Source organism: Lutra lutra, chromosome 2 (assembly GCF_902655055.1).
Source record: "Lutra lutra chromosome 2, mLutLut1.2, whole genome shotgun sequence".
NCBI classification, from domain to species: Eukaryota; Metazoa; Chordata; class Mammalia; order Carnivora; family Mustelidae; genus Lutra; species Lutra lutra.
In genome coordinates, this window is record NC_062279.1 from 155839549 (window position 1) to 155983727 (window position 144179).

A 144179-nucleotide genomic window follows, 5' to 3' on the forward strand; every position below is an offset into this window, starting at 1 on the left:
AAAAACTCTGCTAAGACAATAATACTCTCATAATCTCCACTTATTAAGTTGTCAAGTGTGGTGACAGTCTTTATTAGCATTTGCTCCTTTTACTTTTCTTTTTTACCAGTCAGCAATAAGTTTCCTCCTACCTTCAAAACACATGTATGAGTTGGTCATTATTTCTATTTCTGATGGGAGGGATTTGTTTTGCTGAGACACATCTAAAGCATTTTTGCAAGATATGTATACAAGTCCTATGAAAAGCCCTGAGATCTCTGTGCAATGGTGTAAATTGGTGACTGCTTTCCTTATAATTGTCTGTATTTTCTAAACATCTTTCTCTTAATAGATGTTATTTCACCAGGGAAGTTTCCCCAGAAATTGTACACATGTATGCATACCCATTGCTGAAAAATTCTCCAAATAGTAATGGATGAGGCTAGGACAGTTTTTTTGTTTGTTGTTGATTTTTTTTTAAGATTTATTTATTTACTTAGAGAGAGAGTGCACACGTGTGTGTCGGGGTCAGGGAGGGCAGAGGGAAAGGGAGAGAATCTTAAGCAGGCTCTATACCCAGCACAGAGCCTGATGTGGGTCTCAGTCTCATGACCCTGAGATCATGACCTGAGCCAAGATCAAGAGTTAGATGCTTAACTTACTGAGCCCCCGCTGTGCCCCACTAAGATAGTTTTGATAGTTGGCAGAGATCTTCACATAAAGCTGGAAGTGGATGGCAGCACATGGGATTCAGAGGCAAAAGAACTGGCAGCTGAAAGCAGCACGGAGAATGTTTTTAGATGCCCATTATTAGGAATATTCTACCCCCTTCTTTGCCTTCCAACTCATAGCAGGTTAATGGCTTGGCCTCCACAGGGAAGCACGTGCCTGCCATCTCGACAGTTGGGAGGGTTAACTTGACTTCTAAGGGAAGCTGCATAGGAGCATCAAGCAATAAAAATCCTGGAGCCCAGGAATGAGAAACAATTAGAGATCACTTCATTAATACTTAATGATGTGGAACAGGCATACAGCAAAGCTGATTGTGTGCTCCGTCTGGGTGGGCGATGCTCACACAATGCCAGAGTGGTGCTATAAATACCTGTGCTCTATAGGCTGTGCATCAGCGGAGGCAGGAGATAGAATTATCTGGGGAACCTTGATAGGACAGATTGGAGGAAAACTAGAAAATGACCAGTGTGGGTCCCACTGCCAGTGTCAGTCCAGGCTGGGGAAATATTATATACTTTTCATATTTGGTTCCCTAAGCCTAATTCCTAACAGGCATGGTTAAATCCCACTGAGAATTTATGTTCCTAATAATGCATTAAGCATCTTGGTTGGAAGGTCCCCTAAAGCCTTTCCCCCTGCTTTTTCCCTCTATCATTCTATAGTGAAAAAGGATTAAAAAATATGCCACAGGTGCAAGTTGCAGCTGTTGAGGGTAAACTCTGTTCTACTATATTAATTCATATCCCACCAGGGGAATTGGAGAATAGTTTAGTTCCCATAAAAAGAAAAAAAAAATTGTCTTCATCAAAGAAGAAAGAAGTTTCTTACCCAGAGTATAACATTGTTTCTGGCCAAAAGGGCTTTTATAAATGCAGTTTCTTAACTCAGTCAAACAACTGCAGACATAAAGAGGGAATTCCTTGGTTTAAAATTATTTAAATTCTCTGTGTATGTGTGTTTGTGTGTGTGTATATGCACATATACATATCAGTATACTATACATATATATAGTATGCTAATATATGCATACAAAACCCCAAGAAGCCACATTTTAGTAAAAGTTTAAGTGATCAAGACTTAAATAAGCCAGATCTATATGATCAGTCTTTTATTGCATTTAATTACTGAGGGGGAAAGTCAGTGGCAACATATAAGTTTATATTACATGTTTATTTCAAAAAGTAAATTATATATCCTTGCAATAAAAATGTGGCTTCAACTTCTTTATTTTCTGTAGCCTCATCTATGACTTTGTATACTCATTACTTATATTTAAAACCATGACCCCTGGTGTACAAGCTTTTAACTGTTATATGAAGATTCACATATTAGTGTTGTATGAAAAGAAGGAAGGAAAGGGAGGAAGGGAAAGAGGAAGAGGAAGAGAGACCTGAAAGGAAAAGGGAGAGAATGTTAGAACATTCTCCTTCCCTGACTCACTGGCTCTAGGGTAATTTTTTACTTCCAAAAGCCTCAGTTTTTTACAAAAGGAGTGTGATTCCTGACCTGCTTATCTTCCAGAATAGTCAAAATAATTCAATAAAATAATGATCAAAGAACTATTATAATCTTTAAAGAAACATATGATCATATTATGCTCTTTATAATCCAAGTCACCCTGTCCTTTGATATTTTCATAAAATCTTGACTCCCTTATCACGTTTCATAAAAAATCCATTGTCTTGAGGTGCCTGGGTGGCTTCATTTAATAAATGAATCCTTAAAAAGAAAGAAAGAAAGAAAGAAAGAAAGAAAGAAAGAAAGAAAGAAAGACATGTGAAAAGATGAAGGGCATCTCAATTTTAGCACCCAAAATGGCAAATAGAAAAAAAGGACATGCATTTTAGAAAGAAATGGTAGCAGTCCATTTTGGACAGAAAACTGTCTTAAAGTATTGTTTTGTTTTTGTTTTTGTTTTTGTTTTTAAAGATTTTATTTATTTATTTGACAGAGAGAGATCACAAGTAGACAGAGAGGCAGGCAGAGAGAGAGAGAGAGAAGCAGGCTCCCCGCTGAGCAGAGAGCCCGATGCGGGGCTCAATCCCAGGACCCTGAGATCATGACCTGAGCCGAAGGCAGCGGCTTAACCCACTGAGCCACCCAGGCACCCCAAAGTATTGTTTTATATAATGTTTTAATTACATATTTATAAATCTAGAAATCACAAGGATGTGGTACTTATGTCCTTACATCCTTCCCCCAAACCCATAATGGATGTTTCTAAACAAACAGGACCCTCTGTGTAGATTCAGAAATGACATTAGAATTTTTGTCAATAGGGGGCTGCTGAACCACCCTCGTGGACAGGATCTAGCACAGCCAATTGTACCTTCTTCTCATTCATGCCATAGAACATGTGAACCAAGACAAGAATGAGAAGCATTGCATGCATTCTTTTAATAAATACATGCTCATATGTTGGCATATGTTGGGCACATTGATGATTGCTCAGAATATGCAGACAATGGCTTTCACAGAGATGATACTCTAGCACAGGAGACACCCATGCCAGCATATCAGTGGAAGAAAATTAATAGGTTATATGATTGAAGTATGGTTGAATCTTCATGAGTACATACAAGAAGGGGCGCACAGTGTACAACTGAGCTTACAAAAAACCTCACAAAGGAGGGATCAGTTTAGATCTGCCTTAAGAAAAAATAGTTTAAAAGGTGAATAAGTTAAAAAAAAAAGCAAATAAGTAAGAGGCCAGGAAAAGCATTCTAAGAAGGAGAAATAAAGATAAATGAAGACAATAATATCCCTGCACACACACACACACACACACACACACACATATATATGCAAAAACAGTGATTTTATTTATTTTTTTAAAGATTTTATTTATTTACTCGACACAGAGAGAAAGTGTGCACAGGAGCAGGGGGAGCAGCAGGCAGAGGGGAAGGAGAAGCAGGCTCCCCACTGAACAGAGGCTTAATCTCAGGAAACTAGGACCACGACCTGAGCAGAAGGCAGACGCTTAACAAACTGAGCCACCCGGCACCCCGCAAAGACAGTGATTATATTTTATTTATTTTATTTTTAGTTTTTTAAAGATTTTATTTATTAAGTTAACAGAGAGAGACATAGCTAGAGAGGGAACACAAGCAGGGGGGGTGGGAGAGGGAGAAGCAGGCTTCCCACCAAGTAGGGAGCCTAATGCGGGACTCGATGCCAGGATTGCTGGGATCATGACCTGAACCGAATGCAGATGCTTACCTGACTGAGCCACCCAGCCATCCCAAAGATGCTTTTTAGTGGGTCACATTATAGTAATATTCAAACAAATCATGGCTGTCTCCAGTACCATTCTCAGGATGGGAGGATGAAGGTGGAACCTGGCCACTCACACTGGGTAGACAGGGCTGTCGGGATCATGACATGAACCGAAGGCAGATGCTTAACTGACTGAGCCACCCAGGTGCTCCAAAGACAGTGATTTTTTTTTTTTAATTTTTTCAGCATAACAGTATTCATTATTTTTGCACCACACCCAGTGCTCCATGCAATCCGTGCCCTCTACAATACCCACCACCTGGTGCCCCCAACCTCCCACCCCCAACCCCTTCAAAATTCTCAGATCGTTTTTCAGAGTCCATAGTCTCTCATGGTTCACCTCCCCTTCCAATTTCCCTCAACTCCCTTCTCCTCTCCATCTCCCCTTGTCCTCCATGCTATTTGTTATGCTCCACAAATAAGTGAAACCATATGATAATTGACTCTCTCTGCTTGACTTATTTCACTCAGCATAATCTCTTCCAGTCCCGTCCATGTTGCTACAAAACTTGGGTATTCATCCTTTCTTTCTTTCTTTTTTTTTTTTTTTACAGCTTTATAAAATATATTTTTATCCCCAGGGGTACAGGGGTACAGGTCTGCGAATCGCCAGGTTTACACACTTCACAACACTCACCATAGCACATACCCTCCCCAATATCCATAACCCCACCCCCTCTTCCAACCCCCTCCCCCCATCAACCCTCAGTTTGTTTTGTGAGATTAAGAGTCACTTATGGTTTGTCTCCCTCCCAATCCCATCTTGTTTCATTTACTCTTCTCCTACCCCCTCAACCCCCCATGTTTCATCTCCTCTCCCTCATATCAGGGAGATCATATGATAGTTGTCTTTCTCTGATTGACTTATTTCGCTAAGCATGATACCCTCTAGTTCCATCCACGTCGTCGCAAATGGCAAGATTTCATTTCTTTTGATGGCTGCATAGTATCCCATTGTGTATATATACCACATCTTCTTTATCCATTCGTCTGTAGATGGACATCTAGGTTCTTTCCATAGTTTGGCTATTGTAGACATTGCTGCTATAAACATTCGGGTGCACGTGCCCCTTCGGATCACTACGTTTGTATCTTTAGGGTAAATACCCAGCAGTGCAATTGCTGGGTCATAGGGTAGTTCTATTTTCAACATTTTGAGGAACCTCCATGCTGTTTTCCAGAGTGGTTGCACCAGCTTGCTTTCCCACCAACAGTGTAGGAGGGTTCCCCTTTCTCTGCATCCTCACCAGCATCTGTCATTTCCTGACTTGTTAATTTTAGCCATTCTGACTGGTGTGAGGTGATATCTCATGGTGGTTTTGATTTGTATTTCCCTGATGCCGAGTGATATGGAGCACTTTTTCATGTGTCTGTTGGCCATCTGGATGTCTTCTTTGCAGAAATGTCTGTTCATGTCCTCTGCCCATTTCTTGATTTGATTATTTGTTCTTTGGGTGTTGAGTTTGCTAAGTTCTTTATAGATTTTGGACACTAGCCCTTTATCCGATATGTCATTTGCAAATATCTTCTCCCATTCTGTCAGTTGTCTTTTGGTTTTGTTCACTGTTTCCTTTGCTGTGCAAAAGCTTTTGATCTTGATAAAATCCCAATAGTTCATTTTTGCCCTTGCTTCCCTTGCCTTTGGTGATGTTCCTAGGAAGATGTTGCTGCCGCTGACGTCGAAGAGGTTGCTGCCTGTGTTCTCCTCAAGGATTTGGATGGATTCCTTTCTCACATTGAGATTCTTCATCCATTTTGAGTCTATTTTCGTGTGTGGTGTAAGGAAATGATCCAATTTCATTTTTCTGCATGTGGCTGTCCAATTTTCCCAACACCATTTATTGAAGAGGCTGTCTTTTTTCCATTGGACATTCTTTCCTGCTTTGTCGAAGATGAGTTGACCATAGAGTTGAGGGTCTATTTCTGGGCTCTCTATTCTGTTCCATTGATCGATGTGTCTGTTTTTGTGCCAGTACCATGCTGTCTTGATGATGACAGCTTTGTAATAGAGCTTGAAGTCCGGAATTGTGATGCCACCAACTTTGGCTTTCTTTTTCAATATTCCTTTGGCTATTCGAGGTCTTTTCTGGTTCCATATAAATTTTAGGATTATTTGTTCCATTTCTTTGAAAAAAATGGATGGTACTTTGATAGGAATTGCATTAAATGTGTAGATTGCTTTAGGTAGCATAGACATTTTCACAATATTTATTCTTCCAATCCAGGAGCATGGAACATTTTTCCATTTCTTTGTGTCTTCCTCAGTTTCTTTCATGAGTACTTTATAGTTTTCTGAGTATAGATTCTTAGTCTCTTTGGTTAGGTTTATTCCTAGGTATCTTATAGTTTTGGGTGCAATTGTAAATGGGATGGACTCCTTAATTTCTCTTTCTTCTGTCTTGTTGTTGGTGTAGAGAAATGCAACTGATTTCTGTGCATTGAAATTTTATATCCTGACACTTTACTGAATTCCTGTACAAGTTAAAGCAGTTTTGGAGTGGAGTCTTTTGGGTTTTCCACATAGAGTATCATATCATCTGCGAAGAGTGATAGTTTGACTTCTTCTTTGCCGATTTGGATGCCTTTAATTTCCTTTTGTTGTCTGATTGCTGAGGCTAGGACTTCTAGTACTATGTTGAATAGCAGTGGTGATAACGGACATCCCTGCCGTGTTCCTGACTTTAGCAGAAAAGCTTTCAGTTTTTCTCCATTGAGAATGATATTTGCAGTGGGTTTTTCATAGATGGCTTTGATAATATTGAGGTATGTGCCGTCTATCCCTACACTTTGAAGAGTTTTGATCAGGAAGGGATGCTGTACTTTGTCAAATGCTTTTTCAGCATCTATGGAGAGTATCATATGGTTCTTGTTCTTTCTTTTATTAATGTGTTGTATCACATTGATTGATTTGCGGATGTTGAACCAGCCTTGCAGCCCTGGAATAAATCCCACTTGGTCGTGGTGAATAATCCTTTTAATGTACTGTTGAATCCTATTGGCTAGTATTTTGGCGAGAATTTTTGCATCTGTGTTCATCAAGGATATTGGTCTGTAGTTCTCTTTTTTGATGGGATCCTTGTCTGGTTTTGGGATCAAGGTGATGCTGGCCTCATAAAATGAGTTTGGAAGTTTTCCTTCTATTTCTATTTTTTGGAACAGTTTCAGGAGAATAGGAATTAGTTCTTCTTTAAATGTTTGGTAGAATTCCCCCGGGAAGCCGTCTGGCCCTGGGCTTTTGTTTCTTTGGAGATTTTTGATGACTGTTTCAATCTCCTTACTGGTTATGGGTCTGTTGAGGCTTTCCATTTCTTCCTGGTTCAGTTGTGGTAGTTTATATGTCTCTAGGAATGCATCCATTTCTTCCAGATTGTCAAATTTGTTGGCGTAGAGTTGCTCATAGTATGTTCTTATAATTGTCTGTATTTCTTTGGTGTTCGTTGTGATCTCTCCTCTTTCATTCATGATTTTATTTATTTGGGTCCTTTCTCTTTTCTTTTTGATAAGTCTGGCCAGGGGTTTATCAATCTTATTAATTCTTTCAAAGAACCAGCTCCTAGTTTCGTTGATTTGTTCTATTGTTTTTTTGGTTTCTATTTCATTGATTTCTGCTCTGATCTTTATGATTTCTCTTCTCCTGCTGGGTTTAGGGTTTCTTTCTTGTTCTTTCTCCAGCTCCTTTAGGTGTAGGGTTAGGTTGTGTACCTGAGACCTTTCTTGTTTCTTGAGAAAGGCTTGTACCGCTATATATTTTCCTCTCAGGACTGCCTTTGTTGTGTCCCACAAATTCTGAACCGTTGTGTTTTCATTATCATTTGTTTCCATAAATTTTTTCAATTCTTCTTTAATTTCCTGGTTGACCCATTCATTCTTTAGAAGGATGCTGTTTAGTCTCCATGTATTTGGGTTCTTTCCAAATTTCCTCTTGCTATTGAGTTCTAGCTTTAGAGCATTGTGGTCTGAAAATATGCAGGGAATGATCCCAATCTTTTGATACCGGTTGAGACTTGATTTAGGACCAAGAATGTGATCTATTCTGGAGAATGTTCCATGTGCACTAGAGAAGAATGTGTATTCTGTTGCTTTGGGATGAAATGTTCTGAATATATCTGTGCTGTCCATCTGGTCCAGTGTGTCATTTAAGGCCTTGATTTCCTTGTTGATCTTTTGCTTGGATGATCTGTCCATTTCAGTGAGGGGAGTGTTAAAGTCCCCTACTATTATTGTATTCTTGTCGATGTGTTTTTTTGATTTTGTTATTAATTGGTTTATATAGTTGGCTGCTCCCACGTTAGGGGCATAGATATTTAAAATTGTTAGATCTTCTTGTTGGACAGTTCCTTTGAGTATGATATAGTGTCCTTCCTCATCTCTTATTATAGTCTTTGGCTTAAAATCTAATTGATCTGATATAAGGATTGCCACTCCTGCTTTCTTCTGATGTCCATTAGCATGGTAAATTCTTTTCCACCCCCTCACTTTAAACCTGGAGGTGTCTTCGGTTTTACGATGAGTTTCTTGTAGGCAACATATAGATGGGTTTTGTTTTTTTATCCATTCTGATACCCTGTGTCTTTTGATTGGGGCATTTAGCCCATTAACATTCAGGGTAAGTATTGAGAGGTATGAATTTAGTGCCATTGTATTGCCTGTAAGGTGACTGTTATTGTATATTGTCTCTGTTTCTTTCTGATCTACTACTTTTAGGGTCTCTCTTTGCTTAGAGGACCCCTTTCAATATTTCCTGTAGAGCTGGTTTGGTATTTGCAAATTCTTTCAGTTTTTGTTTGTCCTGGAAGCTTTTAATCTCTCCTTCTATTTTCAATGATAGCCTAGCTGGATATAGTATTCTTGGCTGCATGTTTTTCTCATTTAGTACTCTGAATATATCATGCCATTTCTTTCTGGCCTGCCAGGTCTCTGTAGATAAGTCTGCTGCCAATCTAATATTTTTACCATTGTACGTTACAGACTTCTTTTCCCGGGCTGCTTTCAGAATCTTTTCTTTGTCACTAAGACTTGTAAATTTTACTATTAGGTGACGGGGTGTGGACCTATTCTTATTGATTTTGAGGGGGGTTCTCTGAACCTCCTGGATTTTGATGCTTGTTCCCTTTGCCATATTGGGGAAATTCTCTCCAATAATTCTCTCCAATATACCTTCTGCTCCCCTCTCTGTTTCCTCTTCTTCTGGAATCCCAATTATTCTAATGTTGTTTCGTCTTATGGTGTCACTTATCTCTCGAATTCTCCCCTCGTGGTCCAGTAGCTGTTTGTCCCTCTTTTGCTCAGCCTCTTTATTCTCCCTCATTTGGTCTTCTATATCACTAATTCTTTCTTCTGCCTCATTTATCCTAGCAGTGAGAGCCTCCATTTTTGATTGCACCTCATTAATAGCTTTTTTGATTTCAACTTGGTTAGATTTTAGTTCTTTTATTTCTCCAGAAAGGGCTTTTATATCTCCTGAGAGGGTTGCTTTAATATCTTCCATGCCTTTTTCAAGCCTGCCTAGAACCTTGAGAATCATCATTCTGAACTCTATATCTGAAATATTACCAATGTCTGTATTGATTAGGTCCCTAGCCTTTGGCACTGCCTCTTGTTCTTTTTTTTGTTGTGAATTTTTCCGCCTTGTCATTTTGTCCAGATAAGAGTTTATGAAGGAGCAAGTAAAATACTAAAAGGGTGGCAACAACCCCAGGAAAATATGCTTTAGCCAAATCAGAAGAGATCCCGAATTGTGAGGGGGGAGAAAGGGTATAAAAAGGGGTTCAGAAAGAAAGAAAAAAAAAAAGAAACTATTAAAAAGAAGAAAGCCAATAAAGAAAAAATTAAAAAAGAGGAAAAGAATATATATATTAGATAAACTATTTAAAAAACGTTATAAAAGAAAACGGTAAAAGTTAAAAAAAATTCAGCAGAAGAAGAGAAAAACAAAAAAAAATTGAAAAAGAAAAAAAAATTAAATTAACTGCAAGGCTAAAAAATCATGGGGAGAAAGCCATGAGTTCTGTGCTTTGCTTTCTTCTCCTCTGGAATTCCGCCGCTCTCCTTGGTAGGTGAACTTGGTCCTGGCTGGGTTTCCCGTTGATCTTCTGGGGGAGGGGCCTGTTGTAGTGATTCTCAAGCGTCTTTGCCCCAGGCGGAGTTGCACCGCCCTTACCCGGGGCCGTGCTGAGTAATCCGCTGGGGTTTGCTTTCGGGAGCTTTTGTTCCCTGAGCGCTTTCTGTAGAGTTCCGGAGGACGGGAATAAAGATGGCGGCCTCCCGGTCTCCGGCCTGGAGGAGCCAAGAGCCCGGGGCCCCACTCCTCAGTGCGCCCTCAGAGAACAGCGCCCAATGACTCCCGCCACCCTGGCCTCCGGCCATGCTCCGAGCTGACCGAGCCTGCAACCGGTTCAAGGCAACCCCAAGCTGAGAGTCACTCCTCGGCTCTGTCTCTGCAGCCGGCTTCCCCGTTCTAATACCGGTAAGCTCTTCGACACTCAGACACCCCCGATCCTTCTGCGACCCTGCGGGACCTGAGGCCGCGCTGACCCCGCCTGGGCTTCCAGTTAAGCCTCTGGAGCGATGTCCCTCAGCGGAACAGACTTTTAAAAGTCCTGATTTTGCTCCGTTGCTCCGCTGCTCGCCGGGAGCCGGCCCCTCCCCCCGCGGTCTATCTTCCTGTCGCTTTGGATTCACTTCTCCGCCAGTCCTACCTTGCAGAAAGTGGTTGATTTTCTGTTTCTGGAATTGCTGTTCTTCTTCTCTTCAATCTCCCGTTGGATTTGTAGGTGTTTGCAATCTTTAGATAAGCTATTTAGCTGATCTCCCGCTACCCGAAGTAGTCTCAGCCTGCTACTTCTCCGCCATCTTGACTCCCTATAAACATATATTTTTATCTCCAGGGGTACAGGTCTGCGAATCGCCAGGTTTACACACTTCACAGCACTCACCATAGCACATACCCTCCCCAATATCCATAACCCCACCCCCCTCTCCCAACCCCCCCCCCCCCATCAACCCTCAGTTTGTTTTGTGAGATTAAGAGTCACTTATGGTTTGTCTCCCTCCAAATCCCATCTTGTTTCATTTACTCTTCTCCTACCCCCTCAACCCCCCATGTTGCATCTCCCCAAAGACAGTGATTTTAAAAGTAAGCATTTTACAAATAAAGTTTTAACTGTTTTTATTTCTATTGAATATTTTAAATTAAATTAAATGGTAAAGGGTGTGTTTAACATGCATAATTTCATAACTTATGGCATATAAAGACCCTCACCCTGAGAATCAAGAACGTGAACATATCACCTTCAAAATCTGCTTTACACACCTTTGTATCTCTCTCCCCATCACTGCCACCCTTGTTTCTGTCCCCAGGCAACTGCTGAACTCCTTTCACTATAGATTAGTTAGTATTTCCCAGACTTTTAGATAAATGGAATAGTATAATATATACTCATGTTTTGTCTGACTTGTTTCACTCAGCCTAATTATGTTGAGTTTCATCGATGGTGGTGCACATCTATTCCCATTTAATTGCTGAGTAGTGTTCTGTAGTAATGGAGACCCATTTGAGAGGTTTTAAGCAATTGGATGAAATTGTCATCTTATGTGCATTAGGTCGTAAATGAGCTGAGTCTAATTCTATCTTTAGGCTAGTTTCCTACTACTCTCTGTTCTTCTTTATAGAAATATTGTAATATTTGTTGTTCCATGAGCTGTTTTGTTTAAAGGCTTTTTCTCTTTCCATATAGTAATCACTATGCTTAGAAAAAAAAAAAAAAAAACCCTGACTGTTCCTATAATGAATCCCTATTAAACATTAGGAGCTCAGCATTTGAGCGTCTTCTAAAATGCCTCTGTATCTGTGATAGGGGTATTCATTTTCTCCTTTGTGTTGCTACAGGGTTGTGCTATTGTTCTGTGCACTCTTTTAGCATTAATCATATTTTATACTAATTATTTGTTGCCATGGTTTATCTTCTACTAGAATATGACTTTCTCAAGGTTCATACCATGTTTTGGTTATCATTTTACTTTTTATTCTTTTTAAAAAATTTAATTATTTATTCATAAGAGAGAGAGAGAGAGAGAGGGAGGTAGAGGCAGAGGGAGAAGCAGATGCCCTGCTCCACAGGGAGCCTGATGTGGGACTCAGTTCCAGGACCCAGGATCATGGACCTGAGCTGAAGGCAGATGCTTGGTTATCATTTTATATCCAACATTTAGTCAAGTGTCAGAACTATAATTGGTATAACTATAATTATGCTGAACTTGCATTATGATTGTAATGCAGATGGGATGGAATAGAAGTATTGGGACCTCCTCTTTTTAACCCCTGGAATTAGATGGAGAAGACAATAAAGATGCTTTTTATTTTATTTTTAAAAATATTTTATTTATTTATTTGCCAGGGAGAGAGAGAGGTGGGGGGAGAGAGAGAGAGAGAGGGCACAAGCAGGGAAGCCTCAGACAGAGGGAGAAGCAGGCTCCCTGCTGAGCAAGGAGCCTGATTCAGGCTCGATCCCAGGACCCCAGGATCATGAACTGAGCTGAATGCAGGTGCTTACCTGACTGAGTGACCCAGCCATCCCAAAGATGCTTTTTAGTGGGTCACATTATGGTAATATTCAAACAACTAATGGCTGTCTCCAGAACCATTCTCAGGATGGGCGGATGAAGGTGGAGCCTGGCCACTCACACTTGGTAGACCAATGTCCTCTGAAATTATGACTGTAAATACTGGGGGATTAAAAAGACTCCAATATAGTTCTTAATTAAAGATGAAGTTGCTTTTCTTTAGATGTTATTGTCTCAAGCAAGATTATTTGGGCAAATAACATGGACTAAATATTACAGGTATTTAAACAAGGATTCACCACACATTTACTTAATTAACAGAATACAGGCATAACTAATGGTTCTCAACTATGGGGTGTTTCTGTATTGCTAAGGAGCATTTAATGGTCAAGGGCATTTTTCTTGCTTGGAGGTGTTAACACTAGGGACGAGGAATCATGTAGAGTGAGTCAAGATAAATGTCTGGGACAGTTTTTGAAAGGAAGATTGTTCCTCCCCTAAATGTTAATAGCAGTTCCATTGTGAAACACTGATAATAAACAGTTGGGGGAAGGGAACTTAATTAGCACAAAATGCTTACGAAGTACCTTGGTTCTAACTCTTTTCCACTGTCTGGTTCTGTTTCCAATGAGTATCCTTTTCTGGGCTCCATGTAAATTCCTATCTCAGAGTCTTGTAGACTGGACATTTTCTTGTGTTAATACTCTTACTTTACATTCAGAAAGTTTTTTAAACTGTTTGCAAATTCAAAAAGTTTAGTCTTGGTGATGTAGTCTTCCTCATTAGTATTCCTTTTCTGAAGCTATTTTTGTATTTCTTTGTTATTTCATAAATGTGAAGATGCTGGAATTATCCAAGTCTTCCAGTTCTGTGACTTGGTCTAGAAATTTCTGTTCATGTCTTCCTTATAGGGTTGCTGCACTGATAAGGGTTTAATAGAGCTCTAGAGATTCTGGAAAGAAAGAAGACTACTGAATTTTCTCCATTTTAATATGTGTGAATATACATGTAAAAAATACATATGTATTTCTCTTAGGACTTTGTATTTACCCTTATTGGGTAGTGTTTCTTTCCCTGCCTTTTTGTTTTTTAAATAACGATCATTAAATGTATATTTGTCAGAAAACAGGTTGCATTTGAGAATTAGAGAATGGCATTACATAGGCCTGAATGCTGTCTCTGGGAATGTTCCTTTTAACCTCATGACTTTGAATGCAGTACCTTGAATGTTCATCTAAGAGCAGGTATGATTCAAAACTGTGCACTTGGTATTTGCAGAGGCTTTGCGGGTAAATCATTTATGAGTGGAAATACTATGTGACAATTATGAGCATCCATTTTGTAGGCAGACAGATATAGGTTCTAATTTCAAGCTTCAAGATTTACCAGTTGTGTGTCACCAAGTATCTGATTTGCAAGTGTATATGTATCTGTGTATGTCTGTCCAGAGACTGGCTAACTAACTTGACAACTATTATTACTCTTACCCAGGTTCTGGCCACTCACCTTCCTTTTGCAAAGCATACTTGTATAGATAAGCAGGTGGTTTTGGGTGACTGACACTCTGGTGAGCCCCCAGAGCTGTGTCTTTCTGCTCCTCTTCTAGCTTTGGCTCTAACTATTATCTTGGACAGTCCATCTCCAAAGGGAACTGAGATGGATATATCCAGTGAGAGCAGTGGTGGCCATCTATCTCCACCAGAACCATCTAGGAGGTGAGGCTGGAAATGTCTCCCTTTCCCTTGGCATCTTTTCCCTTCCTTCTCTCCAAGCCAACACACCAGCTGTACAAATATAGACAGGTTGACATACTGAAAGTTTGGGCTACAGTACTCAAATAAAGCAAAACAAAAAACCATGAGAATTTTGTATATAGTGGAAATGAAATTCAAGGAAACCTCCAGCTTAGACATGGATCCTGCTACTCTGACTTTCTTTTCACTAGTCCTTGGATGGACTGGTTTCTTTATGTGGTTGTCACAACACACAATTTGTGGTCCAAATCTGGCCTGAAAAATTAAGAGTCTGAGCAAAAGTCAAATTACTAATAATTATCTTTTTAAGATTAGAAGAACTGCCATGAAAATCTGAGATTCCAGCTTATGTATAGCTATCAGGAGATCTGGCTCTGATGAACCTTAGTTTTGCTTGACAATAATCACCTGTAGCTCAGTAGCTACTGCTGTATTCTAATTAGTCACAATGCCCATCAGTGCCTACTGTTTTATATCAGGGCTGTTTCATTTATTTTCACCATCACCATCACCATCACCTGTCTGTCCGCTCCTGTTGATCGAAGGTGACAGGGAATAGTCCAGACTAAAACCCTGTTTGGAAAGGAAGTGTTTTTTTTTTTTTTTAAAGATTTTATTTATTTATTTGACAGAGAGATCACAAGCAGGCAGAGAGGCAGGCAGAGAGAGAGGAGGAAGCAGGCTCCCCGCTGAGCAGAGAGCCCGATGCGGGGCTCGATCCCAGGACTCCGAACCCACTGAGCCACCCAGGTGCCCCAGGAAGTATGTTTTAATTAACAAAGCAACTCAGCTTTCCTTTATTCATTTTTTTCCATTATTCATTTTTAAGAGCAAGATTTCTCAAGGTGTATTTCCAGCCCACATCTGCATCAAAAATACCTAGGGAGCTTATTAAAAGCTATTTTTTGAGCCCTAACCAGGCCTACTAAATCAAAATAACTGAGAATAAGGCCCAGGAATCTGAATGTTCAATAACGTCCTAAGATAATTGTACACTCAAATTTAAAGATTTCTGTCATGCAAAATCTTTTTCAAATTAATTCTTCTGGGTGGACATTAGCTTTAATGGGAAGTCTGTTATCATGAAAAGGCTCTGGAATTAACTTCATATATTTCTGGGTTCTCTTTCTGGTGGAAGACTATTTCAAGGTCTTTTAGCTAAATTATTATAAGTAGATTTCTTTGCATTGTGATCATCATATCATTTTCATTACCAGCTTAATTTGGATGTACTCTGAGTTGGCATTCACAGTCCTTTAGAAGAATTTCTCATGTAATCTGATCCTTGATACAGTGCTGGTAACACCAAAATCATGTGAGAACAATCCCATGGGTCAAATGATATCCTGACTGTTCATTTTAATTTGGTAATACTTTAGTCCAGCGGTTCTTAGCTGGTGCACTTTTGAACCCCAGAAGATATTTGGTAATATCTGGAGGTATTTTTGATTGACTTACATTAGTTAAGTGATGTTACTGGCATTTGGTGGGTAGAGAGGCCAGAGATGCTATTAAACATCCTACAGTGATCATGTTAAGCATCCTAGAATGCACAGGAAGGTCCCAAGAACAGAGAATCATCCAGCTCCAAATGTCAAAATTATTCAGCTTGAGAACCTGCTTTAGAATTTTCTTTCATGATTGAAATGCACCAGAAGACAGGAGTATCCACCTTGGCTCATTGTGCCATTTCTGAGTGACAGAAATTATCATAGGCCCTGGGATACAGGAGCATAGGAACCTAAAGGGGTTTTAGGATTGGACACTAACACTGTCAGTGGTCCTTTATTACATATAGTTTGTTATCCAAACTCCTTAGCCTTAGGGTTCTCAATCAATTAGAGTACATTGGAACTGCCTGGAGGGTTTTTTTTTTTAATTAACATATAATGTATTACTTGGTTCAGGGGTACAGGTCTGTGAATCATCAAACTTACACAATCAATGGCACTCATCACAGCACATATTCTCCCCAATGTCCATAACCCAGCCACTTATTCCTCCCCTCCCACCCCCTAGCCACCCTCAGTTTGTTTCCTGGGATTAAGGGTCTCTTATGGTTTGTCTCCCTCCCTGGTCCCATCTTGTTTCATTCTCCCCCCCCCCCCCCCCCCCCCACCAGCCACCACCCTGCCTTTCAAATTCCTCATAACAGAGAGATCATATGATAATTGTCTTTCTCTGATTGACTTACTTTGCTTAGCATAACACCCTCTAGGTCTATCTATATCGTTGCAAATGCCAAGAATTCGTTGATACCTGGACCTTATACCTGCGGTTTCTAGTTCAATAGGTCTGAAGTGTTGCTAAGAATGTGCATTTCTTACAAGTTCCTGGAGGTGGTGATACTTCTGGTCCAGGGTCAACACTTTGAATACCACTAACCATTATTCTCAGTCTCTCTGGTCCCACTCTGTCCTTGGAAGCACATTAATTATTGTTGAACATCTATAGCAAAGGCAGGTGGAATTCCTCTTTGACTCCTGTTTACACCTTGCATTTATTGATTTATTGATTGATACCTTAATTCTGTCCTTTTGTTCAGAATGGCCTTTATGACCATGCTCATAGCATCTCCTTTTAAGAAGATAGTGCCAAAACAAAACACAAATCAATGAGCGACGAACCAAAAATATCCTTGCCCTTCTCCTTTAATGGACTTGTTAACTGTTCATATAATAACTGATAGCATTTTTTGTCTTCATTTAGCTAGAGACAAATTGACATCCCACCTCCTAAAAAAATTAATCAAATACTATGAATTCCAATTTACTAATGTTATGCCTTTCTTTCTTCCTTTTTCTTTTTTACTCATTACTTTCCCTAAATCCTGGTTTTTGCACCTTGTTACTTTTTAATTTTGTTTCATAACGTTTTTTATAAGCAATTTTAAATCTTTTGAAAAACAGGGCAAGGTATAAATAATGAATAATACATCCTTCAGGGCCTATTAAAATTCTGTCACACACAAGAATTTCCCTGCTCTTACAATCTTAAAATAATCTTAAAATAATGATGTTCTCTTCTGAATTTTCTTAGAATGTTATTTATGCCCCTTGCATGTCATGAATTTTTTAAATGTTGTAATGTTTTAAATTATGCAGTGTTTAATAGTTCAGTAGAAAATATGAGACATAAACATATGGTAAGGCACATAGCAATAGAAAGAGGCCCATAAACTTACCTTCTAACTTAAGTCATTTACTATTATAAACACTTCTGGAACCATCCTTGATGTGTGTCCTTGTCCCATAAGCAACTTCTCTAGGGCCGATTTTACTATAATGGAAATTTAATATAATATAATGGAATATAAAATGAAACAGCGAAATTATTGGATATGTGTATGATCAATTTTATGACAAATTCTAAACTGTTTTCTGAAGTGGTTTTATTATTTTACATTTCTCTTAGCACCAGATGAGATCTATTTATTTAAAGCTTTGGCAATTCTTTGGTAGGGTCATATTTCTCAAATTTGGCCATTCTGTTCAGAAGGTATAAAATAGTATTTCATCAGGGTCTTAATTAGCCTCTCTGTGTTTGGAATTAGAGATCAATTTATCCTTATTTTATTTCATTGCCTATTGTGTTCTTAACTGTGAAATATTTGTTCTTCCCAGTGAATTTTTCATCTGGGCCATGTGACATTTTCTGTTTGACTTTTTTGTTTGTTTCATTGGGAATTCTTTATATACTCCACATATAAATCTGTGTGGTCATATGATTACACATTTCTTAACATCATCTTTTGATGAACGGAAGTTCTTAATTTTTAGTATATTTGAATTTACCAACATTTACTTTTATGCTGAACAAGTTTTATTCTTTTTAGGAAAAATTTAGTTATAATTTGTTAACAATTTCAAAGTGTTTCTTTCTCATTTTAATTATTATCCACTTGGATCTGTCATCTGTGATATATGGTAGGGGTCTATCTCTGCTTATTTTTCTAAAGAGTAAATGTATGTCAACATCATATATTAAATGGGCTCTTCTTTTCTCTGTGATCTTCAGTGTTATCTCACATGTAACAAGTCTCCATATATTAGTGATTTTGTTTCTGGAATCTGCTTTATTCCAATGATCAAATTGTTCATCTCTGTACAAATACCACATGTTCTTATATATCATAACTTTATAATAATCTTAATACCTGGAATAGCATGTTTACACATGTTTTTATCTATTTCTTCTAACATTTCTTGTGTCTTTCACAGGTATTTAAGAGTCAGCTTATTAAATTCCCAAAGAAAAGAAGGAACAATGAAGTTTTCATCAGAATTATATTGAACCTCGTGATTGATTTGGAAAAAAATAGCATCTTCGTGATATTGAACCTACTTATCTATGCATGTGGTGTACCTTGCAATTTATTTTGATATTCTTTTATGTTGGTCGTCAAAGTCATGTGCATTTTTTGTGCATATTTTATTTATTCCTAGTTATTGTAATTTTTGTTGCTATTATAAATATTATCTTTTTTACTATATTGCTGTCTATATTGGCTTACTTATAGGTTGTAAAGTTATTTTTTTTAAATGTGGACAGTAATTTCATCTATAAATAACAAGCTCTGGAGGAGTCAAGATGGTGGAGAAGTAGCAGGCTGAGAGGACATCAGGTAGCAGGAGATCAGCTAGATAGCTTATCAAACCATTCTGAACACCTACAAATCCAAAAGGATATCAAAGAGAAGAACAACAATTCTAGAAACAGAAAATCGACCACTTTCTGAAAGGTAGGACCAGCAAAGAAGTGAATCCAAAGCGATAGGAAGATAGACCGTTGGGGAAGGGGCTGGCTCCCAGCAAGCAGCAGAGCAACGGAGCATAAAATAAGAACCTTGAATAGTTTGTTCCACTGAGGGACATCACTCCAGAGGCTAAGCTGGGGTGAAGCCCACACAGGAATAGCATGGCCTCAGGTCCCGCAGGGTCACAGAAGGATCGGGGGTGTCTTAGTGTCGCAGAGCTCACAGGTATTAGAGTAGGGAAGCCGGCTACAGAGATGGAGGAGTGAGCTCTTAACTTGAGGTTACCTTGAACTGTAATCCTTGGCACAGGCCACGAACCTGTGGGGACCCCACAAGATCTGGGGAGACCCCCCTGGAAGAGCTCACGGATCTGTGGGGTTCGGAGACTCCAGGCAGAGCTGTGTACCAGAGACAGAGACACTTGGTCACAGGCTGGGTGAGCTTGGAGCACAGGCAGAGGCCAGGGAGACAGGAGTGATTGAGTGCTTTTCTCTGAGGGCGCACTGAGGAATGGGGCCCTGAGCTCTTGGCTCCTCTGGGCCGGAGATTGGGAGGCTGCCATTTTCATTCTCATTCTCTGGAACTCTACGGAAAGCATTCAGGGAACAAAAGCTCCCGAAAGCGAACCCAAGTGGATTACTTAGCCTGGCCCCTGGTAAGGGTGGTGCAATTCAGCCTCAGGCAAAGACACCTGAGAATCACTACAACAGCCCCCTCCCCCAGAAGATCAACAAGAAATCCAATCAAGACCAAGTTCACAACAGCAGAATTCCAGAGGAGGAGAAAGTAAAGCATGAAATTTATGGCTTTCTCCCCATGATTCTTTAGTTTGGCAACGTTAATTTTTTTTTTTTAATTTTATTTTTTTTCTAAAATTTTTTTAACTTTTACCCTTTCCTCTTATTTTTTCTCTTCTGCTAATTTTTTTTAACTTTCACCCTTTCCTCTTTTAACATTTTTAACTAGTATATCTTAACAATAACTTTCATTAAAAAAATTTTTTTTGAAACTTCATTATTATAGTCATATTTTATCCTTCATTGTATCTAACTTTATTTTTTGTATACACATAGGGTTTTTCCTTCTAAAAATTTGGGGTATAACTTCTTCTAATAGATCAAAATATGCCCTAAATCTAGCACTGGGCTTGTTCTAGTCTCCAGCCCGAGCAAATTCTCTCCACTTTCTTTTTCTTTATTCTCCCAACCAACTTATCTTATCAACTCCTTTTTTAGAAATATAAAAAAAATTTTTTCATCTTTATAGTCATATCCCATCCCTTCATTGTATTTACCCTTATATATGTTTTTCATTCTTTAAAATTTTGGGAGATAATTTCTTCTAAGAGACCAAAATACTCCTAAAATTAAGTGGATGACCGTGTTCTAGTCACCAGTCTAATATACATATTTTTTCTTTATTTGTTTTCTTTTTTAAATTTTTTTTTCTAAAATTTTTTTTTACCCCCTTTCTCCCCCCCACAATTTGGGGTCTCTTCTGATTTGGTTAAAGCACATTTTCCTGGGGTCTTTGCCATCCTTTTAGTATTTTATTCGCTCCTTCATATATTCTTATCTGGATAAAATGACAAGGCAGAAAAACTCACAACAACAACAAAAAAGAATAAGAGGCAGTACCAAAGGCTAGGGACCTAATGAATACGGACATTGGTAATATGTCAGATCTAGAGTTCAGAATGATGATTCTCAAGGTGCTAGTTGGGCTTGAAAAAGGCATGGAAGATATTAGAGAAACCCTGTCCAGAGAAATAAAAGCCCTTTCTGGAGAAATAAAAGAACTAAAATCTAACCAAGTTGAAATAAAAAAAAAGCTATTAATGAGGTGCAATCAAAATTGGAGGTTCTTACTGCTAGGATAAATGAGGCAGAAGAAAGAATTAGTGAAATAGAAGACCAAATGACAGAGAATAAAGAAGCTGAGCAAAAGAAAGACAAACAACTACTGGACCACGAGGGGAGAATTCAAGAGATAAGTGATACCATAAGATGAAACAACATTAGAATAATTGGGATTCCAGAAGAAGAAGAAAGAGAGAGGGGAGCAGAAGGTATATTGGAGAGAATTATTGTAAAGAATTTCCCTAATATGGCAAAGGGAACAAGCATCAAAATCCAGGAGGTGCAGAGAAGCCCCCTCAAAATCAACAAGAATAGGTCCACACCCCGTCTTCTAAGAGTAAAATTTACAAGTCTCAGTGACAAAGAGAAAATCTTGAAAGCAGCCCAGGATAAGAAGTCTGTAACACAATGGAAAAAAATGTCAGGTTGGCAGCAGACTTATCCACAGAGACCTGGCAGGCCAGAAAGAACTGGCATGATATATTCAGAGCAGTAAATGAGAAAAACATGCAGCCAAGAATACTATATCCAGCTAAGCTACCATTGAAAATAGAAGGAGAGATAAAGAGCTCCCAGGACAAACAAAAACTGAAAGAATTTGCAAACACCAAACCAGCTCTACAAGAAATATTGAAGGGGTCCTCTAAGCAAAGAGAGACCCTAAAAGTAATAGATCAGAAAGGAACAGAGACAATGTACAATAACAGTCACCATACAGGCAATACAATGGCACAAAATTCATATCTCTCAATAGTTACCCTGAATGTAAATGGGCTAAATGCCCCAATCAAAAGACACAGAGTATCAGAATAGACAAAAAAAAAAAAAAAAAAAAAAAACAAAGAACATCAATATGCTGTCTACAAGAAACTCATTTTAGATCCAAAGACACCTCCAGATTTAAAGTGAGGGGGTAGAAAACAATTTATCATGCTAATGGGCATCAAAAGAAAACTGGGGTGGCAATCCTTATATCAGATCAATTAGATTTTAGCCAAAGACTATAATAAGAGATGAGGAAGGACACTATATCATACTCAAAGGGTCTGTCCAACAAGAAGATCTAACAATTTTAAATATCTATGCCCCTAACATGGAAGCAGCCAACTATATAAACCAATTAATAACAAAATCAAAGAAACACGTGGACAACAATACAGTAATAGGAGGGGACTTTAACACTCCCCTCACTGAAATGGACAGATCATCCAAGCAAAAGATCAATAAGGAAATAAAGGCCTTAAATGACACACTGGACCAGATGGACATCACAGATATATTCAGAACATTCCATCCCAAAGCAACAGAATACACATTCTTTTCTAGTGCACATGGAACATTCTCCAGAATAGATCACATCCTGGGTCATAAATCAGGTCTCAACTGGTATCAAAAGATTGGGATCATTCCCTGTATATTTTCAGGCCACAATGCTCTGAAGCTAGAACTCAACTACAAGAGGAAATTTGGAAAAAGCCCAAATACATGGAGACTAAAGAGCATTCTTCTAAAGAATGAATGTGTCAACCAGGAAATTAAAGAAGAATAAAAAAAAAATCATGGAAACAAATGAAAATGAAAACACAATGGTTCAAAATCTGTGGGACACAGCAAAGGCAGTCCTGAGAGGAAAATATATAGCGATACAAGCCTTTCTCAAGAACCGAGAAAGGTCTCAAATACACAACCTAACCCTACACCTAAAGGAGCCGGAAAAAGAACAACAAAGAAAGCCTAAACCCAGCAGGAGAAGAGAAATAATAAAGATCAGAGCAGAAATCAATGAAGTAGAAACAAACAAATAAACAAACAAAAAACAATAGAACAAATCAAAGAAACTAGGAGATGGTTCTTCAAAAGAATTAATGAGATTGATAAACCCCTGGCCAGACTTATCAAAAAGAGAAAGGACCCAAATAAATAAAATCATGAATGAAAGAGGAGAGATCACAAACAACACCAAAGAAATACAAACTATTATAAGAATATATTATGAGCAACTTTTTGCCAACAAATTTGACAATCTGGAAGAAATGGATGTGTTCCTAGAGACATATAAACTACCACAATTGAACCAGGAAGAAATAGAAAACCTGAACAGACCCATAACCAGTAAGGAGATTGAAACAGTCATCAAAAATCTCCAAACAAACAAAAGCCCATGGCCAGACGGCTTCCCAGGGAAATTATACCAAACATTTAAAGAAGAATTAATACCTATTCTCCTGAAACTGTTCCAAAAAATAGATATGGAAAGAAAACTTCCAAACTAATTTTATGAGGCCAGCATTACCTTGATCCCAAAACCAGACAAGGATCCCATCAAAAAAGAGAATTACCGACCAATATCCTTGATGAACACAGATGCGAAAATTCTCACCAAAATACTAGCCAATAAGATCCAATGGTACATTAAAAGGATTATTCACCACACCAAGTGGGATTTATTCCAGGGCTGCAAGTTTGGTTCAACATCCACAAATCAATCAATGTGATACAATACATTAATAAAAGAACAAGAACCATATGATACACTCAATAGATGCTAAAAAAGCACTTGACAAAGTACAGCATCCCTACCTGATCAAAACTCTTCAATGTGTAGGGATATTATTGAAACCATCTATGAAAAACCCACCGCAATATTATTCTCAATGAAGAAAAACTGAGAGATATTTGCAAATGACATATCAGATAAAGGGCTAGTATCCAAAATCTATAAAGAGCTTAGCAAACTCAACACCCAAAGAACAAATAATCCAATCAAGAAATGGGCAGAGGACATGAACAGACATTTCTGCAAAGAAGACATCCAGATGGCCAACAGACACATGAAAAAGTGCTCCACATCACTCGGCATCTGGGAAATGCAAATCAAAACCACAATGAGATATCACCTCACACCAGTCAGAATGGCTAAAATTAACAAGTCAGGGAATGACAGATGCTGGTGAGGATGCAGAGAAAGGGAAACCCTCCTACACTGTTGATGGGAATGCAAGCTGGTGCAACCACTCTGGAAAACAGTATGGAGGTTCCTCAAAAAGTTGAAAATAGAGCTACCCTACGACCTAGCAATTGCACTATTACCCTAAATATACAAACATAGTGATCCGAAGGGGCACGTGCACCCGAATGTTTATAGCAGCAATGTCCACAATAGCCAAACTATGGAAAGAACCTAGATGTCCATCAACAGATAAATGGATAAAGAAGAGGTGGTATATATATACCATGGAGTACTATGCAGCCATCAAAAGAAATGAAATCTTGCCATTTGCGACGATGTGGATGGAAGTAGAGGGTATCATGCTTAGTGAAATAAGTCAAGTGGAGAAAGACAACTATCATATGATCTCCCTGATATGAGAAAGTGGAGATGCAATGTGGGGGGTTTGAAGGGTAGGAAAAGAAAAAAATGAAAGAAGATGGGATCGGGAGGGAGATAAACCATAAGAGACTCTTAATCTCACAAAACAAACTGAGGGTTACTGGGGGAGGGGGGAGGAGGGTAAGTAGAGGGTGGTGAGGTTGTGGACATTGGGGAGAGTATGTGCTATGGTGAGTGCTGTGAAGTGTGTAAACCTGGCGATTCACAGACCTGTACCCCTGGGACTAATAATACATTTTATGTTATTAAAAAATAAAAATATATATATAAAAATTAAAATAAATAACAAGCTCTTTGTTTTCTTAAGTATCTTCTATCTATTTATCTATCATCTATCTATCCAACCATCTCTCTCTCTATCTCTCCCTCTATGTCTTAAGGATAATGTTAAGTGGATGCAGTGATACTGACAGATATGTCTTATTCCCAATGCTGGGAGAGGGAGTTGGAAAGAGGCTTCTACATTTTTTACCATTAGAAATTCCTATAATCTTTTTGCAGGAGAGGTAGAGTGCATATACCCTTAGTAAAATTAAGGGAACTCCATCATAGTTCCAGTTTCATAAGAGATTGTATTATAAATAATGTTAAATTTCATGAAATTATCTTCCCTCCTAATACGTAAACTTGATAAATGAAATATGTATTTTGGGTATTAAACCACCCTTCTATTCCTGTGATAAATCTAAATTACTTATGCAAATTATCTTTTATGATTATAACTACTTTTAATACTTTTGAATTTTGTTTGATAATGTTTGATTTAGATTTTTGCATCTATGGTAATGAGTGATATTGGCCTGTGGTTTTCCTTTTTTTTTTAAATTATTTTATTTTATTTTATTTTTTTAAGTAATCTCTGTGCCCAGCATGGGGCTCAATCTCATGACCCTAAGATCAAGAATCATATGCTCTACTGACTGAGCCAACCAGGTGCCCACCCCACCCCCAATTATCCTGTATTTTATCATGGTTGTCTGTCTTTAGAAATAAAGTTGCCCTGGTTTTATAGAATCAGTTGCATACTGGAGATTTTTAAACAAATGTAATAACCTATTGCACAAAGATTTGGCAAAAGTCACCTGAAAGCCATCAGGAACTAAATTTTTCTTTGAGAAACAAATTATTTTCTACTTCTTAAAGCTGTGTATACAGGGAATAAGACATTTTTTAATGTATTAAAGTGTTATTAATCACCGTATATATATGAAGAAGAGGTATCATCAAGAAAGACTTCCTAGAGTAAGTGATATAAAACTTGAGTTTTTAAATAATAAACAACACTAGACAGGCAAACAGCTGAGAGAATAAGAGACAAAAGGATCAACATATGTGAAAACTTGAAGGCATTTTAAAGCTTTGGTATATGCAGGGAAATAGCAGCAGATATTTGCTACTAAATATGAAGTTTTGGTGGGAGAATGACAGAAGTAGATGGTAGGTAAGCAGAGGCAAGTTCAGACAGCATGTAAGGAGCCTGGTACCTATCTATTTTATGAATATCCTCAGTCCACAAGACAAATAGCCAATTGATGACCTTCAAGTTTGGCCATTAAGGATACCAGAACTCCTGTTAAAAGAAGTAACAGATTCCCTTGGAGACCCTGCTGTATGTTGTTGCCATTACTGAAACCAACTGAACCCTCCAAAGCAGGTTTCCTTTGAAATGTTCTAGGGGAGATGGGTCAGGGTCTGCAGATTATCCCACCCTGAGACTTAATGTAGAGCTATTAACTTAGCAACATTTTGTAGGAATGAGAACCTGTTATAGAAATTCTAATAGAGTTTAGAATAATGAAGGTGTGAGATACAGAAAATAATGGTATCTGTACAATTAACATGGATAAGGGAAATGGCTCTCATTATTAGAGTATATATGGGGATTTTTCCATAAAGAAGTTAGAGTTAACATTTTGGGATAATTTCCCTATGTAGTTTTATAAGGCAAACAATCATTAAACAGGAAACACTCAAAAAATAGAAGGGATAAGTGGTTGGGATAGTTAAGAGGGCTGTGTTTGGAATTTTCTGCTTAAAAATGAACCTAATAGAGGAAAATTCAGATAGGGGACATTCAGAGGGAGGATTTTGTTGGAATTTTGGTTTGAGTGAAAACACGGAAGAGGGAATTAGATTTTTTGTTTTTGTTTAGCTCAAGACATACTCAAATTCTTATAAATTTCAGGGAATGGATAGAAGCCACATGATCTTTCCAAAGAATTTTTTTTTTGAGAAATGAGTTCTTAGAAATTCTTAACCAGTAGTACAAGCAAGAAAGAACTCAAATTTGCCTTGCTTCCAAGAAGGGGGAAGAATTTTCCCCAGCCCAGTGTCTTCCCTGAACCAAGCACATTATCCTTTACCATGTAAGTGAGTAAGTAGATATTGGATGCTAAAATTTTGATTGAGACATGAACAGACATTTCTCTAAAGAAGACATACAAATGGCTAACAGACACATTAAAAAATGTTCATCATCACTAGCCATCAGGGAGATTCAAATTGAAACCACATTGAGATGCCACCTTACAACAGTTAGAATGGCCAAAATCAACATGAGAGTAAACAACAAATGTTGGAGAGCATGTGGAGAAAGGGGAACCCTATTACATTGTGCGAATGCAAGCTGGCGCAGCCACTTTGGAAAACAGTGTGAAAATTCCTTAAGAAATTAAAAATAGAGATACCCTATGACCCTGCAATTGTATTACTGGATATTTACCCAAAGATACAGATGTAGTGAACAGAAGGGCCATCTGTACCCCAATGTTCATAGCAGCAATGGCCACATTTGCCAAACTGTAGAAAGAGCCAAGATGCCCTTCAATGGACGAATGGATGAAGAAGATGTGGCCCATATATAGAATGGAGTATTATGCCTCCATCAGAAAGGATGAAGACCCAACTTTTGTATCAACATAGATGGAACTGGAAGAGATTATGCTGAGTGGAATAAGTCAAGCAGAGAGAGTCAAGTATCATATGGTTTCACTTACTTGTGGAGCATAAGGAATAGCATGGAGGACATGGGGAGATGGAGAGGAGAAGTGAGTTGGGGGAAATTGGAGGGGGAGATAGGGAGATGAACCAAGACAGACTGTGGACTCTGAGAAACAAACTGAGGGTTTTGGAGAGGAGAGGGGGATGGGTGAGCCTTGTGGTGGCTATTAAGGAGGGCACGCATTGTTTGGAGGACTGGGTGTGATGCATAAACAATAAATTTTGGATCACTGAAAAAAAATTAAATTAAATTTTAAAGATTTGACTGAGGAAACCAAAGAAAAGCACCATATTCACTTAGGGATAAGGAATCCTGTGTTAAAAATGTGGGACTAGGAGCCCAACCTCAGTGTTCTCAATTACTTATTGAATCATTTACTCTTCCTGGGCCTTAGTTGTTCAATCTGTAAAATAGATTAAACTGTGTATACATAATCCTCTATGACTGTAACACTATATTACTCTTCATAAAAATGCAGCTCCCTTCTTGCAGCTCACCATTAGATTGTGTGTGTGTGTGTGTGTGTCTGTGTGTGTGTTTGTGTGTGTGTGTGTGTGTGTGTTTGCATAGCTAGCATCTATTTCCCTTTCTTCAGGTAACAACATTTAGATTTAGTTTGAGAATTTGATGATACTCTATTCTCTATCATTACAGAAGTAGCATAACAGCCGACACTAATGTACTCTCAAAATGTGGTGTATGTCTTGCATATGATAGGTGTTTAACACACATTTGTTGGATATTTTTTGTATAATATAGCTTATGGGGGGAGGTTCCATTTGCCACTTCCAAAGAGATGCTTGTGACCCAAGCCTAGCTGATAAAAACTGTCATGGTGATATTGTTTTGTTTTGTTTTTAAAGATTTTATTTATTTATTTGACAGACAGAGATCATAAGTAGGCGGAGAGGCAGGCAGAGAGAGACAGGAGGAAGCAGGCTTCCTGCTAAGCAGAAAGCCTGATGTGGGGCTCGATACCAGGATCCTGGGATCATGACCTGAGCCGAAGGCAGAGGCTTTAACGCACTGAGCCACCCAGGTGTCCCCCCACCTTTTTAAAGAAGTATATATGTAACCTAAGTTGGCCAACTGAGGGTTCAGTTTTATTATTATTATTATTCTTCCCTATGGAAGAAGAAGACTCTACTTTTAGACTTGAAGGTAAATTGAAGGAGTTTCTGAGGGTCACTAAGCAACCCTCAGGAAAGCAGAACTGAGAAAAGAGGAGAGGGGAGAGGAGGGGAGGGGAGGGAAGTGGAAGGAAGAGGAGAGGAAGGAAAAAAGGAAGGAGAAGGAAAGGGGATAATAATATAAAGTAATGCATGATGATACAGTTTTGAGCACCTGGATACACCCTTTATTCCTTCCCCAAGAAGATAAATCTCATGGGCTTTTCAGTTACAAGTGGTAATGAATTCCCTATTCTGTTTAAGCTTGTCTGATTTTCTGTAATTTGCACTTTAAAGAATCTCAATTTCTTGGAAAAGACTGAAAAACTGGGATGAAATTGGAATGCATTTGTCTGAGACAGGGAAATATTCCAAAGTGAATTAGGTAATAACTGATATGAAGAGATTTTTTTTTTCAGCAGTGTTTTCACCCCCAAACCCATTACACTTTGGAATTTGGGGTTAAACAAAACTGTGTGCATAGTAAATATTAGGTGTGGGTTGTGTGTCTTAGCTCAGGGCCTAGAACCACATAGAGAGTGTTTAATCAATCAGGTTGAATGAGTCAGGGAATAAATGAATGAACTTGGCAAGGCTACCAAACTCTCCAGTAGAAGAAGGTTGTATAATACTGCATTTTTATCTGAATGTTAAGTTCCTGGATGTAGTACACAATCAACAATAGCTTGCCTTCCCTATTTCACAGTGATGAAATGGAGTGAAAATTAATATATCCAAGGTAACTCTAAGAAAAGGGAAGAGAGAGACAGAGAGGAATGGAGGGAGAAAAAAGGAAGGAAAAAAGGAAGGAGGAAAGAAAGGAAGACAGAGGCAAGTCTGAAACAATATAACTAAACTTAGCCTTTCTAGAAAGAGTTTTTTTAATATAATTTTTACATCGTGTTTAACAACCTTCTAGAAACACCTTCTCTCCTTTGTACCCATTTTCCCCTGAGTCACCCACTGCCCACCCCTGGGGTATCAGTTTGTATAGGTAGGATTCAGAGTAGAAACCACATTATTCTACAGGAGCAGGATTCATATCATTGCCATGAGGGAAGTTGATATGATATTTTGTCTAGAAAAGTCATCTGTATGCACCACCATCATTCTCCAAGGGTCAATTATCAGGCAGCGTTTGCTCTGCCGCACAGCAGATTATACCATCAACAGACTGACAAGATCAAAAGGAAGATGCCATCATGGAACTAGTTACTACAGGTGTCAAGCAAGGTGTCATTCTAATTAATACATATACGCTTCTGTGAAATGTTTATAGAGAATACTGCATGTGGGGAGTTGCTTCGTGTGCAAATTTCTGCAACAAGCTTATCACTTTCTGTTTGAAACTCATGTTTTTGAATTATCTTTAACAGAACATTTGTCATATTGCACAGGGTAGATATCTCATTTGCACTTTTAAAATGACTAGGAATTGGGAGTATATGATTAAAAAATAAAAGTAGGATTTTAATAGAGCAAAGTTAATTTAGGAGAGTCTAACAAGCAGGCTGGGATGGGCAAGATTTGGCCACAGTTCATTCTTTATAGTCGACAGAGAGAAGGAAGGAAAAACCTCCTTTCTGAAGTGGCAGGCCAAGTGTGTATTCATTCCCTGCCTTCTGGACGTTAATGTAGGTATGTCCATGTAGTTCCCTTTTGGAGAGTGAGGAGGCATCCAGGAGGCTTTGTAGTACCCCAGTTTCAGTGTACAGGTCTATATGATTCTTCCTACAATACCAGTAAGTGTCCCTGAAATCCATCACAATGACTTTGCATTTTCACAAATGGCCAGTCTATGTTTTAGAGGGGTGTTTCTTCTGGTATGGTCCAGAGACAGACTCCCTTCATGGTTGCTTGGAGTGCATGTTCAAATTATGATCTCTGAGCCCCACGGTAAGCCCACATTGTTTCTGGAGGGACCCTGGAGGAACCTGCCATGGGAAATTTGCAATTTGAAAACCACTACCAGAAACAAGACCACATAGTATAACACTGTGATTAAGAGAAAATATTCGAACCAGGTTGTCTGGTTTTGAATTCAAGTTCCACCATTTAGTTATGAGCTATGAAACATTAGGTTTCCTTATACCTCAGTTTCCTTGTCTTTAAAAGAAGCATAGTTACACATTATATAATAGTACCTAAGTCACACCTATATTGTGAAAATGAAATAAGTTCATAGTGTAAGCATTTTTAAAAAGTGCTAAGCTCTAAATAAGTGTTATTTAATAATATTTTAGAGGCAGTACCAGATCAGGGAATTCTCCTAACTCATACTGTCTTCCCGGACCCCTCCCCCCATTGCTTCATAGTGTTTCTTTTATTTTGATTTCGAAGCTCCAGGAGTGTAGGGATTGTACTGATTTGCTCACTTCTTTTGCACAGTTCCTGGGATAATATATGGTGAATAATTTTTTAAAAAATTGATTTAATACTATTCTCCGTTTCCTTACTAGAACAACTGGCAAAGGAATAATAGTCAACAGCTTTCTGTCTCATAGAAAATTAACCTTAGTATTTTAGGATTGAGAAAAATGTATCTTCATTTTTCAAATCTTCAAACATAGAAAGTTTCTGGACTTTATCAAAACTTGTCCTGTAAAATACAGCCTTGCATTCCTTTATGTTGCTGCTTTTTTTTCTCCTTCTTTTGCATAGAAGGAATCTAGTCCCGCTCCTGCTTCCCTCCCCACCTCATCTACCCTATCTCTCCCTTTTCCTTGCTAAGCTCCAGATCTGTGCACATACTTTTACATTTTCCACCAAGGACTGCAAATCACCACGCCTGCTGCACTGTCTACCTGAGAAATTTTCTTGGAATCTTCGCCACATCTGTTCTAAATTGTTTGTCAATAGATCACTGTCCTTCTGTGTTTGATGAAGATCTTGTGGTCAAAGCCTTGTTTCACTTACCCCTCTATCCCCACGGTGTGGCATAGAGCATCACACACATTTCAATGTAGGAAAGGAAAGAACTGGGGTGTCTGGGTGGCTCAGTGGGTTAAGCATCTGCCTTCGGCTCAGGTCATGATCCCAGGCTCCTGGGATAGAGCCCCACATGGAACCCTGCACTACTTCCCTGCTCAGCTGGGAGGCCTTTTCTCCCTCTCCCTCTGCCTGCTGCTCCCCCGTCACGTGCTTGATCCCTAGTGCACACACTGTCTCTTTTTCAAATAAATAAAATGTTTAAACAAAACAAACAAACAAAAAAGAGGGGAAAGAACTGAGGGAAATGCAGCCTAGCGTTCTATTTGCTTGTGTTCTCCTAATCATCTGCATAGACATCCATTTAGGTTATTATGATGTCAGTAGAAACATGGCATTGGACCCAGTAGGGACCAGACTGGCCAACTAGAAAGCAGGATCAGGCTAACGCACATTCCTCCAGAGGATCATCCCAAGCATACCCTGAAGACACTGAAAAGATTCTCCTTAGCTGACCTCAGAAATCACTCAACAACACTGCTCTTACATTCTCTTAATCATGGGCTGATCTCAGCTCCAGCCCAGTTTTAAGGAAAGGGGACTCTCACAAGAACGTGCATCAGTGTGAGACACTTGACTCATCAGTGGGGAGGAGGAAGATCTTTCAAGACAAGCCACTGTACCCTTTCTTATCTTTTTCTGTCTCTTTAGACAAATTATGAAGAAATATATTATCACGAACATTGCAGAAACTTTTAGACATGCTACATCTGGTTTCAAAGTCTGACTCCACCTGGTATGGACCAGGCAACTGATACCTATAAGGGAGCTTACAACACCATACCTACATTGTAGGGTTACTGTGGGAATTAAAGTGGATATTGGTGCAGCTTCTGTTACATAGTAGGTGCTTAGTAAATGTTAGCTATTATTAATATTATTTTCATAATTTAAGAAAAATATCATAAAAATATCTAACATGAAAAAGAGACAAAGTGCAAGATTTATGGTATTTTTCCCCTCTAAGAAATCTCTAAATCAACCCCTTTCTGAATCTCATTACACAATGTAAGATTATATATTTTCAGCTCAGTTTCAATATATTTTATATACAGGTGGCCCTTAAATCTGAAAAGAAATCAATAACGTTTAAATGCTCTATTGATTTCAATTTACCAACAACAGTGTGTAGCCAGAAACTTGCAAATATCCTTTGTCCAGATGAATTGTTGATAACATAGTGTACCAAGATACTTGGCCTTTATATCATTAAATTAAATGCCTTTTTATAGCTAATGAAAGTGTCTGGCATTTCAAGAACATCCAAACCTATTAGCTTTCATCATTTTCTTATGAGGAAATATTCTGAATTATCTTCCTTTCTTTTTTTAGGAACCCTAGGCCAGAGAGATTGAGTGACTTGACCAACCCACTCCCCACATTTATTCTCCTAGAGAGAGGATTGTGTGTTTGTCTCTTTGAGTCTGTAACATTGTTATGACCAAGTGCAAACTGCTATCCTTGCTCCCTGCTAGATGTTACCCAAGGCAAAAAAAAAAAAGACTGCTATGCAAGTCGTCATTCCACTTCTGCCATCAACGTGTTATCTTTCAATTAGAGAACCAAGTAAAAACCTTGAGAAAACAAAGGGCAAGAGTATATTCTGATGACATTTTTAGGTAAAATCAGAATTGCTGACCCCTGAAGATGATTTGTTTTGAGACATATGGCAAAATGAATTCCCAATAATTTATATTCTCTTATGCCTTCAAAGCCAGCAAAGATATCTAGAGGTCAATTAACGCAACCTTCCAGACCTAAGTAAGACCCAAACACACTTCAATGAAGCAAGAGTGGACCTTTTTTTTTTTTTTTTTTTTTTTTTTTTTTTTGCTAGCCAAAAAAGTTCTCCTAGCTCCATTTCTTACGTATACAGAAAACACTTCCTTATCCATCTTTTCAATTTTCTTATTCTGAATATGAAAGAACAGACATTCAAACTCCTTGTCAGTGCTGTTTTCCGTACCAACTTTGTCACTCCACCCACACATCCGGACTCTGCTTTAGACATCACCCTCCCTAAAGCATCTGCAACTTATGATAGGAATGTGAATGTTGTATTGTCAACATGAAATATCAATTTCAGTAAAGTCTGGGAACTTCATAAGGACGGGGGCCATTTTTTGATCTCTAATTCCCAGTTTTTCTTACATTGTCACCATTAAGAAATCTCTCCTTTTATTCTAGCATTGGCTTGGTTTTTCTTCACTATCATTACCTAGTGGTTTCTTCCATAACTCTGATGATGGCTACCATTTACTGTGTGCACAATATGGGCCAGAGACTGTGCAAAAATTATATATACATGTATATGTACATATATATATATATGAGAGATAGTCTCAGAAATATACTATGTATGCTATATATAATATATGTTATATAAAAAATTTCATTTAGTTCATTGAATTCTTACAACAACCTTACTAAACAGATTTTCAGAATGGAGTCTTAGTACTTGTCTAATATGACATAAAAGTTAATGGTGGGATTCGAAATTGATCCTATGTTTTCTGGCTCTAAAGCCCATGTCCTTAAACATGATACTCTTCTGCCTTCAAGTATCATTGCAAGATGGCTCTTCACCATTCCTAAGCTGGATTTGTCTTGGCTTTCTTACTGGTTCCTCCTGATGGAACCAATATTACTGAACTAGTTGATTAGAATCAGAGACGTTTCCTAGAACACACTAAATAAGTGGCCTGGGTTCCTATGTCTTACAGGCAGTCGAACAGTGAGATATCTTCTATTTTCCCTTGTGATCAGAGCTCAGTGAGAGGACTAGATTCATTTCTGCACGGAAGGAAGCACCACATCTTCCCTCTGCTTTTTCCTGAGATAAGCTCAGGGGTTAGTGGTCTGTCAGAGGATGACACTTTGCCTGGTTTAGTCCCCTTTACCCCATCCCCTCTGTTACTGATGAGTGTGGTGTATTCTTATTGCATTACAATGGTAAGATTGTACCTGAGTTCAGAGAGGGGAGAGAGAGAACAAGATTATAGATCAGAAAGAAGGAATCTCACTTAGTTATTCCAATATGAATCACTGAGAAGGTGAAAAATAGCCCTGTTAACACCAGAGTTCAATGTTACAAATAAAAGATAAACAATGATCAAACAAGGCAAACACTATAGTCATTCTGATCAAGTTTGGATAAGATATGGACAAGACTCCACATAGCCACAGAAATGACTAACCATCCTTATCTCTCAATATATGCTGCCTTCTTTGAGTGACAGCTGCTTCTTTAGTATGGCAATTCTAACTTCACTTTGTTCTGCCTGCCTCTTAGATTAAATTTACTATGATATTCAGTAATTAAATTGCATTTTTATAAGATCTGAGCCCTGGCTGGTCCCTCATTCCCTAAACCCTGCTTAGAGCCCTGTGTTATCCTAATTATCAATCTGTATAGGGATAGTGTCAGAACTAAATAAGACACCGAATATAAAGACATTTCCTAAAAAAAGAAGTACATGAAAATACCCAAATCCACAATAGCCAAACTATGGAAACAGCCCAAGTGTCCATTGATTGATGAAGGGATAAAGAAGATGTGAGCTATCTCTATCTCTATCATCTCTATCTCTATCTATAGAGAGAGAAGATGTGTACACACACACACACACACACACACACACGCTGGAATATTATTCAGCCATAAAAAAGAATTAAATCTTGCCATTAGCAAAACCATGGATGGAGCTAGAGAGTATAATGTTAGTGAAATAAGCCAGTTAGAGAAAGACAGATACCATAAGATCTCATGCATGTGTAATTTAAGAAACAAACAAGTAAAGTTAGAAAAGAGAGAGAGATAAACCAAGAAACAGACTCTTACTATAGAGAACAAACTGATGGTTAACAGAGGGAAGGCAGATAGGGAATAGCCAAAATAATGATGAAAATTGAAGAGTACAGTTATCAGATTGAAAAAAGTAAAAAAAAAAATACCCAAATCCTGTAAGAAGCTACTCCTAATTCTTTCTTCCCACCTAGGTTCCCCTGAAATAAAAATCATTCCTTTTCATAGCAAGCTAAGTAACCTAAACATTCTTTTGACTGAAGATGTGTTTCTGGTGACCTTTAGAGGTGGGCTGTCACACCATGTTCTCCAAATCACATCACATTCTCCCAATGTTGTAGCAGCTCTGTATTAGGATATTTGGAGTCCTTGCCTAGCTATAAATTAGAATTATACCTACTTTTCTATGGGAATATTGTGCTTCATCCTATCACTTCCCCAGTCAAGAAGTTGGTCAGGGAAGAATTGTGGGTAATACTCAGAAACCAAACAGCATCTTGAACCATAAAGATTGGCAGTTTCTTTCTATCAGCCTTACTCTTTTTTGTCTGCCTTTCATCAGCAGGGCCAGATTAAGATCTTTAGAGGTGGAAAGTCCTAAAAACATTACCAATTCCTTCTGTTTACTTTTGTCCCTACTCCGTTTTTTTCCATAAGCACTTGCTTAGCTTGAGTATTAACCAGCCCATGCTGCTGTGTGCAATTGAAAGGGACTTTTGGCAGGACTGCTGTGGTCAAGTCACACCTTCCAAACTAAGGGAAGAAACAGGAAGAAGGAGAAAAAGTCTCCACTTGCCTTTGAGCCTAAGCTACTGTTGTGTTTTAACTGAGAAGAACTGTTTGCTGGTGAGGGGTGTGTGTGGGTTTGTGGGTGTGCGTGTAGGGACAAGAGGGATTATTTGCTATTTGTTTAGCCACTAATGAAACAATTATATTATAAACAAAAGGGAAAGGGAATGAATGTGAAATTCTAGAACTAAAACCTAGGATTCTGCAGCCAGATGCTGGAAGACTCTTCTCAGAGGGCTTATTGTGTATCAGCAAAGGTAAACATTAGCCAGATTTTTAGAGTGACATATGATTAGTGCTTTGATGGGAAAATACCGGAGGCTTCAGGAACTTACAGCAAGGAGACTTAATTTAGGGCTCCCAAGGGATATTGCAGCTGAGATCTAAAGACTGAGTAGACTGAGTAGGGAATCATGTATGGGAAAGAAGCTGAGGGTGCACACAGTCTATGTGATGGATAGGAAGCAAGAGAAACTTAATGTGGAAAAACAGGAAAAAGCCCTTATCCAGTAGATAAGGAATGAGGTAGGAGTGCCATGGAATTGGGCTGAACCATGTTGAAGGGTATGGACTCAGTGGCCAGCGTTGTCCAAATTTGAGTACCTTTTGGGTAAGAAAAGGAGACTGCTTATTCATCCTTACTTTGCATTTTATCAAGAAAAGTGTTTTTCCTCAGATCTCCCTGTACAAGTTAGCGTTTGGATATCTGCTTCTCTCCTCATCCCTGGGCTAACCTCTGGCTCCCCAACAGCTCATGTGGCCCTGAATAATAGGTTTAGGTTCTCACCTGATGACTCTCTCTGGCAGTCTCTGTGTGCTTGGGAGGAGTTACTCAGCCATACTCTGCTCTGTTGAGAAAGCAATAGTAGTTGTCCTCTCATAGAAGGTTATTGTAAGGATTAACTGAATTAGTTTGTGTAAAGCAGTTCTAAATAGCTAGCACAGGATAAGCAGAGAACAACTCCCATCTTTCTTTATCTGTGGAACACATGGATTGTTTTCTATCTGTTCAGAGTCCATTCCACTTCTTCTAATAATGGCACTAAAATTTATTTTGCAGAATTATTTCTCCCCACTTTATATTAATGGCCTGGCCTTATACCCCAGTCTAGGTGTGGGTCCATACCCTAGACCTGGGCAGGCACAATCACAGTGATTGATTCATGAATAGGTTGTGACCCGCTCCAAGTTTATGAAACTTGATTCTGTGTTTTTTTTAATTTTTTTTAATTTTTGTTCTTTGTTTTGTTTTGTTTTGTTTTGTTTTTTTTTTTCTGGAAATGCTAGGGAAAAGCATCTCTTTTTACCTGGGCATTACTAGGTGGAATGGAATATAAACCTGGAGTGGTCATCAAGATGGGATTTCCATTCTGAGAGTGAAACCGTCATAGAACAAAACACACTGAAAGATGACCTGACAATTCAGGTTCCTGACATTCTTTTTTGAGTGCTATATTCAGCTATGTTTTAAGTTAACATTTTATTTACATTTTTTATTAAATTAGTAAGAAACCCATATCTGAGTTTCATCAGTTTGAGCAAGATGGCTTCTGTACAAAGAGTTCAAGCCCACTGACTTCACCGAAGCACTTTCCAATTTGCAGGCTGTTCACAGAGGGACAAATGTGCCGAGTATCACAAGTTGACTCAGGAGAACACTGCTGAGCATAGTTATTACTAATGCATACACTTCATATTCCCTTACAAATAAAACCTCTTTCTGTTCTCAAGTCAGATTGGGTCTATGGACTTGATGACTCAGAACATTTGGAGCCTACCAGAGGCCTCTGGTCCTGTTTTCCCCATATCCTGGGCCCTTTTGTTTTCCTGGGTTAGGTCAGACTCTCTAAGTTGTCTCCCCCACCCCCCACTTTCCATTTCAGAAGAACAAATCCATACCATATGTCCATCTGTACCCATCTTTAATTATGCTTTCTAGGTCTTCCTTGCTCTTCCATCCCCCATTCCAGTCTTTCTCAGAAGAGGGAAATGTTTTATTTCAGCTTCAACTGGGACATCAAAGAGATGGGTTTCAGCTCCCAGAGAGACTCAGATGGGCTCAAGGGGAAAAGGCGAGCATGAAGAAAAGCTCCAAATCAGTGAGACACCAAAATCAGTGAGAAGAAACTACTGGTGTTAAGTGAAATGGGACCCGAGATGGTGAAGGAGATCAGTGACTCATTGCAAGTTAGATGAGAAATGTACCCTGCAATTTCCTACTATAGCAAAGATGGAATAAAACACAGCCAGCATTTACATCAAAGGAGCAGGAGGAGTACTTTGAAGAGCAACTAAGTCTAGAAGCTCAGATATCAGAATCACTCAAAGTAACTTGTATTTTGGTCAGCTCTGTTTACAGATTGGTGAGGAAAAAAAATTTGCTTTGTTTGATTTACATAACTTCTAAAAACTCACACAAAGACCATCTAGTTTTTCTTTTCTTAAGAACTTTGGGTTTCATTCTCAATTCTTCTACCTACTAATTGCATGACCTTGAAAATGTTTCTAAACCTCTGTGGCTATCTGATCTGCAAGATAAAAATGACTATCATTATTGTCTTGACTCAGGAATTATTATCAAAACAAATAAGACTCTGAATATAGACATTTTCTAAATAATGAAGTACACAAAAATAATAATTATATATACTAGAATTATCATCATTGCTATTATTTTGTGGAACATAAATTGAAGTAGAGACTAGAGAGCAGAATGAATTTCTTTCATGCAGATTGTTTCATAACTTGCTGTATCAGTGGGCACATTCTTTTCAAAATGACAAAAGCAATACATCAGGGATTTGAATCATTCTTTTCCCAAGAGGAAGGTGTACTGAGTTTATGATGATTGATTGTGACCTTGAAAATATAATTATTTCCATGGTACTGAAAATGCAATTTATTCTTTCAGTATTTAGGACAGTTGGAGGAATTTTACATTGAGCTGCAGAAATGGTGGTGGGTACTTGCAATTCAAAATACAAAAGAGAGCATTGTAGAACCATAGAACTGATTCTCAAATGGTGCTTTGCAAATGGATATGATGAGCATTTTTAAAATGTCCATATTTTTAATCATATAGGCTATTAATTATTAATCTTGTTAATCAAAAGAGTAAGAGAAAAATCAAATCATAGGTATCAATTATGCCTAAGTATCTCCACCAGGATTTGGGGTGACCCACAATAAAGCTAGATTTACAGCTTTAAGAGATTGAGAAAACAGATGGAAGTTCCCAATACTTACCCTGACTACAAAGTGTAAATATGTGGTTTCTGACATTTCAGGGTAGAAATCTTAAGTCCAGTATTTACTAGCTTTGCTTCTTCAAACTTAAAAACAATTGCTTTGGGTCCCAATTTCCTTATCTATTACTTAGGAACACTAATTACTTCTTTGCAGACTGTTATCTATAATGGGCTCTAAACGGAATAGATGTTCAATAGAAGTGCTATTATTAGCACTTCCAAATTTGAAAAACAAAAGGCCAGTTTATTTTACACTTTATGTATCTATGATTTCCCTAAACTAGAATAAGATTCTCTTTTGTAACCTTGCAATAAAGAATTATATTTTTCTTTGTCTTCTTAAAATCCTACATGATCTGACTCTACCTAGTTGGATCAAACTTCCAACTTTGTTTATTCCTTTTATGCAGATCCTTAAACTCCCATCCATTCCATCCCTAGGCATTTCTAATTCAATGACCTTTTCCTTACAATTTCTCCAAGTATTTTCCTTCCCTCAGTACTCTTCTTCATCCTTTCTACTCATCCATATTTTAAACATCCTTTGAAGCTCTGATCAGGTTTTTTTTAGACTGTAGAAAAGCCTTATTTCTCTTTTAGGGAAAGAAGGTGGCAGAAAGAAGGGGTTATTGTAATAGGTAGAGTTATGACCTTCCAAAGATGTTCATTTCCTAACCCATGGGACCTGTGAATATTTTGGATTATATGACAAAGGGAAATTAAGATTTCAGATAAAAATTAAGGTTATTAATCAGCTAACTTTATGGTAGGAAGATTATCCTGGTTTATGTAGGTGTGCCCAATATAATCACAAAGGTTGTTAAATACGGAAAGTAAAAAGTCTGTGTCAGAGTAATGCATCATGAGAAGGACTTGGCCAGCTAAGAAAGACTTGCTGCTTTTGTAGATGGAAAGGAGCCATAAGACAAGGAAGGCAGGTGACTTCTAGAAGCTGAAAATTCAAGGAAATGGATTCTCCTCTAGAGTTTCCACTAAGGAATGTAGCCTTGCTAACATCTTGATGTTAGCCTGGGGAGAGCCATTTGTGACATCTGACCTCCAGAACTATTAAAGGTCTGTAAGATAATAAGTTTGTGTTATTTTAAGCCACCCCGTTTGTGGTAATTTTTTACAAAAGCAAAAGGAAACTGATACAGTCCACAAACTTCTTCTGTAAAGAGCCATACGGAAAATGTTTGAGGCTTTGCAGGCCACGTGGTCTCTTTTACCAAATGCTCAATTCTGCCAGGGTAGTGTGAAAGCAGTCACTGACAGTACATAAATCAACAGGCATGGCTAGGTGCCAATAAAACTCTATCAATAAAAACAGATGACCCGCCAGATTTGGCTCATAGGCCATAGTTTGCCAAATGCTAGTGAGGCTTACCTATGAACAGACACTTCCAGAACATTTACTTCTTGGACAAGTTATTGAATACTCAGTTTCCCTATATGAACAATGGAGTCACTTAAATTCATGTGATCAGAGATGACGAACCATATCACAAAATTCATGTTTCCCTTTCCATAATGGGGGTACCCTGCCAAGACTGTGTTTCATGCTTTCCTTATAGGTGGTACAGCCATGACCTTGCAATCATGGGTATGTGAGCTGAAGTAATGAACACTATTTCCTTGATTGTCCCATATAAATCTCCCACATGACTCTCCTGCAGGGTTTTTCCTTCTCTGGCTGAGTGTAATGGAGGTGATCTTGAATCCCACACATTGAAGATGGAAACCGTCTGTTCTTGGGTCCCTGAATGAACATGGAAGACAGCTGCTCTGTGTAACTGTTCACTGATCTAAAAATATTATGTGAACAAGAAGTTAACTTCTAGTCTTTTTGAACCATTGTAACTTCTGGAATCTATTCATATAATAGTTCATGTACTCTAATATCTCATGCTTAAAGTTCTGACAAAGATTAAATAAAATATTCTATAAAATACTATACATAACATATGGGATTTAGTAGATAGTCAACAAATAATAGTTACACATTTTCTTATTTCTTAATTCCTCCAACACTATTTTACACTGCACCATGTAAGTTTAAACTGGGATACTCTTCTTGACAGGGAACATTTGACAGGGAACATTGGCTTCTATTTTTGAGGCAGCATGATATAGTATTAAAAGAATGGGCTTTGAAGTTGCTACTCAAGGATTCACTCCCCTGCATCCCTCACTCCCACAACTATTTATTCTCTGGATTTAATTTCTCTTAACCTGCCTCATCATATGTAAAAAACTAGTAAATGACAGATAGCTATTATGCTTAGCTCTTCTGTTTGCATTAATATATGTCAAGATTTAAGTACATGCCAATACATACTCATTGCATTGTTTATTCATTTATCAATTATTCAACATTATGAAAGTTTGATGCAGTAACTAGATGAAGTTTTTTAATTTTTTAAATTCTTTTGTGATACACTATGGCATTGCCACAAAACACGTGAGCTTTAATGACAGATAAATATGAGTTCAACTTTTTATTTCTTGTTGATCTCTTTTGTTTTAGTGGAGAAAAACAGTAACTTTGGAGGGAGAAAAGTTAGATTGGAGTTTTATGCTTATATAACAGCCATATGACCATATTTTCATATAGCAACTTTTATATGGTCTTTTAACTTTGATGTTCCTATCTATGGAGTAGAGAAACTTGGAGTGATTGTAAAGAAAATTAAAGTTAATGGATAAAAATTATTAATAGTTGATGTAATCCCATTGCAATATGCTGAAGCTTACAAGAGAGTAACAGTCTTAACTTGTACATGTATTGGCTAAGTCCTGAAGATGATAAATGATTTTCATTAAAATTCACCCTACTCTATGTAAACCCAAATACTGTACACAGTTAAGTCTTCTGATAAATCAAAAAAGTCTATGTGAAAGCTGAATACAAAACAGAGGTCATTTGAAAAGCAAGACTGGTTAATCAATTCATTTGTGTATATATTTAGACATTCTGTTTAGTTATCCATCAAGCAATCATGGAAAATATAAATCACTGTTTCATGTTAGCTTCATGTCATCAGACACTACACGGCCCAGACAGTTCGAAAGCAATAGATCATCACCAACAATATTTATTGAACTGTCACAGTCTGAAGAGAAAATAAAGAATCCACCATGCCAATAATGTCAAGAACCTCAAGAAAATTCTATCCTTCTCTCTCAATTGATCAAGGGCATAGTTTTAACCTCTACTCCTACAGAGATGGACAGTTGACGACTCCAAAGCCCCAGTTCTTAATTCTTTCCACACTGCAGACTTGAATGTCCATTTGCTTTTAGGGTATCTGTGTCTGGAAGCTCTCAGAAGTTGAATGATGCTCTTAAACTTCTGCTTTCAATGTCCAGGGCTGTGCTCCTGTTCCTAAACTCCAGTTTCATAGATATATTTGACTCCAGTTTTCTTCTCCCTCATACAATTGGCTGTCATCCTCAGTAGTTCTTTCTTCTAAACACTGGTCTCACTACTTGATGTTCATCTACTCTCTACCTGTTGACATTCTATTTTCAGAAATATTTACATGAGTAGTAGACTCAAATGTCTCTATGGCCAGGCAAATAATGCGAAGCCTGATGCCATTTATGGATATAAACATGTTCTACATATTATATAAGAGAATAGTATTCACTTGCACAAATATACATGATCTCTTCTATTTTTCTTGAAAATCTGTGCTTTTGCCAGCTTTCATTTATCACTTCCCACTTATTTTTTTTTTGTTTTTTTTTTTACTAAATTATATTTACTTAGTTTAAAAAGTCAAATACCATTAGAAGTGTTATCAAGAAAAGTAATAGGGCAGGAGGTAAAGGGGGGAAGGGCGGGAAAATACAAAACAAGATGGGACTGGGGACGGAAATAAACCATAAGAGACTCTCAATCTCAGGAAACAAGCTGAGGGTTGCTTCGTGGTGGTGGTGGTGCTGGGATGGGGGGACATTGGGGAGGGTATGTGCTATGGTGAGTGCTGGGAATTGTGTAAGTCTAAAGATTCACAGACCTGTACTCCTGAAGCAAATAATACATTATACATTAATAAAGAAAAAAAGAAGAGAAGAGAAAAGAAAAGAAAAGAAAAGGGAAAAAAAGGAAAGAAAAGAAAAAAGAAAAGAAGTGATAGTTCCCTGTCCTATACTTTCTATCCTTTATTCTTGGTCCCCCTTATCCCTTCCATCTGGTATTTATTTTTATATTTCTTAAGGATAGTCTTATATTACTGTGTGATTATTCTGCCTTTCATTAATATTCTATTCTGGGAGGTGAGTGTTTATCTTTCATAATCTTTTCCTCTTGGAAACTCTTTATATTCAGTCTTCCTGCATTCATACCTTTCTAATATGTTTAGAGCAGTGATTTTCACTTGGTAGCATGCATCAGAATCAACTGGGGGGCGGTGGCTTGTGAGACAGTTTTTTGGGCCTCATTCTCAGAGTTTCTGACTCAGTTGTTCTGGCGGGGGGACCCAAGAATTTGCATTTCTCACAATTTCTCAGGTAGATCTTGACATTGGTGGTCTGGGACACATTTTTGCAAACCACTGAATTTTTATAGCATCTTATTTGTAAAGTCAAAATTTGCTTTTTCATTTTAATGACCTAAATATTATTTAGGCCTGTGCTATATAACACACTATAATTATATTTCCGTTAGTTTGAAACTTTTCCTTATTCTTCTTCCATACTCTTATTTCCAAACTCCCATACTCTTATTTCCAAACTTGCCAATGGAACTAACATTTTGTGATGTTCAAAAACATTTAATAATTTGTTGATTTATTTTATTTTTTAGAAGCATCTCTTCTAGAGTTCTACTTTTATTATTATTTTTTTAATTTGTCTCATCCCAACTGCTTGTAGACCTCTATCACAGCTCTTCGTACACAACGTCCAGAAGTTTTGTTTGCCTAGATAGATCATGTGTTCCTTGGACCCTGTGTTTTCTTGCTTTTTCATGGTTTTCACTTTCCTTCTGCTGAAGCTCATCCTCTGGTAACTTCCCTAAAATGAGTTATTGTATGAATGTATCCTTATTATTCATACATATTTGATTGCTAGGTTGGCTAGTCACAGAATTATAAGTTGGAAATTATCTTCTCCCAGAATTTTTAGAACATTGCTTAATTACTCTCTATTAGTGATACTGTTGAGAAATCTGGCACCATTTTTATCCTGGGAACATTTTATATGGTGTGTGTGTATAAACTGAAGATGTTATTTCATTGAAAATCTGTGACATTGTAAACCAAAGAAGGCTAAGGATGAACCTTATTAAAGCTATTAGATAACAATAACACAAAACAGAAAAACTTCTAAGTGGAATAAAAAGAAAATATATTTCCTTAGAGATATACCTTTCCTCCTATAGCAGAATATAGTTGGCATTTTGCAGGTGCATGATCTATATGCTTATGCTTTCCCATCATCCATGTTCATTTTCTTTAAGGACTTTGAAGACATTTTCCCTGACTCCATGTGGTCCCAGTAGGGCTATCAGTGACAAAATCCTGTCACTACCTATAGGATAGGATTGGTGAATGATGCAGGGTGGTGATGAAGCAGTGTTCGTATTTAGGCATGGGTACATGCCCAATCTTGGTGTGTGGAGCTTAGGGGAAAGGTCCCTTACTAACAACCTTGCAAAAATTGGGAGAATGAAAAGGCCTCAGTGGTCAATATGCTTACCTAATGTCCAGAATCTTTCTGAGAAGGCCAAATAGATGAAGGAAGAAATTCAGCAATGCTAACATATTTGATCCCCAGAATCTACTCACATCCTTCCCTAATACATAAAACAATAAATATACTTTAACTAAAGATATAGTTCATTTTCTGACTTTTGGAATAGGTAAAGCCAGAAGAATACATTTTTTATCTACCTCCATAGATGAGTCACTTATGATCTTAAATCGAATGTTTAACATGATATTCACATTATATACTTGAGAAAATACAATTTTTAAAGGATCTTAGAAGCATGACCTCAAATTTTTTTTTATAATTCAAAAAAAGCTTCTTAAATACAAGTATAAACTCAAAGACGAAGTGATAAAGTGATGTAGTGTAGGTATTTGGTAAATTGTAGAGGATGTTAATTATTATTACTCTTAAAATCACTACTATTAGTAATGCCACAGATTTATTATTCTTCATGCATCTGCAGATTAGAACTTAAGACATGTTGCTCAATGGGTCTAATGTCACAATATTTTTATTTTACCATTATTTATTAATGCAAATATTGCTGCCATATAGGACAAATTATATGACAGACTATTACATTTCTGGAAATTTTTATCATAACCAATCATAATGCCACATGTCTCTTCTCACTGCTATTATTCCATTGAACATTTTAGTGCCTCTACTTTGTGTGCCCTTCCTCTTATCCCTTTCAATCATAATCTCACTTTAATTGCCTCTTCTATGGCAAATACAAACATTATCTTCCTTACTCCTGGAATTAATAACTTCTGTGATGGCTTATCATCTTTTTTGTTCTCCAGTGCACCTTTCCAATTAAAATGGAAATTAAATGGAACTGAATATGACAACCAAAATCATGTATGTAGCATTTGGTTGATTTAGATTCCATTGAGTGCTAAACAGAACTCTTTATAATTCAGTCTTTTCCCTATTTATTGTTTCCCACAAGCCACTAGGAAAAAGATTAATATATGTTGATTGTTTGTGTAGATTTGTTGTAAGATAGATAGATAGATGAGAGATAGATAGATGATAGATATATCAATTCACTGATCCCAGAAGGCTTTTTATTAATTGGTATTTTCATTTCTCAATTCTGAATTTCCTAATCCATTTGAACTGAAAATTTTATTTTTCTCTTTTATTTAAATTGTTTTCATTGTTTCCATCTCTTTCTTGAGTATGGTTCACGAAACTGTCACCTTTTTGTTTGTCTGGTTTCAATTGTGAGCTCCAAGGCTGCCTGGTGAAGAGTGCTTCATTCGTTCTGCCAGTGTCCTTCTCAGTACCCCTGCCATTACCCTCCTATGCACAGGGGTCTCATGGCCTGATAGTCTGAAATTTCCATCCCCTGCAGAGTGAGGATTTGGCCTCTGAGCCAATGTTGACTAAAGTATGGCGGTCATGAACTGCTTCACATGGACGTGACCTCCTCTAGACTGAAGGGGATCCTAATAGTAGATCATCCTACTATGCCTGGGAGATAATTGATCCCCGGATTCCCTTCCCCATTTCCTTTCCTTTCACTCTGGTGAAAGTCATGTGACCCCAGAGTTGACCTCTGGACATTGGATTGCTTCCACCCCCATTTACATTTAAAAATGATATTTGCCCTACCTCATTTACCTCCAAATATCTAATATCATTTTAAGGAAGGCATGGATTGCATGGAGCACTGGTTGTTGCACACTTTAAATTTATTTTTATTTGACAAAAAAGTTATTAATGGCTATTAATGAAAATGAAAATATAGAAAATAGAAAAAGGAGAAAATAACTAAAATTATGAATAATTTCAACATAAGAGAGAAGCACTTTTTAACATTGACATTTTTAAATTTTTATTTTAATTCCAGTTAATTTAAATACAGTATTACATTAGTTTAAGGTGTACAATATAGTGATTCAATACTTCCATCCATTATTCAGTGCTCATCCTGACAAGTGCACTCCTTAATCCCCATCACCTATTTCCCCTCTTCCCCCACAACCCTGCCCTTCCCATCAGTTCGTTCTCTATAATTAAAGAGTCTGTTTCTTGATTTCTATCTTTCTTTCTCCCTTTTTAATTTGTTCATTTGTTTTGTTTCTTAAATTCCACACATGAGTGAACTCATATGGTATTTGTCTTTCTCTGACTGACTTATTTTGCTTAGTGTTATACTTTCTAGCTCCATCCATATTGTTGCAAAAGGCAAGATTTCATTCTTTTTTATGGCTGAGTACTATTCCACCATGTATGTTCATCACATCTTCTTTATCCATTCATCAATCAATGGACACTTGGGTTGCTTCCATAGCTTGGCTATCATAAACAATGCTTCTATAAACATGGGGGTGGATTTATCCCATTAATTTAGTATTTTTGTATTTTTTTGGGTAAATACCTGGTAGTGTGATTGCTGGGACATAGGTAATTCTGTTTTTAACTTTTTTCCATACTGTTTTCCAGAGTGGCTGTACCAGTTTGTATTTCCACCAACAGTGCACAAAGCATTACTTATCCTTTTTTTTTTTATTATTACATTCAATTAGCCAGCATAGAGTCCATCATTAATTTTTGATATAGAGTTCAATGATTCACTAGTTGCATATAACACCCAGTGCTCATCACCACACACGCTCTCCTTAATACCCATCACCCGGTTACCCCATCCTCCCAATCCCTTCCCTTCCGTAACTCACTAAGTGAAATAAGTCAGGGTTTCTTTTTTCTCTACATCTTTACCAATACCTGTTGTTTCTTGTGCTGATGATGTTAGCCATTCTGACAGGTGTGATGTAGATATATCTGTGTAGGTTTTATTTGCATTTCCCTAATGGTAAATAATGATGAACACTTTTTCATGTGTCTTGGGCCATCTGGACGTCTTCTTTGGAGAAATGTCTGTTCTGTCTTCTGCCCATTTTTAACTGGATTATTTGGTTTTTGGGTGTTGAGTTTTATAAATTCGTTATATATTTTTGATACTAACCCTTTATAGGATATGTCATTTGAAATATCTTTTCCCCTTCTGTCAATTACCTTTTAGTTTTGTTGGTTGTTTTCATTGCTGTACAGAATCTTTTTATTTATTTTTATTTTTTATTTTATTTATTATTATTATTATTTTTTATTTGACAGACAGAGATCACAAGTAGGCAGAGAGGCAGGCAGAGAGAGAGGAAGGAAAGCAGGCTCCTGCTGAGCAGAGAGCCTGATGCGGGGCTCGATCCCAGGACCCTGGGATCATGACCTGAGCCGAAAGCAGAGGCTTTAACCCACTGAGCCACTCAGGTGCCCCAGAATCTTTTTATTTTGATATAGTCCCAATAGTTTTGTTTTTGCTTTTGTTTCCCTTGCCTAAGGAAACATATCTGGAAAAAACTTGCTACAGCTGATGTCAAAGATGTTTAACACTTTGAATACATTCTCTCTTTCTAAATTTTGCCCCTGAAGGATACTTATTTTTCAAAGTTAAGTTTGTATTGCATATACTTTTTAGTTAGCTGTTTGTCCTTTTAACAACACATCATGACTATTTTCTTGAATTAATGAATGATCTCTGTAATGGTCAGTTTGGACCACTATCTCAAAAAGCCACAGACTGGGTAGCTTAAACAAAAGAAATTTATTCTCTCACAATTCTAGAGGCTAGAAGTCCAAAATAAAAGTGTCAACAAGGTTGGTCTCTAGTGAGGTCTTTTTTTCCTGGCTTGCAGATGGCCACCTTCTAGCTGTATCCTCATGTGGCCCTTATCTCTGTGTGCACTCAGATAAAAAGACATAACTGGTGTCTTTTCCTCTTCTTATAAGGACACCATTAATCCTATGTGATTAGGGCCATGACTTCATTTAACCTTAATTTCCTCCTGAAAGGCCCTGTCTCCAAATACAGTCACAATGGAATTAGGACATCAACATATAAGTTTGTGAGGAACACAATTCAGTTCACAACAAACTCTTTAATTTTTAATAGCTATAGAAATTTTAATTATATAGGTATACCATAATTTGCTTGACAAATTATATTTATTTACTTGGGCCATGTTCAATTTTTCTTTATCTGATATTAAAAAGTATAACTAATGATGCAATTAATGTTCTTTCTCATATATAACATTTTACCTTATTTCTCAATTATTTGTTTTGGATAGAATATTCCTAGAATTAAAATTACTTGGCCAATATACTTTTACACTTTAAGATACACAATACCAGTTTTTGGAAAGGTCATATCAATTTATTCTCATAATGGTTGTCATAAGCATGTCATTTTATTTCTACTCATGAACACTGTCTATAAACACTTTTTTTTAAATATATGCTATTTTGATACAAGAAAAATGCTTTCTTATATCAAATTATTCTTTTCGTTTACTTTATTTAATCTGTAATGGAACTCACTATGCTTTAGTGTTGTTTCTTTCTCAAGTGACTAGAACTATTTGCCTAAAACCTGCTCTTATGGCAAAGGATAAGCCCCTTTTACTACTGCGGCAAAATTTGCCCCTGAATTCCATTGCTTGGGAACAAGGTACTTGGTTTATGCCAGTTCTTCATTAGTCTGGATACCGTTTTTTAAAAAAAATAAGTAAACTTTTTTTAAAGATTATTTGATAGAGAGTGCAAAAGCGTGAATGGGGGGAGGGATAGGGGGAGAAAGAATCTTAAGTAGACTCTGCACTGAGTGTAGAGTTCAATGCAGGGCTAGATATCACAACCCTAAGATCACAATCTAAGCCAAAACCAAGAGTTGGGTACTTAACCAACTGTGCCACCCAGGCATCTAAATTTAAATAAACTTTTAAAAATTTTAGAAGAGTCCTAGTTTATTAGGAAAGTTGCAAAGCACCAATAGTTCCAACATACCATTGCCAGATTTCCTCTATGGTTAACATTTTTTAAAAAAATTAACATATAATGTATTATTTGTTTAGGGGTATATGTCTGTGAATCATCAGTCTTACACAATTCACAGCACTCACCACAGCACATACCCTCCCCAAAGTCCATCACCCAGCCACCCATTCCCTCCCACCCCCTTACCTCTGGCAACCCTCAGTTTGTTTCATGACATTAAGAGTCTCTTATGGTTTGTCTCCCTCCCTAGTCCCATCTTATTTCATTTTATCCCTCCCTACCGCTACAACCTCTTGTCCTGACTCTCAAATTCCTCATACGAGAGAGATCATATAATTGTTTTTCTTTGATTGACTTATTTCGCATAGCACAATACCCTCTAGTTCCATCCATACCATTACAAATGGCAAGATTCTGGTTTTTGTTGTTGTTGTTGTTGTTTTGTTTTTTGATGGCTCATAGTACTCCATTGTGTGTGTGTGTGTGTGTATATATATATATATATATATATATATATATATATATATACACCATATCTTCTTTACCCTTCATCTGTTGATAGACACTTAGGCTCTTTCCATAGTTTGGCTACTGTAGACATTGCTGCTATAAATATTCAGGTACACATGTCCCTTTGGATCCCTACATTTGTATCTTTAGGGTAAATACCCAGTAGTGGAATTACTGGGTTGTAAAATAGCTCTATTTTCAACTTTTTGAGGAACTGCCATACTGTTTTCTAGCTTGCATTCCCACCAACAATGTAGGAGGGTTTCTCTTTCTCCGCATCCTCTCCAACACCTGAGTTTCCTGACTCGTTAATTTTAGCCATTCTAAATGATGTGAGGTGGTATTTCACTGTGGTTTTGATTTGTATTTCCCTGATGCCAAGTGATGTTGAGCAATTCTTCATGTGTCTGTTGGCAATTTCGATGTCTTCTTTGCAGAAATGTCTGTTCAGGTCTTCTCTCTGATGGTTGATTGGATTATTTATTCTTTTGGTTTTGAGTCTGATAAGTTCTTTATAGATTTGGATACTAGCCCTTCATCTGATAGGGTATTTGCAAATATCTTCTCCCATTATGTTGGTTGTCTTTTGGTTTTGTTGACTATTTCCTTTTCTGTGCAAAAGCTTTTGATCTTGATAAAGTCCTCATAGTTCATTTTTGCCCTTGTTTCCCTTCCCTTTTGCAATGTTTCTAGGAAGAGTTTTGATCACAAAGGATGCTGTACTTTGTAAAATGCTTTTTCAGCATATATTGAGAGTATCATATGGTTTTTGTTCTTTCTTTTATTAATGTACTGTATCACATTGATTGATTTGTGAATGTTGAAACACCCTTGCAGCCCAGGAATAAATCCCACTTAGTCATGCTGAATAATCCTTTTAATGTGCAGTTGGATCCTATTGGCTAGTGTTTTGATGAGAATTTTTGCATCCATGTTCATCAGGGACTTTGGTCTGTAATTCTCTTTTCTGATGGGGTCTTTGTCTAGTTTTGGGATCAAGGTAACGCTGGCCTCATAAAATGAGTTTGGAAGTTTTCCTACCATATCTATTTTTTTGAACAGTTTCAGAACAGGCATTAATTTTTTAAATGTTTGGTAGAATTCCTTTGGGAGGCAGTCTGGCCCAGGGCTCTTATTTGCTTGGAGATTTTTGATTACTGCTTCAATCTCCTTTCTGGTTATAGGTTTGTTCAGGTTTTTTATTTCTCCCTAGTTCAGTTTTGGTGTTTTATAGTCTCTAGGAATGCATCCATTTCTTCCAAATTGTCAAATTTGTTGCTATATAGTTGCGTATGTGTGTGTTTGTGTCTGTGTGTGTGTGTATGTGTGTGTGTGTATATATATATATTCTTATGTTATATATGTTATATCTCATATTTTATATATATATATATATGTTATATATGTTATATCTCATATTATATATATATATATATATAATATGTTCTTATAATTGTTTCTATTTCTTTGGTATTGGTTGTAATCTCTCCTCTTTCATTCATGATTTTATTAATTTAGGTCCTTTCTCTTTTCTTTTTGATAAGTCTGGCCAGGGCTTTATCAATCTTATATATTCTTTCAAAGAACCAACTCCTAGTTTCATTGATTTGTTCTACTGTTCTTTTGGTTTCTATTTCATTGATTTCTGCTCTGATCTTTATGATTTCTCTTCTCCTGCTGGGTTTTGGCTTTCTTTGCTGTTCTTTCTCCAGCTCCTTTAGGTGTAGGGTTAGGCTGTGTATTTGAGAACTTTCTTGTTTCTTAAGAAAGTCTCACATTGCTGTATACATTCCTTTCAGGACCATCTTTGCTGTATCCCAAAGATTTTGAACAGTTGTGTTTTCATTTTCATTTGTTTCCATGGTTTTTTTTTTGATTCTTCTTTAATTTCTTCATTGACCCATTCATTCTTTAGTAGGATGCTCTTTAGCCTCCATGTATTTGAGTTCTTTCCAAGATTCCTTTTGTGGTTGAGTTCCAGTTTCAAAGCCTTATGGTCTGAAAATATCCAGGGAATGATCCCAGTCTTTTGGTACCAGTTGAGATCTGATTTGAACCAGGATGTGATCTATTCTGGAGAATATTCCATGTGCACTAGAGAAGAATATGTGTTCTGTTACTTTGGGATGGAATATTCTGAATATATCTGTGATGTCCATCTTGTCCAATGTTTCATTTAAGGACTTTATTTCCTTGTTGATCTTTTGCTTAGATGTGTCCATTTCCATGAGTAAAGTGTTAAAATCTCTTACTATTATTGTATTATTGTCAATATGTTTCTTTGATTTTGTTATTAACTGGTTTATATAATTGGCTGGTCCTGTGTTAGGGGCATAGATATTTAAAATTGTTAGATCTTCTTGTTGGACAGAACTTTAACTATGATATGGTGTCCTTCCTCATCTCTTATTATAGTCTTTGGCTTAAAATCTAATTTATCTGATATAAGGATTGCCACTCCAGCTTTCTTTTGATGTCCATTAGCATGGTAAATTATTTTTCACTCCCTCACTTTAAATCTGGAGGTGTCTTTGGGTCTAAAATGAGTTTCTTGCAGACAGTATATTGATGGGTCTTGTTTCTTGTATCCATTTTGATATCCTGTGTCTTTTGATTGGGGCATTTAGCCCATTGACATTCAGGGTAACTATTGAAAGTTATGAATTTACTGCCATTGTATTACCTGTAAGCTGACTGTAACTGTATATTGTCTCTGATCCTTTCTGGTCTGTTACTTTTAGGCTCTCTATTTGCTTAGAGGAACCCTTTCAATTTTCCTCTAGGGCTGGTTTAGTGTTTGCAAATTCTTTTAATATTTGTTTGTCCTGGAAGCATTTTATCTCTCTTATTTTCAATGATATCTTAGCTGGATATAGGATTCTTGGCTGCATATTTTTCTCATTTAGTGCTCTGCTTATATCATGCCAGTCCTTTCTGGCCTACCAGGTCTCTTTGGGTAGGTCTTCTGCCAATCTAATATTTTTATCATTATATGTTACAGACCTCTTGTCCCAAGCTGCTTTCAGGATTTTCTCTTTGTCACTGAGACTTGTGAGTTTTACTATTAGATGACAGGGCATTGACCTATTTTTATTGATTTTGAGGGTAGTTCTCTGTGTCTCCTGGATTTTGATGCTTGTTCCCTTCCTCAAATTAGGGAAGTTCTCTGCTATAATTTGTTCCACTATTCCTCTGTCTCTCTCTTGCTCTCTCTTCTTCTGGGATCCCAATTATTCTAATACTCTTTCATCTTAAGGTATCCCTTATCTTTCAAATTCTCCCCTGGTGGTGCAGTAGTCATTTATCTCTTTTTCTCAGCTTCTTTATTCTCCATCATTTGGCCTACATCACTAATTTTCTCTTTTGCCTCATTTATCCTAGCAGTAAGAACCTCCATTTTTTATTTTACCTCATTAATAGCTTTTTTGATTTCAACTTGTTTAGATTTTAGTTCTTTTATTTCTCCAGAAAGGGATTCTTTAGTATCTTCTATGCTTTTCCCAAGCTTGTCTCTCATCTTTATAATCATCATTCTGAACTCTAGTTCTGATATCTTACTAATGTCCATATTGATTAGGTCCCTAGCCATCAGTACTGCCTCTTGTTTTTTTTTTTTTTTTTTTTTTTTTTTTTTTTTTGGTGGTGAGTTTTTCTACCAGTTTTGTTTCCAGAAATGAATAGATGAATTAGAGAATAAAATATTAATAGTGTAGCAACAACCCCTGGAAAATATACAAATATACACTAATGAAATCAGAAGAGACTGGAACCCAGGGTGAGAAGAAAGGGGATATATATATATATATATATATATATATACACATATATATGTATATATGTATTCATTAAGACTGGTGAATAGAACAGAGCCAGCACTTGATTTTTGGGTATAATTTTGGTCTGTTAGAAGTAACTGCTTCCCAAAATTTTAAAGAAAGAAAATCTTCTACATATACAAAATAAGGGTAAAAAAAGATGAAGGGATGGAATATGAGTGTAAAGATGAAAATTGAAAAAGATTTTTATTTATTTATTTATTTATTTTTAAAGATTTTATTTATTTATTTGACAGAGAGAGATCACAAGTAGACAGAGAGGCAGGCAGAGAGAGAGAGGGAAGCAGGCTCCCTGCTGAGCAGAGAGCCCGATGTGGGACTCGATCCCAGGACCCTGAGATCATGACCTGAGCCAAAGGCAGTGGCTTAACCCACTGAGCCACCCAGGCGCCCGAAAAAGATTTTTAAAAAAGGCTTTCTAAGAAGTTGTTTGAAAAAGAAAAAAAAAGAGAGAGAAAGGAGAGAATGTGATCAGACTGGGAACTAGAACAAAGCCATATGCTAGATTTAGGGTATATTTTGATCTGTTAGAAGGAACTGTATCCCAAAATTTTAAAGTAAGAAAAACTTATATGCATACAAAAAATAAGGCTAAATACAATGAAGGGATAGAATATGACTATAGCAATGAAAATTAAAAAGACTTTTAAAAAGGTATTGATAAGATAAAATAGTTAAGAAAGGTTAAAGTACGAAAGAGGAAAAATAAAAAAAATAGAATAAGAAAAAATTAAATAATTTAACTTGGAAAGACTATAGAATCGTGAGAAAAAAAGCTATGAATTATATGTGCTGTATTCCCCTAGCTCTGGAGTTTTGCAGTTCTCATTGGTCTTGGCTGGATGTTCTTGCTGATCTTGTGGGGGAGGGGCTTGTTACAGTGATTCTCAAGTATCTTTTCCTGAGGTGGAATTGCAGTGCCCTTGCCAGGGCCCAGGCTACATAATCTGCTCAGTTTTGCTCTTGGTAGCTTTTGTTCCCTGAAGGCTTTCCATACAGCTTTGGAGGGGGAGAATGAAGAGGTGGCCTCCCAATCTCCAGCCATGGAGGAGCTGAGAGCTTGGGGCCCCACTCCTTAGTGTGCCCTCAGAGAAAAGCAGTCAATCAAGCCTGTCTCCCTGGTCTCTGGCTGCACTCTGTGCTCACCCAGCCTGTGAATAAGCATTTCTATCTCCGGCACACAGTCCCATTAGGAGTTTCCAAGCCCAGCAGATTCCTGCAGTGTGCTGCTGCACTGCTCCTCCTGGTGGAGGAAGGGGGGATCTCCGTGGATCTGCCACTTATGGGGTCCTTGCTCAAAGACCAGTGGTCCAACTATGCTGGAGATCACAATTTATGGCATTCCCAAGCTGAGAGGACACTCTTGTAGCCAGGTACCCTGTTCCAATACCTGGGAGCTCTCTGCACTCAGACACTCCCAGTCTTTCTGTGACCCCATGAGTCCTGAGACCACACTGTCCCAGTGAGGGTGGAACACCCTCCTCCCTTTTGCCTCTGGAGAAATGGCCTTCAGTGGATCTGACTTCTAAAATTTCCAATTTTGTGCTGTGCCACTCTACTACCCGGTGGGAGCCTGCCCCTCCCCTCAGGACCTATCTTCCTGTATATCGCCTTGGATTCACTTCTCTGCACCTCCTGCCTTCCAGAAAGTGATCACTTGTCTGTTCCTAGAATTGCTGCTATTCTTTTCTTTGGTCTCCTGTTGAGTTTGTAGGTGTTCAGAATTGTTTGATAACTATCTAGCTGAGTTCCTGGGACCCAATGAAATTTAGGTCTCCTACTGTGCCATCTTGCTCCTCCCTCAATGGTTAAGATTTAATATTAACTTTGTACAATGACATATTTGTTACAGTTAAGAAACTAACAGTATGTTACTATTAAATATAATCTATAGATTATTAAGGTTATTTTTTTTCTCTTTAATGTCTTTCTTTTCTTTTTCCTTTTTCTCTTTCCCTTTCTTTCTTTCTTTTTTTTTAAAGAATTCTTCCCAGGTTCCATTCCACATTTAGTTGTCATATCTCCTTAGCCATCTCTTGCATTAATGGCATTGACAATTTTGAGGAGTACTAATCAGGTATTCTATAGCATGTCTTCAATTTGGATTTGTATGACATTTTTCTCATGGTCACACTGGGTTATGGGTTTTGGGGAAGAGACCAGAGCAAAAGTGTTATTCTTATCACACTTTATCGAGGATACATACTATTAACACCTTGTTTGATTTGCTGGCTGAGGTAGTGTTTGTAGAGTTTCTCCACTGTAAAATCATTTTTATATGTTTTCCAAACTTTATTATTTTAGAGTAAGTGACTAAATGCAGCTAATGCTCAAGGAGTTGGAATATTTAAGTACATGTCCTTGAGGAAGGGATAACTACATAAAGTATTTGGAATTCTTCTATATGGAATATTTGTCTATTTGACTCTGTTTATTAATTTTTTCAATAATTTATTTGTATCATTATGGATTTGTGGATATTTACTTATTTTATTCTTTGAATTATAATCTAATACTACATTTTTTTTCTTCAATTACTCCAGCTTTAGCTATCTGGAACCTTTCAGGTTGGTTCTCATGTCCCTCTCTCGTACCCCCATCCTTTTGCTTATTTGAGTACTTCCTCTTTTTCTGGCAACACAATATTATCCAGACTCATTTTGTACATTTCCTGCCCCTAACTTGGGATCAGGCATCTTTCCAAAGTTGTCTGGTTCCTTTTCTTGTGGAATGATATAAGAACCAGATCTGGGTTTCTTCTCACATTTGGCTGGTTTCCTGTGTTGGCTAGCCAGCCATGTCCTTACCATCAAAGGTTTTTTATTGCCCATATTTCCCACTCCTACCTAGAACTGTCTGTGTTCTGGCTCTCAGATGGGATTTAATGGCACTAATGTATCCCAAACCAGAACTACTTATAATCTTAGGGCCCTATGTCTTACCCTATACTACTGCTCATGCTGAGCTTTACCTACAAAACTGGGTTGGCTTCTCTGTTCTTGCCTATATCTTGGTGAATTTCACCTGGTTTACTCTTAAGTCATTTTTTTCCCCTATCAGTTCAAAATATGACTGAGTTCCAATAGCTCCATCTTAGAGCTCTCTTGTGTAATAATGGGCAGTAATTTGTTTCTTGTGGGGCTTAGATACAAACTGGAGATTTTTGGAAGGGATACATAAATAAGGTTACTCTGAAAACACAACCATTAAGAAAATCCTCACTGATTTCTTTGATCAAATTAGAAAGAACTGTAGATGTATGCACTTTTCACTTCTCTAAGCATTAGAAGATCTCTGAATAATAGTGTGTTCTAAAAGTAGGAATATAAAGGTTGAAGCAGTAAACTGAAATGGAAGGTCAGTTTGGTAAGGCTCTTGAAATTTTTGGTACATATGTTATAGTCAGTAGATTTAAAAAATTAAATAACATTGGGGTACCTTCATGGATCAATTGGTTAAACATCTGTCTTCAGCTCAGGTCATGATCCCAGGGTCCTGGGATCAAGCCCTAGGACTGGCTCTGTGCTCAGCAGGGAGTTTCTTGAGGATTCTCTCCCTCTCCTTCTGCTCCTTCCCCTGCTCCTGTGTTCTCTCTCCCTCAAGTAAATAAATAAAATGTTTTAAAAAAATTAGATAACATTGAATGAGCTATGGTGATGCCCAATAGAAAGTTAATATATATACAAGTTTTCAGTTACTTCCAACATGTCTTTTCAAAATTTTCATGGAGTGTTAAGGGACATATCCTATTTTTTTCTGTGGATGGTTGTCAAAACAAGGCAAGTCCCAGTTGTCAATGTAGGTTCACATAATGAGAGAATTAACATCTTATCCCTTACCAAAAGGTGATTTATCTGGAATTCTCTATACCTTGAGGAACTGCACATTATAGTTACATTAAAGACATATTCCAAAATTGGACACCTGGGTTGCTCAGTTGGTTACGTGTCTGCCTTCAGCTCAGGTCATGATCCTAGGGTCCTGGGATTGAGTCCCACATTGGGCTCCCTGCTCACTGGGGAGTCTGCTTCTCCCTCTCCCTCTGTTCCTACCCCCTTCTTGTGTGTTCTTTCTCTCTCTCTCAAATAAATAAATAAAATCTTAAAAAAATAAAATAAAATTCTCCAAAATTATGTAAGACCTCTCTTTTGAAAATATTTATTGGCCATTATTTTATTCTATAATTTTATATTTTATTTTCTAAAAAATATATATTATTCTATAATTTTATATTTTATTTTCTAAGAAAGATATATTGTTGTAGTCTAAATCAGTCAATGGCAGTAAAAAGAAAAGTAAGCAGGCGCATGTGATAAATAGTGATTCTCTCACAGAATAATATACTTCATGTCCACTGCTGACATTGTATCAAAAGATTCAAAATTTCACAATATACATCTGGCTCTTTATTTAATAAAATAGACTTATTTCATATAATAGTTATAATTAAATTTTAAGAGAGATGATTTATTTTTATCTGCTGAGTCACTGACATTTTTCTTTTCCTTCTGGGTAACTGCAATGATTAACTTTTGTTATATTTCAATAGATATTTTTCTCTTAGTCCCTGAAATGCCCCATAGGAGAGATGTGCAGGAGCAGAAAAAAACTATGATTACAAATGAAGATTTTATCTCTTATAATATTATATAGAAGTTTTGCATTAATTTGTTTGAATACTAATTAGTGAGAATGTCTTTGAACATCAATAGAGTACAGTGGTTAGCCCATGAGTTTTGGTTCCCACCCAGGGTTTTAATCTAGGTCTCTTCACTTACCAGAAAATTATTTAACCTCTCATCTGGCAAATGAAACTAATACAAATGCCAAAAGTTTCATAAGATTGTGGTATCCTTTACAGGAGTTTAAATGTAAGATATTTGGTATAATGCACAATACATAGGAAGTGTTCAATAATTATTAGGTGCTAGTATTTACTCACACAAGAATTCAGAGGACAGCTATGATAGTTAATTTTATGTCAGTGTGACTGGGCCATAGGATGCCCAGATACTTGATCAGACATTATTCTGGGTGTTTCTATGAGGGTTTATGGATGAGATTAACATTAACAAGCCAGTACACTGAGTAAAACAGATGGCTATCCCCGATGTGGGTGGGCCTCACTGAATCAGTTGAGGGCTTAAATAGGACAAAAAGCCTGACCATCCCTCAAGTGAGAGAGAATTCTTCCTGCCTGACTGCCTTTGAAATTGGGACATCAGCATTTTTTCCTGACCCTGGACTCTGACTAAAACATGAGCTCTCTCTGGTTTTCTAGCCTGTCATCCTTCTTGTTGGAATTGTACCATTCACTCTCTTGGTTCTTAGACCTTCAGACTCAATGCTAGATCCATGCTATCCAGTCTCCTGGTTTCCGGCTTGCAGACCTGTTTTGTAGATCTTGGGATTTATCAGCCTGCATAATCACGTGAGCCAATGCCTTATAATAAATCTGTTTTTCTATAAATATATAATGAAGGGTAAAGTTGGGGGGGGTTGAGATCTTAAAAAGTTCAAGTGTATTAATTTCTATGATGTTCTTCTCAGTCATTATTCTTCCACCCTATGTTGACCTGTCAGTGTCACACAATCATTAAAGTGCAGTGGGTGCTGGTGTAAATTTATAATTGGTGTAATCCTTATTGCTGACATGTCAATATTTAACTTGCATTAACCTTTCCTTTGAGGCTGACAAATTGTGCATCTATGGCTTGTTCAGTCTAATTTTTCATGTCATTGCCTAGCAAAGCATACAGATTTATAATGTCACTGTGTGATGGATGCAGGGCTCTCCTTGCCTTGAAGAAGGGTTTCAACCCACTTAGATTACCCATCTGCTTATTTATTTATTTTGAGTTCCACCCACCACCTATTTTTAAGGGCTTTCAGTGAATTTACCTCCTGAAGGCCCATATTTTGAGGATGAATGGAAAAGGTACCCTTGTCAGGAATCATTACCGTGCTGCTGCTAAAGAGCCTACACATTGTTCTGGCCTGTCTCACACAGAACAGCCTTCATCTGGGTGTACATGTTGTCACTAAGAATTTGTTGATGGAAACTGAAGGCTGGTGAAAGAAAATTAGGTCAGAATAGTGTGTGGGAAGCAAAATGACATTCTTGTCAGTTTTACCTAATCTTCAAAAACAGGGCTGCCAGAGTTATAATTTCTTTAGGATATGGACAGCTGACACTTAAATTCAATTATTTCTATGTCTCCTTCCACCTCCCTAATTTAGAGTTATTCCCTTCCCCAACTCCTCACAAATTTTAGATATAAAAAGCGAACAAGTGTCCGAGAACTCTTACTTGAAATTCTTGGACATGAATGCTAAGGAGTAAGGAGATTTAGGAGGACTGAGTCATTCTATGGGTGTTCACAGTTTGTTTCTAAGACAGATTTGTGTAAAGATCAAAAAGACTGACTTGGGGCGCCTGGGTGGCTCAGTGGGTTAAGCCACTGCCTTCGGCTCAGGTCATGATCTCAGGGTCCTGGGATTGAGTCCCGCATCGGGCTCTCTGCTCAGCAGGGAGCCTGCTTCCCTCTCTCTCTCTCTCTGCCTCTCTGCCTACTTGTGATCTCTCTGTCAAATAAATAAATAAAATCTTAAAAAAAAAAAAGACTGATTTGTTAATGTCCTTCAGGTTTACAGTCCACATGAACTATAGACATACTCTTCATTTCAAAAGAGTGTTTTAGAGCAATGGAAATATCTGACCTTCCTCCAGCGAATCCATTAAATTTATTTCAAGTTATCTAAGATAAAGATGAGAGCCACTCAGGCCAACTATTTAGGGCTGGATGGTTATTTTAATTTATATTTTATACAAAATTTGAAGAAAACCCAAAGCAGCTGGCACCGAAATTTTCATCTCAGCTCAGCAAAGTGTTATTTACACATGGGCTATTAAAATGTAGCAATTATTGGACTATTTCCTAGATCTTAGATTAAAGTCTAACATATTTAGCATGTCTTGACTGATTTATGAAAATTAAGAACAGTTAATATATGTGTTTGAAATAACACTCCATCTAATTCATTACTTATACTTGACTCCCTCTCTGCTCGAAGAACCCCAAAGCACAGCTGATGTTATGCCTTCAATTATTGCTTAAATTTTTTTCTACTTCTCAATTCCCAAGCAACACATATCACATAAACAAAATTAATAAATCTTAAGACACAAAATAAAAAAAATGGTCCCAGATTAATAGTCTTTGACAATTCTAAGATGATATTTACAATCATATTGACAGGGTTTACTTTATTAAAATGAATTGCGATAATTTATTGACCAAACAGAAATAGCTATTGCAAGCAAGAAGCAAAACAAACAAACAAACAAACAAATAAACAAGTTAGGGCTATATTATTTTTGTTCTTTTTCCCTTAGGTATGAAGTCTGGTCTTTAAACACTAACACTAGTGTCTCTAGGAGCCCAAAATATAAAGTTGGTAAAAACAGAAAATCTTTAGCTGAAGTAGGGACTGTGTTATGAAGCCCAACTCATAAACATCCTCTTTGTCCAACCAAGTTCATACAGTCTCTACAACATGCAGAATTAAAAACCTCCAGATTCAATTCAATTTTTAGTTTATAAGTGAGAAAACTACAACTAGAGACTACCTGTAAGGTGGTAATGTGGACAAATATGGAAGAAACAAGGCTGGAGTCATACAGATATGTTTGACAAGAATATTCTAAGCAGAAGGAAGTGTATTTTAAATATAGAAATTCTGCAATGGAATTGTTGTTGGAGAATTCTTAGGGCAGTGAGGTTGGAGCAATGAACTAAGGGAGGATTGCAAGAGAGTCAGAGAGAGCAAGGACCAGTGCAAGGGATTTGTAAGCAAGGAATAGCATGTTCTGATTTAAGTTAAAGAAAAAGAAGAGAAAGAAAGTGGTGGGAGAGAGAAAGATAATGGGTGGTAAAGAATAAATGGGTGGGAGCAGAAAGAGGAAGAGTAAGTAGAAAAATGGAAATTCTATTTATGGGGGGAATATTAGTGAAGGAACAGGTATGATTAATAGAGGGCATTTTAATTTTGAGATGCATACTAAGTATCCAAGTAGCAATATAGAATATGCTATTTGGTGTGAATTTGGAATTCAGGATTTGGGGAAATGTGAGTATATTTGCCATTTGGAGACACTGGATATGATGAGATCATCAAGAATATACGTGACACAAGAAGTCCAAGGACCTAGCTGGGGGTGGGAGACGGTGCTCATGTTTGGAGGTCAAACTCAGTTCTTTGGAAAAGAAACCAGATAAGAAGACTGAAAAGGAGCCATAGGGGACATTGTATTAGAATTGTGACAGAGTGATTCCCTAAAAGCCAAGTGTATGTAGCATTTCAGAGAGGACAGAGTATTCAAATATGCCTAATGTCACTAAGTCAGGTGAAATAGGAACTGAAAAATGATTGCTGAATTCAGCAAATGGTAGTCATTGATAACTGACAAAAGCAATTATGGTGGAAAGCCTCCTGTGACTTAAGATAGAGGAGAGGATATGAAGGCAGAAAATAGAAACTACAGAGTTTTTGTTTTGTTTTGTTTTTTGGCAGTCACAGAAGGTTTATTGTGGGCAATAGAGTACTGCCATGCTCTTCCCAGGGTGCATAGACAGTGGTTATGAAAGGAGTAGGTGGGATTGTGGCCAGAAGTAGAGGGGTGCTGGTACTGAGGCCTGAACTCCTGGGGCCTGTGACGCCTCTCATCTCATGTCCATGGAGCATCAGTTCTTCTGGGCATGGATGGTTTCTGACTAGGTCTGCCTTGGGCAGGAGAGAAGGGTCCCTGCTGTGTATTTATGTGGCAGTTGGTCTGAGAAGATTGTAGGATTTAGAGTCAGGATAGGATTGGGTTTTTGTTATTGTTGTTGTTGTTGATTTTAAGAAAGCATATTACAGATGTTATATGGAGATATGAGTGATCCCATATATAGGGAAACATGATACAGGATAGGGAGGGCCAATTTCAGGAGTGATTCCTTGAGGAAAGACACAATGCACAGGTGGATGAATCACTCTTACAGGTACAGTGAATTTATCCATCAGAATAGAAGGCAGTCAGAGCAATGGGTCAGGCTGGTAGCTTTGATCATAGGACTCTGTGCAAGTCCTCTTCAGTTTTCTTCTATGTTCTCTGAGTTTAGAAATAGTCACAGTTGAGGAGAGAGCACAGGTTGGAGGATTGGAGATTTCACACCTTCTTGATATATAGAAGACTTAAAGATAAGGAAGTTGATTAGTGCTAAAGGGGTCAAATCTTTTAGTCATATGAATTGCATGGATGTAAAATGAGATTAGTATACATATGTGTTTTTCTCCCATCATATTCAGCTGTTCCTATGAGAAGGGGACTTGGATTTTTTTTTTAATTTTTTTATTTTTTTCAGCATAACAGTATTCATTATTTTTGCACCACACCCAGTGCTCCATGCAATCCGTGCCCTCTACAATACCCACCACCTGGTGCCCCCAAGGGGACTTGGATTTTAAACCAAGGTTAGGCCCTCTCCAGATAAGGGAAAGAGAGGAGATAGAATTAAAAGTCTGTGCAAGAAATTGCTTTAAATGAGGAATTTGAACAAGGAAGTAAAGGAGGTAAGGGAGATAAATGACAATGAGAAAGTAGATTGGTGATCTCAAGTGGGTATAGAAATCATGAGAGACGAGTGAGCCAGTGGAAGAGAAATAGAAAAAAAAAAAAAAGAGGTGGCAGTTGAGGAATGCAATCATACAAATTAAGAATGGAGAGGGGAAAATTATTGGCAATAACAACATCTGGGTTACGAACATGATAGTGGTAACTGTTCTTCTTACATTCTTAAGGCATTTTTAATTTCACAATTTTGATATAATTTCAAGCCCTGTAAGAATTGGTCAGCATTTTTCTTATTAATTTTTTTTTGTTAGAGTGTTTCTAAGAATTCTTCAAATTTCAGTTGAAATGGTCATTTTTCCAATCCGTGAAGAGATTCAGTGTCCAATATGGTAGTCACTGGTAATGTGTGGCTATGCAAATTTAAAGTGTAATTAATTAAAATTAAATAAAACTTAAAATTTACTTCTTCAGTCTCACTAACCACATTTGAAGTTTTCAAGAGCCACATGCAGCTAGTCAGTACTATATTGGACAGTGTGAGTATGAAATATTCCCATCATCACACAAAATTCTAGGAACAGTGCTATTCTGAAGTTTTGCCTCAACCCATTCCAATGCTCAATTCTGGGATGGAATGGAAATGAAATTTTGTTTTGTAACTACCTGATCAGATTTGCTAGAGATAGAAATAATCTGACAACTGCTGAGGCATCACAGCCGTCCAGACTGCATAAGTTTTATGGCATCTATGAAATAGGAAGATCATTGCCATGGTTACTGCATCACATAATATGAGCTAATGAGAAGTAATTCACTAATAAAAGGAAACACAAAAGATCTGTTTGATTAAAATAACTATTTCCCATATGTTCCCTCTTGTTAAAAATTGTTTTTATTTTGGAGTGTGTGTGTGGGGGGATTTGTGATACAAAACTATTAACCGTTATCATAGTGGTGTACCTTCTAGTCTTCAAATCAAATCCATGATATGGCTCAAAGTGGAGACTAATATACAGATGGGGGAAACCAATGATTCTCCTAAAGCCTTGAAGCTATCAATTTACTTCTAGGCTTACTTCTTTTGGAAGAAAATAGATGAGCAAACAAGCAGTGATTTTCTCATGAGTGAAGGTGAGGTCAGCTAAACATTGGCTTAACTCTGGGCACATGGCACAGTTTTCAGAGAAAATTGCTATGACTATACCTAGAATGTCAGAAAAGCTCATTTTTCAGCTTCAGTGGATCTTGTGTTCATTTGATGGAATTTTGCTTTCTGCAGCACTTAAACATATATAAAAACACACACCAGAAAAAGGAAAAGGAAAACAAAGAGAGGAAACAAATATTGTTGCTGTGCTCTTGATCCATGTCAGATTTGTGTGAGATGGCTAAATTATATTGGGTCACTTGATGTTCACAACAATTATTTGTTATATTTTTTGTTTTCAACTTAGTTTTACAAATGTCTAAGTACTGAGAAACACTGAGATCAAGTAACCTGCTCATATTCTCAGAACTGATGATACTTTGAGGTTAGAGTCTTCCTGACTCCAAGAAGCTGTCATCATATATAAGAGTTAAATATCACCGGATGAATTTCCTGAATAAGTCTGTGAACACTTTGAGTAGATTACTCCATTATATCTGTTAGAAAAAGAATCTACCGTGTTAGAGAAATTATGGAAATGTAGTAGGAATGGGCACATGCAGAGAACTGAGGGAGGAAGACAAGGTTTGCTGAGCAGCTACTCTCAGTCATATGTCACATTATTTCCTTTAAAAATGATTTTTTGAACTTCTGTTAAAATAAACTGACAAAATATTGACAAAACATATTTTCAAAATATACTGACAAAATATTCACCTGTCAGGAAGGTTAAAGAACAATAAAAACAGTTACCCTAAGTTAGTATCTGCTTCCATAAAATGATCCTAGAATAGGCACCAACTCTATCAATGTCCACTTTTTAACTGTTTTAAAAATTCCTTATGATAATTGTTATCATAAGGACCTTTTTCTTGTCAGTTTAAAAATTTTTCAATTTTGTTGTTCATCTCAAAGAACCAAGTTTAATTTGTTGATTCTTGTCTACTATTTTTCTGTTCTCTGTTTTATTCCTTTATGTTCTAATCATTATTATTTCCTTCCTTCTGATTGTTTTGGCTTTAATTTGCTTTTATTTTCTAGTTTATTGAGTTGGAAGTTTGGGTTATTGATTTGAGGTCATCCTTTTTTAAAAATGCCCTAAGTACTGTTTTAACAGAACTCCATACATTTTGGTATATAGTAACTTCCTCTTTGACCATTGATTATTTAGGAGTATGTTTTTAATTTTCATATATTTGTGAATTTCTGAAATTTCTCTCTGCTTTTGATTTCTAATTTTATCCCATTGTTGTCAGAACACATAAAAACTATTCCAAAAAACAGAAGAGGCAGGAATACTCCCTAACTTATTTTATGAAGTCAGTATAACTCTCTTACTAGAAAGACAAAGATACCACAAGAAAAGAAAACTAGAAACTAATTTATCTCATGAATGTAAGATATTTAGAAACTAATATAGAAAACTAGAAACTAATTTACCTTATGAATATAAATGCAACAACATGTAGAAGGAATATCAAATGCAACAGCATGTAGAAAGGATAATATACCATGAGAAAGTAGGATTGATATCAGGGACTCAAGGTTGGTATAATACTGAAAAACTTGGGCAGTGTAATATGACATATATATAAAATACATCTAATGATCATCTAAATAGATGCATAAAAATCATTTCACAAAATCCAAATCCTTTCACAATAAAACACAGTCAATAGATTGTGAGTGGAAGGGTATTTTCTCATATGGTACAAAAACACCATAACAAACATTATACTTACTGGTGAAAATATAACTGCTTTCCCCTAATATCAGGAACAAGACAAAAGTGTCTGCAGTGACCACTTCTATTCAAAAACATACTGGAGGTTGTAGCTGGGGCAACCAGACAAGAAAATGAAATAACAGGCATTAATATTTGAAAAGAAGTAAAACTATGTCTATTCGCAGATGACTTATCTTGTAAATAGGAAATCCTAAGGAATCCTCTTCCCCAAACCCACCCACAACACACTATTAGAACTAACAAACAGGTTCAACAGATTTGCAGGATATAAGATCAATTTTTAAAAAGTCAATTGTGTTTCAAAAAATTGAAGCAGAAGCAAAACTTCCAGACTCTTTCTATGAAGCCAGCATTACCCTGATCCCAAACCAGGCAAAGACCCTACCAAAAAGGAGAATTTCAGACCAATATCACTGATGAATATGGATGCTAAGATTCTCAACAAGATCCTAGCAAACAGGATCCAACAGCACATTAAAAAGATTACCCACCATGACCAGTTGGGATTCATCCCTGGGTTACAAGGATGGTTCAACATTTGCAAATCAATCAATGTGATAGAACAAATTAATAAGAGAAGAGAGAAGAACCACATAGTCCTCTCAATTGATGCAGAAAAAGCATTTGACAAAATACAGCATCCGTTCCTGATTAAAACGCTTCAAAGTATAGGGATAGAGGGAACATTCCTGAACTTCATAAAATCTATCTATGAAAGACCCACAGCAAATATCATCTTCAAGGGGAAAAAGCTTGCAGCCTTACCGTTGAGATCAGGAACACGACATGGATGCCCACTCTCACCACTCTTGTTCAACATAGTATTAGAAGTCCTAGCAACAGCAATCAGACAACAAAGAGAAATAAAAGGTATCCAAATTGGCAATGAAGAAGTCAAACTCTCTCTCTTCACAGATGACATGATTCTTTATATGGAAAACCCAAAAGACTCCACCCCCAAACTACTAGAACTCATACAGCAATTCAGCAACGTGGCAGGATACAAAGTCAATGTACAGGAATCACTGGCTTTCTTATACACTAACAATGAAAATACAGAAAGGGAATTTAGAGAATTGATTCCATTTACTATAGCACCAAGAACCATAAGATGCCTGGGAATAAACCTAACCAAAGAGGTAAAGGAACTGTATTCGAGGAACTACAGAACACTCATGAAAGAAATTGAAGAAGACACAAAAAGATGGAAGACCATTCCATGCTCTTGGATCGGAAGAATAAACATTGTTAAAATGTCTATACTACCTAGAGCAATCTATACTTTTAATGCCATTCTGATCAAAATACCACCGGTATTTTTCAAAATCTGGAGCAAATAACCCTAAAATTTGTATGGAATCAGAAGAGACCCCGAATCACTAAGGAAATGTTGAAAAACAAAAATAAAACTGGCGGCATCACGTTACCTGATTTCAAGCTTTACTACAAAGCTATGATCACCAAGACAGCATGGTACTGGCATAAAAACAGACACATAGACCAGTGGAACAGAGTAGAGAGCCCAGATATTGACCCTCAACTCTACGGTCAAATAATCTTCGACAAAACAGAAAAAAATATGCAGTGGAATAAAGACAGTCTCTTCAATAAATGGTGCTGGGAAAACTGGACAGCTATATGTAGAATGAAACTCGACCATTCTCTTACACCGTACACAAAGATAAACTCAAAATGGATAAAAGACCTCAGCGTGAGACAGGAATCCATCAGAATCCTAGAGGGGAACATAGGTAGTAACCTCTTTGATATCAGCCACAGCAACTTCTTTCAAGATATGTCTCCAAAGGCAGAGGAAACAAAAGTGAAAATGAATTTTTGGGACTTCATCAAGATCAAAAGCTTCTGCACAGCAAAGGAAACAGTCAACAAAACAAAGAGGCAACCACGGAATGGGAGAAGATATTTGCAAATGACAGTACAGAAAAAAGGTTGATATCCAGGATCTATAAAAAACTCCTCAAACTCACACACAAAACAGACAATCATATAAAAAAATGGGCAGAAGATATGAACAGACACTTCTCCAATGAAGACATACAAATGGCTATCAGACACATGAAAAAATGTTCATCATCACTAGCCATCAGGGAGATTCAAATTAAAACCACATAGAGATACCACCTTACACCAGTTAGAATGGCCAAAATTAGCAAGACAGGAAACAACATGTGTTGGAGAGGATGTGGAGAAAGGGGAACCCTCTTACACTGTTGGTGGGAATGCAAGTTGGTGCAGCCACTTTGGAAAACAGTGTGGAGATTCCTCCAGAAATTAAAAATAGAACTTCCCTATGACCCTGCAATTGCGCTACTGGGTATTTACCCCAAAGATACAGATGGAGTGAAAAGAAGGGCCATCTGTACCCCAATGTTTATAGCAGCAATGGCCATGGTCACCAAACTGTGGAAAGAACCAAGATGCCCTTCAATGGACGAATGGATAAGGAAGATATGGTCCGTATACACTATGGAATATTATGCCTCCATCAGAAAGGATGAATACCCAACTTTTGTAGCAACATGGACGGGACTGGAAGAGATTATGCTGAGTGAAATAAGTCAAGCAGAGAGAGTCAATTATCATATGGTTTCACTTATTTGTGGAGCATAACAAATAACATGGAGGACAAGGGGAGATGGAGAGGAGAAGGGAGTTGAGGGAAATTGGAAGGGGAGGTGAACCATGAGAGACTATGGACTCTGAAAAACAATCTGATGGTTTTGAAGGGGCGGCGTGTGGGAGGTTGGGAGAACCAGGTGGTGGGTATTGTAGAGGGCACGGATTGCATGGAGCACTGGGTGTGGTGCAAAAACAATGAATACTGTTACACTGAAAAGAAATAAAAAATTAAAAAAAAAACTAAAGAGAGGAAGTAAACAAAAAAAAGTCAATTGCATTTCTATACACTAAAAATGAGTAATCACAAAATGAAATTAAGAAACCAATTCAACCTACAATAGTATAAAAGTGAAGAAATGTTTAGAAATAAATTTAACAATAAAAGTTAACTAGAAAGTTAACTGTAAGTTAAAGTACAAAACATTATTGAAAGAAATTAAAGAAGACCTAATTAAGTGGAAAGCCATTCTATGTTCATGGACTGGAAGATTTAATAGTGTTAAGATGACAGTACTCTACAAATTGATCTCCATATTCCATCTCTGTCAAAATTCCAGCTGCTTTTTTTGCAGAAATTACAAACTGATCCTAAATTCATATGGAAATGCAAGTAACCCAGAATAGCCAAAATAATATAAAAAAAGGTCAGGGTTGAAAGAATCGTAATTCCCAATTTCAAATCTTACTACAAAGCTTCAGTAATCAAAAGTGTACAGCATTGATACAGGATAGACATAAACCTATAAAGCAGAATTGAGAGTCCCCTATATTTATGATCAGTTGATTTTTGACAAGGTTGCCAAGATCATTCACTGGGAGAAAGAACAGTGTTTTCAACAAATGGTGCTGGGAAAACAGGATGCATGCATGCATGAATGAATGAATGAATGAATGAGTGAATGAGTAAATGAGTGTTTGACTTCTACCTCACAGTAATTACAGAATCAACTTGCAATGGACCAAAGATCTAAATATATAAGCCAAAACTATTAAACACTTAAAACACAGAAGTAAATCTTTTTGACAGTGGATTTGGATATGACACCAAAAGCTCAAGAAACAGTAACAAAAAATAAATAAATAAATAACAATAAATAAATTAAAAAACAAATAAATAAAAATAAACTAAAATAAATAAACAGTATCAATCTATCAATCAATCAATTAATCAGACTTGATCAGTATAAGAATTGGGGGTTCAAAGGACACTACCAAGAAAGTTAAGAGATAACATGATGGTAGAAAATATTTGTAAATCACATTTCTGATAACTATCTAGTATCCTTAATGTATAAAGAATTATACATTAAACAAACAAACAAAAAAAGTAAAAAATAGACAAAGATTGGAATACATATTTCTCCAAAGAACACATAGTAAAAAATACAGCAAACACATAAAATGATGTTCAACATTATTAGTCATTAGGAAAATACAAATCAAAACCACTATGAGATATCACTTCCCACCCACTAGGTTACCTATTAGAAGCCTCATAAATTTCTGGTGGGGATTAAAAATGGTGCAACTGCTTTGATACACACTTTGGCTTATCCTTTAAAAGCTAGAGATACAATTTTTTTGTTTCTCAGATATTCGACTTTTAGCTATACACTTAATAAAATTGAAAATATGTGAACATGTGTCTACATAAAAACTTGTAAATGAATGTTCATAGCATCATTAGTCACATTAGCCAAAAATGGAAACAAGTCAAATGTCTATTGATTGATTAATGGATAAGCAAAAGTGGCCAAACCATACAGTGGAATATTACTTGACTATAAAAAAAGAAAGAAGCACTGATACATACTACAGCAAGTAAAAACTGTGAAATATTATTCTAAGTGAAAGAAACTGGCTGGAAAAAGCCACTTACTCTCTGACACCATTTATATGAAATGTCCAGAGTAGGTCAATGTAAAGTAACATTAAGTAGGCTAGTGGCTCCCAGAGACTGCAGGGAAAGGAGAATGAGGATCAACTACTAAAGGATACAGTGTTTCTTTTTGGAATGCTGCAAATGTTCTAAAAGTGGACAGTGAAAAAGCTTGCACAACTCCATGGGTATACCAATTTACCACTGAACTATTTATACTTTAAAAGTGTAAATATTATATTTAATGAATTTTATTCCAGTGAAGCTGCTACTAAAGAAAGAATGTCTGAGCCATACTTTTTTAGTCAAGGGAGAATTTCCTTACAAATCCCTACTGGGTCTTTCTGCAAGAGTCAGTTTGGAAGACCCTCCTTCTATGTGCATTCTTCCTTTAACACTCAGCATCAAAACTTCCACCTTTGTGAGTACATATTTATTGCACTTATCAAAGTGTAAATCTATTAGCTGCTCATATAATCATTGACCCTCTTAGAGGTCAGAAATCACCTCTCATATATCTCTATTGCAGGATCCAGGTTCTGTGTGTTGAATAAATGAATGGAACTCGGCACTATAGGGGAGGTGCAGAGGAAGCAAAGGAAACAGCTTCTTAACAGGGCAGGGAACAGGACTTCTGATATTAACCATATATGCAGATATAAAATGAAGCCTGATTTCTCAGCAAGGTTGATTTCTATTCAATGGGTAAAGCTATTGAATTCTCAGGTGAAGGATAACAGGCAAGATCAGAATGTAAAGATAAAATTTATGGACACCTGGGTGGCTCAGTTGGTTAAACGTCTGCCTTTGGTTCAGGTTGTGATCCCAGGGTCCTGGGATTGAGCCCCATGTTGGGCTCCTTGCTCAGCAGGGAGTTTGCTTCTCCCTCTCCTTTGAACTCATTCTCTCTCTCTCTTTCTTTTAAATGAATAAATAAAAAATCTTTAAAAAAAAGGATCACATTTATTCAGAGGAAGAAACCTGGGAGAAAATAGAAAGAAAATCAAAGAAAGAGAAATGTTTGGCATTTTTGCATCTGACAAGAGAGCAGGGCCATTTGGGAACACTATGCCACATGAGGACAATTTATTCTGTTGTCAGAAAAGTTATCTTCTGCTTAGTGTGACCCACTGAAGTTGCAGGATTTCAGTAGCTGCCCAATTTAAAGGCAATCCATCATTTTCAATCCAGCTGCTCCACCTTTACTAGAAAAGTGGGTGGCAAACTGCAAGAGAAACAAATAGCTCGCTTGTGCAATGAGATACCTTTTCCCCCAATGTTCCCTGAGATGACAATTTCTTTGGTGGATCAATCTGGCCCTTCCATTGCTCAGTAGAAGTGGGGTGTAAATATGTCAACAAAGATTTTCAGAGTTTCTGGAAGTAATCAACATGAACCCTGAGGGAGACATTGTCCTCCTTGTTTGTTCCGGGACCATGCGAAAGAGCTGATATACTCAAATCTGTAACAACAGAGAGGAGGTAGAAAGCCAATTGTCAGAAAGTTATTTTTGTTAGTTAACTGTGGTAGGTGTGTATATATAATTCCACCATTAAACTCTATTCTGTGGCAGATTCCAGATTCCATAGTCCTAGTGATAGCTGGTAAGCCATTCACAAAGTAATTATACCATCCGACTTTAAGTCCTAATAATGGTCCTGAACATGTAGAGCACACAGGATAGTAGAGTTTCAAGAGAGGATTTTGTCTAATCTTAAATTTGCATGCAAAATTCATTTTGCTTGCATTTAGTCCTATACTTTGGAGTAGCTTTGCTCACTCTCAGCCCCATGGGCCCTCTCTCATACTTGATCTCATTTTTAAAATGTATTTAAAATAGTGTTATTGAGGTATAATGGACATACAACATTATATTAGTTTCCATTGTACAACATAATGATTTGATGTTTGTATATATTGCAAAATGATCACCACAATAAGTCTGTCTTACAAATATTTTCCTTGTGATGGAACTTTTAAGATTTACTCTTCTAGCAAATTTTAAATATGCAATATATGTTATTACCTATAGTCACCATGTTGTACATTGAATCCTCATGATTTATTTCTTTTGTAACTAGAAACTTCTACCTTTTGATGCCCTTCACCTATTTTGTTTACCTACTGCCTTGGGCAACCACCAATCTGTTCTCTATTTCTGTGAGCTTCGTTATTTTTTGTTTTTGTTTTTGTTTTCTTTTTGTCCTTGTTTTGTTTTTTTAGATTCCACATATAAGTGAGATTGTACACTTATTCATCTTTCTCTGCCTGACTTACTTCACTTAGCACAATGCTCTCAGGTTCCATCTATGTTTTCACAAATGGCAAGACTTCATTCTATTTATGGCTGAACAGTAATTCCATTGTGTGTGTAATTATTCCATATTTCCTTTATGCATTTATCCATAGAAGGACCCTTAGATTGTTTCCACATCTTGGCTACTATAAATAATGCTGCAAGGAACATTGGGGTATCAATATCAATCTCATTTTTTCACCCTCCACAACCCACTCAATTCTCTGAATACATGGATGTGTTTGTTTCCTCTTGAGCCCTGTGTCATTGTCCATAATTTCCTGTGGAAGATGAGTTGGATTTTTGGATCCTGATGTTGGAAAGAAGTTGGGTGCTGTCAGTGTCTCATAGGACCCTGACATCCAGGTGTTAGATGTTTTTAATGATGACTACTAATTAACTCCAACTTATCTTCTGCCCTTTATTATACTCAAACATGATTATGTCCTCTCATGTCTTAAACATTTTTACCAAAGTCCCCCTTTTACTATTTCTGAGGGTTCAGAGGAGCCATCTGCCCTGGATGCAGGTAATAAGGTAATGTACTACGTGTAGGTAATTTAATGTAATAATAAAGTCTGGCTGAAAGCCTTCTTTTTCTTATTATCTTGAGCCAGAAATTCTAAACAATGTCAGGAATGAAATACCTTTCTCTGCTGGGGTAGACTCTCCCCCTGCCCCCAACTTCACCACCTCCCACTACTATTAAAGAGTGTACAGAACTTCTTCAGAGAGAGTAGTTGATTCCATCAAGGAAAAGGACCATGCCTGATTTATTCAAAACTTCACAGTATTTTCCATAATAGTTCAATCTTCCATTATAGGTGCTAAATTTAGTGTTTAGTTTTTAAGTAAGAACATTGTAAGCAAAGGGTAGAAAACACGTCAAACAATTAAGGTTAAACTATAGATATGTTCTAATAGCTATATAAAATTAGAATTCCTGATGCATAACATAGAAGGAGGATCCAGGGCACAAGATGTTCATGATAAATGAGGAATATGAATCGAGTTTGCCAAAATAGTAACATATGAAAACTCAGTAAAGGCTAATGAGAAAGAAAGAGCAACACGGATTGAAGGGAGATACATGTATTCAATTACTCAAACATAATTTGAGTACTTTCTATTGAAGTGTCCAGGAGATGTAATATTTGTAAGATCTTGTTCCCAAATAACTCACGATCTATAGGGAGGAGGTGTTAATGTAAAAAATATAAAGGATGTTTTTGAGTACCTTCTATGTACTAGGCATTTCCCAAATATTAAGCATTCCAATAAGGCTGCAAGGCAGATATAATTATTATTAGCCTTTTATAAATGAGGAAACAGGGTCAGAGAGGCCAGTTTCACACAGTTTCAGGAGGACAGCTAGTTTGTGAGGTCAGTCCTATCTGTGACCCCTGGGAAATGGAAGGGGAACTAAATCAGGTCTGTTTGTTTGCAGCGTGGGATCCATAGGAGAAAGCAGGGAGAGTAAGAGAGGGAAAGACGGTTAGAGTCTTTCAAGGGGCTTCTGAAGTCCCCAAACTTTGGTGAAGTCCTGGAAAAAAAAAAAAAAAGCCAGTTGTTAAAACAAAAATGGAAGTGGGTAAAATCAAAACCTGTTTTGAATTGTGTCACAGAACAAATCTGTATCTTAGCATTTTCTCTTAATTTGATTTCCTTTAAATCCTGGTACTGGTATATAATGTAAAAATAGAAGTCTGAATAGTATCTGGCCTAGTTCCATAAAGATTGTATGAGTCCTCAAATTGTCTGGATTTATTAATATTATAAAATGTATTCCCAGAGATTCAAGTAGATTCACTACAGCAGCTACCTTTAAAAAAAAGCCAAAATAGTAACTTAAAAGTGTTACATTTATCCAAGTTTCCAAAGCTGCATATAAAAAAATACATACATACATGTGCATGTATATGTATATATGTATATATATGTAGTTAGACACATACAGATATACCCACCCACATGTGTGTATATGTGTGTATTTCTTGTTTAGTTTCTGCAATTTCACAATGAAATATAAAAGGAACAAGATGATTGGACAAAAGGTTGGATACTGCCCTATGTCAGAGTGTCAGAAATATTACATGTTTTAAGTGGATTTCTTAGTTTACTTTTTTTTTTTTTAATATGACTCTAACTTATAAATGGTGAATCTTCAGTACACATCCAACCTAACAGTCTTTTTAGAGGGTTGTATGTGGAACACATTAGTGAATTACTTTCAAATATTCAAAATTCTGTTGCGCATGAGTCACAGTGAGGAGAATTTGAGGATATTTGAGTTCACTCCCAAGGTATCTCCTTTATTTTCAATAGTTTTGATGTTGGTTCTCTGGGGTGTTGCAGGGAGAAGGGGCAGTTTAAAAAGGCCCAACAGAAGCTGCCCGTTTTACGTTAAAGAGCCTAGTCAGCTTTGCACTTGCATTGCTGTCTATGTTTTATCCTGGGGCCTTGGGGATGAAAACTATTTCAGGACACTCTTCTGTTCTATGCGGGGGTCACAGAAGACCTTCAAATCAGAAATGGAGGCTCCAGCAGTCTCAAAGCAAATTTAATTTTTTTTTTTTACAAATTACTTGATAAATTAGATCATAATTTTAATAGATTATTCTAGTGTTTTTATATCATCTAGGAAATTTAAGGTCAGTGTTTTTGGAAACATAATCAAACCCCTCTTCTTCAGCTTTGCAATTGGAGCTCAGACACCACTAAGAAAAACTGGATACTAAAAAAAAAAGAATTTTTCTTTTTTATTGAATTAATGTTTTCTTCTGCCTTTTAAGTTTAATTTTAAATAGCTTTCATACTCCTCAATTCAATTAATGTCCATGAATATATGTCTATTCACAATAAAGAACATAATCAATAAAATTTTTAACTATTTGATATCTCATATATATTATACATATACATATATTATACATACACATATATTATACATACATATATATTATACCAAGCTTATAAACTCATTTTTGCATCTTGAAGAGTGAGAAACTGGAACTTGAACAGTTGGTAACTTCTCTGGATTATCAATGAGTACTTTATATTTACTAAGCATGAATAGGCTTTCGGATCTGTAATGCTTATCCATAAAAGCCACTTTTGAGTTAACTGTAACAAAACCATTCTTCTATGCACATTCATACACAAATTTCCCAGATAGCTTAATCAAGACTCTTTTGTTGTTGCTGCCATTTTGCTCAAAATTCAATCCAAATTGGTTTGGACAACCATATGCATTACACATGCTTAGAAACATACACACTGAATAAAATTAAAAAAAAAAAAGAAAAGGGAAGTTGAAACTATTAGTTCAATTAACCAAATCACAGGCATCAGGAGTCTCAGACATGAGTAGGAGGGCATGTCTTTATCTACTCAGATTTTTATCCTTGTAGACTAGCATTTCCCACAGGAGTACATATTCTTGTGCATGGATTCCTCCTGGCCTCATATATCTTTGATTTAGTCACACAAATGAAAAGGGCTTTCCATCCAACATTTCCACTTTGAAAAATTGTAGGGTCGATCCTTGATTGGCCCATCATGAAGCAAGCAGCCTTTCACAGAGCAGTCATTCAGGCCAGCTTGGTAAGAGCATGTAAGAGCAAGACAGGTCCTATGGGACAATTTTCAGAATACAAAGATGGGGATAAGTTTTATAAAAGAAGAGAGGTGAGTGAAGACATGATCAACAGGATGAAAATTCTGTGCTGGAAACTCAGTTTGGGTCTTCTACCACAGGAAATGAACTGCATGGAATAGTTGTCATTGGCTTATTTGTCTCCTCTAGGAATCACTTAAAATTAAATCTAATAGTCTTATCATTTGCTCTGCCTTTTTTTTTTTTTTTTTTAAGATATCCCATCTTTGTTAAGTTATCCCATCTTTATATAAGTGGCCCTCTTCCCTCCAGTACTATAGATGGTGGTGAATTTTCATTGAAAAAGGGTGCGTTAGGGGAAAAGGGAGAAGGAGTCAAGTCATTACTAGAGGTGAAATGAATGAGAGCCCTCCTACCAGACCCTAGTCTGTACCCTTAGACAATGAGAAGTGCTAATTGTTATGTGGTGAAGATTGATTAAATAAAACAAAGTATTGGTATCTATGAAGTTAACAGGTCTATTAAGTCTGAAGATTATCCAAAAGAAACAAACCATAAACTGATCTAGTTCAAAGATCTTATGTATAAGACTTGATGAAGCAAAAGAAGTAGGAATCAGGCCACTAAGTAATTCCAGAGGCAAGGGATGTCAGCTACCTCTGATTTATAATTTATATGTAAAACCACTGAATGCAGGTGCCTGAGAGTAGGGGAGGGTGGATAGCTGTGTTCTAGGTAACTAACGATAAAATTTATAGTGAAGAGGATAATACCTACTGAGTTACTAGAGTATACATTTAATCAATATGTGCAAACATACATAGGTCAGTTCAGATGGATATTTTTGTATAAAAGGCCACATTCTCTGTAACTCAACCCCAAATTGTAGATGTCTCATTTCCTCTAGGTCCTCAAGTGTAGTCTCTCTGTGTCCTACAATGTGTGTTCATCTCCTGGGGTCATTTTAAAATGTGCTGCTCTCTCCTATGTATTTCCAGTGACCTGGAAAGAGAAAGGACTTTTCTCTGAGTCATATTAGCTTTTTTCCCCCACTCTATTTGTTATAGAGTTTCATAATATTCTGTATTTCCACAATGTGTCCTTAGGTGATCAAGAACTTACGACTTAGTCCTTCTGGGTATCATTTCTTATGAAGTCACCTCAGACCCTCTTATCCAAGTCAGTCAGTTCTTGTACCTTTGCTCACAGCTTATAACCGACTTTGACCCATTATTTCCTTTGGTGGCTGAGACCAGCTGGTTGTATGTCCAAATCATTTCCTTTTGCTTCCTGGAAAAACAGTTATGCTGCTTCTCCCAGTCTCCCTTGCACTAAAGTGTCACCAATAACTAAGTTCTTGCCAATAGCGTAGCCACTAAGTTCTTGCTAATGAAACATGAGTAGGATGAATGTGCCCCCTCTACAACTGCCTCCTGTCATCTCATGCACAAGTCTCTCTTTCCCAACCACCAACTAAATAGAGAGTCCACTAAGGGTCCTCCCGGGGGGAGGTGAAACCACAGTTGGAAAGAGTGCTTGTCTTTGAATGATCAGTCGATGGCTGCTTGGCTAGAAGCATCCACCTTATACCGTGACCACAGAACAAAATACACTTTTTTTTTTTCATTGAGGTTTGGCAGTTCCTCTGTTATGGAAGTAAGTATTATTTTGACTAGTAAATTTTACCTTCTGTGCTTAGTCAAAATCACCTAGGAAGAATTCATCATTCCCATCTTCAATGCTTGGTGATTTGTTCACTAAATTTCCTCTTCATCTTATTGGCTTCTCGTTTAGTCCAATGTCAGGACTTACAGTAGTCAGTCTACGGTAACTTCTTAAGGATGGGGACCTTCCGTCTTTTGTATGTGCCGTGATATTTACAAAGCAAGGCACAGATCATGCGATATAGATGTGCCTATTGATCCAAAAATCCGCAAGAGAAGTGTGGGAGTCTTTCCTTGGCAGCAGAAGAGGTCTATGGAACAAGTAAATAAGGGCATATGTGTTATATTTGCACATTCAGGGAATGCCACTCACAAACCACTCAAGAATCACATCAGTTTTTGCAGGTGTGTTTTAGATTCCATAATCAAAGCCAGAAGGAGATCCAGTTTTACTGATTAGGTGGTCATCACTCTTTGACTGACTTCCTCATTTTTTTTAAACAGACTTCATTTTTTTTTTAATTTTTTTATTTTTTCAGCATAACAGTATTCATTATTTTTGCACCACACCCAGTGCTCCATGCAATCCGTGCCCTCTACAATACCCACCACCTGGTGCCCCCAACCTCCCACCCCCCACCCCTTCAAAATTCTCAGATCGTTTTTCAGAGTCCATCAGACTTCATTTTTTAAGAGAAGATGTAGATTCATATCCAAACTGAGTAGAAAGTATACAGAATCCCCATATAGTTCTGCCCTCATCTATACACAGCCTCCCCACTATCCACATTCCTCACTGGAGTGGTACATTTGTTACCTTTGAAGAACCTACACTGACACATCATTATCACCCAAAGTCCAGAGTGTACTTTAGGGCTCATTCTTGGTGTGAATTGTGCAGATTCTGGCAGAGGTACAATGACCTGCATCCACCACTATGGTGTCATATAAAATAGTTTTACTGTTTAGAAATATTTGTGCTCTGCAAATTTATTCCTCTCGTCCTCCTTCCAATTTCCAGCAACCACTGAACTTTTTGCTCTCTCCATAGTTTTGGCTTTTCCACAGTATCACATAATTGGCATCATACAGTATGTAACCTTTCCAGATTGGCTTCTTTCATTTAGTAATAGCTGCTTAAGATTCCTCCATGTCTTTTCATGGCTTAATAGCTCATTTATTTTCATCACTGAAAAATATTCCATTGAAGGTGCAACAGTTTATCTATTTATCTACTAAAAAACATCTTAGTTCCTTCCAAATTTTGGCAGTTATGAATAAAGCTGAATATATAATGTGTGTATATGAATATACACATCTGAGTGCAGCTTTTGTGTGGATATAAGCTTTCAACTCATTTGGGTAAATACCAAGGGATGTGGTTCCTCATTACTGAAATATCTCATATACATTGCTGTTCTTGGTGCTGATGCTAGCTAGGCAAGAGTTTTTTTTTTTTTTTTTTTTTCCCCCTCCAGCTTACAAACTCATGCATGGAAACCCAAAGAACTTTCAGTTAGCTTATTCCTTCTAAAGTCAAGAGCAGCATCACCTGAAGAGAGGTTTATGAGGATGTTAAAAAAAGTCAGATATGCTACCTTAGGTCTGGCACACTCATTCCTATATATGAACCCAGGAAGTGGAACTTTTTGGCCATAACTCTGCATCACCCCTTAAAGATATTCCTACAGCAAGGCCTGACCTCCAATCTCCATTTAAATAACCCAGTTCCCTTGATCTTTACTTCTTTTTGGTTCCTCAGCTGGGGTTCTTTGCCTTGCCTCCATTTTATGGTCCTGAAATCTCTAACCTCCTACACAGATATTGATGTCTTGTAGGATTTCTGCTGCTGAGGAAGGTGTGGTAGGAGCTTTATTTAGTTAAGGATGATGGAGGATTAAAAGAGGCCAAAATCTGATCTGGACCCTGAGTTGCAACTTGTCTTTTTTTTTTCTTGTTAATTCAGGTATCTTAAAATAATAATAAGAGAAACAGTTCTCTTGCAGAGGAGGGCTACTATCTTGCTAACAATTGTTAATGCTTTATCTTAAAAGTGTAACTTTCTTCTTTCCAAACATGAATTTCATTATGGAGGTGGTTTATGACCCCATCTTTATTTCTGGAATTACTATTTTTTTCCTTCACTGCAACATGTGATAGAAAAGATGATCCCCCCGCAATTAATACTGAGAATGCTTAATATCACAATTGGTATTGAAATTGTAATTTGCCTAAAAGTGTTACTATCATAATAAAAAGTGATTCCCCTGTTTCACACATCATAACAATCAATTTCACTTCAGTGGAAGGCAGTATCTTGTAAAAAGAAGAATACAGAAAGTGGGATGACAAGTGCCATTCCCATCACTCTCCTTTACTGGGACCCTAAATCTGCAGTCTCTCAGCCACCATGCATCCTTCCCTGTGAACAGCTTCAGTGCTGTACTATCTTACATCTCTCTGCCACGGCCAATTTGCTTCCCCTGCCTGGAAGGCCACTTTGAGCTTCCCACCCTCTGTCCAGCTATAAATACCTTTTCACCTTTTATAGATTAGCCTTTGAATAATGTGCAGTAAATATAGTTTTCTGACTATCTTCACACTCCATCCTGCCCTTCACAGAATTCACTCCTCTTCCCTAAGGGCACAACTCTAGTCACATGGAATCCTCCAGTGTCAACAGTCACATGGAATTCTCTGGTTGGATCCCCTAGGAGAAGCCTGTCTTCTCCTATGTGTCCCCCAAGGGGCCCATTTCAGCGCGAAGGTCTGAAAGGCCAGGACCTGTACCCTGTCTGTGGTGAAAACAGAAAAAACAATAAAAACTTTGATTTTCTAAAAATAAAGCCCCATATGTCAAATTAAGAATCTGACTATTCTGAGAGCATGTTCTTTTTACATATATGATGTAAAATAGTTCCATAGTTTATGAAAATGCAAAGTAATTGAATTTTCTCAATGTCTGTATTTGGCAAAATAAAAAGTGAGCGATCAACTTTGAGCTTTCAAGTTTTTTTAATTCAATAAATATGTAATTAATTTAATTAATTAATATATAAACTGCTTTATAAAATCCACATATCTGGCTGCAGCACCTGTCCACACTTTATTATAAATGCTTTTTTATGTAGACGAATGCCTCTGCACATTCTAGACCCTGTGACAGTAGAGATCATGCCTTATTCATCTGGATGCCAGGATCTAGTTAGTAAAGAACATGTTTGAAGAATATTCTTTGTGGAACAGATGGAAGGAAGAAAGGTAATAAAAAAAGCAAGTTGAACAGTAGAAATATTTCCTTTCAATCTTTTTTCTTGTGAGCATAATTTTAAGAAGTGCAAAAAAGGTCCTCCCCTAAAACAAAATATTCACTTTAAGAAGTCAATATTTGTCTATAACAGACATTTCAATCTTTCGGTCTACTTGTTACTATCTACCCATATAAGTATCTATGAAATGTATGTATGAAAAAGAGGTAGTTTATTTAATGAAGTAACACTGATTTCACGTGTTTAAGGGAGAGATACCTTGTACTGAGGGAATCTAAAAATAATTTTAGAAAAATAATTGTACCAGTTTTATTCTTATGATATTTATAAAATTTACACCTTTTTTTTTTTTATAACTGTTGCCTCATCTGAGCCTCAATGAATTAAGTATGAAATCCGCTTCCCAGAAGGAAGGATCAGAGAGCCTCATTTCTGAAGTGGCAGAATGGAAACTCAGAGCTATATATTCTATCCTCAAACATATGTTTCTTCCACATAGCTGTCATGTACAAGCAGGGATGCAGTGAGAACAGAGCAATTTCTGTCTCCTATCCTCTACTCCCTCATGCATGCACAATCCCCTCCCACCACAGGAGAGGGAACATTTTATCATTAATATTGTTTAGATTTGTCAGAATATGGTGATAGAACAGACTGGTTTTTATTATTATTGTTTTTAAATTCTGGACCGATAATGCATCGCCCCTCTTTTCCTGTGTCCTGAAAGGCAATACTTACCCAGTCATTGGTACACCCATGTGTGTTAGTCAGACAAAGCCAGCTGCTATGGCAAATACCTCTAAATATCAGAAGATTCTTTTTGCACAATAACAATTTATTTGTCACAATGCAGTGTAATATAGTCCTTCAAAGGGCTCTTGGTTTCATGCAGTCTTTTAGAAATCTAAGTTCTTTATCCTGTACCTCTGTACCCTTTAGGTCCTGTTCTCCCTATTCAGCCTGTAGATGGTGAAAGAGAAAGCAGGAAGGTTTTGGCAGTCAGGCTTGTGAGTGGCATCCATCAGTTCTGCTCAGGAAGATGGCACATGTCACTGTAGGGGAAGCTGGAAGATATGAACTTCATCTGTGCCCTGGGCTAAGGGGCTCATTGGGTTTTGATGAACACAAAGTATCTCCATTACACCTGTGCCCAGGCTTTGTTCACTCTCAGGGCTAAGCTGATGAATAGTTGGGATCCTGGCCATGGTGGATGTCTCTTAATTATGCATTTGACATAATATTTTGCAAGTTATTATTGAAATATAAGCACTATTTTTCTGGCAATCAAACTTTTTTAATGTTAACTCACTTCAATGATCATTATCAGAAAAGTTCAATTTACTTTCTGATCATTTTATAGTTTGCAAAGAATTTTCACATTTATTTTTCTGTAGCATAACCGTTACCCTATGGATGGTCAAGATCTATTTCTCTCCCCATTATATATGAACCATCAACGCTCAGCAAAACTAATGGTGTGTACCCCTTCTTCTAGTAGCTGACAAGTACTCTAGATATACAATTCTGTGAGGGGAAGTGTGTCAGACACTTTCTAGTTACCCAACCAATATTCATTCATTTGGTTTCCTTGTTAAAGATCATTCTCATTTCATTCAAATTTGCAGCAGAATGTACTTATGTGGAACAGTTCAGGGCACTAATAGATAAGTAGGAGTCCCTTCTAAACAGTGACAGGTAAAGCTGATTCTGTCTTCTCCTTTCTTCTTGTATTGATCAAAGACTGTCAATGCTTACAACAGCAAACGTTTATTTTCCCATAGATCTGAAGGCCAGAATTGCAAAAAGAAAGTCTTGGCAGTACATGCACCCTCAGAAAGCTGTAGGGGAGAATCCTTCCTTGACTCTTCCAGGTTCTGATGGCTCCAGGCATTCCTTGGCTTGTCTGAATAACTCCACTCTCTGCCTCCATCTTCACATGACTTCTCCTCTTCCCTGTGTCTTATTTTCTTTTAATTCTTATAAAAACAATTATCACTGGAATCAGGACCCACCTGGGTAATCCAGGGTAATTTCATCTCCAGATCCTTAACATTATTGCAAAAACATCTTCACCAAATAAAATCACATTTACAGGTTCTCAGTGTTAGAATGTGGACACATCTTTTCAGGCCCATCTTTCACCGCACCATACCATGTCCATACCAGTCTACAAGAATGGCTTCACATTGGTGCCATAACAAATTACCACAAACTTAGTGGCTAAAAACAAAATACTTCTTCTGTCTTACAGTTCTGGAGGTCGGAAGAGTAAAATTAGCTGTCCTTTTAGAGGTTTTGGGAGGGAATGTGCTACTTTGCCTTTTTCAGCTTCTGCAGGCTGCCTGCATTCCTTGGCCCAACGCCCTTTCTTGCATCATCACCAACTGTTGTTTCCATCAGATCTCCTAGTACTAACTACCTCCCTATTGCAACTGTTCTTGTGATTATGTCAGGACCATTCACATTATCCAGAGTAATCTCTCCACCTCAGTATCCCCAACTTAATCATATATATAAATTCCTTTTTGCCATTTGAGGTCATATATTCACAGGTTCCAGGGATTAGGGTGTGGATATATTTGGGGGGGCTATTATTCAGTCTACCACACCTACATTGCCCCCAACCAAAAAAAAAAATGTGCACTGAATGCTTCAAGCTTTAGTCAATTAAATTATGTTTCCTGGGTCGACCTAGCAAGGGATGTTGGGATATAAGATGAATGTTGCTTTCTAAATGGGCTGTGGTTGATGCTGGTGGACACAGGAAAAATGACCCCTTCTTCCACTCACAAAAGAGCCACGACTTGGAATTCCCAGGGCTCTGGTTACTGACCTCTGATATCTGGCTTCTTCTGCTCTTGGAGCAATGGATTTTAATTTGCTGCTCTCTCCCTTGTGGAAAGCTTAAAGTACTCTACTAGCATTTGGCTTATTAATCTTCATAATATCTCTGAACACCCCTGTGAAGTTATCAAAGGGCAAAGGAAAGAACAGCAATAATTATCCTTATTTCACAGACAGGGGAGATTGTGACAAGAAAGTGGTTCAATTAAGTTCTCTAATGAGTTGTGGAGAAAGACAGAAAAAGGACCCAGATCTCTGGAAAAGCCCATCCATTCTTCATCCCCTGTACCACTGTTTCACTTTTACAACTTTCTAACTAAGGATTTCTTAAAATCATGGTCTGGGTTTTCTGGCAGGTGAGTTAGTGACAACAGATGTGCAGGATACATTCATTTATGCATATCTGCCTGTGTCCAGTGTCACTGCCTTCAAGGGGAAGCTTGAGAGCTGTACATCTCAAGGTGGATGAGGCCAGAATGAGCCAGCCCCATGGGAAGCCAAAACTCAAGTTCAGCAGTGCTCATAGAACTCAATTTCTACCTGTTAAAATTATTAGTTAATGTATTTTTTCAAAGGGTAGAATAGGTCTCTTTGCAGTCTCAAATTTGAAATGAGCAAAGGGTAGAACAATAAATTCTACTGTATTCACCCCACTCTTGTGTACGTCCTAGGAAATATGCATGTACTTCTTAAGCTTTGTGGGCCTCAGGTGAGCCAGTCTTTAACAAGCTTTTACTAAAGGAAATTCTTGGAGATCATTCTGCAATGGGAGAAGAAAAAGAGGCCTAGGATAATGATGTTTCCTCATTCAAATTCCCAAATCAGGCACTGAATCACATTGATCAAAAACTCTACACTCTGCTCTTTCCCTTCCAACCCATCCTTTGTGCTATAAAATAATACCACTTTTCAAATTTTGTGTTAGAAGAATTCACCAGATTGAGGGCAAGAATCTGGGAGATTATGGGATGACACAGTAGAGAGTGGAAGCTGTACAAGATCTCACTTTGTTGAACCTCTTCTTCAGCTTCCGCAGTCCCTGCAGGTGAGCTTTTTGCAATCTGGCCCCAGTCATCCTTCTGTTCTCTAGTCTTCAGTGATCCTAAGAGACCTGATTTTCTGAGAGTACCACACATTTTCTCATTTTATTTCCTCTGTGTGAAATGCTTTTTTCTCTTTTACCTAATTGCCTTGATTACTATTCATTCGTCAGTTTACATGTCATTTCTGTTCCGAAGCCTTCTCCTTCTCCCTCAGGCTGGATGAGATATACCTACATCGTGCTCCATGACACCTGTGTTCCAAAAAGATTTGTTAAATACATGCTAAGTGCCATGTTCTAGCATATTTTAAAGTTAAGATTTGAGGTACGTTTTAGAAGAATCATCAATCAGAGGGAAAATAAAAAGCAAAGACGATCCTCATCCAATGTGTCTGTAACCCTGTATTCTGGAATCCCAATTCTAGGAAATTTTCTTAAGGAAATAATCTGAAATTCAGAAATACTTTTGGCAAGATGATATTCATGGTAGCATTATTTATAAGCATTAGACATTGAAAACAACATAAAATTTCAAATATAGAAGTAAGGATATTCTGTGGAAGGGATTTTATTTACCCATTCACTCTTCCAAAGAAGAGTTTATAATAACAAGGAGAGTACTTTTACTGTAGGGTTACATGAAGAAAGTGAGCTATAAAATTACATATAACACCTATTAAAATTTATATATTAAAAAATTCAAATAGCCCCAAACTTGGAGTAAGAGAGAACAGTGGGAAAAAAAATCTTCATGAAACAGATACCAAAAAATTGAGGTAATAGAGCTATGGATAATGATCTTTAATTTTAAATTCTTAATATATTTTAAATTGTGATAAACTCATGTTAAAAATAAGTTTATTAAAATATTATTACTTTATAATGAAACCCCCTAAAGTAACAAGTTCTACAAACATATGTATAAAAATATCTCCATATATATGTATGTATGTATATATACATACATATGTAACAAAGTAGCACTAACACTTAACTGTATTGTAAAAGGCATAAATTAATTAATAGTTTAATAATTAATGGTTTTATCTTCTTTCCTGGCAAGACTTACATATTTCTTATTCATTTCAACTGGCAAAAGATATAAAAGTGTCATACTCAGGAAAATTTCAATTTGCTTGTAGTGGACATCTGTTTTGTTTTGTTTTGTTTTGTTTTTTCCTGCCTGGGATTCCTTCTGTGTTCTTTGGAGATGACATCCTGATTTTCTCTGGGGACCACCTGTGCTATATTCATAATCTTTGAGGTTTTTGTTTTTTTTTTCAAAGATTTTATTTATTTATTTATTTTTTTTTAAAGATTTTATTTATTATTTATTTTGACAGAGAGAGATCACAAGTAGACAGAGAGGCAGGCAGGCGGGGAGAGAGAGAGAGAGAGAGAAGCAGGCTCTCTGTCGAGCAGAGAGCCCGATGCGGGACTCGATCCCAGGACCCTGAGATCATGACCTGAGCCGAAAGCAGCGGCTTAACCCACTGAGCCACCCAGGCGCCCCAGATTTTATTTTTTTATTTGACAGACAGAGATCACAAGTAGGCAGAGTGGCAGGCAGAGAGAGAGGAGAAAGCAGGCTTCCCGCTGAGCAGAGAGCCTGATGCGGGACTCGATCCCAGGACTCTGGGACCATGACCTGAGCCGAAGGCAGAGACTTTAACCCACTGAGCCACCCAGGCGCCCCAATCTTTGAGGTTTTAATGGGAATGGGCACAGAACTCATGTCTGTCAGTCATTTTATTTTAGTCTCAGCAACAGGAATTGATCCAGAGATGGGATAAAAGCCAAATCAGGTTAATGTCAAGAATCTGTAAGGTTTTGTTGAAACTTTTAGGAGAGGTACACATATTTTCCTACAATCACCAAAACTAAGAGCAGTAAGATTAGAGCCACAGTGTCCTATCTTTGTGAACATAGGAAACAGCTGCTGCAGAGTGACATGGTCCCAGAGAACAGTGCAGGGAGTTGGAGAAATGAATGGGGAGGGAAAGATTAATGGAGAGAGAAAAAGTGAGAGGGAAGAGAATTCCAGTTACTTTATTTAATTTCTTGGATCCATTTGTGTCTGAAATAACTTGAGACACACTACATTTTCAATTTATGTTTAAATTCTCTTGAGTTACATTTCTATCCCATGCAATCTGAAAAATCCTAAGTCCTCATTCTTATTCAAGTGCCTCACAGATTTTTTCCTCTTCTACCCATAAACCTAGTCTCTACAGAGAGAATCGATGGAAAAGGAAAGCATAAATGTTTCCATTGGGAAAACATCTAAAGAGCCAGCCCACCCTATTAGAATAAGTTTTAATCGACTGAGCTACCCAGGCACCCCTTACCATGTTAGAATAATGTGACCTGTGCTCTTTTATCACTGAGGTCCTTGATCATACTTGACAGCTCCATGGCCACCAACCTTCAGCTCACAGGTTCAAATACGTGGAACACCTTAGATTTTACATTTCCTAGCTAAAATATCTAATTACATTCTTAATCTTGGTATTTTCTGTCTCTCACAATTTGTATTTTATACCATCAGTAGGTTTCTAAATATTCTCTTCAAAGGGTATTGGTTTCTTAATTAAATACATAATTGCAGTATTTACTTAATTGTTTTATTGTATATTTATTTTAGCATCTTTTAAACAGATTCTTTGTTTGCTGTATCTTAGAGCCCTCCCAGTGTTGTTATGCTTTGTTGTCCTGAAATGTTTGTATGAAAAACATTTCTAATGCCATAAATGAACAAAATATATTTTTTATGAAATAAATATTTTCCACATTTACTTAAGGAAGTAAATGGGAATTATCAGAGCTGAAGTTCTGAGAATCCTTATGCATAAGATTAAGTACTTGATTCTGGGTGATGAAAGGAGAATAAACATATTCTCTAAACCAGTAAGAAAGAAGTTGCTAAGAATTTATTCTGGATTTTTCTTTTAAGTAGTTTTTCATGAGATTTTTCAGCTAGTCCCGTGAGTAATAAGTGACTTCTCAGTTAAACACCAAAATACCAGGTAATTTTCCTGCAGAATTTTCACCAAAAAAAGAAAGTTAAAAAAAAGTAATCTGAGAAAAAGTGAGCCCTTTCTCTTGGGGCACTAGTTGGAAGGGACCATGGATGCCAGCACCTGGAGTGAACAGGAGTAATAGAGTTTATAATAATTAATTCATAGCAGCTCTTCTCTAGTGATCAAAGATTGAATCATATGCAAGTGTGGTTTTAATTTCCTCTTTTAAATGAAGAACAAGCAAAACTATAAATCATATATCCATTTCTGCCATAAATCTCATTTGTTCCATTGCTTGCCGACAGTCTGAAAGAAATATTTTATTCCTTGCATTCCTTGTCCATATCAGGTTCATTATATTTTATTCTTTCCAATAATAAGTAAGCACAGGACATGCAAACTCTGAAGTCATTAGCAGTGATTTCTCTACTGCTCCCACGATCGACAGTGACAGGCAATCAGACACGCAAACAATATTGGCTTGTCTCCACATACTGCAGCTTACATTCCAAAGGAGACAAGATACATGCACTACTACATGTGAGGGGCATCTTACAGTGATTTGTGGGTTACAGTGGGAAAAAAAAATAGTCTCCAGCAACCTCTGGTTTTAGGAGATAAATTTTCTTCAAGTTCGAAACCCCCAAACAATCTGGACATTAAACTCTTGGAAACACCAGTGCTTTGGAACTCCTCATACCCACCCATATGATTCACTGACAAGAAACTAAAAACATGAAAATACCCTACACTTACTTTTTTTTTTTTAACCTTCTAGAGACTGAGCTTTTCTAAAAGATCTCAGATGCTTTGGATACCAAGAAAGAGTCAGGATTTTGAGCCAAATTTGTAAGATGTTTTATTTTCTCTTGCAATCTCACTCTTCCTTTGAAGTTTTGCAGACTTATCTATAATTTTCTCATTGTTTATACTTTCAAATGTTTGATATATTTTTGTGGATACATAGCTTTTGCTATGGAAATGGCTCTGCTTGATGTAATAACCTAATAGTAGATAATACAGATGATTTTTCCCTTTCTCTCTGAAATAATGGTTTTGCCCCAGTTACATATTGATATGCTGAATTAGAAGTACACCGTTCCAAGAATAATGAAAAACTTATGTGAGATGTTTTCAGTCTTTCATATTTAGAGCAATTTAATAGAGAAAAGTATTAGGATTTTGGTCATAATAACATGGTGCAAATTTGTTTGTTGACCATTAAATTTGAAAGTAAGATTATGACTCATCTTGAACTTGTAAATATACATTTTTATATAATATCCCCAAAAGTCATAGCTCATCACTTTGTAGGCATGGATATAACTTTCAGAAAAGGAGTCATGGATTGCAGTTCTAATCTCAGTTTCTTTGCTATGTCTTATTGTGTAAGTCATCTGATTTATTAGCTTTTTTTGGTTTTCTGTCAGGGAAAAGAGTCCTTTCTTTCCAATTTCTCTCAAAGAAAGTGTTGAACATCATGGACATTTGCTAGGATAATATAGTTTATTTGAAAGAACACCAAACCAGGAATAAAATTGTTCAGGCCAAATTATTTATATTTATCCTCTTTTGGGGGACAAGTTCCTCAATAAAAAGCCACATATTTGGGTTTCTATTTCCTAAAGTATAAAATGAGGGATTTTAAGTAGGGGAAACCTAAATTTCTTCCAAATTATAATAAAGTATGATCAGAGCTTTGGTGTTTTCTTCTCCTCTCCTTCTACAAGAAGAAGGTTGAGGTAAATTTGAGATAAGGAAATGCATGTATAGGATGAAAGATAAAAATTATAATGCTGTACAATGGAAAATATATGCCACACAGTGTTCTTGGCAATACATACACACAACAAACAAACACACACACATAGCTCTTTTAACTTTCATAACTGTATTTTTTTTTTGTTAGGTAACATTATTATCTGCATTTTACAGATGAGGGGAATGATTCACAGAGAATCAAACAGAATAGCCTGGCCAAAGTCTTACAGCCCATTAATGTCAGAATCAAGCTTGAAACACCCAGGCAGCTTGGCTACATAGCTAATGCTCTTTTTTTTTTTTTAAGATTTTATTTATTTATTTGACAGAGAGAGATCACAAGTAGGCAGAGAGGCAGGCAGAGAGAGAGGAAGGGAAGCAGGCTTCCTGCTGAGCAGTGAGCCTGATGCGGGACTTGATCCCAGGACTCTGGGATCATGACCTGAGCCGAAGGCAGCGGCTTAACCCACTGAGCCAACCAGGTGCCCCAGCATAGCTAATGCTCTTAAACTCTGAGCTATAATGCTAGTTTTCTCATTGAAATGTGATAGTCCAGGATCTTTATAAATGTGGTAAGTTCTTGCATTGTTCAGAAATATCTGGAAGACTACCTCTGGCCATGAACATAACCTCTATAGTGATAGCTTGCCTTCAAAGCATAATCCCAGGAGTCCTCTCTCATCATTATACCTTCTTTATAAAGAAATAACTTGCCTCTAATGACAGAGCCACATGTTGGTGGAGAATTATCTGTATGTTTTGGTTTGTTGCAGCTAATACATTGTAATCATGGGAAAAGGTCTCTCTGATATTTGCTGTACTCTAATTTCCTGAACAATATGTCCTTTCTCTCATGTGTCTCCTTTAGAAGGCCTTCCTGAGGTTTCCTGTGGTGTGGCAATTCTTGTGGATTTTGCAAAGTGGTTTTGTGATGTTTGAGACTTGAGACAGAGTAAGAAAATGTTAACCTCTTACTTCCCTTAGAAAAGGAAGGAACAACTTGGATGATGATACCAATCATAAAAATGATAAATAATAAGCTGGAATTTTTAAATTCATGTACAACCTAGGGTTCAAGTGTTTGTTTCCATTTTGGAAAGTTTACTTAGCAGTAATATATTGCATTGTAGGGGAAGAATAATTGAGCTGGGAAAAACCAAGTAGGAGAATGCTGCCATAGCCCAGGTGACAAATGGTAGTGACTGAATCAATATGATGGTTAAAGGAATGGCAGAAAAATTTGACTGAATTTGAGAAATATGAAAGAGATGATCTGGTTGAAATTTTACAATGGCTTGTGTTAAAGGGGCATGACAGAGAGGAAGTTGTCAAAGTAATACCTACATTTCTAACTTCAGAATTAGGAGGATTGTGGACAAAGTACTTCACCTCTTTGAGCCTCAGCTTTTTCATGTTTGAAGGAAACAAGCACACCTGGCTAGCATATTAGATCATCCCAGTGAAAGGATGCAGAAGCACCAAGGTCAGAGGCAGAACTAGGTAGTGTAAAGAAAAGATTATTATTTAAGAACCATTAACAAATTATTATTTTACTATAGACTTGTAAGACGTATAAGAAGCCTTCACAAAACATGGGGCACTTGGGTAGCTCAGTCAGCTAAGCATCTGACTCTTGATTTTAGCTCAGGTCATGATCTCAGGGTTGTGAGATCAAGCCCCACGTCCAGCCCCATGCTCAGCCAGGGGTCTGCTTGAGAATCTCTCCCCCTCTCCCTTTGCCTCTCCCACCATGCTTGTTCATGCTCTCTCTCTCTCTCCAATAAATAAATAAATCTTAAAGAAAAGTCTTCATAAAACAGGTGACAATCTGAAAAGAATGCACAGGGACAGGAAAGTATATGACCAACTCTGATTCTTTTCTAGAATCTAAATAGCAGAACATTAATAGTTAGAAGTCATTTTAACTTGTATCTCTTTCCTGAGAGAAGTAGGCAAATGATCACTGAACATACTTCTCAGAAAAAGTGAGAATTTGAGAAACCTTCTGCCTTATTCAACTTGAGGCCATGCTTGTCAACAAAGAGGGCAAGGGGGTCTCAAAATCGGTATGCTCCTAGACAGAACTCCCTGTCCTGCAGTACTGACAATCCAGTCATCATGACCCGTATGCAGAGGATCAGATCTCTCCTGCTGCTCTCTGTGTCTTCAGGCTGAAAGACAAAAAAGCCAGAGCTGGGGGATGACAGTAGAGGGATATTTGTTGAAGATGGCAAAGACTTCATTGGCCTAGGTCTCTAAACACATTTATAGAGAAGAAAGGTAAGCTTAGCTGCTCACCCACCCACTTCGATTACTTGTAAAAGAAGTAGACCTTTCCTAGGTTAAATTACTGAAATTTTAACGTGTATTTTACCAGTTGGTTTTATTTTAATACAGTATACATTTCACTAATTTACTTATTTTCTGTCTGCCCCACCCACCAGGAGCCCTGAAGAGATGAGATCCTTTATACCATCATGGAATAATGGGAGTGAAGCCAGGAAATCACCTGCTTCCAGACATCTTGCTACCTGAGAAGAATATACTCATGTTTGAGCTACTATTACCCACATTTTTCCTTTACTTGGAGGCAAGAGTACTCCCAGCTGATATGCCATTAGTGAAGATAGCTGAAAAAAAAAAAATCAATCTCAAATGTGGAGCTCTGAATGACAGTTCTTGGTTATGTCAAGGAGGATTTAGCTCATTTTGTGTGAGTTAACCAAGTATCAGGTTTATTCAAATGGGAAGAACAATGACAATAGCTTTGATGCTTTCAGGGAAATTCAGTTTTCTTTTTTTTTAATCAAAATGCCTACTATGTTTGTATCCGATAAACTTAAGGCACTTAGACGTCTAAATAAAAAAAAATGTTAAAATTGGTATTTTATGTGACTTAGTTCATTATAAAAAATGTTCTGCCATTTCTTTGAGTGTGATGGAAATTTTGTTTATACAGTCTTTCTCTTTCTGCAATAACTGAAATGTTGACCAAGCACAATAAGGTGTGTGCTTGACGTATCTAATGTCAACAGTACAGTTAGCCTCATTCCTTTGTCAGAAATTTAGATAAATTAAGACTGTCACAGAAATTTAAATGTCTTAAATGTATATTCAGAAAGTTACTTTTAAAAACGTTTTTTAAATCCAGCGTCAGCTTATTGAGATGTTACTAGCCTCTTTCTTTGGGGGAAAAGCAAAACAAAACAAAACAATAGGGAAAAGCTAGTTAGTTTATTTCTCTCATTTGGATTCAGTTAAATGAAAAACAGTGATATTATTCCATGCTAAGCAAGTGAAACTGGAAAGATTATGTAGAATAATCTATCCAGAATTTGAAAGAGCTTGGAAAATTTTTCATGTTTTTCCACTGGTGAAAATGGTCATTTAAGCTAACAAAAAGTTTTAATCAATTAATATTACACTTCTGAATCAATGTATGGTTGTAGTAATGCTTTTGTTGAGGACATAAGATTAATTTATGATAGAAATGCTTTATTAATTACCTCACCTGTTTATGGCCGTTTATTCAATGAATTAACTGACACTATCAAGCACTCAGTATATGGACATTCTAAGTAACAACCCTGCTCTGAAGAGAAAGTTCAGGGTTTCAGGAAGTATAATGGTTTCGCAGTCAAGTGTTCCTGAGTCTGAAGTCCAGCTTGGCTTTTCACCTTTCTTTTCTCTTCTGTGGCCTCAGGACATTTAAAGAAGGCATCAAAAGTTCAGTTTTCATCTTGTGTTAGTGGACCTTATAGATGTGGTGCAAAAATAAAGTGCGATAGCGTACACAGAGTGCCCAGCTCAGTTTGCAGATCAAGGAGACTCTGTGGACATGTGTTCTGTTCTTAAAGAGTTGGCAGTTTATCACGTGGGTGACAAGACAGTCCACCACACACAAAGGAGGTCTAGATACAACATGGAAGGGGGTATACCAGAAAAGCAAGAATGGAAAAGATGTCCTGTGAACTCAGAGTTGAAAAAAGGGCTTTATTTGAGCATGGAGAGATGTGTGGATGTGTCTTCTGTTGCCCCTTTAGGAAGGAATATCTTCTTGCTTCTCACGCAGTGGCAGAGTGATACATCTTTTTCATTATTAACCGCACATCAGCTTCGTTAATGTACTGGATGATTTGCGTTCTTCCTTATTATCCCTCATTTTTTGCTGTCTTGCCCAATTTAACTTCATCCATCTGAAAGCTGGAAAATTGTGTTTAGATTCCTTTTCATTGTTGTTTGGGTTAAGCAGGCTTGAAAGTATTGAATCCTTAATGACCTATCTTCATTATGTGAGGAAATTACATAATGCAGTGTATCATCTTGGCATTTAACCTTAAATTTTAACTCCATTATTTAGTCATTAACCTTGTGTTTTATATGACCCTTATTCTTACGACGATCAGTAGAGGCTCACTCCTGCATTATTGGGGGATACATTAAATCAAATTCAACAAAACTTCCCGAGGACCTAGCAGGGTGGGCTCAGGTGCATTATATATTCATCTTTGTATCCTCAAGCCCTACCATGGAACCTAGTACAGATTAGGCACCCACTAAAGAGTTCTTAATGAATAAATGCTGGGGGCTCTGATAGATACCAATATGAATAAGATGCTGTTTTGATGCTCAAGAATTTCCAAAGACGATTATGAGGGTGTCTTAGTTTGTTTGGGCTGCTATAACAAAAATACTATACCTGGATGGCTTATAAACAACAGAAATTCATTTCTAATAGTTTTGGAGATGGGGTAGTCCAGGATCATGTTGCTGGCAGTTTCAGTGTTTGGTGACAGCCCGCTTCCTCATAGACAACAGTCTTCTCATTAGGTCCTCATGTGGCAGAAAGGTCTAGGGAGCTCTGGGGGATCTCTTTTATAAAAGCATGAATCCCACTTATGAGGGATCCGCTCTCATGACCTGAGCACCTCCCAGAGGCTCTCTGTCCTATATCATCACAGTAGGCTTTAGATATCAACAAGTGAATTTGGAGGGGGAAACAAATTCAGTCTGTAGCAGTAGGTTAATTAAAACAGAATAATTCCACATGACTGGCTACATATAAACGGACACAAAGTAATACAGGAATTAGATGGTTAAAAGGGTAGATGACAATTTGTTGGTAAAGGAGAGCCAGAGGACCAGGCAAGAGGCAATACTGAACAGCATCAATGTGTGACTAAGGAAAAAAATTCTTTGAAGTCCACATGTACAATTCTGTTACATCACTGTGTTGTCCTTGAGAGAGAGGACTCTGCCTATCTTATCTGTATCCAGCATATGATAAATAGTAAATACTGTATAGCTTGTATATAACATAGACTAGATTGATTGATAAGATTGATCAGCTCCTATGGGGGGAAAAATGGGCTTACCTAGTAAAATTCATTTGTTGTTTTCATCTGTTGTGGGTTTTACAGCTAAAGAGAAATTACATAGAGAGAAATTATATTTTGCCGGTATTACTTTGTACTCCAGTGGAACTTATCCCAGACTTTCCATGTAAATTAAGAAAACCTTCACAAGAATAGGATAAGGTGTTTGTAGTTAGAAAATCTAATTTTATATCCAGAACCATCACTCTCTACCTATGTAAGTTGGGGGTAGGATATTTGCCCTCACTTAGCCTCCATTTTAGTGTTTTAAAATAACAGTAATAATCTCTACCTCAGTGGGTGTTTACAAATGAAATGAGATTAAGGTTCATAAAGTACTTAGCAAATTTTAGAGTCTCTGTGCTTGACAAATTTACCTTCTCTCATATCAGTTAAAATGCCTTGGCTTCCAAGTAATTGACATTTCTAATTCAAGTTAACTTAAAGGATGAAGAAATTCCTTGGTACATATAATAAAGAGCCCAGGGAACCATATTTCAACTTGGATCATGCAGGAAACCAAATTCTTTCTACACTGACTTCTTTAATGAGTTGGTTTTATGTGCTATCAGGTCAGCTCTGCTAACCCTCATGGTCCGGTACAGCTGCATCAGTTGCAGACATCACATGGTGACACGGTAATGGTCAAAGACATAAAGTGACTATCTTTCCCAGTGCCTCAGTCATTGATAAATAAACCTAGTGGCTGTGTTTCCTGTCTCTTTGATCAGAAATGAGATATATTCATGACTGTAAGTTATTTACTAGTGAGAGGATAGGGTTATTTTTACTAGTATGGACAATTCATTTGGGAGAGAGTAGATTTTGAGGAGTCAAGAAACTTCACTACCATAAAGTATGATTTTCTAGTTTGGATTTTTGGTAGCCACTCTTGAAATTTTTTTTTTAAAGTAGTCCAAAAAGAGGAAAATTTTCTAATGAAATGTTTTTCAATGTCCTATAAAGCCTATTGAAGTATTTGTATCTATCCAACAAAAATAGTCAATTCTACTCATTTAATAGGGGAAAACTGTCTTGGCTTTGTCAAGTTTAAGTAAGCACTCAAAGATAAAAACATCAAATTCAATCTTATAAACATTCTAAATAAATTAGAGCAGAAGAACTACCTTTTTTTTTTTTTTCAAATTTATCTTACAAAAAATCCACTGACTCTTGAGTGGCATGTATTTTTCATATGTTCTCTACCAAGCATATATTTGATTTTTACAAAGTAGTATTCTGTTCCATGAAACTGCATTTAACCAGAGATGAAATATGCATTTGAATTACCCCCAAAGAGACATGACATCATTTAATGTTCAAATATGAATTTAGTAATTTCTAGCAGTGTCTCAGAAGCAATGACTTGCATACCAGCCATTAATTCATGTTGTATGTTCCCTTTACACTTTTTATAAAGTTTTAATGGTATAAGAAAACCCCACCACAGGACAATGCCCAGGAAATCATAATTTAGTGGAGATATTATTATCTTAAAATATTATGTACAATAAATATATGAAGTTCTATGAAGAATTTGACCTTTTATTAAAAATAAAAGCAAATACAATGAGCAGGAATGCTTCCCCTTAGATCTTAACATATTGGCCTATTTTCCCCAGATGTTTTTATTTTAGTGATTTTTTTTTGTTCCACATAAATAACAATATTTTTCTCCAAGTGTAAAAAGAATGACTGTTTATGGAAAAAATAGGTTGTGAAACATTACATTTGGCATTTCTGTTCAGTGCCAAGATTTAGTGATGTGGTGGGATAGTTACAAATTATTAATGTGTTCATTCCATTGAATGACTATAAGGTTTTCCTTTTATGGGTGAAATTCCCCCATTTCCAATTTTATCTTTAAGGGTTTTTGTTTTCCATGCAATGTGCCTTTCTTTGTAAATCACACAACTCACTCAAAACTGCTAATGATTTACATAACCCCCAGATGTTTAAAAACATGTAAGAAAAAATAAAGTAGCAAAACCAAACAATTAATCTACTAGCATTGTGACCATGACACTCACTAGAAGGCTCATGTATTTCTTGGTGAATAACATATGTTTGGGGTTATAAATTAATATTACAGCTCTTTATTACACAGGATATGCCATGACATTTTGAAATCACAGAACAAATGCTGGTTTTGAGATACCCAGATTGAATTGCAGTTAAAATAGTATGTGTCATTGTAGGACAAATAAATCTTGGAAATGATGCTATAGTGTGCATGAAGACTATCAAACACCCATCATGTGTTCATATTATCACATTAAGACAATCAAGAGAATAATAATTATCTGGAATTTTACATTTGTTTGGGAATCTGACAATTAAGACAGATTTTTCAATATTATGTTTACTCAACTCAAGTATAGGATTATAGAGATCTATAATTTGCTTGTTGTAGGGAAGGCAGAGATGACTGATTTTATAGGTGGAGACAAAGAATGGTGGTAAATCAGGGGTCATAAGGCTAATTAATTTTTCAACAAGAAATGTCATAGGATGATACTATCTTGGCATCTTCAAACTTTCATGTTGGCCTTGTGGCATTCACAAATATTGGAATCCCTGACTCACAGTAATTAAACACATAAGAGAAAGAACCCTATAAATGAACCACCAGTAAATTCATTTTTAAAAGGACATTCCTTCCAAATGACCAGAGTTAGTCTCTCCCATCCAGAAAATTCTCATCCCAGTTTATAGCTCCTGGAAAACTGGATGACTATTTGAAATGCTGCTTGGAAAGTACGGAAACAAGGTGAAGGCAAAAAGTGGGTTTCCCTGGATGAGTAGGTACCACTCTAAGGCAGCAGCAGGAAAATATCTCTTTTTTGGACGTTCTGGGGCTGGATGCGCTTGTTCACTGGGTGGTTCTTTGGAATTTCTTTCTCTTGCTCTTGCAGGTAACCCTACCTTTTAATTCAGCCTTTCTCCATACAAATGATTAATTTACCACTTCCAAATTTAAATCACGGTCCAGTTATGCCACTCAGGTTATTTCTATATCACTTTCAGCAATGTTTTGGATGTTCCTGACACTTTTAACATGCACAATTGCTACCACGTTTGCCTGATAATATTCAAACTCCCAGAGAATCCTTTTATTTGTTTACTTACTTATCTACTTATTTATTATGAGGTACCTCTCCCAAATCATCACATTTCTTATCCTCTGTAAAACACCCATTTACTCTTTTTTTTTTTCTTATTGTGTTTCTCCTTGTTCTGTATCTATTTCCTAATAATAATGCTGCTGATGATAATTGAGATCTATTGCCTAATTACTAGTAACTCAAGTGTCACAACAAGCCTGGATCTGAAATCACATTTGTATGGGCCAAAGGTCTATGAATTAATTATTAAATAAACAGAAGTAAACAGGATTGTCATTAAACCTATAGTTACATATAAAAATAATGGTAGTAAGTAGTAAAATTGACAAAAATTAAAGGAATCTTTCTTTAATAAAAACAAGTAACTAAATAGTAAATAAATTCACAATGAAAGTGTCACTGGTTGCTTCTTTCAGCTTTCTGCCAAAATTCCCAAATGCAAAGAAACTTCAGGGAATAGTGTATAGGATTGATAAGGTCCAGAAAGTAGGGGCACTATTGCCCCTACAAGAACAGTATGAATTGGACCTTCTTTGTCTATCAGTGATTTTCTCATCCATCACTTACTGAATCATTTTTTTATTCCACATGAATTTTATTTCAAATTTCTCATTCTTTTTGAGCCTCCAGATCTCTACTCTTCTCCTTTCCTCTTTAATGATAATCTTGCCACTTTTCATTGTCCATACAAGTACAAATAAATGTAAGAGGCCACCTAACTGCCCATATTACATCTAGAAATTCTAGCAAATGAATTTTATCTAAGAGTTCTAAAATGATTTTAACTAATCTCATTGAACCAAAGAAAGTACACTCTTTATAAATTATAAGAAAGAGAAATAGTGCAGAATACTGAGAATAGACAAAATTATTTTTTTTCCACAAAAGGGGATTAAGATAGATTGCAAAAAAGATGAGAAGTTTATTACTAAATCTAGATAAAAATGATAATAGACTTATAGATTTTATTTTATATGTAAGATTATATTTTATATGTAAAAATTTTATACATAAATTTTTACATTTTAAGTTTTAAAATGTGTTAAAAATTTAAAATATGTATAAACATAAAATATACCAACTTTGAAAAATACAACAAAGTACAGAGCAAAAATTAAATAAATATAAAGGAAAACAAAAATAAATATAAAAGCCCCACCCAAGTGTGTAAAACTTGTTCAGAACTGTTTATCCATTGCTCTCCTTGCTGTTGTTAACTTTCAGAGTAGACTTTTCTGGACCACTGACTTTGGACTTCTGCATGTGACTTGTTTTGGTCAAAGAAATATGAGCAGCTTGGGTGTGATGCTCAAGAAGAAGTTTTAGAAGCTGTACACATTTTTGCCAGTCTTTTTGTGTTCTTATAAATATTGGGGTACACTATTGGAATCATGTTGCCCTCTTGTGCTATTGTCTTCCACCAAAGGAAAATCCAGAAAGAAAGAGCTTTTTCAGAGGACACCCAAACCTGATTTTCAGTCTGGAGCCAAGCTCAAGAGAGACCTTCTTAGAGCTGCAGGACCATGGAGTCTGAGGATGCTTTGAGGTACAGCACTAACCTTTATATAGTGTGAGTGAGAAATATGTATTTGTTTTAAGTTATTGAGATTTTGTGTTTGTTTTTATTGAACATATGCTAGGAAATGCTGACTAAGACATGTAATAGCTTATCCCTCTGCCCTTTCACCAAGTGGGATGGGTAAGGAAGAATCATTATCAAATATTTTAAAGTATTTTCATACAAAAATGTATTGCTTATATGTTTTATGTATGGTTTCAGGTGATATTTTAAAATGCAACTTTCCAGCCTCATATTTTAATTTAACATTGTTCATGATAGGACAATTTCATAAAGCCCATTATAATGGGTTCACAATATTTCATCATATCAAGACCCAAATTCATTTAATCATTTCCACATTGTTAGACCATTAGGTTGTTTCCAATTTTAAATGACACCAGAATGAACACTTTTGATCTTAAACTTGTGTTTATATTATAGAAAATAAGGATAAGAGAATCTCCTGGAATGGAATTAATTTCTCAAAACAAGTACATATTTTAAGTTTGCTGATGCACATTGTTTTTGTCATCCAGAAAGTTTGGGCCAATTTACCCTTCCATCACCAATACATGAAATTTCAATTTTCTTGTACTCTCATTACTATTAGGAACTGAAACTTCTAAACATTTCCTAATTGCATAGGCAGAAATGGCATCTTATTTGAATTCACATTAGAATTTAATTTTAAAATATTGAATTATAACATTAAAAGAGAAAAGACTGCTCATCAGGAGTCAGCCTGCGATTATAGTAAGTTGTGTGACATTAATTTATGCCACACTGACATTGTTTACTTTGGAGGACAGCATTATAGAAATGGTATGCAAAAGATTTCTATAGACATAATACATTGGCATTTCAAAAATCATTTTACAAAGGCTCTTTGTGAATAAAATTGAAAAGACATGTACTTAAGGGTATTAGAAATAGGTGAGTTTGTAATAGATTAAAATAATGATTCAGATGTGGTCTTGCCAATAATTGGGGAAATTTTGAAAATCTATTTTGAGTTGTCACAATGATTTAAAGGTGTTATAAGCATTTAGTAGGTGAGGGGGCAGGGGTGGTACATTTCTTGTATTTTATAAGATGGTCCTTTACAAAAGAAGCTTGCCACAAGGCTAAGCACAATAGATGATAGCATATAGATATCAGATCAATAGCAAACTAGATAATCTCAACAAGATCTTTGATAAGTTTTTTTTCCTTGGCTCCTGTTTCTCTTCCTCATCCTTTCTCTTTTTTCCTTCCTTCCTTCCTTTCCTTCCTTCCTTCTTCCTTCCTTCCTTCCTTCCTTCCTTCCTTCCTTCCTTCCTTTCTTTCCTCTCACTCTAAATACACACACACATGCACACACAAATACTAAATATTTCTTAATGAACTCATTTAATAACTTGAATGGGGTTAACATTGCCATGCAGCTCAAATTCATGAATACCAAATTCAAGAATAAGAAGAAAAAAAGCCAATGTCCTGGCTAAAAAACCAAATTCCAAAATATTATAAAAGACCAACCACTAGAAATATTTTTAACAGGAAAAAACTTAAAACAGAAATAGTAATTTAAAATTCAATCAGAAATGTTTTGTGACCAAGAGTCAGTGAGAGCCTATTAACTTCTAGGAAATCGGGAGGTGTAGAAATTGACCATAGGCCCTGCCAATGATTTGAGAAGGCTCACTTGGAATCTTTTGAAAGCCTACTCATAGCCCTCTGTCCACATTTCTACCAGCTTCTGCCATGAGGGAACAATAATGGCTTCTCCTTCTCATCCGTGTTCCAAATCTCATGTTAAGTGTCTCTTACATTCAGACCCTAAGCTATAATCCAACTAGCCAGGAAGTCAGGGAAATGTGGTTTTCAGGTGTCAAGCCCTTGTGATGCTATGAGAATATAGAGGGGGAGGCAGTGGTACTGAGATGTCAGTAGTCAATCTGGCACACTAGGCAGGATTTCCAAATTCCGTATATTTTCACTTTTCTTTTTGCTCCTTGAAGCACAGTATAACTACACCATCTGTTCCAATTTATTTTTCTCCCTTAATTACATTCGTGCTTCAGAAGAAAGACTATAAAAGATATGTTCAAGATAGAACGCAGTTTCAGAGATACAGCTATGTTGAAGGTATAGCTAGAATGTGGAAGCCACTGTAGGATCTAGCTTCTGAAATTCATAATTTCATCAACACTAACCATAAGAGGACCTGTGTAGAACACTTGGATGCCAGGTGGCCAGAAGAGGGACAATGCCAAAAATACAAGCATAGACAGCATTCAAGACCAAGAGCAAGAATGGATTAGCTGGCGTTGGACAGAAGTCAGAGAGATTCATGGAGAGCATGTAAAGTGAGAATTACAAAAAGTGAGGAACAGAAGGCTCAAGTTTATTTGGTATGGACAAGAGGAGAGGACTTTCGAGGTAAAGAGAAGTGATCAGGAAAATGAAGGAGGCACACAAGAACTTTTGTTGGATGTAAAAGAGCACAAACATTGCTGTCCTTTTTCCTAAGTCACCACTACTCAGCCATTCCATGATTATCAGAGTGTGGTCTAAGTCTTATAAGAATGTCCCTTTCATTTTCCATTATTTTAATGTTTTTTGAAAATTCATTCTTCAACCCATTTCCCATTGACATATTGCATTCCTTTCCCTAGAACTCCAAATTCTGCTCTTCAACATTCAGCATGTACTAAGTGGCATTTGTCATGAATACAAAATAATCTCCATATTGCATTCCCTAATGACTCTATGGGCCATAATATAGTTCACAGTTATAAGGATGGAAGAAGGAGTCAATGTGTTCACAAATTTTGATTCCTTATGTTTTAAACCGATGGTTGGCAATGCTTTTCTGTCAAGGGCCAGAAAGTAAATATTTTAGGTTTATGGGGACATACATTATCTTGCAATGACTCAATTTTGCTTTTGCAGTGTAAAAGCAGCCAATGACAATGAATAAATGAATGGATGTGGATGTGTTTCAAGCAAACTTTTTTTTTAATTTTTAAAATTTTTTCTTTTTTTTTTAAATTTTATTTTGTTCTTTTTTCAGTGTTCCAAAATTCATTGTTTATACACCACACCCAGTGCTCCATGCAATACTTCCCCTCACAATACCCACCACCAGGCTCACCCCACCCCTCAACCCCCCTCCAAAAACCTCAGTTTGTTTCTCAGAGTCCACAGTCTCTCTTGGTTTGTCTCACCTTCTGATTTTCCCCAACTCACTTCTCTCCATCTCGCAATGTCCTCTGCGTTATTCTTTATGTTCAACAAGTAAGTGAAACCATATGATAATCAACTCTCTCTGCTTGACTTATTTCACTCAGCATAATCTCTTCCAGTCCCCTCCATGTTGATACAAAAGTTGGGTATTCATCCTTTCTGATGGGGGCATAATACTCCATTGTATATATGGACCGTATCTTCTTTATCCATTCATCTGTTGAAGGTCAAGCAAACGTTTTTAATAGAGAGTAAAATTTAAATTTCATATAATGTTCATTTATTACAAAATATTATTCTACTTTTGATTTTTTTTTTCCTAACCATTTAGAAAAGTAAAAAAATCATTCTTAGCTCTCTGGCCTACAAGTCAAGGTGCATGCTGGATTTGACCAAAGAGCCAGAGTTTGCCAACACCTTTTTAAGATCTCTACTCTCCAAGAATATCCACTTGCCACATGTGGTTATCGATCACTTGAAATGTAGCTAGTATGACTGAAGAACTAGACTATTTATGTATTTATTTTTAAATTTCCCTATTTTATTATTTAAATTCAATTAGCCAACATAAAGTACATCATTAGTTTTTGAAATAATGTTCAGTGATTCCTTAGTTGCCTCTAACACCCAGTGCTCATCATATCATGTGCCCTCTTTAATGCCCATTACCCAGTTACCCCATCCCTCTACCCACCTCCCTGTCATTTATTTTACTTTAAATTTCCAAAAAGAAAGTTATTCATTTGGTTATTATAAAATTTGGTGCATTTGCAAGAACCTAGGTGTGTAAACTTGCTTTTCTAACTGCAAATTTTATGATATATAAATAGCAATAAATATCTCTGATTAAAATTTAACATCTGAATTCAAATTGCTGAAAGTATATAAAACACACACCAGATTTTGAAGACTTGGTATGGAAAAGAATGTAAAATGTCATTAATAATTTTATATTGAATACATGTTGAAATGATAAAATTTTGAATATATTCCTCTAATTCAATTGCTCTAATTGAATAAATTTGTCTAAATAAAATATATTATTAAAAGCACTTTTATCTGTTTCTTTTTACATTATAATGCGGCTACTAGAAAATTTAAAATTACATATGTGGCTCACATTTTATTTCTGTTGGACTGAGCTGCTCTAGACATACAGCTAGGTTACATTTCCTGGCATCTCTTGCAATTTGGTGGGACTGTATGACTGAGTTCAGGTTGAAGGAATGTGGGTAGTAGTGAAATAAGATACTTCTAAGTTTTGTCCATCAGTATTCCCATGCTTTCTCTTTCACCCCCTGCCCAATGAATGCAGAAAACTGAGTAGAAAAGTAGGAGGCATTAGAGCACGTTACACAGAAAAATGAAGGGAACTTGAGTCCTGAGAGACAGCATAAGGACCAGCTGGCCTGGAGAATGACCTGACCTGATATCCCTACTCTGAACTGTACCATAAGCAAGAGACAAACTTTTATTGTACTAAGCCACTGAACTTAATATATTGTATTCACCTTAAGGAATCCAAAAAGCTTAAAAAATATCCCATGGAGCCAGCAGAGTACAAAGAATACATTTACCCTTCTACTTTAAACAATTAGAAAATGGGCAGTTTTTGACAACCATTTTTAGACTTAGAAAACTGGAATAATGGGACCATGACCTTTGAAAAAGAAAACAAACAAAATAAGCCCTATCTTTGAGGGGGAGAGAGAGAACTCCAAAAGCTTACGGAGGGGACTTCTCTACCAGCTGACTGACACCTATCAGTAAATGTGTGAAGGAAACTACATGAGACCGGTGAAAGAGCGACCTAAAAGAAATAGGCAGAGGCATGTGGGTGGCTCAGTCAGATAAACGTCTGCCCTCAGCTCAGATCAAACCCCCACGTTGGGGTTCCTGCTCAGGGAGGATCCTGCTTCTCCTTCTCCGGCTTGTGAGTGCTCTCTCTCTGTCAAATAAATAATTTAAAAAAAAAAACTTATTTAAAAGTAGACAAATGAATTCTGGTGCCTGTGATGTGAGGTGGGAAAATTTGTGTTTCCATCAATCCTAGAGGAAAGACATAGTAATAAATGAGATATATGGTAGAATTCTCAGAACGGTATTGTCTTAGTCATGAGGTTGCTCTGGACCCAATTTGAAAACCTTGAAATAATCAAACTAATTCCAAGAAACTTAACAGTGTGCAAAGACAAAATAAAATACTATTTAAAGGAATGCAGACATATCCAACAACCAACAATATAAGAGTTGTAGCTCCAGCCATTTAGTAAAAATTGCCAGATGTACAAAGTAGTCAGAAAATATGATCCATGAGCAGGAAAAAAAAATACTGAATAGAAGCAAACCCAGAAATGAAATAAGTAATGGGGCTAGAAGATAAAGACATTATGAGAACAATTATTAAAATACTATGTATGTTGAAAAAGGTAAAGGAAAACACCACCATAAGGAGAGAACTAGAAGATATAAAAAAATCCAGTCAGAAAATCTAGAGATGAAAAATAAAATATCAGAAATGAAAAATATCCCAGTTGTGATTTGCCACAAATTAGAACAGGAAAATACCAGTTAACTTAATTTGAAGATATAGAAATAGAAATCATTCAAAATAATGCAGATAGGGGGAAAAAAAAGTTAAACCTGAGTTTCAGTAAGCTCTGGGACAGTAACAAGAAAATTTGAAGTTTAAGAAGTGGAAAAATGGCATGCAGAATAAGTATTTTTTATTATTTTATTTTATTTGTGTATTTATTTGAGAAAGAGAGAGAGAGCGCGCACGTGCACAAGCAGAGGTAGGAGAAGCAGACTCTCTACTGAGCAGAGATCCAAACTCTGGGTTCCAGTTCTAGGACCCTGGGATCATGACCTGAGCTGAAGATAGACACTTAACTGACTAAGCCCACCCAGGATCCCTGGAGTAAATATTTTTTTAAAAATATTTTATTTACCGCATCCTCGCCAGCATCTGTCATTTCCTGACTTGTTATTTTTAGCCATTCTGACTGGTATGAGGTGATATCTCATGGTGGTTTTGATTTGTATTTCCCTGATGCCGAGTGATATGGAGCACTTTTTCATGTGTCTGTTGGCCATCTGGATGTCTTCTTTGCAGAAATGTCTGTTCATGTCCTCTGCCCATTTCTTGATTGGATTATTTGTTCTTTGGGTGTTGAGTTTGCTAAGTTCTTTAAAGATTTTGGACACTAGCCCTTTATCTGATATGTCATTTGCAAATATCTTCTCCCATTCTGTCAGTTGTCTTTTGGTTTTTTTAACTGTTTCCTTTGCTGTGCAAAAGCTTTTGATCTTGATAAAATCCCAAAAGTTCATTTTTGCCCTTGCTTCCCTTGCCTTTGGTGATGTTCCTAGGAAGATGTTGCTGCGGCTGAGGTCAAAGAGGTTGCTGCCTGTGTTCTCCTCGAGGATTTTGATGGATTCCTTTCTCACATTGAGATCCTTCATCTATTTTGAGTCTATTTTCGTGTGTGGTGTAAGGAAATGATCCAATTTCATTTTTCTGCATGTGGCTGTCCAATTTTCCCAACACCATTTATTGAAGAGGCTGTCTTTGTTCCATTGGACATTCTTTCCTGCTTTGTCGAAGATGAGTTGACCATAGAGTTGAGGGTCCATTTCTGGGCTCTCTATTCTGTTCCATTGATCTATGTGTCTCCTACACTGTTGGTGGGAATGCAAGCTGGCGCAACCACTCTGGAAAACAGCATGGAGGTTCCTCAAAATGTTGAAAATAGAACTACCCTATGACCCTGCAATTGCACTGCTGGGTATTTACCCTAAAGATACAAACATAGTGATCCGAAGGGGCACATGCACCCGAATGTTTATAGCAGCAATGTCTACAATAGCCAAACTATGGAAAGAACCTAGATGTCCATCTACAGATGAATGGATAAAGAAGATGTGGTATATATACACAATGGAATACTATGCAGCCATCAAAAGAAATGAAATCTTGCCATTTGCGACGACGTGGATGGAACTAGAGGGTATCATGCTTAGCGAAATAAGTCAATCGGAGAAAGACAACTATCATATGATCTCCCTGATATGAGGGAGAGGAGATGCAACATGGGGGGTCGAGGGGGTAGGAGAAGAGTAAATGAAACAAGATGGGATTGGGAGGGAGACAAACCATAAGTGACTCTTAATCTCACAAAACAAACTGAGGGTTGATGGGGGGAGGGGGTTGGGAGAGGGGGTGGGGTTATGGATATCGGGGAGGGTATGTGCTATGGTGAGTGTTGTGAAGTGTGTAAACCTGGCGATTCGCAGACCTGTACCCCTGGGGATAAAAATATATGTTTATAAAGCTGTAAAAAAAAAAAAAAAAAAAAAAAAAAGAAAGGATGAATCCCCAAGTTTTGTAGCAACATGGACGGGACTGGAAGAAATTATGCTGAGTGAAATAAGTCAAGCAGAGAGAGTCAATTATCATATGGTTTCACTTATTTGTGGAGCATAACAAATAGCATGGAGGACAAGAGGAGATGGAGAGGAGAAGGGAGTTGAGGGAAATTGGAAGGGGAGGTGAACCATGAGAGACTATGGACTCTGAAAAACGATCTGAGAATTTTGAAGGGGTGGGGGGTGGGAGGTTGGGGGCACCAGGTGGTGGGTATTGTAGAGGGCACGGATTGCATGGAGCACTGGGTGTGGTGCAAAAATAATGAATACTGTTATGCTGAAAAAAAATAAAAAAATTAAAAAATATATATATTTTATTTATTTCCTTGAGAGAGAGAAGAAGAGAGAGAGAGATATCACAGAGGGAGAGGGAGAAGCAGATTCCTAGTTAAGCAGGGATCCCAATGCAGGGCTTGATACCAGGACCTTGAGATCATGTTCTGAGCTGAAAACAGATGCTAAACTGACTGAACATCCAGGAACCTGTAGAATAGATATTTTTTTAAATGCCAACCCACATCATAAACAAATTACTGAAAGTAAGAGTTATAGAGAAATTCTTAAAATTACCCATAGGGAAAGGGAACAGTATCCGCAGAGGATTAAATATAAGAATTATGGAACTATTAAAAAATAGAACATGTATACAGATAATCTGGTAGTGGAATAGACAGTGTAATCATAAAAATGTAAAACAGAGTAATGCAAAAGAAGTCAGGAAAGAATTAAAAAGTAAGAATAGAAGGAACAAATAGAAAACGACAGCAAAATGGAAGGCTTAAGATGAACCATATAAACATTTTAATGCAAATGGTATAACATGGTAAGTAGAAGTGAGATATTCTCAGATTGAATAAAAGCCAGACCGATATGCTGCTTATAAGAGACTCATTTTAAATATAAAGACATGCATAGCTTATAAGCAAAAGTGCAAACAAAATACCATTCAAACAACACTAAGAACATATGACTGACTGATGTGGCTATACACTCTATTTTTAAGAATCAAATTAAGTTTCAGAACAAGGAATATTGCCAGGGATAAACAGGTAACATTTTAACAATAAATGGGTCATTTTAGTAAGTGGATATAACAACTCTAAATGTGTTTGCCTCGAATGATGTGACAGAACTTGAATGGAAAAAAGAAATAGATGAAATCCACATTTATAGGATTTGACAAAGAAATATGTAGAAAATCAGTAAAAATATCATAGACTTGAACAGAACTATTAAATAACTTGACCTAGTAAATATTTATGATATACTCCATTCAACAACAACACAATAGCTATTCTTCTGAAGTATGCATGAAACATTCAACAAGATAGATTCTATCCTGGTCCATAAAACAATTCTGAATACAGTTAAAAGAATTAATCATGGTGGGTATGTTCTCTGCCCACAGTGGAATCATTAGATCAATAGCATAGATATATCTGGAAAATTCCAAAATATTTGGAATTTAACAGCGGTTGCTCAGCAGCCCCTAAATCAGAAAAGATATCTCAAAGGAAATTAGATTGAAGGGGTGGTAAATCTCTTCCTAGTTTCAGGGATGAGCATGTAACCTGATCCTAAACTAATCTGATCACACACTCCTTCTGGCCTCAATCACTGATTCAGAGAATACATGAAAGAAGTTTATCCAGAGACCATCATGGTTACTTTGCGAGAGTGAGTAGTTACATAGAGAGGTGCTTCTTCTCTTTTGCAGTTGTAAAGAAAATAAGACCCAAGCTTCACGTTGCTGCTGCCCTCATGTTATCTTGAGAAAAAGACCGCCTTGAATATAGAAAATCTCTCAGGAAATGAAGGCCAAGAAATAGAAATTGAATTAGTGCTGATGATATTGTTTGAATTACTCAATTTAGCAGAATCTGAACCCAGAACTTGTTTTGATCTTTGCAGTTACAAGAGTCAACAAAATTCCCTCTAAGCCAGCATGTACTGGGTTTTTTCAGCTTTGTGTCAGAAAAGGTCTGAAGTCCTGTGTGCATCAAACCATTTCTTTGTGTCTTTCCTTCTTTGCAAATATAGAAATAACTTTATTCCCTGGTACTGATTTTGAAAAACATGTAGGACAATAGTATTTTTAAAATGAAAATAGATCAATATTCAACTTATTTTCCCTGAACTACATGTGATCTGCAAGCTTCTAGTTAGATACACAGAGGGACTGGCAGCCAGTAGATGATAATTTATTCATCTTAGGGCAGATTTTGTGGTGCAAAACTAAATATCTCTGGAAACTGAGCCCTGTTGCAAAGGCAGTTATCATTTGTTTTTTATTAGTTACAATTTCCCACCAAATTATCTATGAGAAGGAATCATAGTCAAGTGTCCCCAATGGGTGGCCCCTAGGTTTTACTTTTTAATGATTTTATGAGTTTAAATATAATTTCTTTGCTAACTACAGGATATTTTCTTTAATCTGTTTGATTAAGCAAGCCAAGAATTGGAAAGATAATGTTTCCTAACTTCCTTTCTGATGAATAATGAATGTCATTAAGGAATTAGATAGTAGGAGGTAGTTGCCTCGGCCATCTGCTGCATATGGGTACAGAAGAAAGATATTAAACTTTAAATTAGGTATTGCTTCACAGGACCTAAAAGATGAAAGGAAATACACACTCAACTGGAAGATAATAATCAATTTCTATCAGACAATTTGCTTCTTTGAAAGTACAAAAGACATAATTATCTCTTTTACTCCCTGGTCAACATATTTTGTATTTAGTTGAATACAGGAAATCAGTAATCAGCATATCCCTTTTTCAGTTTAATGTATGTTCAAATTTCTACAAATAAAAATTTTTTAAATATACAACTGTTGAACATTAAGAAAAAATATACTTTTTCCACAGATATGATACACTAAAGAAACAGAATCTCATTTCCATGGCAACTACATCATAGGTTAAAGGAGAGAAATAGAACATTTATTGCTAAGTACACTTACTTTAAAAATTAGTCACCAAGTTATGATCATCAGTATAACAGTTAATTGTAATGAAGGACGGACCTCTCCATTGCTTCATTTCTCTGTATAACTATTCACAAGAAAAACAGTGTCTATTTATATATCTGCAAATGTCTGCTATTTTGATATGATATCTGTTTAAGCAAGATTTAGGGAAATAGATTTTTAGGTGAAGAGTGTAAATACTGGAAAGGATGCTATGGAAATAATTTAGTATAGTCGTTAATAGCGTAGCTACCAAGTCAAGCAAAGAGATTAGATTAAAATTGTATATATGACACTTGGACATGTTACCTAATTTTTTTAGCTCTCAATTTATTCATCAATAAATTGAGTAAATGTTATTCATTTCATCTAATATACTAAGTACATAAAATAGTGTAAAGACATCAATAAATTTTAAGTGAAGGGCTTGGAAAAGCAATTTGGAGGAAAAGGAATATACGTTATAACCATGTTAAAAACACTCGACTTCACTGGTGATTACATAAAAATGTATTTACTACCTTTCACTAGCTGAATTGAAAAAAAAAAAAAACTGTAAAAGATTTAGAATATCCAGTATCAGTAGAGCAGAAGGGAAGGATAATTCTTTCATGGTGTTGTTCAATGTACAATTGGGGCAACATTTGGGGACAGTATTTAGGAAGCACCTGAAACATTTTAAGATGTGTCTACTCTTTCATGTATTTATTGCGTGATTAGGAATCAATCCTGCTGAGATACCAAAAGGCTTATAGCCATTTATATGAAAGGAAATATTTCGCTGCACTATTTGTGATAACAAAAAAAATCTCATAAGCAGATGAAGGGACACTGACACTATGAAATACTATGTAGTCCAAAATAAATAAAGTCTCTGTGTGTACAATGACATGGAAAGAGGTTTGTGAGATACAGTTTCATGAAAAAAAGAACAGGGGAGAAACAACATATGTACTATGATTTTCTGTTTATAATCATGGATATGTGTTTCAAGGAGTAGTATATTTAGGTTTTATATTAAAATGTTAGACCTACATTAATTAGACTGTTATTTTATTAGCTACCCAGCAATATTTCTAGTGCAAGAGCTGTGTTAAATAGTTATTATTATTTCTGCAATTATTTAATATTTTGAGTCAACTAGCATAAAGAGCTAATAAAAATAAGATTGTCTAACCTAGAAATGAAAAGTTAGAATAAGAACAATTGCACCCAAGTTATGGTGATCATGGGTATCCACCCAGGAGTATAAATTGCATGATTTTATGAAATAGTATAGAGTATTTCTGTTGCTTCTTTCTGCTGCTATAGACTAAATAATAAAAAAGTATTAAAATGCATCTTTCTTTTTCCTTTTTTGGAAAAATAATGATTATTCAGGCTTTCATGATCTACCATGGTCTGATGTGGTTGGTTTTATGAGTGTGGTAGGAACATCAGATTATAGAAGATAGGACACTCAGATGTATGAGGTCAGAATTAATGGGGGAATAGATAAGGTTGGAAGCTTGAAGAAGCTGGGGGAAAAGAGATATCTTAATATCTTAACCCTAGTGGGAAAGATTTACATTCCTTGAGACTAGAAGACTCAGGAGTGCTGAGATTCTCATGTGGGAGTCTTGCACACCCCACTGGTATAAACACTCCTAAAGGACAGATCATTATTTGGGGGTGACTTCATGGTTGCTTTGAGACCCAACCACAGGTCCTGTGTGCAGTGGATCTAGCAGTGGGTTGATGTTATCTGAACCTCTTTTAACTACTAAAGAGTTTCATAAATAAGATGTGTTGAAAACTAGAGATTCTTCTTAATATCTTCAGATTTCGTAGGTCACAAATACCATGAAACATACCATGGGGAAAAGGACACACACACATCAATTTTCCAGGTCTGGCTTCAAATAAGATTATATAATGTAACACTAAGTAGGTGATTAATAAATATAAGTAGATCATAATTGCAGAGTGTTAGCATTTTAGAATAAGAAGCTATCAATTTAAAATTTCTTCAACTTAATACAAAGAAAGGTGAGCTGAAGTCCCATGGTCTATGTGGCTCTCACAAGGCCGTGTTGGGTTTCTTGTCTCTTTATAAGACATAAAGTGGAAAAAAATGGGGTTTGATATCTCCAGCTGGGATTGCCTCATCAGTTGGCTATATAAACTGTTTCACCATTATATGATTCAAGCTGACTGCATGTCAATTATTGAGCATGAACCATCTGCACTGACTGTTAAAATATCCAGCTGACTAATTTACCATAGATCCTGAGTTCTATACTTTCTCCTTAGCTGGTGAATCTACAATTTGCAATTTAAATTGTTTTTCCAACACCAAAAGGAACGACTCCAGTGATTTCTGTTTAGTTTCCCATTTTCTTGTTAATTCCTGGAAAAGTTCATAAAGTTCATAGGATTTTTATTTACTTTTGTTCCACTTAAAAATTTATCAACAAGTTACTGATACATGTTGATAGATTGAACAGGCATATGGAGAATACAACTAGGATAAAATGCTAAATTAACTGGATAATAAAACCAAGATATGAAAATATCTCACCAAGTTGAAACAATGGGTACTTGCTAACTCAAGAGGTGGAGATTGATTAATATGAAAACAGGTTAAATAAATTAATTCTTAAAATTTAGGATATGGGGAAAGTAGCTCAGTGGCAATTCAAACAGAGATAACCTAGGTTTGATTTGATTGACACTCAATATATACCCAATATAACAATGTATAGAAAAAAATGCATACTTTCACATCATTTTAGTTAATAGTGCTGTGACAATATAACTTGGAATATTTTATCACATTTTGAAATAAGAACGAAAAAGAAGAAAAATTAAGCTCAGCTTAGCTGTATTTTCATTTCTATGATAGCATAAAAGATATTTAAGTTCAGAAGAGAGACTCTTTTATATATATATATATATATATATATATATATATATATATATATATATTTCAGATATACTGAGGTTATATAGCCAGTAAGTTCAAAACCTGAAATGTGGACACAAATCTGATAATAATCTCTTTTTATTATATTCTACCTATTAATATCCAGGCTCTATGAGTGGGAAAACAAATCTTTGTATTTCCCAGGAACTATGTGTAGTTCATTGAGCATAGTGGAAGTTTTACAAAGAAATACGAGATTTTGATTTATAGTTTGTAAACTATTATTTTCATTTAATGACCATGATACTGGGAAACAGTCTTGGTTGATATTTATCAATATTATGTTTTTAAACCAAAATTCAAAGGGATGAGGTAGTTTGCTCAAATCATAGAAGTAGCAATGCAAATCCGAGGTAAGATTTTTGTTTTTATTAACATGTAATGTATTATTTGCTTCAAGGGTACCGGTCTGCGAATCATCAGTCTTACACAATTCACAGAACTCACCATAGCATATATCCTCCCTAATGTTCATAATCCAGCCACCCTATCCCTACCTCCCTACTCCCCAGCAGCCCTCAGTTTGTTTCCTGAGATTTAGAGTCTCTATGGTTTGTCTCCCTCCCAGGTCCCATCTTATTTCATTTTTTCCCTCCCTACCCCTCACAACCCCCTACCCTGCCTCTCAAATTCCTCATATCAGAGAGATCATATGATAATTGTCTTTCTCTGATTGACGAGATCTTGCATCTTTAGATTTTAGTTGAGTACTCGTAAGTGTGTTCATCAGGCTTGAAATGAAACAAACCATGGTGCTTAATTCATTTAAGCAGCTGGTTAATTTATTTTGAATTCTTAAGTTTTGGTTCAGATAAAAATTGAAATATTTCCAGTGGTGTGGGCTCCCAACATGTAAAGGCAGAAAGAGTACAGTATGAATAAGATAGTATGAGGGTTAAGTAAGTACAGGTGCATATTTTGCCTTGATCACAAGTAGTCTTGGGCAACTTTCTTAACTTCTATGATCCCTAGTGTTTCTATGCCTGCAATGAAGATAATAATTTTAAGTTTTAAAGTCTAGCACATGGTAGTTTCAGATTCTCTTTAGATATATATCCTTTTTCCAGAACTAGTTTAGATGAAGTTTCTCTAGTAAAATTTCTTCAAAGTTGTTCATCGGCGTGAGTATAGCAAAGTAACTGTACTTGTGGGTAACTCACATCTGGAGTTCAGTTTTCATTGCTATAATTGCAATTACAGACTTGCAACAATTCTTTGTACTCATAATTTCCTTAACCTACATCAATTACATTTATCCCATGTCTAAATTACCCTGAGAGCAATATCAGTTAGCACCTTTCCTTAGTGGATTTATGATTAGATCAAGATCACGAGAAAATAAAGAAACCTGACAGGAGAATGAACAATGTGGAAAATACCAGAGTGTGGTGACTCAAATCAATGAAGCTACAAAAGGAAAACAAGAAGGAATAAAGACAACATCACCGGGAAAAAATAAATATATGAAGTCGTTATTTTTAACTCAAGTGACAGGACTTTATAAATATTCATTTTTGAACAGATAAATTTCACACAGTCATTAGGTAGGCTGTGAATTCGTCTTATCTTAAAATAATTGGTAAGATGAGACATCTGATTTACTGAATCAATATTCATTAACAAAAATATTTATTGTGCATTTTTCTGTGCCAGACACAGGGTCCATAATTGAATATTACTCTATCAGTAATTGAGAACTATAGTAAAATATGGTCCAGGTCTTATGGGTTGTCAACAAACCAGTGTACAACTAAACATAACTGACATAAAAACACACTGAATGATTTAACAGTTTTTCTGGAGGCTTTCAGAATCCTTTTCATTCATTTAATCCACATACCCTATTGAGGTGCACTTTAGTGGGGAATGCAGTATTAATCAAAGTGGTCTTGTGCTTCAAATTATCCAAAATTTATAATTGACAAAAACAGTTCCAGAATTGATAAAACAACAGTGTGAGAGCTGCTCTGTGATTGAAGGAAGTCCAGTGGGCTATGTGGGTCCAGGAAGAGTAAGTAATTCTTCTGAGATAAATTTTTAAAGGAGAAAGGATGTTTGAATTTGGTTTTGAGAAACAGATATGAGTTAGGTTTTATTTGGGAGTGGGGAGACAGTACTTCAGGCAGTGAGCAACTTATTAAAATATTTCAGGGCTACCATTACTCTCCTCCAGGATGACAGAAATTGTAGAAAATAATTTCATTGACCATCTGTCATATGCCACACTTACCGCCATGGTAATGGATGTCTAATATCAGTTTATTTTCTATGTGCCAGTATATTTTTCTTTTGGAAAAGCTCCTTTCATTTAAGAATAAGTTTGCATTATCTTCAGTTGGTTAGGTTCCCTGTTCCTACCCACCAAACTGGTTAGGTATTCTCTAATGAACCCTGATAAGCATTGTGTGGATAACACCATCACACGGGAAAGGGCGGAGGGGGAAGATAGAGAGGAGGAGAAAGTGCTATCACAGCACTTGTCAAGTTCAATTGGTATAATAGCTATTTATGTATGTTGCCCCACTGGGCTGTGGGCTCCTTATGGACAGCTCTTATCAAAGTGCCTGTCTCATGGCAGGTGTTCCATAAAGGTTGAATGAGTTAAATAATGAATGAGAAGAATATGGAGATTTTCCATTGTTTCATTTTGCAGTGAGAGTTGAATACATATTCAAGCAAATGTTCTCTGTTGCCTAGGAAATTGCAAACAAACTGCTTAGCCCAGCACGCCATAGCTCCGCCATCTCCTCTTAATCCATGTTTCCATCCCTATGCCACTGACTGCACATAGCAACCTTATGCACTATACAAACTAGAATTTACCAGAACCTGGTTTGGACTTGTCATACCTCCCACTTTCCTCTGTGTCCTCTCTTCCCTCCAGTGTCTTATGACTATTGAGTAAGCTTTGAATATTGGCTAAGATTTGGAAGACACAGATTCTAATCCTAGCTTAGTCAGTAATCCCTATAAAACCTAGAATATGCTGTTTGATTAATTTGGTTGTCCCTTTATTATCCTTAAATAGTTATTTGTCACTCTAAGCCTTGGATCTTCTCCAACCCAGTCTGCTCCCATGACCTTTGTTGAAAAACTATGACAATCTCTTTCCCTTGCCTTAATTTTCTTCATAGCATGTACCATTACTTGGTGTCCCAGAAACTAGAAGAGTACCTAGCACAAAGTATATGCTAAGAATATATTTACTGAATGAATAAATGAATGAAGAGTTAAGTGACTCCATGCTTGTTTCATAATATAACCCTAAAGTCTTTAAGATGGTCTTTGTTCAATATATCTACCTCTGTGTCTCCATCATGCATCAGTCTGAGCCAGCACATTATGGATCTTCCAGGAATATACTGTTTTTGCATGGTGAATGCATACATAATGCTTGAATAAATGGTTCTCATTTAAGTTTCCAGTAACCATAGCACAGAGGGAAGTCTGACTTATTCATTATTGTAATAAAATCATGAGCTAAATAGAATTTTAAAAGCAGTATTTAGGATACTCTTTTAATGTAATGTATACAAAGCATATAATTAAGCTGAGATACCATTTTAAGGTATTGAGGAAAAGACACGGTATCATATATTCTCTGTAGAGAAAATAGCATGCTTTGGACACTGTGAAGTTGGCTTAGAACAAAATTAGACTCTAACTCTAGGAAGCAATTTCTGCCTCCTCTGAGAAGCTTGTATTTATGAGATATGGTTGTACCCTCTTTGAGCCCTGGGACACTGTGGATATCACTCTAATTTTACACACCTGATTCTACCCATTTTAGTACAGTCATTGTGTGTGGGTCTTATTCCTCTTATTAGCTTAAAACAAACCAAATATCCAGGGTTCCTTTCCTGCCTGTTCTTTCCAGTAGGGTGCCTTGAATACAAATGACATCTGTATATCTTACTCAAACACTTAGTTTTATTGAACTGAGAGGGAACACTCAGTTTCCCCTTCGGGCTGACTTACTCCATTTAAGAAAGGCACAGGGAAGGTTCTGTATTCCTAGGGTGCTCAAATATACCTATTCATTTTATCCAAATACTCTCTTATTCTCACTGTGGCTTTATCTCAGCTTTTGTTGGCCATGGTCAGGAAGAAGGGGCTAGAGGGACACACAGGACCTTGACTTTGTAGTTAAGCTCCTCCATCACTCACTGCTCTTCAATGCCCAGATAAGCATGATTTCCAGGTCCAAGGCAGAGGATATGGCTGACAGGACCATTTAGGGCATATTCCAGGCCACATCCTCAGTAACTATGGTAACTGTACTTGATAAACCAGATGGTGGGACTATGTCATGTAAATGAGCCAAAGATGGTCTTCACGTATTGGGCTCTAGGTGTTTACTTCTTTACTGCAGGCTGAGACTCATTAGCTCAAAGCCTGCTGGCACCAAACTCAAATTTATATGCATTCATTTATTTTAAAAGTAACCCAGCTAGTGGATTTTTAGACATTTAGATCCTGTCTTCTTTGCATACCTTCTGAACCCTCACCTCACATCTGTTGGTCACTGGTAAGAGAGAGCCTTGTGGTTATAAAAGTCCCAAGCTACCCCTTCTGAGTTTATCGACCCAGAGATTCCCAGCTGGGAATTTAGCTGCTGGGCTGGACCCCTAGAAGGGTGAGCCCCTCTGGATCTCCCTTATCCCCAGGAACTCCCTTGACCTCTTCCCCTAAGGGACTTCCTCTCTTGTACAATCCTGACCAAGTGTTACCCAATAAAACTTGTTGTGTCTAACTATCTATTGTGTTCATATTTTTTTTTCCTAGTCAGCTCCAAATTCCTTGAACAAACTATCATCAAAGTTCTTTCTCAGAAGGAAAAAAAAAGGGAGATAAATTCATTTATTCCTGGGAAGGAAACAGGTTATCAGAATTATATTCATATTTTAGCCTTCATGCATTCATATTGTTACTCATTAAAAGAAATGAAAACTCTTGGTCTTTTCCTTTGCCATACACACACATGCACACACACACAGAGATACACACATATATACATATACATGGATTTCCTTGTTTATGTTGCTTTGCCATGTTTTCATTTTAGCTCACACTTTTCATCATTCCTTTCACTTTTCCCTTTTAAACAGTCTCATGGGTTTTCTTACACTTCTATGTATTTTCTTGAGAAACAGAATCTTAAACAGGCACAAGTTTATGTAATACATAAAGACTTAGAAACAAGCACAGGGAAATTGTCCTGAAGGGTGAGTGTGTGTGTAAACACACACATCCTGACCCGCAAATTACCCAGCAAGAAAATCTGCTGAGCAAGCTTTCTGTGATCTACGAGTTGGTTACACAATCTTTATCTTGCACAGGGGGATTATGGCTATTAGCCTTATTTCTAGTTTGTTTGTTTTTAATCTACAGGCTTGATAAAGGATCGCTGTATCACACCGGTTTTCTCTTGGCCATCCTTTTAGGCTCCAGGTCTGGTCATTTCAGGAGCCCCTCAACACCCCTGAACTCTTCCATGGCTTTCAATCACAATTAGGGTTAATAACGTTTTGGCCTCCGCCTGTGTGTGTTCCTCTTCTCCAGCTGCGATTGAATTCAGGCTTCCCCACAGCCTCAGCTCTCCCTTCCCCCATTGCATCTTGGAAGGAAGCTCTCCACTTTCATCTAGGCTGATTATGCAGGTATGAGTTTCCCATGGCAGCTGGCTGAGATCGCGGTGGCAGCTTGCCTCCCCCTGGCATATATACGCTGTCACCAAACGGCACTTTTAAGTCTTCCTTTGCTAACATCCTTTATAGCTCCTTGCTAGACAAAACAAATCCTTAAGAGAAAAAAGGACAGTGAAGGGGGGCAGGGTGTGGGGAATCACAAAGGAATAGAGAAAGGAGGAAAAGGAAGAAGAGTGAGCAACAACTTCCCTTCTCTTCAAGTGCCCTGATTTAGCAAGCTCCTATAAAACTATTAAAGGGTGTTAACAGGATTTTAGGAAGAAGGAAACCAGCATTTACCAAGACTTTTATGTAAAGAGGGAATCCTATTGAATGCTTACTATTACTATAGCAAATATTTCAATTGCATCAACTCATTGAAAGTGGACAACATATTGATTTGATGGTCACTATTATTATTATTTTATTTTACCAAAGAGTAAACTGTGCCAAGTTACAACACCTAGTTAACAAAGACGGGCTTGGATTATACTCTTCATACCTGTGGATCTCTCTTACCCATATCTATGAGTTTATCCAACCTCATGATAAATCAAAAATAGTTATTATACCCTACTTTAGGTGAAGTTCCAAACTGAGGTTTGGAAAGTTTGATATGTATTCTGTTTTTTTATTATTAATTTTTTTTTTTTTTGAGAGAGAGAGAGAGAAAGAGGGGGTACAAAGACAGAAGGAGAGGGAGAGAGAGAATCCCATGCAGGCTCCACACAGTGCAGAGCCCAACATAGGGCTTGATCTCACAACCCTGAGATCATGACCTGAGCCAAAACCAAGCACCCCATTTATTCTTATATATATGTATATGTGCATATATTTTCCCATCAAAGGGACTGTGGTACTCTTCATAAAAACTGCAAGCAGTAAAATTGGATCTTCAAAATTTAGAGTTGCTACCAATGTAGACAGCCAGTAAGATTATGGAAAGGGTTCAAGAACATGTCTAGCTCCCAAACACTCTCACCTTCCCACACATCCTATTGGCTTCCAAAGTAGCCTAGCAGAAGAGAACCAGTCTCATTCTCAGAAAGCATTCTGGGGGGAAAGGTAATTAGGTTTCATTGATGTGTAAGAGTTCTAACCTGTAATGGTCATATTTGCTAGAGGACTCCAAGTTATTTGATACCCTAGTACGGATATAGGCACATATGCAACCAACAAATGAATGGAAAATCTGACAAATAACAGCCTATCCCATTAAGAAAAGAGAAATAAAAGCATTTTTCATTTTACTGGTCATCTAAGTAAGTTTGTATTTAAGGGGTCAGGTGGGCAGAGATATTTAATAGGAACAGATCCTTGAGTTTTAAATTGTTACTCTGGGTATTAGCTTTCTAATCACCAATATGGAGAACCTTACCATATAACTACAGAAAGAAAGAACACTGCCTGGACCAATGCCAGTGTGAGACTGAAAGGGAGAAGGGGGATTTAGGACACCTACTGAGTAAGTAGGAAAATCTGCTGAAAACCAGATTCTCAGGTTAACATATGGCATGTTATTAAGGCATTTGATATATGGTTAATAAGGCCTGTTTTGTTTTATTATAGCCTTTTTGAATTCCTATTTCCTATCATATAGTTGACTTGTATATGACTGGAATTTGACGCCACCTTCGCCATCCTGGTAGTTTTCTTATTTTATTAGTTTATTTTATTTTTCAAACAATCCAAATTAATTAAATTTCTTTCTCTTTTTCTTCTTTTAAGATTTTTTAAAATTTATTTGAGAGAGAGAGAAAGAGCACAAGCAGGGGAAAGGGCAGAGGAAGAGGGAGAAGCAGACTTCCCACTGAGCAGAGAACCCAACTTGGAGCTGAATCCCAGGACCCTGAGATCCTGACCTGATCTGAAGGCAGATGCTTAACTGACTGAGCCACCCAGGCATTCCTCTTCTTCTTCTTCTTCTTCTTCTTTTTTTAACTTTTTAAAAGTTTTAAAGGGAGTATAGTTAACATAATATTATAATATTATATTAATATAATATGATGTTGGGTTCAGGTGTACATAGAGATTCAACAGCTACATTCATTAGGAAATGCTCCCTGTGATAAGCATAGTCACCCTGTCACCATACAACGTTATTACAATGTTATTGACGACATTCCCTATGCTGTACTCTTTAATCCCGTAACTTACTTATTTTATAACTAGAATGTCATACTTCTTAATAACCTCCACCTACTTTGTCCAGGCCCCCCTCTAGTAACCACCAGTTGTTCTCTCTATTTATGAGTCTGTTTCTTTTTTTGGCTTTGTTTGTTTATTCATTGTTTGTTGTTTTGATTTTTTAGAGTCCACACATGACATCATATAGTATTTGTCTTTCTCTGTCTGACTTACTTCACTTAAATGACACTTTTTAGGTCCACTCATGTTGCCACAAATGGCAAGATTCCATTCTTTTTTATGGCTGAGTAATACTCCTTTGTGTGTGTGTACACCACATCTTCTTTATCCACTCACCTACCAAAGAACCCTCAGGGGCTTCCATATCTTGGCTATTGCAAATAATGCTACAGTGAACATAGGGTTGCATAGAGTTTTTCAAATTAGTGCTTTCATTTTACTCAGGAATTAGTGGATCATATTGTACTTCTATTTTTAGTTTTTTGAGGAACCTCCATGATATTTTCCATAGTGGCTGCACCGGCTTGCATTCCCACCGATAGTACATGGGTTTCCCCTTTTCCCACATCCTTGCCAATATTTGATTTATCTCTTGTCTTTTGATGCCAGCCAATCTGACTGGTGTGAGGTGGTATCTCATTGTGGTTTTAATTTGCATTTCCCTGATGATGAGTGATATTGAGCATCTTTTCATGGTCTTGTTTTGTATTTTAACAGGCAAATATAATCCAGTGTTTTTACAGGCATTATTTATGGGAAGATTCATTTACCTTTTTGCTGTTCATCCATATCCATACTACTATTTAGTAATTACCAATAGGCACAATCTTGGATTTTTAACCTATCTTTGTTCCCTATGCGATGATGAAATTCTTAAATAAACTCTAGCATTATAATATCCTTTTAATGTTTTTAGTTTTGCTTAAAACAAGTTGTCAATAAACAATTGATGGTGACTTAATTGGATAGGCACATTTTATGTTGGAGAATTACTGAGTGGCTTGTCAGCTACATTGTTCAAAGTACTACAGTTTATGGAAGGGAAGGAGGAGGAAGTGTTTGATATATACTCCTTGCCTTCTGAATCCAGTCTATACTCCAAGGACTGCAACCAGGAAATCCCTTCCTGCTGTCTGGCTTTCATTTGGGTGTGGTCAATGTGGAATATAGGCAGGCATCAGAAGGATGTCAGAGAATCTATTACCCTGGCTACCTTCCCTGGGTCACCACAATTGGAGGTATTCCTCCATAAAAATTCTCATCAACTCCTGATCCTCTCCATACCTTTCTCTAGCTGGATTCTACCCTTCCACTTACTTCTCCAGACCCAAAGGTAGGAAAATTTCCCTGCTGTCACCAGCCCCAGGAGTATTGTACCAATCCATATTCTATTCTTTAAACTATCCACAGCCTTGAATATAGTTTCTTTACTAAACTCCTCAATTATCTATCTCCAGGGTGCTGTTTCTTGCTGACAATGAAGGTACTGAATATATCACATGTTAGCACTTGACAATTATTTACAGAGTGCCCCTGTTTGGTAGGTATCATGAAGTAAAATGAAAATATAAAAGAGCAAAGGCCATATTTTTATAAGTGAAAGCTAATCTAAAAAATTCAGGTCTGTAACTCATGGCTTTCTCATATGATCCCAAATAATAACTTCTATTTTTTTTTTTCCACTGTTCTGCACTGACATGATTTGATTCACTATGCTGGGCAAAAGTCTAGGTGTGGTTATATGACTATAGCCCAAAGTCTCAATAACCAGAAGTGGAAAAAGTAAAGAGTGATAGAAGTTAAAACCACTATTACCAGCTTTACACATTCATAAAATCAGCTTTACATTTTTAAAGGAGTTTTTCTTTCCAATGTCTAGTTCCACAATGGACTCAAGATAAACAAAGACTGAGGCATGGATAATTACACGTTAAAATTTCAATTCAATTTTATGAAATCATGCAGCACAAATTTCACTGTTTTGTTTTGTTTTGTTTTGTTTTGTTTGTTTGTTTCCTTCAGATGTCTTTTCTGGATACTTTCCAGTGTGTTATGTATAAATTGAAGAGTCCACTTGAGAAGTGCCTTATAAACTTGTAGAACTTTTCCTTAGGATGTTTGGGGTTGAAATGGGTGGAGGGTAGTTCTTTTTTTTAATAGTGAGAGGAGAATACTTAACTAATAGGAAAAGAAATTATACACTATATGGGAATACATATGACCTGCCTTTAAGACCTATTAAATTGTTCTTTTCAAAGATATAGAGGAAATAGTTCACTGATAATGAAATAGACTGAGTTCACTTTTATTCCACAGGAACTTGACCTTCATCTGGTTAAGTAAGCTAAATTTATTGCTATTGATACCATTGCTCCTATTTCTAGTTCCACATATTTTGTGTACCCCAATTCTGACAATATAAAATCTAAAACTGTATTCTATCGAATATATAGATGGGACTGGCCTACAGAGTGTGCCCTTTAAACTATTACTGTATAGAAAGGTCCTCAAAATGGTATTCAAAAAATGATTCATAGGCAAATTACCATAATCTTTGATTTTGTGATTTCATTTTCAGGCTATAAATATCAACATTCACTAGTAATTAATCAATTTACATTCTTTTTTCCCCCAATTGCTTACATTTCAGTTAAAAATGATGCATTTGTTTATTCAGTTGTTAAATGCTCAGAAAATATGCAAATTCTATAATTTTTCAGAACATAAAAGTTAATGAAGTGAGCATTTATTGAGACACTACTTTTTCTTATTATTTATTCAGAAAATAGGTTTTAGTTCTTACTTTGTGCCCATACTGCCTAAAAGAAAATACAGGAGCCAGATTCCAAAAAACATTTGCAGTTTAATGAACAAAGAGACATATTACTAGATGATACAGCTGGGAAAAGATTATATATATATGTAAATTAGATCACAACATTAAGAACAATTATATTAGTCAGGATAGATTAAGTGATGTGATAGTAACACACAATCCCCATAATCCATGGGACTTAACTGCATTTTATTTCTCTCTCGTTCTGTATGTTGAATGCAAAGGGACACGTTGCTCCAGTTATTACAGACACCCAGAGATCAAACTAACAAAGGTTTGATCTTGACACATACTTTAATAATCACCATACCAGAGCATACATGGCAAACCACACACTGAATCTTAAAGCTTCCAGCTGGAAGTGACACATTTCACTTCTTCTTATGTTTTTTTTTTTTTTTTCATACAAATAAGTCATACAATTACCCTTCCCTTCAGAGGAAGTAGGGAAGCACAACATGTTTAGATCTGGAGAAATGAAATATTTGTTAACACCCCAAATGATGAACACAGGGTTAAATCTAAATATATACCTCAGAAAATATGCTGTAGAGAAGGTAATACTTGAGACAATTCCTAAAATCAGAGAAAATATTTTTCTAGGAAATACTTATGTTAGAGCAAACAATTTTTTTTTACCCTGATCTATTCTATATGTCCTTTCAACTTATTTTTATTTAATAGCTTGTGATAATAAAGATGTGTCTTTATAATAATTAACCAATATCTTTATACACATAAAAGGTCTTTCTATACACAAAGATATATTACAGACATATCATGATCTATACTTTTGATAAGCCTAAAATATTTCACTAGTATTAAAAAATTATTCTATGCCTATAGTCACATACACACACTAATACCAATGCTTTCATAAGTTTATAAGTATGGCCTGAATGATTTTTTGAGAGGTTTGGGTTTTCTCTCATGCCAAGTATTTCCCCTTAGTTGTTTGTTCTCAGTCATTTTCAAAGCAACACTAGATGCTATGAATTTGATTTATTTATTAAATGACTTTTATGAAGTTTTTTTTTTTTTTTGATGTTCCGATATTCTGGAAGCTCTTTACAAGAAAAAAAAAAAGCAAAGACGAAAATAAATGCACAGAGAAAGTGTTTTTTATTAGATAACAGAAAATTATGTTTTGCTATTGGTAAATGGAATTTTAACTTGGAAAGGTTCTATCTTGTTCACAATTCAAAAGTGACAGTACTGAAGCAAACTCTGGACCTGGAAATTAAATTTGCTAATAATTTTAGGACAGTCACTAGAAGGTACATATTCTATTTGATAGAGTATATTGGTGGAAGAAATGATAACAGATTTGATATATTTTTTAAATGAATCCAAAACAAGTTTCAACTGTAACATTAGAAAGGTTTTCAAAGACTGTAGATTCATGAGAAAAGAGTTGTAATCCTATTTCCAGTTTCCTTTGGGAGATAATTTTGGACAGTAGAATTTTGGTAATATATTTATAGTTTTCTTTAAAGGCCATAATTTTAATCTTTTATCCCAACTATTAAAAAAATGCTGCTAAAGTCCTGCCAGTTTTTCCAAATGAATGAAGTTGATTTCCATCTTCAACTGCATATACAACTTTTCTCTTTATACAACTCCTTCTCACTTTGTTGCCTTCTCACTTCCTTCAGTTCCACAATTTTCTGTCTGAATGTCCTAAGTTTTATTTTTTATTTTAATTTATCTTCTGATTTTTAATAGTTGTTTCAGTGAAATGATACTTGTTTCTCTTTCAAATTCCTTGGTTAAAAAAAAAAAACAAAACAGAAAGTCCCAAGTATGGCTTGTACACAGCTCTTAGAATCTCACAAGTAAGTCTTATTGTACTATATTATACAGGTGAGGAAATTGAGATTCAGAGAAATAATAACAATAACAGAAATAATTATAACAGTTAACCTGTTTCTATCTTTAAGCACTGTAATATGTCTATTATAGAAATTATCTCAATCCATACTATAGTCCTAAGAGCTAGGTATTATTGTTTCCATCTCATAAAAGAAAACAAAACCCCAAAATATTAAATAATTGGCCTAAAGAGTGGGCCCTTTAAACTATTACTGTATAGAAAGGTCCTCAAAATGGTATTTAAAAAATGATTCACAGGAAAGTTACCATAATCTTTGATAATTATCTATTTTCAATTGACTTTAGCTCTCATATCAGGTTCATATATCAGAAATCAAAAGATTGCATGTGGTATGTTGATGAATCCTGAGGTGAAGATGGTGTCTTAGTCTTTGCCAGTTGCTATAAGAATTCACAACAGATCAGGCAACTTAAAAACAACAGTTGGGAGGCTGGAAGTCCAAGACCAAGTTGCCAGCATGACCACATTCTTGTGAAGGCCCTCTTGTTTCCGAGTTGACACATTGTCACTCTGTTCTCACGTTGTCCAAGAGCAAAGGGTCTCTCTGGAGACTCTTTCGTATAGCACCAATCTCATTCATGAGGGCTCTGCCTTCCTGACCTAAGCATCTACTTTCCAAAGGCCTCACCTCCTGATACCACCATCTTTGGAGTTTAGGATTTCAGTGCATGGATTTTAAGGAAACATAAGTATTCAGAACATAGCAAATAGAGATTTCACCTCACAGAGAGTCTAGTAGTTGGTATCACTACATCTTTTGCATTTGTTCTCAGTATATTAAGGTGCATCATGACTGGGATGCTCAGTCAGTTAAGTGTCTGCTTTTAGCTCTGGTCATGATCCCAGGGTTCTGGGGTTGAGCTCCTTGCTCAGCAGAGAAGCCTGCTTCTCCCTCTGCCCACTCCCCTGCTTATGCTCAACAGCCTTTGAAAAAACTTTCTAATGTTTCTAATGCTCTCTCTCTTTTGACAAATAAATAAATGAAATACTTTTAAAAATATGCATCATGGTTAAATTACCAATAGTTAAATCAATTTATAGATTATGTTATCTTAAATACTTCTATGTTTTAATAATCTACTTTGTCATAGCATAAGAAATGACTATAAAATGATATTTTGAAACTTTAAAAAGTTCATTTGTCATTTCATGGCAAAGAACTTATGAGAATTATCAGCTTTCAAGATAAATTGTGTAATTTATTTAGCTTAAAAAGCATGGGTACTTCAATTGATGATCTTTTTGTGGCATTGTGGAGATTACATCTGTACCCTCTTTCATGTAACTCTGCATGGTTTCCGCTATGGGTGGACTATATTTTCCAGTGCCATGGTGTTGCACTTGGCTTTGTGACTCTCTTGGCTTAATGTAATGTAAGTAAACATGATATGGGCTTGAAAGTGTGGGTATAGTTTGCCTTGCCCTTATGAGCTCCTATGACCTGCTATAAGAATGTGACATGAACAATTTCTGATTAAGAAATTATGATTAGAAAACACAAGCAACAGAGTTGAACCCAACCAACAGTACATAACCAAGACTAGTTGATCCTAAATCAGAGCTACAGCTGACCCACAGACTATAAATATATGAGATTGTTAAGCAGCAAAATTAATACAGATACCAAGCGGTAATTAAGGAGTATGCTGAAAAGCAGATATTTTTGAAAATATGAACGCCCAACATCCTTCCCGTCAAGAAAAATGAGTATCACATAACGAAAATGGTTATTTGCTGTTACTCCCTGCCAATTTAGAACAGTAATTCCAGTTCATATGGATATGAGCACTCTCATAGAAACTGATTCAGAACTTGACAATGTTCTTATAATTGATTTAGCATTTTAGTTATTCATGAAGCTCTTTGTTATTTTACTCCTGTAAATTTTAGCACCCACATGTGCTAAAAGTGCTTTCAGCCCTTTCTCCTTTCATCTATGTCTTTATAACTTAATTCATATCTCTAAGTCAATTCCAAGGGCTCAATCAGGTAAAATTTTATTGATGGAGTTGCTTTTGTATTTTCCTCTGTTTTTATAACTTCCTTCTTTTATTCCAGCAATCATATTGAAAACACATATACATATTGGTTGTGAACATGGGCTCTGAAATTGGACTATTTGAATTAAGCCACAATTACTTAAATCTTATTAAATTTAAAGTCATTTTTTAGTTTAGTTTAGTTTTGTTTTGTTTTAGAGAGAGAGGGAGAGAAAGAGCAAGTGAGCAAGTACATGGCCCATGTGAACGGATGGAGGGCAGAGGGAGAGGGGGAGAAACTTAATCAGGCTCCGTGATCATCAAGGAGACTGACATGGGTCTGGATTGCACAACCCTGAGATCATGACTCCGAGATCACTATCAAGAGTCTGATCCTTAACTAACTGAGCCACCCAGGTGCCCCAATCTTATTAAGCTTTAAATGCCTGTTCTTGTGTGAGTTAATTTTAGCATTTGCTTTTAGAGTTGTTGCCAGTGTTACATAAGTCAGTATATTTCTTAGCACAGTGGTTGGCACATAAAAGGGCTCAGTAGGCAGTGTGGAAGACTGGAAAAGAAGGATGATAACGCAAAAGACTACCTCTTTGGTTTAGCAGACAAGGATCATCATGATTTGGTCCAAACCTGCCTTGAAATCTACCAGATAAAACACATCATCCCATTTATAGAATAAATGCTATTCACACCATTCCTCCTCACTGTAATATATGCTTTTTTATTCTGTCTGTAATATTATAGATATCCTTGTTCTTTTCCTTATTCTTCAGCAGCCAAACTTCTCTTTTTTAAGACTTAACTCATTCTTACCTCCTCGGAGAAGCTCTCTGTGATTCGTCTATAGTGCGTTAGTCATTTCCTCATCATTATTCCTATAACTTTTTGTGCTGTAATTATGAGTCTCTGTGTGAAATATCCATCAAACAATCAGCAGCAAGAATGTTGGTCATATTTATTCATCTCCATAACACTCATGCCTATGACTGTGCTCAATATATATTTGTTAAATTAGTGAATGAATGCGTGTATACAAGGTGAATGAGGACAATTTTTCACTTTTTGTGAAACAGTCAAAACATGAGAAGACACCTTACACATTTGTATTTCCTGACAGAATGAATAAACCCAGAGCTTCCACAGATTTAATTGTCCAGGAGTCTGCATGTCCAGAGATTTGTGAATACCACAGAAACCCTTCCAAATATTTTTTTATATAATATTAGGTGAGTTCATCAGTTACTCATAGTTACATAGTTTTAATACATCATATCTTGTCATTTTATTCAAAATGACTCTATCAATCTGTCGTATTTGACACCTTGGGTAAATATTAAGCATTTTAGGAGTTTCTGGGAATTTTACTGTCCTTGTTATACTCTCTAAATTGGATATTCCTTGTTCACATTTGGAGAGCACAGTTGGATGTCTTTACAAAGTCTTGAATAATTTTGATACTAATTTAACTGTGATAGACTAGCTCAAGCATCTTGATTAGCCTCAATATTTTTAGTGCTCAATGAGGCATTTTTGTCAATGGCTTAAAGCTTACAAAATTTAGAAATGAACATCTGCTATTCTTTCCATCTTCACTACATAAGAAATTCAATTTCAGAAGAAAATCAGAAAACCCTCTAGCATTAAGTGTCTCTCTATAGATCATCCTTGATTTCACCAATATCTGCTTTTTAAATGTATATGTAGACTTTAGTTACAGTAACAATCATCTCAGACTGGGTGTGCCAGACATTGTGTAGCCTTCAGACTTCAGACAAATTACTCACTGAATTCTAAGTTGATACAAAGAAATAGCTTTCATTACCTTCAATGTAGATAGAAGGATGGACAAGTAGATAGATGAAGAGATGTGGAGCATCAGCAGAATTTGCCTACAGACACATATTTAATAAGCACCAAATAAAACACATATTAAATACACATCATGGCTTTGAATTCAGTTTTGAAAGATTTCAAATCCCTTAATCTTGTACCACATGGCTCTCTCTGCAATTTTGCACTTAAAAAGAGGAGCTTAGTTGTTCCGTTAAAGTATGTAATAAAGTATTCCATAACAAAGACAATTCTAGCCAAACACACACACTCACATATGCACACACACACACACACACACACGGGCTGACTTTGGTCCCCATTCCCCTAACTTGGCAAAGTCTTGATACACAATTATAATATAGCAGGCATAGCTTAGAAGGCCAGGGGGTAATTTTCTCCTGATGTTCCTTTGATATAAATGAGCTGGGAAGGCAAAAAATATTTCAGTCTTCCTCTTATTAACCAAATGAACATCTGAGGAACCTGGTTAAAACAGTCTTTGATGTAATTTATGGCTCTTAGCAAAGTTTTTCCCAAAGCACTATTATAAAGATGAATAAGGGCATTATTACCAAGTTAACAAAAATATAGATCCTTGATACAGTAATTTAAATAGAGTTCATGATGTAACTTAAGTACATGATGAGTGTAAAATGGAAGAGAAAAAATGATGAATTGTAAATATGTGGGAAAGGATATGAATTTTTATCAGATTCAGTATATTAACTGACTAAGAAGGGAAATTTTGGCATTAAGTAAATATTTAGTTCTCTTGTTATTTCATAGTATAGGCTATTTTTCCAATATAGCACTGATTATATTTAAAAATTAAATGAACACAGATTTGTTTGCTGCTTATTTTCTAGCAACAGAACTTTTTTTTTTTTCCTGAGCAAGAACAAAGTTCATCATGTATTCTCAGTCCCAAGCACATAGTGGATGCTCGCTAAGTATGATTTTGCATAAATCAATGAATGACTGAATGTATTTAGGTTTACTCAAAACTGGTCTAACAGAAGACAACCAAAGTAAAGTATCACATAGCTTGAAACACAACTTTAAACTATTTTAAAGTGCAATATAAAATAGTGCTCCAAACCTAGCTTTACTGTGTACTAGTTATATGACTTTGGGCAAGTTATTCAATTTCTAATACCCACTTTCCTACTCTAAGTTAAGATGATCTACCTCATAGCAGTTTTGTGGAGATTTCAAAAACTGAAGACAGTGTCTAGTAAAAACTGTGTAAGTGTTAGTTCTTAGCTTTGTTCTTTATTAATGACCAGGCTTCTTGCTCTGCAACATCATTCCAAGCCATGTTGAGTGGGCAGGCTTGATGAAGACGATGGGCAGTATATTCAGGCTAATCTCTAGTCCCTTTATCAGGACTTTCTGGCACCAGGAGCTTTCCATGAGGGCAATCACATTTCCTTAGTTTTTGTCTTTCATCAGTAAGCAGATTCAGATAATTCTCTAGCAATCAAGGAACAAGCTTGGGAATCGAGTATCAGAATGGGAAAAAGAGAAATATTACAGTCCTATAAACCTACCTTCACATTCTGGTTATGAGTGTGATCTTAGGTAAGTATTCTTTTGAATTTATGTTTTTTCATCTGTGAAATTTTTTTTTTCCAAACTGCTTTTCAAGATTATACCATGCAGAATCTTAGCAAAGTTGTAATTTTTGCCAGAGAATTTGATATCTTTTTTATTTTCATACTCTCCCTCACCATCTACTGCCCTCCCAAAGCAACCTGAAATTGCATGGCCTACTAGGTTGGAAATTTGTTCTTTCTGGTCCCAGGGGGATGGGTATTGGACAGTAGAAACTAGCAGGATGGTTTAGCAGTCACAACACTGAAAGAAACGATATAGATCTTGAGTCAAAATTCTAGTTCCTGCACATTTTCATGCACCGGGACTTGAGAAAAGGACTATATTTCTAAGCCTTTGGGTAGCTCTACTAAGTTTACAATAATTATGATGTTTAATCATAATAAAGACCAAATGAGAAAATGTGGGAGAAAATACATTCAAATCCACAACGTGCTGTACAAATGTAATTGATTGGGTTATATTTACTCAGGGACACAATTAGGCAACCTCCATTCATTTGGAATCCAGCAGACACTGCTAGGGAATGTGGCTGGGCATTTATTTGGCACACTTGAATTAAAACAGGAACTATTAATCTGTCCCCAAGTATTGTGAAGTTCATTCATGATTCACTCTCCTCAAGCTTCCCTGCTAACAAATCCACTGAAATACAGCCCGGCTCACTCAATACAACTTACTCACCAAGCTTACTGCATTTCTTCTACAAAAGACAGAATCATCCATTAGGGACATGTACTGTTTCAGGCTTTGTTATTTTTTTAGCAAGAAAAATAGTGTTGCTGTCCTTTTTCTGAGTGAAAACTCTAATTTTATAATGATATCTTACTTTCATACCAAACACATTAGCACAATCTTTGCGATAATGTAGTCTTTATTTCAAGTATACTAATTATAAAACTGAAGTCAAGAGATGGTGTATTAGTTTGCTAGAGCAGCTGCCAGAACAAAGTGCCCCAGACTGGGTGATTTCAACAACAGACTTTGCCTGTCTCACAGTCTTGGGGGCTGAAAGTCTGAGATGAAGGTGTTGGAGAATTGGTTTCTTCCCGGGCCTGTCTCCTTGGTGTGTAGACGGTCATCTTTTCCTGTGTCTTCTCATGGTTTTCCTTGCATTTGCTTGTGTCCTGACTTCCTCTTCTCATAAGGATACTGGTCATATTAGATTAAGACCCATTCTAATAATGTGATTTTGAGCGTTCCTTAAAAGACCCAAATGCAGTCACATTCTGAGATAGTGGAGTTAGTTTTTAGAGGACACAACAGCCCACGACTTCAATTGCAAAGGAAACACTTCTAAGGGAATTTGATGGAGTGTTTTAAAACATCTTAATCATTTATTTAAGTAACGAAAGTTTAGCAAACATTACTAAATATAGATTTAAAGCAGGAACCTACATTTTCCTCTGAGAAATAATAATGTGGAGACACATGTAAAATAAAAACCAGACTTCTGCAAGTTTTGATTATCTTCCTAAACACCCTGAGACATTGTGTCTATTTTAGAGAACAGTAAACCAAGGTAAAGGTTACTTGTTCAAAATCATATAAATGGTAGGTGGCAGTCCTGACAATCAATCCCATAGCTTTTGTACTTCAAAGCCCATAATTCTTTGTTTTATTTTATTTTTAAAATTTTTGCTCTACTATTCAGATTCTGTAGGATTCATAAGAGGCTGCAGTAATCAAATTTTTTTTAAAGATTTTATTTATATTTTTTAGAGACTGAGCATGAGAATAAAAGCAGGAGGAGTGGCAGAGGGAGAGAGAGAAGCATCCTCCTCCTAAGCAGGAAGCCTAACTTGGGAGCTCAATCCCAGGATCCCAGGATCATGATCTGAGCCAAAGGCTGACGTTTAACTGACTGAGTCACCCAGGTGCCCCAGTAGTCAACTATTCTTAAGGACTTCAAAGAAGGAGAAATTTACATAGGAGTTGGTCTCAAGTGTAAGCTTTAGAATATGACTGTATACTCATACCCATGAACCATTGTACCTCCAAGAATCCCTAAATTGTGCAGTCCAGTGGTTCAAAATCTTTTCTCTCTGGTCCCAGAAGGATGGATACTGGGCACCTGGGGCCTCTGGTGGGGTTTAGCAGCCAGAACCTTAGTAAATGAATCCAAAACTCTGAGGGATAGCAATTCAACAATACAAGCTAAAAGGACAGAATGAAGAAAATCATAGGCCTGGGAAAGCATGATGTGATCAAGAAGCAAGGAGGAATCCGATACATTAATATGTACAGAAAGAGATAGTATAAAACGGCCTCAGAAAACCAGCTGAGGGACAGATTTTAGAAGACAGTGAATGCTACATTAAGTGATTTATGTAACAGTGTGGAGGTTCCTCAAAAAATTAAAAATAGAGCTACACTATGACCCTGCAATTGCACTACTGGGTATTTACCCCAAAGATACAGATGTAGTGAAAAGAAGGGCCATATGTGCCCCAATGTTCATAGCAGCAATGTCCACAACAGCCCAGATGTAAAGAGCTGAGATGCTCTTCAACAGACAGATGGTTAAAGAAGATGTGGTCCATATACATGATGGAATATTACTCAGCCATCAGAAAGGATGAATATCCAGCTTTTGCATCAGCATGGATGGGACTGGAGGACATTATGCTGAGTGAAATAAGTCAATCAGAGAAAGTCAATTATCATGTGGTTTCACTTACTTGTGGAGCATAAGGAATAGCATGGAGGACATTAGGAGAAGGAAGGGAAAAGTGAAGGTGGAGAAATCAGAGGGGGAGACAAACCATGACAGACTGTGGACTCTGAGAAACAAACTGAGGGTTTTAGAGGGGAGGGAAATTAGGGGGATGTGTTGGCCTGGTAATGGATGTTAAGGAGGGCATGTATTACATGGATCACTGGGTGTTATATGCAAACAATGAATCATGGAACACTACGTAGAAACTAATGGTATACTGTATGGTGACTGACATAACATGATAAAAAACAATTAAAATTAGAAAAATATAAAAAAAAAGGCGATTTATGTAGTAGTCTCTAGGTTGGTGGTTCTAAATATTTGTTGTGCAAAGGAAATACCTGGAGGACTTGGGACTTGTCCCTAGAGTTATTTATCTTGCACCCCAGAAAATTCTAAGGCTAGGCTTCCAGGTGCCATCCTCTGAGAATTATGGCTGCAAGTAATGTGCAGTCAGGAGAGGATGATGAGCAGGAGTGACATATAAACTGGCAAATGATGGTTGGGAAAGTGGAAGGCCAACTGAGAGATTATGTCAGTAGATGTGTAGGTGGTTATAAATTCCAAATATTTCACGTTTTAATACACATACAGCATTCGCTTATTCAACTTAATGGGAGGAAAGTTGCTTATTATTTTAAGCTAGGATTGAAACTGTGTTCGGTCCCAAATAATCTCAGAAAGCATTTTAATTCTCTGTAAGTATTTTGGCTGCTTATCGGATTGTTTTTGCTTTAGCTTTAATCTAATAAGATAATAAAGCCACTAAGAAAGGATTAGTGATCCCTGACCTGTTCCTCTAAGATGCTTTCAGTAGTAGTATTATGAATCAACTGAGCTGACTTAAGTAAAATAAATGACATCCTTTACTTTGTTTAATCTGGCAGTCAGAAACACCGAGATCTTTCTTAATGTTTCTGCCAAGGTTTCCATTGGGTTCACTGCAAATCCTTTCTCCTGTTGAAGGAACCTGGACTCCCTTTCTAGTTATTTGCCCTGTTCCCTGAGCAATTCTAGGAGAGAGTGAGGTGACCAACTCAAGATTATACATACAAAATGGCCCACAAAAACAATGAAACCTCAGTTAATCAGAATGTTGCCATGATAGAGTCTTCCAGGGAACTAAATTTTCTCATTAACAAAAGGTTGATCCTATACTCCTTTTGGTTCAACCCATCTTTAAAATAATGGGATGAAGACTAATTTCTATTTATGTTGGTAACTGTCCTGTCAGACACAGTACCTATGGAGTTTGGGTACTTGAAACAAAGTGAAACAAAACAAAAACTACTGAACTGGATTTCTGTCTTCATATATTAGATCTAGTGAATAGTACTAGTGGAGAGACTTGAATCTCTCTCCAGTCTACAACTCTGTGGATATCTTCTGACAATAAAATAATGTTAAGACGGGGCACCTGGGTGGGTCAGTGGGTTAAGCCTCTGCCTATGGCTCAGGTCATGATCTCAGGGTCCTGGCATCGAGCCCTGCATTGGGCTCTCTGCTCAGCAGTGAACCTGCTTCCCCCTCTTTCTGCCTGCCTCTCTGCCTACTTGTGATCCCTCTCTCTCTCTCTGTCAAATAAATAAATAAAATCTTTAAAAAAATAATAATGTTAAGACTATAGGATTAATATGTATCTTTCTGGACCATTGAGAAAATAGAGACAGCAACATTAAGAAATTAAAATATTTACATTCTTACCAGAAAAAAATAAATGTCTTAATAAAATATTCTTACAGGATTTAGTTTGTTTAAAGATATGCATTTTGGTTTTTTGCATACCTTTAGGTCCATATATTCAAGCAGAATACACATATGCTTAAGCCTATGCACAACCATGCACCCATATATCCCTATATTCATAGTTTGTGATGTAGGCTGATACCCATATTTTTGCCTACCACAGCAAGTTTTATCAAAGGGGTTTTTACTTGGTATTACTGATTAGAAATAATACCTCACTTCCAGCCTCATATCAAACTGTGTTTCATTAAAAATAATGTATCCATTAGTTAATGTACTTATTCATTCAACATTTATTGACTCACTGCTCTATCTAAAACTCCGTGGTCAGCATTGTTGGAAATATACATATGCAAAGTGCACACTCCCAAGTCTCAAATAGTTAGCTTATAAAGCAGTTTCTAAGCTCCTGAGCCAGTTTTGTCTTTCACCCAGAGCCTCCCAGTAGTGCCTGGGCAGTCCACGTAAATCATTTGCTGATAAGTCTTATAACCCTCCAGAATAGGATAGAAATTCTTATGGACCAAGGAAAGATACCAAAAAATCATCAACTTCCATCGTGTGACCCATATGCTTCTTATGGTCTTTCAAGGATATTTTGCAACCATACAGATGAGAAATGTCTCTAGAGCGAATTCCTTCTTCAGTGTGTCTTTTATTTGAAGAATTGGGCTACATGATGGCTGTTCATGTATGAGATTGTGGGAGCTGAAGTTCTTGGGCCACTCAACAGTCAGATTTTACCCTGTGAGAGAAGAGAGGTGTCCTCATTCAATGGTGGCTACTTACTGAACGTATGGAGTCTACGGATCAGTAAAATAGAGAGTCATTCTATTTTTATTTGTAAGGCCAGAGAGAATATCAAACAAAACATTAACTTTTGTACTTATCAGAGAACACCGTCATGATTTATATATTGGTTTTCTGGTTGAAATAAATCAATTTTTAAAGTCTATTTAGCTGTTCAGTAAAAATATTTGTTGATTTATTTAAATTCAATTCACCAAGGTATAGTACATCATTTGTTTTTGATATAATGTTCAATGATTCATCAGTTCAGTATAATACACTGTACTTAATTTTTGAAATAATTATACTGAAATTTAATTTGAATGGGTTTTTGATTTTTTTGTGTGTTTTGTTTTCAAAGCTTGGTCCAATTTTGGTAATTTCACTTACTTCGGAACATAAGATATTTTGTTTCAATATGATTTCTGGTTCTTGATTTCTTAGATAAAACCTGATGTTCCCTTTATTTTGATTTTTCCTCAGAGATAATACTAATGACTGAGAAATTTTCTATTGAATTGTGTTGCATGTTTTGGATAAGATTCATAAGTCACTCATTCATTCATTCTTCCATCCAATAAACATTGCATGACCAGAAGGTATCAAATTCTGGGTTGGATGTTGGACTAGTTGAATAAGAGGTGATCACTTAAGATGACCCAGGATAAGATATTTTGAACGAGTATGTGTGTCATGCCAAAGAAATATAAAACATGGGTGTCTTATGAAAACTATGGTATTCTGGAACCATTTTTTGAAGATAATAGGATGCATGAGATCTTAAAACTGAGCTGCCATGACATGTTTGGAAGTCATGGATTAGTACAGTATGGTGGAGGTCAGGGCTGGGCATTTGAAGTCATGATATGGAAGAGTGTTAGGAAGAGTTCCATCTTAGAGGAAGAGAGAGTGAGATGAGGGCAGCTTAGCAGAGAAGAGGCAGAGGAAATTTGGGGAGGGCAGGCAGGAAAGTTGGGAGAAATTGGGAGTATTCCTTCAGACCTACCTCAGGGGGGTAAGACACCTCAGGGAGTTGACGGACACTGGCAAGTCTGGTGCAGAGTCAATGTCCAGGAAATAAAGGCAGCTAATACTAGAACAATATTCTTACTAGAATGTTCTGATTATAAAAATAAAACTTGTTTTCTTTTTTGAAAAAAAAAAAGATGTTTGGAAGCTATGGTGTAAAGGTTCTATCACAAGTAGGAAGGTATTTCAGTAAGTTCCATATTCACAATTTTGGTCATCATCAGGCTATTTATAAACAAATGTAATAAGGTGATGATATTAACAAGGACAGAATTTAAATCATATTTCTCTATATTTTCCTCATACCATACCCTTTTCCTAGAATGATTTTGCCCACTACTTCTATGTGGAATATTCCTATTCATCTTCTAAAACTAATTTTAAGATCACTATTCTAGGAACCTTCCTCTTACCTCCTACCCTTAGCAACCACACCCCTCCTCTGTGCCCCTTTAATACCACATTAATATCTATTCACTGCAATTGCACTGACATTGCACCTGTCAGGTTCCTTCACTGATCCATGAGATTTGAGAGAAAGTAATTGTGACTAACTCATCTCTGAATGTCTTATATCTGGTGATGGAATAAAATAGAACAGAGAGTCAATCAATGCTTGTTGAAGAATGAATGAACAATAAGACTTTCTAAAGCAAAATTGGTCCCCTAATCAATACTCTTTTACCTCCTTTCTCCTTCGGCATCCAAAATGTCCTCAATTGGATTATTTTAAATAAATTATATGCTCTGACTCCCAATGGTTTTTAAATAATGCACACATATTATTAAATGTTTAAGAAATGCTAAACAGCAAAGGGCAGAAAAAACATACCAGAATCCTACCACCTAGAGATAATCAGTGGTAATATTTTGGAATACGTGTGTAGAACTTTTAAAATTTATTATGGAACAATTGATTCTGTTTTGTTTTGTACTGTACATAGTACTTGGCAACTGGTTGAATTAAACTGAACATATCATCAAAATGTTTAGTTTATTAAAATTCCTTTCTCATTCAACTTTTTTTTTAATTTTATTTTTTATAAACATATATTTTTATCCCCAGGGGTACAGGTCTGCGAATCGCCAGGTTTACACACTTCACAGCACTCTCTCATTCAACTTTTAATGACTGCATGATATTCCATCATATGGGTTTGTTATGATTTATGAACCATTTTCCTTCTTTAGGACATTGATGTTTTGTTTTTAAGGAAGGACTTATTATAATAATCAATGATGTGAAAAAGATTCTTTGATTTCACCTATGACTGAATTTTTATGAGGCTTTTGTAGAAATGACATTGATAGGTACAGAGAGCACCAGAGTTGAAGACTTCAATATATATTTTAAATTGCCAACTGAAAATGTTAAATAATTTATACTGCCTTCAACAATGACTCAGAACAGGAATTTTCTCAAATAACTTTATATTATGTTCATTAAAAAATTGTCAGTTTGCTAAAATAGAAATCTCATGTTTAAATTTGCATTTTTCTAATGACAGAGAATTTAGGTATTTGGATATTTTCATAGTAGTCTTATTCAGTGCAATTTTGTTTTAATTCTACAATTATGATTAATTTGCAAATTTCCAAGGCTGTCTGTCAAATTGCTGTGAATTGTTTGTATGGATTTCCAGTTTTTCAGACTAACTTTGTCAAAGATTGCATAGATTTTTTTCTATTTCTCTTCTAATACTGACGGAATGGCCAGAAGTCACAAACCACAGCTAAAGACAGGTATCTGCAACTTCACCAAAGTTTGCTTTACACCACTTTGCTTTTACTAAAGACTTACATTAATACTTGTTTTCACTAGCTGAAAGAAATCTGAAGGGGATTTTCAGTTTTACAGAAAAAAAAGTCAAAAAGGGAAAAGAGTGTTCAGAGGTAGTTTTGCAGCAAGCTTTTCAGAGACAGCATCCATCCCAAGCCACCAGAGTGGCTTCACCAAACTCCTTCCTTGGGAGCTGCACTCAGGTATCTCAGCATCAGGCTGCTAGGGCTTTGAACTATGTGAGCATCTGGGCTTTATCTCAGTTTAGCTTATGCAACCATACCAAGATGTGTTATAAGATATCAGAAAAGCCTAAGAGAGGTAATTTTTTGGGGTCTGGGAATGCTTAAAAAATTTTTCCATATAAATGAATGGTAATTGCTTCTTTGCTTTAAGCCATTTTAGACTTATGCAAGAGGTTTCATAGGAATCTGCTATTTTCAGCTAATGGGAAAACTGTACTAGGAATGACACTGTGTATCTTTGAATTTTTCCTAGAGTTTGACTCTAATGTGAATGTCTTTATTAGCATTATTCATAATTTATATTAGCTTTCTAGATCTGAGATAGATTATCTTCTTTCTTATAAGGAAATATTATTTTATTCTCAATTCATGAAACTATTTTTTTAGGCATAAATGATGACTTCCATCAAATGTTTTTGTACATTCAACTAGATGTAATTTTATTTAATAATTAAAGAAATTAATGACATGAACTGATTCCCCAATATTGAAACACTTGGCATATATGAATAGTTGTCTCCCTTTTTGGGGTTTTCTTATTCTTTCAAGGAAATGAGGGACAAATATTTGCAGCTATAGTCATAAGTGTCTGCTCACTTTTAACTTTTTTTTTTTTCTATTGAGACTTCTTTGTCATGTTGTGACTTCAGAGTTGATTGATCGGATCAGTCCTATGATTTGGAAATCTGCAGACTCTCTTCTCTTTCAATTAAATTAATAACCTGTGGGTTAGTTAAAATTATTCTTTCTTAGAAATAAAGCAATCAATTCTAGTCCTTACTCTCTTATGGCAGGACACTATCACATTTTGCTTATATTATTTTAGTAGTCTTCTAACCAGTGTCCTTACATCTACCCTTGTGAGCCTACATTCTGTTTTCCACATAGGAGCCAGTGACCCTTTCAAAACACAAATCAAATTATGTCAATCTTTTGTTCAAAATCCTCCAAAGGCAGCTTTTGACACTCAGAGTAAGAGACAAAACATTCTTACCATGAATTCATAATCTACAGCTTGTACTGTAGAAAGTAGTTAAGTCCCTAATCAATTTACTGAGTGCCCAAGTAAGGGGTGAATGTAGGAGGGCTAGGAGGGGGTGTATCCCACCCCCTGCAGCATTATCTTTTATTCCTCAACCCAGATAGAGCTGGCATAGAACTAACTCCCTCAAGAATCCCAGAGCATCCATATGATGCTACCTGAATATTACAGAGGTGAAGGTGGGGAATTATTGTAGAAAATATAATTATCCATGCCATGATAAAATGGAATCAGAAACTAATGTAAGTATGCACACACATATGGATGGATGTATCTATAAGTATATGTGTGTATGTGTGTATAATTTTATGAAAGCCATACAGGCATGTTATTTTTAAAACCCACATGAAGTGTGAAATGTTAAGTATAGACATTTTTGTTCTACCATAATGTAAAGTTGAAAATCTTTTGGCTGGTAAAACCCAACTTAGACAATGCCATACCCATAATTCCATAGAAAGTCCTACCTCCATTATATTTAGTTCTCTCCCCAGGTAGATTACTTTAGTCCAGTTATGCCTTGGCAATTCACTTCATATGACTGTAAATCATACCAGTGTTAGATCCAACTTAGTTGCTGAAAATACCTTGCTCTCAGAATATGAGTGGAGCAACATGAGATATAAGTATAATTCAGATACCTCTTTATCTCTATGCACCTAAAGAAAATGTTAAAGTCTACTCAGCCATTCTTATTAGTATTGTTCCCTTCAAATTAAAACATGGGATTAGAACCATAGACATAAAAAAAAAAAATGCTAGCTTTCACAGTAGGTTTTAATTGGCCTGAGAATACTACTATACATAATCTTTGCTTTGGTGCTGGACTTTGCCTTGGAGAAAATGTCAAATTATGAATTCCCATTTGATTTTTAATATTTGATTAGCAACACCACAAAATAAGATCTCCCAATCCATTCCACTACCAATTATACACAACATATAGCGTAGTGAGATCATTTTAGATCTGGTCAACAAAAACATAAAATGCCCATTCTATGGGCAATTTAGGGGATGGAGATGATCCATTTGAGTAACTCAGTCCTCAAGAAGGCAAGAGTGAACTAAAAACAGATTCTTCTGTTTTTAACAGGTATTAGCAACTGTTAACAGCTACTGTTAATTGCCTTGTTGTTAACAAGGTAGTAGCAACTGAGTGGACTTGAGTGAAGCCATAAGTAATTCCACGCTGAGAAACGTGTTGTTGCTTTAAGCGAAGAAATACTTACATTGGTTTGTTTTTATGCAATTTTATTTATATTTATTTTCTTTCCTATAAACAATATAGGAGAAATTGGAGATAATAAATACCTTCCTATTGGAATGGAAGTGGAAGGGGTGAGGATGGTAATGAGGAAAAAATGGACTTCCTCCAGAGAATTAGGTCTTCATTTTTTAATGAACACTTCTCAAGGACCTACACTATCCGAATTATGCTCTATGAAGTGAAGCAAGTATATGTGAAACCAATAATAGAATAATAAGTTGCTGTAAAGGATCTAGAAAAAAATGCAGGAAAACATTAAAAAAAAGAAAAAAAAAGAAAGAAAGAAAAGAACACTGATATCTCAAAGTTTTATTATATAGATGCTGCTTTAAGATCTGGTATTTTTGGCTACAGAAATTTGCCAATCATGTTTGAAAGATTAAAAAGGGAAGAGCCATTTGGAATGTGATCTATTTTTGTAAGATTGTGAGTCATGCTCGGTAAGTGTTTGATGAGTGAATGACTGTATAAATAAATGAATGGATAGAAGAGTTATGATTACTTATTTACTTGTTGTCTTATGATTGGTTATCAGGTCCATAACTCCATCATTACTGTCCCTTTAATACTCATTTTTTTTTAATTTTTTTTTTATTTTTTCAGCATAACAGTATTCATTATTTTTGCACCACACCCAGCGCTCCATGCAATCTGTGCCCTCTACAATACCCACCACCTGGTGCCCCCAACCTCCCACCCCCCACCCCTTCAAAATTCTCAGATCGTTTTTCAGAGTCCATAGTCTCTCATGGTTCACCTCCCCTTCCAATTTCCCTCAACTCCCTTCTCCTCTCCATCTCCCCTTGTCCTCCATGCTATTTGTTATGCTCCACAAATAAGTGAAACCATATGATAATTGACTCTCTCTGCTTGACTTATTTCACTCAGCATAATCTCTTCCAGTCCCGTCCATGTTGCTACAAAACTTGGGTATTCATCCTTTCTTTCTTTCTTTCTTTCTTTTTTTTTTTTAGCAAGATTTTGTTTTGAGGAATTTTGAAAAAGATGCTTTTTTTTTTTCATGTAGTGAAAAGTGCATTGTATTGAGAAATAGATTTCCAGGTTTTAGTCTTGGACTATAAATAGCACTTGCACTTGGATAAAATTAACATTATATAGCTCCCATTTTCTTATTTGACAA